This window comes from Centrocercus urophasianus, unplaced genomic scaffold (genome assembly GCF_019232065.1).
Source record: "Centrocercus urophasianus isolate 14NV4802_14NV808 unplaced genomic scaffold, USGS_Curo_1.0 seq_18, whole genome shotgun sequence".
In the NCBI taxonomy this organism is placed as follows: domain Eukaryota; kingdom Metazoa; phylum Chordata; class Aves; order Galliformes; family Phasianidae; genus Centrocercus; species Centrocercus urophasianus.
The window spans coordinates 4012140-4147295 of NW_024884733.1; the positions used below are offsets into that span (position 1 = coordinate 4012140).

The 135156-nt window shown below is 39.4% G+C and overlaps 2 protein-coding genes across 9 annotated transcripts; one reads left to right on the forward strand and one right to left on the reverse strand.

Moving 5' to 3' along the window:
- The first annotated feature begins 6937 nt into the window (after positions 1–6937).
- Positions 6938–116418, forward strand: RALGPS2 (Ral GEF with PH domain and SH3 binding motif 2). Of its 8 annotated transcripts, none has more exons than XM_042819241.1 (21): positions 6938–7017; positions 10238–10373; positions 29996–30127; positions 33455–33583; positions 42436–42486; positions 47928–48011; positions 55613–55702; positions 58589–58681; positions 61772–61898; positions 84946–85083; positions 86017–86107; positions 88462–88529; positions 88868–89003; positions 89885–90036; positions 98362–98416; positions 102049–102126; positions 103674–103779; positions 104298–104390; positions 111242–111347; positions 112468–112559; positions 114764–116418. In XM_042819241.1, exons 3-21 carry the CDS (start codon positions 30071–30073, stop codon positions 114791–114793), a joined length of 1776 nt encoding a protein of 591 aa, XP_042675175.1. In that variant the 5' UTR covers positions 6938–7017; positions 10238–10373; positions 29996–30070; the 3' UTR covers positions 114794–116418. The 8 variants fall into 8 exon arrangements, with proteins under 8 accessions (XP_042675175.1, XP_042675181.1, XP_042675182.1 ...); XM_042819247.1 differs by having other exon boundaries at positions 33476–33583; XM_042819242.1 differs by lacking the exon at positions 6938–7017 and adding an exon at positions 7256–7276.
- Positions 65037–82348, reverse strand: ANGPTL1 (angiopoietin like 1). The gene is made up of 5 exons (XM_042819250.1): positions 82007–82348; positions 75504–76356; positions 70854–71047; positions 68838–69108; positions 65037–67920 (listed from the first exon to the last, which is right to left on the reverse strand). Exons 2-5 carry the CDS (start codon positions 76324–76326, stop codon positions 67733–67735), a joined length of 1476 nt encoding a protein of 491 aa, XP_042675184.1. The 5' UTR covers positions 76327–76356; positions 82007–82348; the 3' UTR covers positions 65037–67732.
- Positions 116419–135156: the final 18738 nt, after the last annotated feature.

Here is a 135156-nt window from a genome sequence, read left to right on the forward strand (position 1 = left end):
GTATTTATACTGGTATGAAAATTGTTTCATGGTTTAACAGAGAATTCAGACCTACAATTGAGGTTTCTCAGACAGCTCTAGTAAAGAACATTGAAACCTTCAGGTCTTTTACTAAATGTTGATTCATCTTTTTCTTTTACTGCAAATGATCTCGAATGGTGTTTACTAAGTCCCAACCTTCAGCATTGCCTGCATGCCCTGCCTCTGTAACTAAACCCGTTCATACTGATAATGCCTGAAGCACAGCAAAAAATGGGAGAACCTGGAAAACAAGGGAGTGTCTGAGACATTACCTCTTTTTTTTCACCTGCAAATGAGAATCTAAAACTGTATTACAACCCAGCTTTCTAATTTTCATATAAGAGAGTATCATCAGTGTCCTGTACAACACCAAACTTCAGCTCCTGACAAGCCACTTTATGTGCAATAACCTTCTCAAAGAAATATTACAGCATTATCAAATGTTGTTAAGGGGATTACCAGCATATAAGACCTACCAGCACAAGACTACAAAACATGATGTCTTGCCCTTTTGCTCATCCCAAAAGCATTCCCTGGAATGTTTATATAAGTAATTCTGAAAATACTGCCTATAAAACAATCTATTCTACTCGCTCAAACTAACTGGAGCAGTGGTACTTATGAAATATAAAGCTGAACGGGTGAGCCATCCACAGCCCCACGGAGCTGCTCTTTCCTAACAAATGACTAGGCCTTCAGTGGATCTTCAGCTACTTAGGCTACTAGACGTAATGCCCTTTTCAGACAAGGATTATTAGATTTGGATTAAAAAGGGGACATTTTAGATTTTGCTTTTTATTATTTCTGAAAAGACATTTGCATTGTTTCACAGTGCAAAAAAAAAAAAAAACCAACAAAACCAAACTTACTTATTTCCCCATGTTTGTAAGCAGTAACAATTAGAACAGCAGAGGTTATCAGAAGAACAGCAAACCAGCCAAGAGAGCAAAGGCTAAGAAACATAAATATGGAGTCTGGTTACCTTCTGTGAAGCTCAAGGGAATAAGGAGGTGAAATCCATGATTTCTTGTATACAGGAAGAAGAAGCAATCTAAAAAAAAATTTTTTTTAAATGAGGAACTTACAGTAAAAGGACAAGTTCAATTTTTTAGTGCATTTATGGCAGTACTATCGCTGCCCTGCACTGTTATCTTAACAAGTAACAAAATGCTTGACAGATCTCTAGTAGTTTACACAGATTTCGTGGCATCTAATGAGCAATAAAAAATGGATCATGACTGATCCTTGTGTGACTGCAGTGAATGATGGATGTAAAATAAAGAGCTTCCCTAATTTACATGACCCACGTGAGGACCTTGCGGGCTGTGGTTCTGCCCACAAGGCAAGATAGAATCTAACCAACTGCACTTCTTGTTTCTTCTCATGCAGGAAAGAGAGAGCTACATCTCTCTCCTCTACCCTCGACAATCCGGCACATGGAGAGATAAGCATGCAGGAGCACAGCTTGCTACTTTCTACTGTAAAAGTAAAGAACTCTAGGAAGTTTCATACCTTTTAAAGAGGGGCACTTCTTCATTTGCCCATGTTAAGTTACCTCTTAATCATATTTTGGTTTATTAGCTAAATGGCATTAACTTAATCCGCTGCTAATTTATTACTCTCTATAATGAAACTACATAGAATCTGTGGGTGTGATGTCTCCTATTGTATGGTCAGATGTAAACATTACATTAAACTTTGAGTATCTGTCTAATAACACTTCATGTAACAGAATCAGTGGAGATCCAAGAGGGATATGGCTTTATGTTGTGGTTGTTTTTGTTGTTGTTTTTGTTTTTTGTTTTTGTTTTTTTTAACTTCTTTTTAGTTATTCAACATTTGGGTAAAAAAAAAAAAAAATACTTATTTCTTCTCCAAATAGCTGTTTAATCACTGCTTGAGGTTGAAAAAAGCATCTTGGAGCAGATGGCAAGAACATAGGATTTAAGAAAGGGACAGATGTATCCATATTAGGGAGCCTGGAAGATAAATCTCTTGAAGGCTTGTAGCAGACGTGATCATTACTTTGTTTACACAGATGAAATATGACTAGTTTCAATTAACAGTTGCTGTTGTCCATATTTGGGATCTTTTCCCATCAGATGTTCTTTGAAACCTGTTGTAAATCATCATGTGTGTGTTACTTACATTCCGTGTATAAACCATATAGGTATTCCAGCATCTCCACTCTTTATGGAAAATGTTTAGATAGATATTATACAGCATAAAAAAAAAATGTGGAGGGCTTTGCTTTCCATTAAGCAGTTTGCAAGCACTGTCTCTAATGACATACAGTCTGCAGTGATGTACAGGGATGCTAGGAAAGCACAAAAAGAAGGATGTTGTTATTCAGCCTCTGTGCTGCCAATCCGTTCTTTGCCTCAGCTCCCTCCCTGATGCTGCCAGCATTATTCCCATCACAAACAACTCCTCTTAGGACTCTAACACGCACCAAGAGCCTGACTTCTGTACATCTGGGGAACAGGAAGGGCAACACAGGAAAAACTATACTGTCTTCCTGTGGAAACATCTATAAGTTGCATATAGAGAAGTTAGGAAATAACATGTTATCTGTGTGCAGCCTCCTCACTGCTGAGGAGTGGAAGAACTTTTGCTGACCTTGGGAAAACAATGCTTTGCAGATGTGAAGAGGAAGGCCTCTTAAAGCATGTGTATGTGCTTGGGTGTGGGTGTGTGTATGTATATATATATATATATGTATATATAAATGCACATGTGTGCTTGGGTGAATTCAGAAGCTGCTGCTTTGATATACTCTTTAAAAAGTGGTGATCTTAAAAATGTGAAGAACAACCAGTACAAGGTGCTGTGGTTGTGACTCCAGCTCATCTTTTCATTACTGCTTGAACTCAGAAACAAGTAGACATGAATTCCTAAGGAGGTGTTCTAACATTAATCACGGTACTTTTAAGGGCAGATATTAGTGCATCTGTTGAAGTACTGAATTAGAGCAGCCACGAAGCATACATACACTCTCCAGTAAAACATTCTTTTAGCATTTCCTTTCTCCAACTGAAAACTCTAAACGCCGGGTCTCTTAGTTGGGTCTATTAGAATCAGATTCCTCCAGGATTGATGTTTTTATCCATTAGAATAATACTTCTGATTATTTTCACGTTTAACTGAAGCAACTGAAACTTGCATTTTCTTGTGATTGAAGCAGGAATGTCATTTACTTATTAAAAGCTAGGAAAAAAAGATGAGTACATAACTTTTTAAGGGAATAGGAAAACAATGATAGTTGCAGTGATGTTACATTGATCCAGTTCTGGCTCTTACTTTATGTAGAACAAAAGCAAGGACACCAGAAAGTGACGGATCAAGAGTAGGAATATACATGAGAGGGGTTTGAAGACTGTGTGTCGTACTAGAACTCCGAAATTAACTTGTACAATGTAAAGCACTGCATTTATAAAGCCAGGTTTGTATACTAAAGCACTGCCACATCAGGGAGCAACAAAATTAAGGAGGCGGGTAGCACAGCTGCACAGTGATGCAGCCTTGGGAAATGATTGTACACTTCCAAAGGAAAACAAACCAAACCAATTTAATTATCATAAAATTTGAAGTAAATTTAGAGGCATTTTCATTTCTTTTGCATCTCTAACCCTGCAGTAGTGTGAATTAAATGCAAATCTACCCATGAAACTACTTTCTCAAAGAATGAAAAAAAAAAGAAAAAAAAGAATTACAAGTATGTAAATATTGTCTACTATATTGGAATGTTTAGAAATATTACAATATATTCTACTATATTATTAATTCCTGAAGGGAATAATATGCTTTAGTGATTATCTTTTGGGATATCTCCTATCAAACTATTTTTAACTAACAACTTTATATGTTAATGGTTGGTTTCAGATTCACAGCTCGTTAGAAGAACTTTATCTAGTACCATGTAATTAGTAATTAATGAGGTGCTAACTAAGTGCCAGCATGTAAGCTGTGCTCTTTCCAATCCTTAGTTACCAAAACTAAGATTAAGGAGTATCTCTTCTGTAGTACTCAGGAATCTTGTCTTAAAGGTGACTAAATTCATTTGATTTTATAGTAATGGATAACTATAATCCCAGAGCTTTGTCTGCATCATGAAGTGACCAGTTAGAAACAAATGCTGTTTCTCTTCTCCCTTATGATTTTTAGAATAGTTTGTATTGCAACCTATACAAGCAAAACTAATTGTATTAAAGGAACTGACATTATGAACTTTTATTATAAGATGCTTATGCTGTTTTCTGTTAATGAACATCCAGTAACCAGTGACTTTAATCCACCGACATTTTTATAGACTTAAGTTTTGCTATAGAAAGTGCTCTGGCTTGCAGTCTCAATGCTTTATTACAGCTGTTTCTGCAAACATATTAAATTTTATGTATAGAAGCACAGGCATTTTATATTGCCTAATGGAAAAGTGGTTTTCATCTGAGAAGTTAGAAATATACTGATAAATTTCCAGCATGTCAGTGTTGTATCACGACAAATAATGTTAAAGATGTAAGCTGCTCCTTCAGAAAGGAGATGTTTATATCCTACATGGCTTGAGGGGTTTCCAGTTACAGCGAAGTTTGTTACACTCATGCAGAGAAGTACAACTCTCTTTTAGGCGGTAGATGATATGATCATTACTAATAAAATCCGGGATAAAAGCATCTTAAAAGCAACTTCTAAGATCTATACTAAATAACGATTCAAGAGAGTATGTAAATGCAGGAAGGATGGACGGGCAACCATCGTTTCTAACTCTGTTCTCTCACACGAAAGCAGCAGTGACACATGTGATGTCCTGCGGGCTGTAAAATTTTCAGCCACGTTCATTTGGAATGAAAGAAGCTTGTTCAGGACTGAACATCTGCACACATTCAACTTTGGCAGAATTGGCCATTTGGGTGCTACAGACAAATGTATCTTCAATTAGAACCCACGTTTTCCTCCCACCGCTTCTCCTTACCACTCATTCTTTAAAAATCTTTTAGACACGAAATGATGACATGACATCCAACATTTGGTGTTTCTTATCATTCTATATCTTGGCATGTTGTTTGTATGACTGCATACATATACTGAGGAAAAATCTCTACTTAATTTCTGTTTAAGATGCCTTCATTTCTCAACCTATTCCCTTTGATTTAGATGTATAATCAGATTTATTTCTCTCAGTATTTATTCTGTTATACTGATGATTATTTATCACTAGTGAATTTCTTACTGTATTGCCTACCTGCACAGTTGGCTCACCCTGAATATCTTCTGCATCTGCCCCGTGCTCTCGTATCCTCTCTCTCAAGTGTTTTTTTCTTTTGTACAGCCCTTTGCAAGCGTGTTTACAACACATGTTCACAAAATCTTACATACGCTCCACTGCTTTGGCTTTTCACTCTCATTTTAAATGACCGTTTGTTCTCCTGTTACATCTCTTTTAGCTTTCGGTCCATGCTTTGTTGTTTTTCTTTCCTCACAGCCCAGTATGAAGCTTTTTTGAAAGATTTGATGAAAGATCTGAACAGTGTCTTTCAAAATTTGTGTTGCCAGTCCTCTGTATCCACCACTTAGGTACTGAGAAGCTTATTCTATCAGACATTAGTCTACCTCCTGCTTTGAAGAAGGAGAATTGGTTACCAGAAATTTACCTTTGCTTCCCCTTTCTGAAGTGTCTGTACTTTCCTTTTTTACAAATACATTCTTATCTTTCTCGAATCTTCCTTTATTTCCGTGTTCAACATAGTTGAGGTTCCAAATCTGGCAATTCCAAAGCTGATGAAGCATACTTTCCATTCGCATTCTTTCCATTCACCGGTAGACTGAACTGTAGAATGATGGTGTTTGGCACTTTGTTTTCCTTTCATTTATCCTGGTTCAAGACAAGTACACAGGAGGAGACTATGTTCTCCTTGTAGGCAGTCTTCATTTCATCCGGACTGCTCAGATATGCTCAGGACCCCGGTCCGTGTGCACTCTGTCAGGTGCTATCTGCAACTCCGGATTGCCCACTGTGCCAGCAGGGATGTGGAGGAAGCAGTAACGGTTTCGATTCCACGACAGGATGACAACACGGTCTTTCAGGATTTACTGAGGTTAGGTGTTGTTGTTGTACAGCGTTCTGACTACGTGTGAGTGCTGGCTATTAATTACTGCAATAACTGGCTGGGGCTGGAGCCTTCCTGGCAGGGGTGTAAGTGGGAAAGCGGGTGATGCCAGGCCCGGTCTCCATGGCAGCTGTGCTTGCACTTCACAGCAGTTCTTGCAAAACATGGTGGTTTTCTGAAGGCGATTTCTTAGGTGATGCAAAGAGAGCCAAGGCCACATTTTTCCTCTCAACGCTCATCATTTCTTAACGGCGATGGGTGCAGCAAAAGATTATAGGGAGGCCGTGTGTTGCATTGCTTTTAAGCGTGTAACTTCTGTGTTAAAACCAGTGGTTGTTTTTTCTTTTCTTTCTCTTTGCGAGTCCACCTCTAACCGGGAGAGCAGCCTCCACAAGAAGCGCTTCAGCACCTCCAGCTCCTTCCCTCGTGGGGATTTGCGAGGAGCGCGGGACAGCGGTTAGCACCGGAACGGACGAAGCCGCCGGGGCTGCCCAGAGCCCCCGCGAAGGGGCTGAGGCTGAGGGCGGACTGCGCCGCCCTCAGCGGGACACCGCGCTCCCCCCCCGCCCCGGTGAGCGGCGGTGAGTGAGGAGGGGGCACGCGCCCCGCCGTTGGACTGGCGCGTGCGCACGGGAGGCGGCCGGGAGCGCTCATCGCGCATGCGCGAAAGGCGCCGGCGGGGCTCCCCCCGCCCCCGCACGCGTGTGTGTGTGTGTGAGAGTGTGTGTGTGGGTGAGTGGGGGGGGGGGGGGGGGAGCGTGCGCGTGCGGAGGGGCCGCTGGCCGCCCCTCAGCGAGCGGGGGGTGAGCGGCGCCGAGGACGGCGAGCGCAGCCCGGCAGCCGGAGCGCCTTTCCCGCCCACCCCCGCTCCTCGCTCGTCGCCGTCTCGCAGGTGAGGCGGGCGCTGCGCTGCGTGTTTATTGTCCGGAGGAGGAGAAAAAGGAGGCTTCGGCCGGCCGGCACGCCGGGCCCCGCAGCACTGCCGGCCGGGGATTGGAGCGCCGGGTCCCCTCCCAGATCCGGGGAGGGTCTCGGCCCCGCGGCGGGCCGGCTCCGTGCGGGCCGGCACCTGCGGTCGCCTCCCCTCCGCGGCAGCGGGCGCCATCCGCGGCGCTGGGCCGGGCCCGGCAGCGCCTGTCAGCACGCCCGGGGTGGGTGCGGGGGCGCGCGTGGTGCGGCGGGGCCGCAAGATGGAGGGATGCGGGGCTGAGCGCCGGGCTGGAGCGTCTCCTCTCTCTCTCTCTCTCTCTCTCTTTCTCTCTCTCTCTCTCTCTTTTTTTTTTTTTTTTAAACCTTATTTTCCTGCATCCAGGGCCCGAGCGGCAGGTCGTGGCCTGCCTCTATGTGGGGAGCGGGCGGTCGGGGCTTATCGCCGCGAGGCGTGCGGTGGTGTGCAGGGATGCCGGTATCGGGGACAGCCGAGTGAGCGTGACGTGCGGTGTGTGGGCGCTGTGCGGGGTGCCGGGCCACACGCACGATGGTTTTCCAGCAGGCAGGGGAAGTTAGGAGAGCCGGGAGTGCCTTGAGGCAGATAGGCAGCTGCTTCGGGGAGCGGGCAGATAGGTGCTGCTTGTTTGACAGCTGAAATGTTTGGCGTGTTGTGTTTCTGGCAGCTGGTGCTGGAAGATCAGTGACATACGTGTAGCAAAGTGAGATGAGTGATGGCGATAGGTGATGGTTTGACTGCTACCTGTGTGCGTAACGGTGGCTCCTGCCTGGCAAAATGGGGTGGATGTGTTTCTTTATCAGATCCCCATGCTGACAAAAGGTGCCTTTATGCAGACCTTTGTGTTTATTTTCCACCACCACTTCTATTCCTACGCTAGACTAAGGGACTACATGTTTTTCACTCAGTGGATGGTGACACACTGGAACAGGTTGCCCAAGGAGGTTGTGGATGCTCCTGCAGGCATTCAAGGCCAGGCGGGATGTGGTTCTGGGCAGCCTGGTCTGCTGGTTGGCAACCCTGCACATGGCAGGGGTTGGAACTGGATGATCATTGTGGTCCTTTTCAACCCAGGCCATTCTGTGATAAAGAAGACAAAGACTTCTCCAAGTGGATTAGGTGCATAAGCAGGCAGAGCATGTTTTGTAGGCCTATGGTTTTTGGTCATTTTTCAAGGCTGTCAATTGCCATGGGTTGCACCACCATGTTTTTCTTAATCATTGTCTGCCTTTGAATCTGGTTTGGTTTTAGTGATTTGTGGTGGTGTTTCATTTCTAAACAAAATGAATGCCACTTTTAACATCAGAAGTGGTTTGCAACCCTTGTTGGCTCATAGACCTATTGTATTTTCCTGAGGTTGTGTACATTTCTTAACGAATTGCAACTCAACAGGTTGGTTTCTTAAATCTTTTTTACATCTCAGGAGGCCCTTAGAGATAATACACGGACCTTACTACTGATTTTGCTGACACCTTTCTGTTGTCTTCTTGCAAATGGTCTAATTCTTGGCTCTTAAAGCAGCATCAAATACAGAAGAGCGAACAGTAAAGAACTACATTGTTCCCCAAAGCTTTCTCTTGATGATGTATATATGTTTGTGTTTTTTTCATGTGTTATTGTAAGGTTCAGAAGCTGTGATAGGATACTCTTAGGACATCCGTAGGCATCTCTGCATAATCTCCTCTGGCTTGGGTCCTGCTTCTGTAAACTGACACGTTCCACACAGGTGCCAAAGCTGTTTGAATGAATTGATACCAGCTGGTGTTCGGGGGTTGCTAATGGCTTGTAATCCTAGCATTCTGGCTACTCTGAAACGCTTTCTTTCTGGGATAAATGTGTACGTTTCATCTGTATTTGGTTTTGCTTCTGCAAAGAGATTTCCCCCCAAAAAAAAACCGGTTACTTTCTCTGCACATCCCTGCATGTGGGTTGTCTGTAGTCGCGCTCAGAAGTTTGCTAAGCTAGGTCATTTGAATTGAAAGAGTGCCCTCTGGTGACATCTGCGTTTAGAGCGTGGGTTAAAAAAAAATGCTCCTGCTGATCCGAGCTCTAATACTCCTCCAACCGGAGCTGGAGCTTTATTCTGCACAGAAACGCTCAGGTGCATGTCTGAGTGGGGAAGGCAGTCGCTTGTAAATACACGGGGAAGATAAAATGTACAGCGGTCACTTGGAATCTCTTGCCCATCTTGTGAAATACTGTAACTGGTATTTTGCCTGCATTTTGAGGAGCCGTGTTGGATTCCTCAGTTTGTGGGGTGAGGGGCTCTCGATGAGCTCATTGTGTTTACTGTCAGTGGTGTTATTTTCCTGCTGATAGTCCTGCTTTTGTGCAAAAGTTTTGGAGAGATCTTTTGCTTTTCTACACTTATCTTGCTGGTGAGTGTAGAGTTCAGAATCCCTCAATGTGGATATGTTACTGATCATGGTACTGCTCAGCACGAGTAAACAAGCATGAAGATGTACAGCTAACTCCCTAGCTTCAGCTACATGTGTCAACTTAGGTGTTAAACAATTACTAAAGAAAGATAGACAACTCTGAGGCTCCAGAAAGCTTCTGATCTTGATGTGCTAATGCTCTGGTTCACATAAATTTGAATATTAAAAGGATTGATAAGGACACACCTCTGTCTTATTTTCTTCCTTATTTTCTCTTCATTGAAATTGGAGATTTCTTTTCCTTTTTGTTTCCCTGGAGCTGAGTCATTTGGGCTCCTCCTTTCATTCAATAAATAAAGCTGAGTTGAAAACCTGCTTTAAGGGTGGGGAGCGCAGTTGTGTTTTGCCTAACTGTAAGACTTCAAAGGCATAGTATATTCCTGCTTTGGATATTGTTTTACAGCCCTTGGGAGGAGTAATGTTAGAAGAGATACTTACAAATGCATTTTAAAACCAACAAGAAAACACTTGTGTTAATACCTTTACATTTAGGTACTTGGAGCTGCTGCAGTAGAAGTAATTTCTTAATATGCATTCATGGCTAGTATTTATTGCAGAAATAGAGCTCTGCGGGATTCACGTTTGTCTCTTTGTGAACCAATCACCTTAGAAGACTGCTGAAACAAGAGAATCGTAGTGTTACAGTTGGGTGTTTTAAATAGATGCTCTGCATACTTAGTTAGCTGCTGCATGCAGATGTGTGACTGCTATTTTTTTCTCTTGCAAAGATCCTTAAAGGCCGTGTAGGACTCCAAGGGAACTGGCGTTAGAACCGTGCCTGTGGTCAAGCTGGTATCATCCTGTATTCTGCCAAGCAGAAGGAGGACATCTGCAACCAGAAATGGAGCGAGACAGCAGCCAGAGGTACTGCAGCTCTTGCTGCTCCAGTGGTGGCCCAGGCACTGCAAGCTGATGGCAGCAGCTTTGTGCAGCCAGAGGAGCTGTGGAAAGCAGAGAAGTTGGGGGGGAAGATGTGAAAGTGGCCAAAATTCCAGAAGGGGGGGATGTGTTCGTTAGCATGGTGTGTTAGAACATCAGAGCTTCTTGCTGCGGCTCTTTCAAGTTAGTGTAGTCTAAATGGCAGTCACTGATCATGCTTGCTGGCTGAGCACTGGTGTTTCTGTTTATATGACAGTTTGATTAGAAAAACCAATCCATGCATTGAACCTTACAGTATAACAAAATGAAATACTGGAAATCCACTGGGCTGGTGTGCTAAATACTTTGAAATTCAATTTTCCTGAAGTACAGTCAGGTTTGTCATGCTCTAATACAGTCGTAGCTGGTCTTGTTTAACTTTCTTAAAGGCTTTGAGATGGATTGTAAGCTGTTCTGTGGCACAGATGGTATCTTCCTTCAACTCGCGGAGTTGTCTTGAGAATGCCGTCAGAATTCTTGCTGTCCTGTATTTATTATCAGCACATCTTTTTCCACAGATGTAACCTCAGCACGAAGAGCTGATGGATGCTTACTGTATCCCTTTCTGTAAGGGCAGGATTTCCCCTTGCTTCTCCATTCATGTTGTCTTATGTTCCAACTACAAGAACGGCTGTGTAGATAGAACTGCAGGGCAGTAGTGCTGGGATAAAGAAGCAGTGTATCTTGCAGATCCCAGAAGTTTTGCCCTTAGTTCTGTAGGGCTGCACTTATCAGGCTGTGTTCTGGCTATTTGTGCTCTATCAGGTACACCCACAAGTTGAAGTTTCCCATTAGCATGCATCTGTTGCTGCTCAATGGTTAAATTGAAAGCCCCCTCTTTTTTTTCTTCCTTTGAAGGCAGATAGTGCTTGGGGTACCCTACAGCAGGGTTCATCTTGGTGTAGACTCTTAAGAGTACTAGTTTATTTTGTGTATTTGAGGTGTGGGTCTTTTTAAATCTATTCTCCATGCTTATTTCAGATTTTTTTAATATGCCTACATGCAAATACATTTAATAGGCATTTTAAGCTTTGGATTGCAGGTGACCTGGGAGAGGCATGTGCCTGCTCTGTTTTCTCTGCTCTGAGGAGTCTCATAGTCTTCCCCACATATTGTAAGTGTGACCCACAGCAATTAACGTAGCTCGGTGCCTCATCAGCATGTAGTTGAGATTTGAACGTGGATTAAAACAAGCTGGCTGAAGTTCAATCCAGATAAAATATACATGATGATGTAGATGTAATTATCAACCTTCCTAATTGAAGAGTGCATTTGTCGTTAGATAAGTGTTAGTGCCCTCTGGTGACTTCAGTTGTTGCTAGCACTCATTGAAGCAGTAAAATCAGTTTTTTAAACCTTTGACTAAAAGATTGAGACCCCCTAATCTAACTTGAATTTGGCTAGAAGTTGTAACCCTTGCCACTGCTTTTTTAGATTGTTACAGCAGTTCTTAGGGCAAATAATGAAGTGTAACTTTGAGACAAAGCATGGGTCAGTTAAGGAAGAAATGACAGCATACCAGGAGATAAACAGAAATAGCACGGAGAAAGAGTGATGGTTAAGCTTGCTGTGGGATCCTCTCCTGAGAGGGTACCAGCCTGATTACCTTATTTCAGGGAGCTCTTCAATCTCTTTGCTTACACTGTATCGTGTGTCATAGGCTGTCTGAAGCCAAAGTGCTCAGTGGGAGGCAAGAGGTGCACAGTGAGTGTTGCAGAGAAGTTTGAGATGCTGGCCTTCGTGTTGAATTCCTGTTTTAAAGCAATTTAGATGTTTGCTTCATCTAGTGCAGAACATCTTGCTTGGGAGCCATCTCAGCAGGAGTTGGGAGCGCGGCTGCTTTGGGATATATATGTGTTACTTCTTTTTCTCCTAATGGAGCTGTGGGATTGTCTGCAATCAATTAAGTCTGAAGCGATCTAGGACTGGCTACTTAAGAATCAGGACTCTGACCGTTGTTGCAGAAGTATGGCATTAAAAGCTGTTTGATTTGAGCCTCCCTCATTATTCATTAAGGAACAGCTTTCAGAGCATGGAGTTTGCTATCCTCATTGAGGCTGACTCAGATTGATCATACTGGGGGAAAAGTGTATTGATCTTGTTTTAAAAGTTGGAGGTGTATTTCTTAGATAATAGTGGCTAGATGAAACTGGCAGAGATCCTGAGAAAGTGATCTTAATGCAATTTGTAAATTAGTTTGCTTTTATCACATTATTAAGGTGCCCAGGGCTTGGGATAATTGCCTAAACTATAGTATCATATTTTCATTTAAGTCCAGAGTAAGCAGTGTAACGTTACTGAATTACTGGAGCTGGACCAAGAAGTGAATAAGCAGGTCTAGTGCAGGGCACAGTTTCTGCTGTGATAGAAACTTTTCATATTTAACATACAGGCAGACTGAAACCTGCAATGAAAAGCTAAAAGCCTGCATTTTCAAAGCTTTTCTTGCTAAGCTGATGTCTGAATTTGTTCCAAGTGAAGAGACATAACCACAGGTGGACTTCTGGCTTGTCAGCTGTACATAAATGTATAAATTTTTTTAAAAAAACTTGTTTTGAGTTCATTTCATTGACAGGTTGCTGGTTTGATCTTACAGTTGCTGCTGAGCTCTGTCACTTGCTTGACAAAGCTGGAGTTCTCCACGCTTGTAACCAGCTGAGGTTGGTTTGTAATTGACATCAGGTTTTGACCTTATGCATTTTTCAGTGGCAGCTTTTTTCTTGCCATTCACCTATCACACTATTTTAACAGAAATGCTGGTAAGGTGAACTGCACCAGGAGACTTACCCAACTAAGAAATTAAGCTTTTTTTTCTTCTTTTTTTTCCCCCTTGCTTTTTTTCAGTTTGGTAGTTTCTTCCAAACTGTTTCTTCTGCAGATCTACAAAGTCTTGTGCTGAAGTCATGGCAGAGAAAGGAATGGAAAACAGTGATCAGTGGCAGAGACAGCTGGCAATGCCGGATCAGAGTTCCCACAAACCAGCTGAAATCAAAGTGGGTCATCTGTCCCACTGGTTATAGCATGTGGAGCATTCATCTCTGATGTTAGAGCACAAGCTGTGCTCTATCCTGGATCCCTAGCAGGGTTTGCAAGTCTAGGAACTTGGGTAAAAACGTATTAGTCCTTTGTGAAGTTAGTATTTATTGCATTTCATCCAGAAACGTTTGAGGCATTACAGGATCTCTGCGTTGCTTTTGAAAATTGCTCCAAATTGAAGCTCAGTTTTGTAGTTATCCCTCTTTTTCAGTAGGCTGGAGTGGAAATGAGGATGTTACTGGAAACTTGGTAGTAGAGACACCTATCTGATCATACAAAACCCGATCCACAAGGCTTCAGAGTGTTTGTCTGCCTTCCAAAAGCATCTGCAGTCAGCTCGTATGTTAAGTTTTAGGTGGACATCTTGGATTTCAAAATATGTATTAATAGTTTGACAGGCTAAATCAATAAAAGATAACACAATGATTTGGGCTGCTTCTTGGTTGCTTTTTTTTTTTTTTTTTCCCTATTAATACATCGCAGTTTTGTGCTGTTAGTAGTTAATAACTCTAATATAATCAGGTGTGCTGGTAAAGCATATAGTTAAGTAGGTGAGTCAGTCTTTGTATTTCCTGTCCTACTCTGTCATGCAATTAGCTTTCTCTGCGTGGTTACAGGGCACCAGAAATGTGCTACTGTCCTAGCAAGTCTGGGCCAATCTGCTGACAGCCTTGCCTTCGGTTAGCAGCTGGTTTTTCCCTAGCTTTATTGCTAAGCAAACCTGAGTAGTGGTGGCTTCCCCCTGTGTAAGCTGTCTCATTTATTTTTAGGATATTTAGGTTAATGCTCACATTTCTGTACAGTGGCACGTTTGTTTTGGCATCTGGTGTCAGGCTTGTCTTACAGGTAGCTTTGAGTAATGGTGGAATGCTTACTGATGAAAGTTTTATGGAAATATCTGCGATTCCTTTCCAAACTGCCTGTTGGTTTAGGAGCAGTAGAGTCCATTGGGTTCAGTTATCCCATGTGGTTGAAGTGACCTCCACGTACATCCTAGGGATCGGAGAGCAGAGTTCCTGAAGGCGTAGTAAGATTTCTGCTGAGCTGTCCACTCTGATCCTGTATTTGAGAACCATAAAGGTGGTAGGTAGTGAGCAGCCAGATACTCAAGCTGGTTGCTGGGCAGGTCAAAACCCAGGCCTTGCAGGTCTGCCTCATGGTAGGAGGAGGATAAAGATATCCTGGGTATAAAGCTTTATTATTATTGCTTTCTAATACACCATGCATTGCTTGTTAGGCGTGCATTTTCTAGAATGAAACTGCATTCTGTTTGTATTATACAGTAGTAGCCAATGTCCCTCTACAACATTTTTTTCTCCTCTTTCCTGTTTGAAAAGTGCTTGGCTAACAACTTCCCTGGTTGTTTACCCTATTAATGCTGCATAATTCCTTCTAATCAAGTACTCCCCACCCCCAAGCCTAGGCTTGGTTTGGATTGATTTTGAGTAAAGTGTGCCAGATACATTTTCATGATAAATGTTGATGCTCCTGGTGAAATGCTGTGCTAGAAGTGCTTTTCTCATCCCTTGAGCACAGTAACTTTGTTTCTGAGGCAATCTAGTATAGAGCTTTCCTAGTCATGCTAATAGCAGAGTTTTTAAGGCTGCTTGTATTGTGTTGGGTTAGACAAGGTCTTCATTACAGAAGATTTAATCACAGTATGAAATTGTGATTATTTGGTTATTTTTTATGCTGTGTAATGCCATTGTGTAGGTCTTGCTGTGCTGGCAGAAAGTTTATTTGTGGAAATTGTGTGAATACAGTGGAGATGTGTATTCAGGAGCTCAAAGTGTCTACCCAGGATGCATCTAAATGACTGGGGAGGAAAATGATCTTAACCAAACTGCAGTCAGGAGATCAAACAAAAAAACTAGTCAATATTGCTTTCTCTTGAAGTGGATGCCAGCTCTGTGATGTTTTATAAAGTTGAAGGTATATTAAAGTGATACTAAAGAAGTAGAAAAACTGCTTTTGAGGTACAACTTATCTTTGCCTTTGAAGAATGGCATCATAAGCAGGTAGTATGCTTTAGGACCCACTTGCAGATAGCGTTTCCTCAGTGCCTACGTGTAATGGCTTGCCTGGCACTTAATTAGCCGGCTGACTTCTTAGTGCTGATAGGGTCTGCGGAATGACTGAACTCAGACTGCATTTCATGCTGCAACTTGTGTTTAATGCCTCTGAAAAGCCAGTCTTGACTCTTTTGCTGTCTTAGCGATGGAGAGGTTTCTTCATTAGGACTTAGTTCATGCTTCAGGGAAGGCAATCCAACTTCTACTGAAAGAAGTATTCAATTAAATCTGTTTGAGCCGGTGTTCAGGGACTTCACCTGTGCTGCTCCACAATACTTTTCAGGCATCTTTTTAACGCTCTGCACTGCTTTAATTTCTTCTCTTTTTGTGAACAAATGCAGTGTGACTGGAAGAGGAAGAAGGGGACTACTTGTGTGTTTGTTACTGTATGTTCCCAAATGATTTATTGTATGTACAATTCAAAGTTGTAAGGTATTTAAGAAGGCATTACGCCATGACACACAGAGAAACCCCAGACAAGCTGGGCTGCGTGCTGTGAAATGGTGCTCCTTTCTGTGCAGTTTGATGAACTCATGGGAGAAAACTGAAATGCCTGTGGGTGTGAAAGCAGAGCTGCATGCTTATGGCATGTGCTCGTTAAAAGCCCAAAGCCTGGGTGTGCAGATTGGAAATTGAGTTAAGGTTTGCAGTAGCAGAGATGAGAACCTTCATGAGTCGAGGATGACAGTTTTGATGAGGAGTAATCATTGATCTCAATTCTGTAGCTTAGTTGTTAGACAGTAAGGATGTGGTCTGGACGTGTTACTGAGGCTAAAAAGCTCATTTAAAGGGTAGTTTAGGAAAACGGGAAATCTGTTGTGATGGAAATGTCATTCCATACAGATTTTATATAACAGCAATGTAATAAGTGAGATGTAGTTATGTTAAATTAGATGAACGTAAAATCTACTTAGCCAGTTTTAAATGATGCTGCTAAAAAGGGAAGCTTGTTTGATAAACAATTGAGGTGACTAACATGGAAAATGTCTCGCTATCCTATTGCACTGTTATTTAACTTCTGTTAAATCCCTCATTTATAAACAAAAGTATTCCGTAGGAAAGCTGAAGGCTTTAAGTATTTTGGCTGTACTATTTGAGAGTGGAAAAAAAGCTAGCTCTTATTTTTCATGACCTAAAAAAAACCCAATGGCTGCATGTATTCTCTGCATGAAGTGGTAATCTGAAGTGCAAACACAGAACCAGGCAGTAGTGGAGTTGGACTACATAAGTGAGATCTCTTTGGGGAGCAGGAAAAAAGCCTTCTCTTGCTGTCTTGGGGCACTGTGGAGTCTGTGTGGCTTCTGGGTGTCAGCTTTCTGTGCTGGCACCGAGTGTCACAGGTGTTGTTCTGGTAGGAGCGAGAGAGGGAAGATGAGCAGAAGCAAAGGGCTTCAGCACCTGAAGTTTTTGTTGCTGGTTTTGCACTTTCTCTGGTGTCTCCTTTCCCTCTTGCGTTCCACATCGTTAATGGAATCGGATATCTTATTTCCCTGGGGCACTGGGCTGTGTTGCTGTGATCTTATCACTAGAATAGCAGATGAGTATTTCTTTGTGGCTTTCTCTGTATTTATGACTCTACTAATATTGATTGAAGCTCTTTGCTTACTGGAACAAAATGGTAATGTTTGGGAATTCATGGTTGGTATCTTCTCTAATCCATAGAAAGCCAACACTTTCTAATAATGATTCCCAAATAGTAAATACATAATGGTGAAGGAGTCCTTCCTCAGTTGGAGAAGCAGATTCTGCTCGTCGTTTCAGAGTGGGGCTGGGTTGAGCATGCAGCTGGGTCCCAAGAGTGAACAGATGCTGAGGTTGCATTGTTCCTCAGTGATGAGGAAGCAATCTGATGTGCCAGTCTGTGTGGTGAAACAGCTCTACTGGCTGCTGCCTGCCAGCTCTGTCAGATGTAGTGGTCATTAGCGATGCTGTGCACTGCTCTGCTGCAAAACCCTGTTCTGCTATTGGTGAAAAAAATAGATCACAAAGCTGTCTTGCAAATAAACTACTGTGTGAATACTGTGTTCAAGGTGGTGGCTGGTTTGTGCTCTTTGTGCTGAGGTGGTTTTCCCTCCGTGGTCTCAGAGGCAATGGAAGATAAGTTAGTGTGACTTATTACAGTCTCATAGCTTCTAAGTGGTGAAGCTGTGTCCAAAATGTAGGACCTGCCAAAACCACTCAGGCCTTACTGTGGGCAGCTGCCTTCGAGCTGGTGTTCCATGAGATATTAATATTCCTTTTGAGGTGGTTGGCTCTCATTTATGTTTTGATAGTATGATGAGAATGAACCTTCTCAGCCTGGCAAGTTGAATCTGAAGTTCAGAAATGGAGTGTGCTCATACTGCTACCAAGGTACTGGCTTTTTTAGCCATCAGGTGAAAGGCAACTTGCTTATAGCACCAAATGGAAGAACAAATTGCTAGCTTGTATAAAGAGCAGCAAGTTGTTAAGTCACTGTGACAGGAAAGTGCTCAGGGACATGATTTAGCAGAGGGTTGTTAGAGTTAGGGTAGTATGGTCAGGTCGTGGTGGGACTTGATGATCTTTAAGGTCCTTTCCAACCTGAGTGATTCTATGAAAGGCTGCCGGTAGGGAAAGAGTCCCTAAAACAGATCATCTTGGCTTTAGACAGAACTGAAACACCTTAATTTAAAGAAGGGTTTTTGGAACTGTGGAAAAAAAAAAACAAAAACGCATCTATCTTTATTTCTTCTTTTTTTTTTTTTTTTTTCCTCAGTGAACTATTTGCAGTTCCTGTCTTTCCAAAATCTGTGCAGCATTAGCTGAATCTTTCATAGAACTGATATGAAGTGTTATAGTGTTAAAACTCTATGAAGGTGGTCAATTTTCCTTACTGCTCTTTCTGTTCCAGGTGAATCTTATGATAGAAAAAATGCTTGTCTTGACCAAGCTGTGCATTTCTTTGGGTGGTTAAATTCTTGTTCATTTTTAAAATTTATTTATGTTTTTTAAAACTCTCAAGTGTGTAATACAGTCTATGACTGGATCTCAAGAAATGTATTTCCACTTAGATGAAGTCAAGAATTAGCTTTCATTGCTTTTCCAGAGTGTCTAATTTCCATTGCTTGTGAGTAAAACAAGTGCTGTTAATTAGTTTGGGCCCCTCAGTGAAGGCAAGGAAGAATTGTTGTGTGAAATGTTTTTGGAAAGAGCTCTTGCGAGCTTTCTTGCTACAAACTGCCAGAGAATAGAAGAGCTTACATGGTAAATGTTTTAGGATCTGATGATGTATGCTTTCGTCTAATTATGATGTCCCCAAAATCTGAACTATTCCTTTATTTTAGCTCTGTGCAGGTTTGAAGATCCTGGAAAGAAAAGAAAAGCATTTACTAATTAGTGTGCTAAGATCTGCAGTTTTTAATAGGAACTGAAGTAATGACTCCTAGTAGGTTCCTTTCTTGTGTGTGTGGGTTTGTTGTTATTTTTTCGTTGTGGAGGATGTCAGACTGGGCTTTGTGAAGATGCAATTAACGTGACAGAATGCTCCTATAAGAATGCTGTTTCAATTTGTAATTGTGATAGCCTGCCGTCTCATGGAGTGAATCCACGTGTTGTAGCAATGCCAAGATTTACCTTTTATGAGCTAGAAAGTCTAACACAGAGATGAATGTAAGCTTGTTTTTAGTTAAACAGCATGTTTAACTTTATTTGCTGTGAAACAGGATATTGCCATTCAAAATGCCATTCTGCTCCAAACCTTTACCAAAATTGTATTGTCTACAGTCTGCCTTGTCATTCCTTCTGGATCCAGGTTTCCAGCTTGCACATCTCTGTAACTGAATCAGTTCTTAACACGTGCACTGATTTGGCAGAAATGGGCACAGCTGCCTATCTTAAGCTGAAGCATATGTCTGAGTGGTAATTATCCAGTCATCCCCTTGACTATTCCGGACTTCCAAGTAGCACTTGGAAAAATGTCACTTGTGAGCTTACTGTACTGAGCTTACGGTGCAGGAATAATCCTAAAAATCCTTCATGATACACTCTACTGAAAGCATGCTGGAACAATCTTTGTGTGTGGGATAAATAACTGGGGTTGACTCCTAGGTGCTGAAAAGACCAACAAATGCTGTTCTGTCATTGCTTGCCATGCACTTAGAGGCATATTTAAACTGTAGGAATCTTCTTGCCTGCTTCAGGTGCCAACAAACCACACAGGCCAGTCAACCTCGTATATATGTGTGCACGTATTTGCATTTATTTCTCTAATGCTGGTAGACTCAGTCCAGACTTGTGTTCTGTTTTCCTGCTACCCTGATCGTATTGTCATGCAATCCCATGAAGAGCAAAAGGATGTGTGCACCTTTAGCACCTAATGATTTCTGCATTCCTTTCAAGCATGGCTCATAAAATAACACGCTTCTACCTCTATAGGAAGTGCTTAAGGATATTACTTGATTTCCATGGTCCTTACTTAATTTAAAGTTGTCTCACATGCTGTAAATAACTATTATTTATCTTTCTGCTGCAGTATTTTTCCCTCTGTTTTGCAGCCAGGACTTTGAGGTTTGCCTTCGTTACTGTTAGAGGTGTGCAGGTATTTCTGCTTAGTTACTTCCTGCACTTTGCCAGCTTTGCTTTTCAAATGTTTTATATCTCAATGCCTTTTTGATGCTTTCTGGAAAACATTGCTTTCTACATCAATTATACAAGTTCTACAAACTATGTAGGTATTTATGATGTCATTTCTTCTTTAGAGCAAATCCTTTCATCAATAATGTAGATAGATGGCTCAGAAATAGCTCCAGCAGGGCTCTCATTTGTACTTTCCATTTACCTTAAGTTGCTTTTAGGTTTTTTTTGTTTTGTTTTGTTTTTTCTGGTGCTTCAGCTGTTGTTAGTGCACAAGAAATGAGGTGGTTATACCAGAACTTCGTGTTTCCAAAGAAATTCCTATCTGCCTTGAGTATCTAAAGAGATGAGGTTTTCCTTCTGTCTAGTATAAATTTGTTTTGATGACCAGATCTGATAATGTACAATAATATGTTGTCCTTCATGAAAGTGTTTACTCTAAATCACAAGAGTAGAAATGAACACGTGCTTGGTTTCCAGTATCAGTCAGTAGCATCTGTTTGATTTATTGAAGTCCTACATATGTGCGTGCATTAACTTGGATTTGCTCAGTTTCTGTATCATGTTTTACTTTTCTCAGGCAGATGCTTTGGTACTCAGTAGTTACTGGCTGCTCTGAGGTGAGGAAAAGCATTCAATATTAGTGGTTGGTGTTTGAGGTTTTTATATGCTTGCTTATCAGTTGCTTGGCTTACTGAGGTTCTTCCAAGGGGAGTGATGAGTGCAGAAGAGATTTCTGCTTGGATGGGTAAGCGACTATCTGTGTATTGTTGGCTTATAGAAGTTGGAAAAAGCTGACAAACTTTCATAAACAAATACATTCTGACACAGGCAGAGCTCACTGGCACAGAAAATTCAACTCCCTTCCCCAAATGTCTGTTTTATTTCCACATAATGTTCATCATACCAATGGGGCAATTGAGAAGCTGTCGGATTGTTTCCTGTTAGCACCTGTTCTATAGCAGCTGTACAAATTTCCACATAGGTGCGTGATGTTAAAAGGGAGTTATAGAGAAAACTGTTGAAACGTCATCCCAAGTGTTGCTGGTAAGATGAACTTCGCTCATCTCTCTGAAAACTGAATTCTGAAGCAGGCTGTGATGCTGGATTTCCTGTCGAAGTATGATCCTCTTTGTCTGTTAACAGCTTGACATAAATTACTGTGAAATATTCCCTCAGCAGTATTTTCTTCCTCATCAGTTATAGTGTAAGATAGTCAGAGTAGTTTTGTCTTCTTTCCTATAAATGTGAAGCCTCTCTTTTTGTCCCATCGTACAAATAATGTGTCGATGAGGCAGATGTGTATCCCAGGACTTGAATTTTGCAGGCTTGTAAACTTGTATTCAACAGCAGTTGAGTGCTTTGTTGTCTCCACCTTGCTAAAAGCCTGGCCCTGGGATGGTTGGGTTGTGTTTGTGTGGCTGTTGCCAGTTTTGCCTGCAGCACACACTGTTTTAGAGAAGCTTATTCAAAGAGCTGCATGGAAAAGCGAGTTTTTGTGGCATGCCCATGTGATATGTAGTTTTATATAATACTCCATGCCTAGCTCCTTAGTCTCAGCTTTCATCACTTCATGTGCTTTTGGTGCGTGAGTTGTAGTGATGCTGCTGACAGTACCTGAAATGCATGCTAAGGGCATTCAGTGCACTGTTGGTACAAGTTTTTTAGTGTGATGTTTCTGTTCAGAGTGCGTTGTCTATGGATGTATCCTTCTGTTGCTGGTTGCACTAATATATGACTGCATATCTAATGCATAACAAAAATATTTTGCAAACTGAACACCAGTTAATGAGCACATCGTCAGTCTTTTACTGTTCTGCTTGTTTGCAAACAGAACAGGTTGTTATAAGGCCCTGTGGTGGGAGGCCTGGAAAAGCAGATTGTGGAAAGGTTTTCTTGTAGTCTTGCAGAACTGTGTAATTCATGAGAGTATCTGACTCTAGTTGAAATTGTTCCCGTTTCTTTTCTCTGTACCTTTTATTCAGGCAAAGAAATGCCAATAGCTCCTATCTTTCAAAAAATGTCTTCAGGATACGATTTCTCCTGTTTTGTTTGTTTGGGGATTGTCCTCCTGTTCCTGAATGAGCGAGCCTGAATCTCTTCTTCAGATGTTGAAGAAGTGTTTCTGAAACAGGCTATCAATAGGCTTGCATTCTGGAGGGGGAGGTGGAAGAAGGTGAAACCTTAATGTATTTGTTGTGCTTTCTGTGCTTATGTTTGTTGGTTCCCTAATTCTTTCCCTCTTGGAGTACGTGAGGAAAACAAACTGCCTTGTAACTTTAGATGTTAGGCTGTTCTGACAGCAGCTATAAAATAACAGCCAAGTCCAAAGGAATAAAACACTCCTTTATGCAGTGTCCTTGCTGAAGACCTACAGAATGGAATAGAGGTCTCTGAAAAAACAGAGTTGAGGAACCTGATAATTTTGGAGCATAAACTTCTTAAGTTCTTGCGCAGTGAACTTGTTTTGCCTTAAAATTCTGTATCTCTACATTTTTGTTGAAAGAAAGCAAATCTCTTACAACTTCAGGCTGAGCTTAAATAGCACATGAAACACACGGTCAGGATTTTGGCCTACTTGTCACTTGTGATGATTCTTTCCTTCTGCTCAGTTTACTCCTGCATTGTGGGAGCACCAGGATCTGCTGCTGCTGGCAGCTGTGCCAATGCTAGTGCAAGAACGCGTTGCCTTTTGCTCTGGTATCTTCCATGTGCTGGAAGCCCTAAGCTGTAGCTTCATGGTTCTGAGTCAGTTCATCTCTGCTGGGTGTGGGCAGATTTGAATGACAGAGGTTAGAACAGTAAGAATCTCCTATTTGTGTATGAAAGAGAAGAGCATTGACTACTGGAGCACCATGAAGGAGTAATCTTGGTAGTTGTAAATTGAGTAAGATATGAGACGGCACTTTGATGTGAATTGCCTTAATTTTACTTCTACCTTTTTTTTTCTAGATCTAAGTGATGATTGTGTTGTCCAGAATGTGAATGCATGCATGGTGTACTCTGTAGATAGTGTTTGCTTAAAAAAGGAGAAATTCACTTGTTTGTTTGTCCAAAGGGTTTTACTTTGTAGGGAGAGAGAGGGGGGGATCTAAGTTAAGGACCATATTTGAATAAAGCATTGTTTTATACTTTAAAGACTTAATTCTAAATGTAAAACCTAATAAAAAAATGTTTTTTTTTTTTCCTATTCGTTCTTTATTTTGTCTCTGGAGCTTGAACAGCTGATACTGACTGTTGTGCAACAGCTGCTTAGGGAAAGAGTGCATGTGTGACATACTGTGCAGCAGCTGAGTTATTTGAGGAGGGCAGGGGTGCTTTGAGAGTGCAGTAGGCCCAGCTGAGCCACTGAAGAAAGGAGTCTGTTACTGGTTTAGCTGTACTGCTCTTGCAGTTGCTGTATTGCATGCTTTCTTTCACGAAAGAGTCTGGTATCAACTGAAACAGCTATGGGTTTTTTTTTTCCTCTTCTGATACTGTTCTCCAAACACTTTTCAAGAACTTGTTTTATTCTGACTTTAAGCATAAATTTACGTTTTATTCATGCTCTTCTGCTTTATCCTCCTGCAATTTACACGTAGCAAGTGTATCCTCTCGCTGGGCTCAGTTTTGTTAGCATAAGCAAGCTGAGGCTTCCGTTTCCTCCTCTCTGATGGAATCTTCCATCAACGTGGAACCCCTTCCCTGCATCACACGTTTGGGTTCAAATCTTTTAGAAGGTGAGTGACCAGAGCTACACAGAGTACAGCAGTCAGTCTCATGAAATATAGTGGCAGTAGTGTTTGACTAAACTAATGCAGGCATTAGTCATTTCCAAATGATATGTTGAGACTCTGAGCAAAAATTTTACAGGGATTATCCTGTAATGATTGAATTTTATTTTTCATTTTCTTGTCCACCAGATGGCTTTATTCCTGCTTATGTTACTCTGCTTTCCTCTATTTCCCAATGTTGTATTGTTCTACTGATGCTTGTACTGGTGTTGGGTATTTAATAACTGTTAGTAATCTCTTCCTAGTCTAATATTATCTTCAGAATTATGCTCTGTCTCTCAGATTTTGTCATGCTGTTATCCACTTGCCTGTCTTCTACTGGGGTCTCTTATCTTAGTCCTTGCCAGCTGTGTCAGCTTATCAAACGCTTTGCCAAGATTCATGTCTGACTGGAGACTTTTTAGTATGTGAAGTTTTAGGTCTGGGATTTGAGCATTTCAGTGCAAGTTTCTTGCAGGAGTGTGGGTTTATACTAAGTTGCTTGAGCTTTTATTTCACCTCCACTGTGAATGTTTCTACTTACCAGCTTTCATGCGTTTTACTACCTCTTATTAGTATCATGCTTGCTGTAAACAGAGTTAAAACGTGTTTAAGGGACTTTCAGTCTAGGCCAGTCTGTGATTCTGTGACTCGTTATCACAGTGCAGTGTTTTTGCTGCTTCCAGACTCTTTCCTGTTACAAGGCAGACAACATACAGCCTAGCAAATAAGGGATATTTCTTTGCTGTTAGATAAAGTGTTCCTTCACTACCTGTGATCCTTACATACGCAGGTCTTCTAGGCGTGCTGAGGAGCGCGTGCACCAAATTGAAAGGAAAAGCAGTGTGATCAGCCTTCACCCTGCTGGCAGCTGGTGCCAGTTCAGGTATCCTGTGGTGACCGTCACGCCTGCGTGCCAGTGTACTTTGTACTTCCTTGGCTCCTGCGTGCCCCCAGGCTGATTTGAACCACTTGCAGGCAGAGTGAAGTTGGCTGTGCAGCAGCTTGCAGGCAGCACTGCCGTGTAGCAGGATATCCAGAACCTCCACCTGCCACCTTGGTGCGGGTAGCAGGAGGTGCCCCAGCATTCGTACTGAGTTGGGTTGAGTCAGCAGGATTCTTTGTGCTGCTTTCTGTTCAAGATGCAGCTCGTTACCTGGGTGAGTCACAACATCTCTGTGGTGATCTTATGGGAACTGTAGCCCATGTTTGTCCTAATAAGACTGAAAGGTATTTCATAAATGTGTAATGTTATAAAGATCAAGGGAAAAGTATCTGGAGAGTGGATTAAAAAAGCAGTAATTTAATTCTTCCGTGTTTTTAGTGTTGTTGGATTTACATAGGTCGTACTGTTTGTGACCTTTTAGCAGACAGATTTTAGTTTTGAATTGCTTAATGGGAATTGGAGAACAAACAGGAACCTGACACCCAAAAAAACGAGCACTTTTAGGTGTTCTTCATGTAAAGTAGAAATTGGTGTGCAGAGTGGTTGCGATAGATGCTCTTGTAGCTATGCATGGTGAGAAGGAAGTCGAGATTGACTTGTTTTGTGTTTACACATTCAAGAGAAGAGGGCAGTGAAACATCCTAAATGCAGAAGCAGTTCCACAGAGTACTTCTAGGCAGAAAGATCTGACTTTGCACGTAGGAGGTGGGTGTGAAAGAAGAACTTGAGGAACTGGGGTTTGTTTCATTGAAGCGTGTTTTGTGTTCACTGGTAAAAATGAATGTTACTTTAAGAAGTGTCAAGTGATACTGGAAAAAACACAATTATAACTAAGAATCTAAGGGCTCAGATCCAGAGTGGCCACAAGATTTCATCAAAGCATGTTGAGGGCATGGTGTGGAATAGCTAAGCCTAGCTGGGCTGTACTGTGCACATAGGGAAGTGAAGACAGCGAAGCCCAATATTTTTCTGTTCCTTGTTTAGGAAGAACTAGCTTTTTTCTGTACAGTATGAAAAATACCACTGAGAGTTTCCATGCAATCAACTTAAGCTCCTGATCTCATGTTAAACAGGTCATTGGGTTCTACAGTGCTTTGGTCCTCAAGTCCTTGGTGGTGGCTCCACATTCGTAGTTGATCATAAGCCATGCAGGGCATTTCTTTTTTCCTTCATGGGAATCTGTGAACAAAACATTGACATTTTGTACCTCTATTATGAATAATATGGTCAAAAATGTTGGTCATCCTGACTCTTGAGTTATTCATTAAATTGCTATGTGGATGTGCTTCCTCAAAGCTGTTTGTACCATTCCGGATGCTTAGCAGACAATTTTTTAATGTAACGTTAGATTTTGCTTTTAAAGTGTTGCTTGGACAGTATGTTTTACAGCTAATATTTTACCAAAGCTTTGACAAAAGTATCTCTGGATTCTACACTGGAAGGGACTTGAGATTAGGCATCTTGTTAGGCACCTTCCTGTGATGGAGTGATCCTCAAATGCTGCCTTGAGTGAGTCTACAGAATAACTGTGGCTCGCTGAAGGTGGCATCCCTGCTTAGTGAAGACATTTCCCTTCTTTGGATATGACAAATCTTCAGTATTTTTGGGTTCCTTTTTAAAATATGGTATGCATGGCATGAATAGGTGGGAAGATACCGTGTGGGGTACCTAATAGCCCAGGCTTTAGACTGGCTTAAAAGCATCTCTGAGTATTTCATACTGCATATAAATCTTTCAGTTCCATTCTTAGTACATTTCTGAGGACAGAGGCATTTATTAAACTGAAAAGAACAAATGCTGAAAGTTCAAATTACTCAGTGTAATTCATTTCTTTGTAACTGGATATACTGAGTACACACTGAAAACTGATGTGTGATTCACTGCTGCAGTGTGGTATGTCGTTTCACACTGTGAATCACTTTGTGATATTGCTGTTCACTGCTTACTGCAGTGTTAAGCAGAAGGGTAGGATAGCAAGCAAAATGCTTAATTACTTCAAGTTTGGGATTTCTTTTTGTTTGCCTTGAATGAGACACCAGCCAAAATTGTTGCCATGAGCTGTTATTGTTATGGGAGGAGTATGATTTCGTATTAAATTTGTCTTTCATAGGCACAGTTTTAATGTTGTGAGTTCTGGAACTTTGAAGTCAATAAATGCTAGTCAGTAGCAGTTCAGTGCTATTTCTGCCCTTTTGCTGTTTATTAATGAAGTGGGAAGAAGTATGTGTAAATATATTCAAAGATAATATCAGAATGTGGCAATGGGTATGAAATTAAGATCGCATGGACAGTGTTGTTACATACAGTGCAGCCTAGTTGCCAAATGTTTTATTTTGCTAGCTCAGTTTCTTTTTAATGCAGACTTTTTCTAAGTGATTTTCACGTAAAATCTACTGATATATATATATTTCTTTTAAATGAGGGACTATCTTTAAGTTCTCATTGCACAATTTACAAGAGCTGTTGTTTTAGTGGCAGAAGCCAAGATAAAGCACTGAATCCAGCACTGGCTGTAACTCGGTGAGGCTGCTGTGATTTAAGACAGCAGGTGGGCAGCTGGCTTCTGCAGCTCTGCGCTCAGTCTGTGCACAAGGTATGCTTTAGTTCCTGCCTCCTCTTCTGGTTGCGGGACAGATTGTAGCCCATGCTGTCTGACCTGGGATAGCTGGGCAACTGAAAAAGGAAAAGAGAAAGACATTTACTTTTCTGGAGCATATATGGTTGCTCTCTGCCTTCCTGTCTGGTGCCACTTCTTACTTTAGCAGCGGATTTCAGTCATTCTCGATCAGCACAGTTCCTACAAGTTCCAACACACTGGCTGTTACAAAAGATCTCAGGTCAATGTGCACCATCTCTATGCTCTAGCTGTACAGTGGAAAGTCCCTCACCTAGTTTCCATGTTTACCTATTCTGTTTATCCTGCTGGTAAGTGAATGAGCTTGTGCTGTGTTCCTTCAGCACGGCAGTGAGTGCTTTTCCATCTGGCTCTTGGAATGGGAGGGTGCAAACAAATCTGGTAATAAGTTGGGATGCAGGTAGGAAGCTGGAGGTGTTGTGATAAGGAAGCAAGGATAAGGCTTGAGATACTGCACTAGGAAACGTGGAGCTGGTGGAGGCAAGGCTGCGAGAGCTTATCTTAGTGTGTATGGGTTGTGTGGCATTAATCATCAAACTGGGCTTCAACCTTATTACTGATAGTGGGATTGGATTAGATTAGGTTGTACTGCCAACTCCATGGGCTTCTCTAATGAGTGTAATTTCTTTGGAAGTACCAATTATGCTGTGCCATAACGAAAACAAACAGCACCCTCCAATTCCCTCCATGGAGCAAATAAACAAAACTTTGCTTTCACTTTGCTTACCAAAGCTCTTCTCTTCCCCTAATTCATTTTTACTCCTTACCCTCACTGAAGAAAAAGAAGTGAGTATCTATGAGATAGCAGTTGAACGTGTGGTCCTTAGTTGAAAATGGGCTTTATGTGATCCTTGGTAAACTTTGTAGTATGTTGAAATGGTGCGGTTTTAATTTTCCTCATAATTAGTCATTACAAATGTGTGTTCTTAAGGGCTGGTTTTTGAGCAGAGAATAAAATGAAGTTGGGACAACAGCATGTGAAGAGTATGTAGGAAAGAAGAGGTCGGGAGCTGAGTGGTTGGAAATATGAGGCAGTGTGAGAGACAGTTGGGACGGGAGGATGACAGTGACAAAACCAGTTACAAGCCAAACAGGAGGTGGTTTTTTCCCTTTTGCATGGACTGTTAGTATAATACATTTAGCTGCTATTTTTAGTGGAGGAAACATAATCTTAAATACAGTCTATGGGCTGGGAATGTAATGTTAAAGCAGAGGGAGGTGTTTTCTGTGTTGTGAAAGATAATCCCATCCATGTTTCTTAAACAAAACCTCAAAACCTCAGCTTGTGAATGGCTGTTCTGAAGCACAGCACGCTGCAGGTCAGCTGAGGGCTGTTACTGCCCAGAAATACCTGGCGGCTGTAGTGTTTGGCTGCAATTCACCCTGTGGTTCTCCGTTTCAATTGACCTCCTTTGTGTATTGCAGTCCTACAATGACATTTTAAAGTTTTTGCTTTTTTGAGGCTATTTTATTATTTAAATACTGCAGTTTCTTGCCTTCCAGCCTTGTCAGCACAGCATACCTGTTTAGCGTACTTGGAGACTGAGCTTTTCAGATTATTTTCTTTGTTCCATTGCTGTAAAGGTCTTAAATATTTGATGCAGTGATTTTGTCATTCGATATTATTCACCTGCCTGTCGTCGCCTTTTGTTTGCAACCTGCCTAACAGTTCTGAGTCAAACTACAAACCTCAACTGGATTCCATAAATAATGCATAAAAATTCGGGTACAGTTGTGTTTGTTATGAACACACACCTATGAAAACCGATTTATAAGTCTTTTTCACACTAGGGGGCACTAGCATCTCATGAAATATAGGCCCAAGCCAGTTTTTACTGTTTCACATATTGGGTAGTCTTACTCAAGTCTTGCTCTTTCTGTAGCTTCCTTTTCTCTGTAGGAATGAAAGCTAAACACAAATGCAGCCTTGCAGGAATACATCAAAAATCAGTGTGTGGAATTTTCTTTTCTGTCTTTTGGAGGTTGGTTTGTTTGTTTGTTTTTTCCAAATGATAATATGAGTCACATGTGGTGAAGTAGGCAAATTCCACTCGTACTCTGAAATTGCTTCTGATGGCATAATTTTCAATTGGTGGCGGTGAATAGGTATATAAGAAATTATCCATTAATTTCCTAGTAAATTGTATAGTGAACATCTTTTCTATAAGATATAGTAATAGATATACAGTATAGATTAAGTGTACTTTACTTTGGTAGTCAAAGGAAAAGAACAGCCTGCAACATAGGTCATGTACTGAGCTTTGTTAGGGTAAATTTACATAATGATACCTGCTGTGCATCGCACGGAAAGTCTGTGCTGGCAGTGAGTAACTGATTGCAATGGAACCTTCAGCTGTTTGCCTTAGACGTTGAGTGGATCATCTTAGAATATGTGTTTGAGTCTGAGGTTTGGACCTCCATGTGCTGTAGCCGTTTTGGAACTTCTTGTTTTGCGATGGATTTTTTTTCAATGCTGAGTCTTGTTTAACATGCTTGAGCAAAGTAGTTTCTAACTGACTTTTTGCTCTTTGTAGGAATGATCATTCAGTTGCCTTGGAGATGATCCTTCTGCTGTAAATGTAGGGCTGGAGATTAATGTTGTGGGCAGTATGGACCTAATGAACGGACAGTCAAGCAGTGTTAATATTGCAGCTACTGCTTCAGAGGTAAGGATTATAAAACTGTGGATAATTAATATCACAAATGCTAATTTTGTTTTTATATTTGCCGAAAAGTAATTTTTTATTTCAACAGGTCCGGCATGGGAAGTTTTTGATGTGTTGGTTTTATATACCCCAGTTTAGATGTGAGTAATTAAACCCCTGACTTCTGTTTGCCAACAGAAAGCATCAGCTAGCATTGACAGCCTTGCCATAGCCACTGACTGCCTTTTCTGTGCTCTCTTCCGTCACGTCAGGCTTTTCTTTGAGAATTTTAACAATAATAGATACTCTTAATGCATGACGCTAGGTTGGCAAGGCCTGTGGGAAATGTTCTTGCCTTTGATAGGTAGCTGTGTGTGTAGGGGCAGTCTGACATTTATTTCTCCCGCTTTGAAGTCACTGTAGCTTTCCATTTACCATCCACTCATTGAGACTGGAAAATGAAGTCAGCACCAGAACTTGGAGGATTTTTTGCCAGAACTGCTGAGAGTTGTGACTGCTTCATAAATTCTTGGTGCTGATGGAGGGCTTGCAAGACCTGTTTTCTTACAGATTGCTCCTTCTGAAAGCTTTTTTTTTTTTTTTTCCTTAAGTGCCTTGGGCTGAAAGGATATTAAGATCTGCCCTCAGTCTATTTGAGTGATCTTTCCAGAAGTGCTGTTTCTATCTCGAGTGACTGAATACATACATGGGCACGTACAGATGTACAGTAAGAACCTGAACTTTCTGCTTAGAGAGGACAGTTGCTTTATTGCCAATGCATATTTTATTATATTGTTGCTTCTGTCAAATTACAAAACCCATTTTTACAACAGTAGATTTCATTTTTTTTCACTTTATTTAGGAGAGACAGTGCTGAAGAACACTGAGCTCACTAGTGATAAGAGCTGCTAAGTCCTGACAACAGTTGCTTCCTTGAATAAATGTCTGAACCTTAAAACATTTTTATTTTATACATATACATATAAAACATGTTTATTTTATAGATATATTTACTCATCCATTTTAATAGCAGGGCCACAGGTGTTCCATGTTCTTTGTACACACATATGTACCACAAACAAGGTGAAAGGACAAGTGTTGTGTGATGAAAAAGAATCAAATCACATCTGGAAACTTCACAAGCACTGTGATGCTGTTATGTATTGTTTGACCATTTCTTGATACGTAACTGATAGCCTTTCTTAGAGGAGAGCTCTTATGTTACCCAGTATGTTTACGTTATGTCTGATGAAATTGAGTACAATTGATTTGTGCTTAAGAAGGTAATAATTACCAGTGTCACATAAATTTGCCTTAAACCAGTTGTTTGTTGGGTTTTTGTGGTTGGTTTTTCTTTTCTTGAACCAAGTGGAGGAAGAAGATGTTGGAAGTGACATGCTACTGAAAGTGCAGTACTTTTGTTACTGAAAATGCACGTCTGAGTTTTTGGTGTTTCCTAAGTCAGGTTTTTTCAGAGAGATGGCACTGTCAGAAGAAGCTAAGCAGAATGTTAAATTTACGTGTGTATTCATTATTTATCTTTGCAACAGAAGTGCTAAAAGGGGGGGAAGAATTAATTTCAGTTTGCTGAGTTGTGAAAGAGTTCACATGTTCTTTGTTGGGAGTGAGAAGCTGAAGTCAAAATGTGTAGCACAGCCCTAAAGACCTGCTTTATTAGGTTCTGAGGAAAAGAGATGGGAGCAGCATAACTGTTTACCTGCGTCAGTGATGCTGTGCTATCTCCCCTCCTGCCCTAACATCAGTATACATGGCACAGGTTGTTACTGAAAGTGCGGTGAAGCTTGGCTTCCACAACAGGCAAAAACGCTCATTGATATTTGTTGTGTATATGGCCAATATCCATGATCCGAAATATACAACATTAGTAAAATTCCAAGGTCTGTTAGAAAGTGCCTTCAATACGTGGGTCAGTGTCTTGTCAACCTCCCAGGAGTAGTTAAGAGAGCTCAAGAGCTCAAGTTAAAACTAGGTGGGTTTTGGTTTGTGTTCAGTGTGCTTTGCCACTGCAGAGTTGGAAGTTCCAGCAAGACTGTGAGTGCTCCTTGTGTCAGCGCTAGGTTTCTCTCTCTTAGAAGCCTCCAATGCATGAACAAAACTGACATGGGAGCTCTGATGGCACTTAGTTTGAGGCTCTGCTGTTCTTGAAACTTACAGATACAGAATCACTTAGGTTGGAAAAGACCTTAAAGATCATTGAGTCCAACCATGACCTATCCATGCTACCCTAACTCCAACAACCCTCTGCTAAACCCCATCCAGAGATTTTTAAACACATCGGGGGATGGTGACTCAACACCCTCCCTGGGGAGCCTATTGCAGTGCTTAACAACCCTTTGTGTAAAGAAGTGTTTCCTGATATCCAACCTAAACTTACCCTGGAGCAACTGGAGGCCATTTCCCTTCATCCTGTCTTCTGTCACCGGTGTGAAGAGACCAACCCCGCTCTTGCTGTAAGCACCTTTCAGATTTGGAAAAGAGCAATCAGGTCTCCCATCAGCCTCCTTTTCCCCAGACTGAACAGCCCCATATTACAGTGTGCTTACAGCAAGCATTGCTGAAGAAGCATTGTGGTAACTGTGCTCCCTCATGATGTTTTTGTCCATGCCACATCTCATTTCTTGCTTTTTTAATCAAGAGTTTGCTTTACACCAGCTTTCTGAAAGTGAGAAGAAACAAAGGAAAAAGCATGTTTAGCTCTTCAGGTCTTCACAGGAAAGTATGGGGCAGTAAAGTGATGACTTGCTGTGTGTGTACGTTTCTGAAATAAATGTCCAAGAAGTGTACATCTGGATGTGGCATCTGATCCTCTGTGGGGACAAAAGTGTGATGATTGAACAGAATCCAGATTTGCATCTATATCTCTATGTCTTTCAAATTTTAATTGTTAAAAAAATGCATAATTGCTTATAATAAGCATCTTAAGTGCAGACATGTAGGTCACAGTGCAATTTTTGTAAATTTTAAAGCTTGTAAGAGACTGATAGTGTTCTTTGTTAACTATTCTTTTGGGGCTAACTGTCTTTTTTCCTCCTGCAGTGATTTGTTGTTTGCTTGAAATTCAGATTTTGATTCTTATTAACTATTCTCCCAGTGAAACACTGGAATTCTAAACCTTGAAATAGAAGGTTTGTGTGTTGAGGACCACCTTTGAAGTCCACAGGAGCCAATTTGAGAGTCTCTGACTGTAGTGATTTATGTCAGGAGGAAGCAAGTTCTGTGGCTTTTTTAATTGTTAATTTGCCCAACAGGAAAAAAGTGCAACAGCGGTGTTTGAAAAGAAATTTTGCTCATGGCAATGTAGAAAGAAGGAAACCAAAATATCATCAGTGTTTTTGTTTGTTCCTGCAGAAGAGCAGCAGTTCTGAATCTCTGAGTGACAAAGGTTCAGCTGAACTGAAGAAGAGCTTTGATGCAGTGGTATTTGATGTTCTGAAGGTTACACCAGAAGAATATGCAGTAAGCAACTTAATTTTTGTTCGTTTGTGGGGTGGTGTTTGTTTTTTATATATATATATATATATATATATATATATATATATTTTTTTTTGGTAGCTTTCCCTTCCCTATAGGAGATCCTGTACATTTCGTGAGTAGTTTCTTTCATCCTTTGCTTTCATAGGTAGACAATGAAGAGCAGTACAGGATCCAGATTCTGGTTAATGCTGTGTAGTCCTTTTGGGGCTGTGCTCTCCAGGCATTTTTTCACACTGTTGTATGCAGTGTGGAACAGAGACTTTTAATTCTGTATGATGTAGCTTGATTCTGACACATATTTTTGTTGCTAGGATATACTTGATCTGAACTTGTTTTGGTTTTTTTTCTGGAGGCATTTTATTTAAACCTTTTGATGGTTTGTTAATATATGCTGATAGGGTAATGAAGTTACAGATTCCTAGTTTTATTGCTCAGGCAGTTGCAGATGCTGGCAAATGGTGCACACACATCCTAACTGAAGTTCCTAACAGCTTGTGATGATGTTTAACAAGACTAGAAATTTTCACTCGTTGTTACAGAACAGTCCTACATTAAAATAAGAAATGATATAGTCAAAACTGCTAATAATCTTTGCCCACCTTTGAAGGAATTGTAGTGATTTTTTACACTTCCCAAGAAAAACACTGATGACTGACTTGCATGTGAGCTGCCTAGATGGTAGTTATATTACAGAAAGCTTGTGTGATGTGCAGTCAAGTTTGTTGCATTTCATCTCTTCTCCAACAAGATAGCTTTTGAGGTAGCCCTGCTGGACACCTGGTGGCTATGATTCAGGATTATAGGCTCTCTGGATTAAAGGATCAGCAGCATAGAAATTTTTAAGCTCAGTAATAAGTAAGTAAAGCAGAGAGTGTTTGTTATTTGTAGGTATTCTTACTGGGGGTAAACACAGAACTTCATAGGTTCCACTTAGTGCCTTCTTGTAGCATTTATGTTGCAAGAACTTTTTATTACAGATAACACATGAATATCACCTCTCTTCCAGTGCTTCTCAGACTTGGGTCTGTAATGCACTTATTATGTAGTCAATGATGGGTAATTGGATTTTACCTTCTATATACAAAGAAGGACTATTCTGTACTCCTTGAACTTTGCTAATTCTTGCATCCATAGTGCCTTTTTCTTTTGAGTGCAGTGGTACAGAAATATCAGTTGGATATCCTGCAGAGCCTGAGCCATTGAGTTCTTTAATTTAAGTGAGTGATGTATGCTGCTTCAAACTGGGTAGGGTCCCACTTGCAGGTATGATTGTTTTTTTTTGTTTAAAGGTGTTGCATTGTGAACATGCAGCTGCAGTTTTTGTTTATAGAATGTGATATTTTGGTCTTTTCTCAGGTCTGCTGGTGCAGGTTTTGATGTGCATGGCATGCGGGCTCCTGATCATCACTGTTGGAGATGCATAGCTAATAGAGGAGACTGCACTGAAAAACATTGTTTTGTAGCTGATAATTTGCTCTATCTAATAGTGCTGTTGTGCTCTATTGTAGTTTTCATATATAAATAACTAGGAGGCGTTAATTTCAGAGCAACCTACATAGCACATTCCAGGTTTTGTTTGTTGTAAATGGATCTGAGGTGTCTCAAAGCATTTTTAACAGTTGAGTAAAATTTCTAGTGGTCAGTGTACGATCCTTTAGGTTGTAATTAATTTCATCCCTTTTTCATTAATATTTCTGTATGCAGGTGTGCTTCCTAGCTGATATTTGGTTCTTTGGGCAAGTTCATCTGGTCTTGAACTATTGCTTGTTTCAATGCTGATCAATCTTGATAAAGGTTGTGGAAATAGGTTGGCTTGCCAAAAACTTACGTTTCTTGGCAGAAGAGTACCTTTGACTCCTTAAACTTGTCTCTATTTTAGTGGCTGTTTCCTTATTCTTACTGTTTCCAATCTTACCTTAAAGGAAAAGTGTAAAATCTTCATTGGGTTTTCCACGTTGAGGATGCCATTATCAATGATAGTGTAAAACTCTGCTAGTGAGGCTTCCATCATAATAATGGGTATGTACCCTTCAGACTGGACACAGATATGTTACTCATGGGTTTTGGAAGGTATGAGAAAGCTTCTAGTTTGTACCTCTTGTAAAACAGATAGTACAGATAAAAACAGTAAAACAGTAGTGCAGACTACTGACATCTGTGATTTAGGGAAGGCTGCATACAGTAAACAGCTGTAGAAAGAATACTGTTTTAAAATAATATTTTCTCAAGTGGTGAACTGAGGAAATCATTTGTGAAGTAAGTATTTCATGCACAGGGAAAAGGTAATGTGCTAAAAGCAGTAAAACAGCAATAAAAGCAAGTTGTTGCAGAAGAGCTAGTTGGATAGCTAATTGTCAGGGAGTCTTGACTCTTAAGAAGTAGAATTGCCATGAAGATGAGAGTTAAGTGATAATGTCAGCATTGGAAAGTCCCATCCTGTATCTTTGATGTTGGGTTGTGTTTTGATGAAAGCAGGTAGCTGTGTGCAATGGGGGTAGAGCAAAAGTCGGAATGACGTGAAGTTCAGGAACAGTGGAAATCATTTGTGCTTGTAGTTTCAATACCAGTACAAGACACAAGATGTCTTCTCAGGTCCCACTGCGTTAGGACATCACTGGTATTTTAAAGCTTGATTAATTTGGTTAGTGGGTGAATAAGGGACAAGGTAGAGGAGAAGATGGGTTGATCCTAATCCTGTATTTTCAGAAAGTTGTTCACCAAGTTGAAGATGTTTCTGGTGATTTTATTTTCACATTCTTCCCTTTGGCAATCCCCAAATTGATGTTACACTTCAGTACAGTTGGTGTGCAAGTTTATTTGATGGCCTTCTGTTTGGTCCTTAGTAACTTTCTAACAAAAGCACCACATCCCTTCAAGGGTTCTAGTTTGAACAGTAGCATTATTGTAACAAAGGTGTAATATTACAGTTACACAGCTGGCAACAGCCAGATGTTCCAGGCTAAAGTAAGGTTAAAGGCCATTTTGGAGAGGGCCATGCTGCAGCTGGAATGGGTGAGATCTCAAGGTCTGGCTGCTGCTGTTGGAAATGTGGAGCTTGCTGTATGAATACCTTAAAAGCAGAGCTTCTGGGAAGATGTGTTCAATGACTGCATGTTTCTTAAGCCTGGAGAAAAAGAATGCCATTCAGTGGGTATGAAGCAGGACATGTTTGTCCTCTGCTAAAGATCCTACAGACTGCCTGCTGGTGTAACTGATGGAAGTCTGTCCCTGTTCAAATACCTACGTTTAGGCTGATCACTGCTCACTTCTTCCTTAAACAGCTGAAAGCCACAAGGCAAGTTGGTGCCAGCATTACCCACTGGTGCCTGGCCCTGTAGTTGCAGCTATTCAATGTGTTTACAGGGTAGACATGGCTACAGTGAATGCTGTCCATTTTTTAAAGGAGAACTGTGGTTTCAAGTGTACAGGCACAATTTGGGGGATGGGGATGGTGGGACTAAAGGAAAAAAGAAAAATGCTTTGGGAGCTCGAGCTCCAAATTAAGATGCTGGCAAACCTCAGGTTGAAGAAATATTTATTTTTTTGCTTTACGGTAAATTTTGATTCCTTAGGCAGCTACTGTTTAATTATTTGACTGTTTTTAACTTTTTGACTTGCTTTTCCATTTTATTCATCAACTTTGCCACCGTGGTGTAAATATTTGAGGTAGAATTAAGGGAAGCGCAGCTGTATAAATCCGTTGCTTCTTTTCCTACCCAGTTATCTGAGAAGGATTCTTTATTCCATGACATAGTCTCTGCTACAAAGTAGGTTTGGATTAACACGTATGTGCATTTCTCATTTTGATTTGCATTGTGCTTTGTCAAATAAATGCTGGAAGCAATACTACTTTGAAAATAAGTTACCAATAAGCTCATTTTAAACCATGTTGTGAAAGAGATCTCGGATCTGTTGAATCCCCACGTTTAGAACAGAGCAGAAGTAACTTGGGCTGGCCCCAAGTTCCCTGTAGGCCATCTTTTCTCTGTTGTGCAGGGCTCCACCACGTTCACCATCTACTGCACTGGGTGTCAGTGCCTCAGGGAGCCTGAGGCAAAGTGTCTGCATCTGAGAGCAGGCTGAATAAAGTAGAGTGCAGGGCCCTGAGAGCATTTGATTTCAAAAAAAAAGCCAAACAAAAGCATTTCTGCTTGCATGTGTTCCTGTTAGCCTCACTTTAGAGGAGAATATTAAACAAGTACGTTTGCAGTGAGGGCAAGAAGAAGAAATTTTGGTGTGTAGAAGAATTATTACTGATAAAAGTTTTGGAGTGGACTTTGTAAGAACACAAGTAGAGTTTCAGCACGGGAACTTTAATTCCCCTGTGTTCGTTTTGGGCAGCAGAATTATTTTACTACTGATGCAGTGTTTAACAGAAGCTTAGCTATTTTTTTCAGAGAGGAAAAGTGTTCTGGCAGCCCACAGAGGCAGTGCTAAGCCAAGTTGGAAGGCTTAGATATATTTCCTTCTAAAAATTCAGATTAAGAAACAATTTATGAAGTGCTGCTTGAACCAACATGGCTTCAAGGAAAATCAGATTATCGCAGTGTCCTTCAATAACCAGAATGCAGGCTATTTTTTTTTCATTTCAGACAGAAACTTGTTTTTTCTTTTTCACAATGAGGGGTTGTGTCCAGGAGCTCTGGGATGTGCAGTGTCCTTGCAGGACTAGGTACACGACTGGAGAGCCTGCAGGAAGCAAGCAGCCTGGCAGGAGGAGCTGATGCTTGCAAAAGGCTGGAAAAAGGGAAATTGTAGTCTGCATCATCAAATGTGAATTGCCGTGTAGGGCACAGAGAGGAGCTTGATGCAGTGGTGTTAACTACAGCTAGACGTTCTTAAGTTGCAGGTGTTCTGGCAGGAGGGCAGTCCTGAGCTCACAGAAGAGAGAGAAGGAATTAGGGAGCATTATAACATTTCATTTCATTGACCTGCGTGTGCAAAGGAGCAGCACTATGAGGTGTGACTTATTCACCTGGATGAAAAACGTACGGCGTGACAGCCTTGCCTGAAAGAGGGGTAAATACCTTCAGTGAAGTGCTGTGGTTGTCGTTTTACTATTTTGAAGTCCTTAGTTCTTCACAGTTCCAGCATCTCGACACCCAGGAGAGCTAAATATTTTTAAACTCTGTTGCTGAGGAGCATCCCCGGATGGTCTCTTTCCACTACATACAAAAACTCTCACAGCTTTTGCAGCAGAGGGCTACTTTCCAGCTAATGTTCCTGTGTCCTACCTGCAGGGTGACAACTTGCTGTTTTGTGAAGGTGGTTTTCCCTTGTAGGATTCCTCAAGAGGTTCAGGGGCTGGAAGTACATTAACTGTATGTTAAAATAGTATCTCTTCTAGTAATCTAGAACTTTTAACTTAAATCTAGTGACAATATTAATGAAGAACAACATATAGATGAAGTTACTTCCTGTCACTTCTGGAATGATAGAAAATAGGAAGTTTCTCAGTCTTAGTCTAGTCAAAGAGCTTAGGTAAAGATAGCTAAGAGTAAACTCAGGGTTTTCTATTGCATGTGTAATTTTATAGTACACACAGCTGAGAACGCAATCAGAGGTTATTACTGGCTTGCCTCATGTAACAAACTGGTGTGCACAACTGAAGTTTTCTCACAATTGCTTTTTGTGCACTGTTTATATTGTATTGTGATGTTATTAGGAGTCACGTAGTGGTTATTTCAGGTGTTTTTAGTAATGAAAGTTAATGCTGAGTTGTGGTGGGTGCAGCTTTCTTCAATGCAAATACACCATCCCCTATTTAAAATGTGTGCATTTTTTCTGAAAGTAATCATTTGTTTAGGCATCAGAACTGAAAGGAACAATGCTCCAAGCTAGATGAATCGGTTCAATTCAATCAAGATCAGAAATCTGGGAGCCCTAGGGAGCAAAACATTTGCATGCTCTTTTCTGTTTTTGTACAAACAACAAGTTGGTTTTTTGGTTCATTTCTATTGTAATTTTGCATACTTGTTTTTGTGAGGAGGATTTGCACTTGAAGGTTAGGGTTTTTTTTTGTTGTGTTTCTTTTGTGAGGATGTTTTTATATCATTAATATATATTTATAACAAGTTTTATTTCAACTTTACTTAGAACAAAACAAATACAAAAAAAAAAAACAAACCATCTGAAAATATCCCAAATTTGATGAACAAATTTTTTCTGAAAGTTTTCCCAGCAGCATCCCTCTGCTGCTTTTAACCTTAAGTGCCCATCCTTTTGATTTCACCTCTTCCCTCCATTCTCACATTCATTTCTTATATTGAGGAGCACTGTGACATACGCTGACACATATTTACCTCAAAAAATGTGTTTCCTGAAAGGCTTCCATGGTTTAGAAGTTGTGCCGTAAAGATGGAGTTCTGCAAACTGATGTTACAGGACTGGAGTGTTCTGTATTTGCCTGTTTTATATTACGTATCTGTTTAGCCAGAGTCTAAACTTGGACCTCTAAACGTGAAGGTTTCCCTTCCTTCTGAAAACTCGCTTACTTAATGTTGGATCTTTCAACTTTCTTAGAATAAGTTTGTTTTGAACATGTCTTTCTTGTTAGTTTTAACTCTTATTAACTGTAGAAGTCTGTTCACAAGATTTTTCCCATTCCTTTTTTAAAGTCATACTTCTGGAGAAGTGTATTTGTTCTGCCTGTCAGACATCTTTCCCAGCCCAAGGCATGCCTTGCCCATTTGTTTGCTCTGAAGAGCTTTGAATGTAGATTTCCTCACTAAGAAGGCATGCTGTTAAACTGACACGCTAACGCTGTATTTGTTGAGCCAGCTACAGTATAACATAACCCAGAATGTGCTCTATTACATGTTTAGAAGTTTCTGATACTTGGTAGATTGCAAAGCTCCTGCCATACCCTCCACCTATGGCAGCAAGTCATAAAGCTTGCTGTGGCTCTTGGCAGAGTGGTGCTTCAGTCATTATCCAAGGGTTCTCATCCTTTGCCTATTCAACTTGAGCTTAATCTGCTCCAGTTAGGAGACAGTGGAAAATGCCATGAAAACTGAACAGTATTTCCTGTGCCTGCATTTTGAATTCTTCAAAAGCAAAGCTTTATTAACCACATTTGGAAGAGTTTGTGTTGTCTCGGCTCGCTTTCACAGATTTGCCCACTTACCTTGCCAGAAATGACTTAGGGCTGTCAGTACTTTTTGTGGTAAGCTACAATTCCATGTCTGGGAAACAGGCTTCATGTTGGCATTTTGCATTAGTGAGCCCGACGACCTCAAAAACAAAACAGTGCTGAAACTTAACGCTGAATCAGTCTCCAGCTTCAGTGCAAAAAGTCACTGTTTGTTTCCTTCAAGAATAAGTCACTTTTTCAGCTCACAATAAAAAAGCAGCTTGATTTAGATTGCCTCACATTCAAAAGGCATTCTTTGGTTTTGGCAGAAATTTGTTTATTTCTACTGTGCTTGCTCTGAGTGCAAGGGAATAGAGAATTAATTTTGAAGGCAAAGAATATTTTGGACTACTATAGTCCTGAATTTCTGCTCTTGCTAATCACTGCCACTGAAACAAACTTGCAGGGGGAGGTACCTGTGTCTGATATGCTCATCTTCAGTGAAACTTCCAAGGCATGATAGAATTCCTGCTGTTGAGACTGGTACTGCGGCTGATCAATCGAATGCCAAACCATATTTTAAGATGGTAGTTTGGGGACTCATTTTTAAACTGTTTTTTTTTTAAAAGTTAGTGTATTAACAAATGGGAGATATATGTAATGCTTCATACCAGATGTGAGTATGTTTGTGTTACGGGACCAAGAATGTCTTGTGTATGTAGAAGCTCATAGAGTGTTCACTTTTACAAAGGTATTCAGACATGTTTGAGAGAGCATATTGTTTATAGTATGGACTCAGTTAAATTGATAATTTTTTATGGTTATGTTTGGTTGTCTGAGTGTAGATCTAAAAAGAGAAGGAGATCTGCAATCTGTGAATGTGATTGTTTCAGGAGAAAGCGTTCTCATTTTGTTAGAGCAGGTGCATCTCTTTGCACCTGCTCTCTTTCAACCAGATCACACTAGTTAAATTCTTCTGCAAGGACAACTGAACAAAGCCTCTGGATTCATTGTAAAAGGGGTATTTGCAATTGACTTGGATGGCAGTGGAATTTCTGTGCTGTCTGGATGCCAGGGAAGAGGTGATCTGTTCCTTTGAATTTGAAAGCAGGCAACAGTCCTGAAGTGAAAGCTTCACATGAAGCTCTGTATACATTTGAGAAAGCCAAATGTGGTCTTTGGCTATTTTTGCTAGTCCTAATTTTCCCCTTTCAAAGCGAAACAGAAATCTCACAATAAAAATGTGCTTAGTGATTTTGACACAGGGAAGGTGAGATAGCTGTGTTTAATTGTAACTGTTGCTTTGTAACTGAACAATTGCTTAGCTTGGTTATTCACGTGGTTCAGATATGGTCCAAATATCAACTGCAGGCTTTATGTGTTTTTTTAATAGAACTGTGTAAATTATAGTTTGAAGAGAAATTGTGCTTGAGTAACTGAAGTGAGACCCTTGTATTCTTGGGTAAATCCTTATAGAAAACTTCTTAAATTCAAGCTCTGACTTGAATATATAACTGTAGGATTATGCTCCTGAGAATAATTTGTCATGATTTGTTTATCTTATTAAAGGTAAAGTTCAGAGTGCTTTAGTTTTGCAGGATGGCTGTGTGGTGAGAGCCAAAACCTCTGAGGCTTGCTACTAGATGAAAATGTAATCACAAAAGGAAAGGGAACAGAACAACTGTACTTGTCTTCCTGCAGTATAGCAATTCAATTAGTTGCTAAGTTAATTTTGAAATTAACTTGTAATTTCTTATTTCAGGGTCAGATAACACTAATGGATGTCCCCGTATTTAAAGCAATTCAGCCAGAGGTGAGTTGTTCATTGGTTTGCTTTTCAATTTTAAGTGAGAAGGGTTATGCCCATGCATACGTTCGGGAATTGCAAAGCATAAGTGTGCTCAGTAAATGTCAGCTTTTTACAGTTTGTATAGATCTGAAGCAGATGTTATTTAACACAGATATCTGGAACTAATTGTTTGAGGAGTGGAAATTTAAACGTGCTCAACCAGTGCTGGAAGTGAAGCTGGTTTTCGGTGTCTGTTTGATAAACATCTTAATTTGGCTATTCTGATCAGAACATTCTAGGTTCCAACTACTAATAGATCCAAATGAAAAGCGAAGTTAATAGGATGGATTGCAGATGATATGTTCAAAAAAGTGGTTTGATAGTTGACATTTTTTGTGATTTTTTTTTTTTTTTTCAAAGTATTTAATAACTAAGCTTGCCTTGTTGCCTTAAAATCGGTTGTGTATCTCAGTATATATTAAAGATATGATAGGAAGAATCATAAAGTCACCCAGATAGGAAAAGTTGTCCAAAATTGTCCAGTCCAACCCTCTACCTCTCACCAATATTTCCCACTAAGCCACGTCCCTCAGTATAACATCTAAACAGTTCTTGAACACCTGCAGGGGCAGTGACTTCACCACTCCCCTGGGCAGCCTGTTCCAATGCTTGACCACTCTCTCAGAGAAGTATTTCCTAATGCCAACCTCAGTCTCCCCTGGCAAACTTGAGGCCATTCCCTTTTGGCCTATCACTAGTTACATGGGAGCAGAGGCTGACACACCTCACCACAACCTCCCTTCAGGCAGTTGTAGACAGTGATGAGGTCTCCCCTGAGCTCCTTTTCTCCACGCTGAACAATCCCTGCTCCCTCAGCTAATCCTCATAAGACCTGTGCTCCAGACCCCTCACCAGCCCCATTGCCCTTCTCTGGATGCACTCCAGTGCCTCAGTGTCTGTTGAATCAAAGCCAAAACCAAACAGCAACCCCTAAGCTTGAATACCACAATTTGTCCATTATATTATTTTAACGAATATGGCAGCTTTTCTGTGCTTTTGCTCTTTATGCTTCCCAGAGCACATGCACACGTGGCCCAGTTATACAATAACAAGATTCAGGAATGCTGTCTCAACCTCACAGAACAGTGAGTGCATCTGGAGTTGATCAGCTTTGTTCAGTATTTTATGTAACATTTTTAGCATCTTTGTACAGTGTGTATCAGGGCTAGGGATGCTTTTACATGTAACATTTGCTTCACTTATGCTTTCAGTCCTAAGTGTAGTTTAATTTAGCTGGTAATTAGGCAGCTTTTTTTGTTTGCATGTCTAAAAATTATGGAGTTGAAGTGAAATGTGTCTTTTGTCTCAGGAAAAAGTCAAACATCAGACTGACTGTCAGCAGTTCTCTTAGCCTCACCAAGTGGCCAGCAGTAGAGACTGAGAGACAGTATGAGAAATAGTGTATTTAAACATGGAAAAATCCTTCATAAACTGGAAACTTGGAGCTGCAAGTTGAACCCATGTACTGTGCTTAACAGCCCACAGTGGGCATTTCTTCTTGACTGGTGGCTAATCAAACTCTTTGAACTCAATCATATGTAGATCTTCATATTTTACTGTTATTTCCGGTATGTAATATGAAAATACTGCCTTTATTTGTGCTGCTCATGTCACTCTGTATGTAACTTGTGCTCTCCTGTTCCATAGTAGATGTTCTATTTGCTTTTTCTGTCCCATGCACCTTTTCATTGCCTTTTTGTTGTATCTTTTCTGACCTCATTTGAAAAAGCAGCTCTATTTGTTTCTTTCTTACATAGGAGAGGAAATGAATTCAGACTGTATCCCATTGTGTCCTGTGTTTCTCTGACTGATTCATATCTTTTCTGTAACAAGAAAAATGAGAGTAACCACATCTTGTATTCAAGATGCAAGATCTGTGGATGTATTGGGATAATATATGGATGATTTGTTCTCTGTTTTGTTTTTAAATGACTCCATATTCCTTTCTGACTGCAGCCTGGCTTGATCTGATGTTTTCAGAATTTTTGTAGCAACTGTGAATTTTAAATTTGTTCATCCTTTTTTTTTTTTTTTTTTTTTTTGTACAATTAGCATTTTCCTATGGGCATTGCTTCACACTTTTCAGGCTTAATTTTTTTTTCTCATTTTATTATCCATGTTGTCAGTAGTGTGGAAGTCTTCCAGCTCATCAGTCACCTTTAGAGCGCCACAGTCTATTTTACTGGCTGTGTATGGGTCAGTGAAGAATGTTTGGCTTCCACTAAATGCTTTGCTGAAAATATCTTAGCTGTGGTTGCTGATTTCATCATTTATCTACTCTCAGATTTTTTCAAAGGCTTCTTTTTGATCTGTACTTGAAAATGTTTTAATGATTTCGCTTTCATGATTTCAGCAAGCTTTCCCCCTCTTTTTTTTTTTTCTCTTTTCTCCTAAATCCTTCAAAGAGCATCCCATTTGATCTCTTTTTGGGACATCCTTAGTCTTCTTGATTGACAGGGTATGTTTACCCTGATCCTTCTAGTGGGATATCTTTTTTTTCAGCTCTTTTTTGAAATCTTTAAAGTCCATTACCTTTTTATCAGATTATTTGAAGTACTTCCTGTATGCATGTACTTCTAAAGCTAAGCATTAGTGCTGTATATAGGTCGTGTCATGTCTGCTAATGTAGAAATTCCACTGCTTGAGCTTGACAGTAGTTTGCCCTTCTCAATCTGCTTGCAGCACTGTACAGAATGAGCAGTCAGCTGCATAACGAGTACAAGGAATTGAATGATTTGGATATAGTGGCATCAAGCCAGCACTCCATACCTTGTAACTTGCTGCTCTTTTAACATTGCCTCTCCAGTATCATAGTTTCTGTTGTATGAGCAAACTTACTGAAAATCACTGGGAGATGAGAAGAAATGTGAAGAAAACACATCTAATTTTGTTGGCTGTTCTTCCTCATTAGTGTATACCACAAAAGGGAGAAGCATAAGAAAATAAACTAACTTCTTAAAAGAAAATGTTGTGAGACTAGATGAATATATCTAGAAATAAATTCATTTTAAGAAATCTATGCTACACAAGAAAAAGCCACATGATGCCTTCAGTGAAAAATATCTGTAGCTAGTTTAGTACTTCTCACATTTGCACAAAAGAAGCTGAAGGCACTGACAGCATGTCAATAATATGTGTCCATCAGTGTTCCTTCACAGGTAGAAGGAGGCCAGTTGCCTTGTGTCTCACATGCTGCTAAGTTGTGTTAGTTCTCAATGGAAAAGGAAGGAGCGTGAAGGTTAGCTCTCAGGTCAGAAGAAGCTGTATGCAATTAAAATTGAAAATACAGGGAGACCTCTTTTTTTCAAATAATTCTGTGTACATTTCAGTTTGAGATGTTGCACCTGTGCTCATCAGATATTAGTATATAAGTATAAATTGGGCCCTAATCTTTATACTTCTACATACTGTCTAAAGATCCTTGGTAATGGATTTGGCTTAAAAAATACCACTACTATTGTTAATCACATCAATGTCATTAAAACCCCCAAAGCCAGCTAAACCAGGTCTGCTTCTGAGGCAAAACTCTTGCATGCAACCCTTACACGTACAGTACCAGAGCAATGGGTCACTTATATCTTTAACCATCACAGCTTTTCTGTTTGGTAACAAGGAATTGAAATCATAGAAAGGTGTGCCCTGAATTATTAACAAATTGCCATGCTTTGTCTAAACCTGAGAAAGCAACTAGATTTCTTTTGCTGCTATTAAGGAAGTGTAATCATCAGGTGCCAGTGAGGATGAATCAACCTGTATTCTCCCCATGTGCAAAGCTGTGATGTTGTTGTTGTTATAATGGAAACTGCATCACTGGGAGTGCTGAGGGACAGAGAATGCAAGCCAAGATCTCTTGGATGGTTCCTCACCTCTTAGCCTGTTCTTTGCAATAGGAGCAGCTCACAGTTGCGTGGTTGTCTTTTGCATAGTCACTGATGAGCTGGTGTGAGGAGATGGGCACACATGTTTTTATGTTGAACAGGATAGCATTTTCTTGGGTAGGTGCTGATACTGGCACTTCATAGTGACATTTGAAGGAATGGCTCTAGAATGCTGAGTTGGAGAATGCATTCTTCTTAGTGCCTGTGGGTAGGAGGGATTATCAGCCTTCTCTAGCAAGTGCAGACCAGTGTGCCAGACTTAAATGAGTGGAAGAACTGAAGATCTCTCTTAACTGGCATGAGACCCTTCAGTATCCCTTTGGGATGTTGGCTGAAAAGACATTAAGAAGTTTTAATTAAAAACAAAATTCAGAACTCTGTGGGATAACATGCTGTTCTGAGGTTAGAGCTTAGAATATTCAGATGCTAGATTATTTTAATGCTCATTAAACAGCACAATTATTAATTATATGTTGAATTTTTTTTATCTTTACTGATATAATTGATATGTATGGTGTAACACTGGTTTCAGTAAGGGGTTATCAATACAGTAATAAAACTGAGAGTACTTCGGAGTGAAAGATGTGAAGAGAAAGCATAAATAAATGAAAACTAAAGGCTGTGCTTTGCTATTATGCTCCTTTGGTAATTCAGCTGTCTCTGTACTGCATGGTGTTCCTGATGGTTTCAACTGGCACTGCTGAGTAGGTTGTATGCTGAATGTATTTGGGTCTGTTCTGTGTGCTACTGTGTACGAATAGAAGAGCTCAATAGTAAATTTAGATTTTTAGGCTCCCAGATAAAAATGCTGTATTGAAATTAAAAGGTAGTAAATAACAGTGAATATGGTGTCATTGCCCAACTGCTGTGTAAGTTGCACAGACAGGAAGCGTTGCAGCTCAAGTACAGCAATGAAGTAGCTTTAATTTTTTTTTCTTTTTAAGCAAACACTCTTGCACCATTTTATTCCATAAATCTTTCTTACATGCTGACTGTTCAGCTTCACGTCACATTGGCTCATTTGGAATGGAAAACTGGAAGTAGAGCTTCTTTTATTGTTGCTGCAGAAGATGACCATTTTGGTATTTCTGTAATGCAGCATGCCAAGTGAAAATAACAGGACGTGTCTTGGTTGATGTAACGAGTTTTATAATCTAAATTTAAATATCTTCAGAAAGTAATTGAAGACAAAAGACACACTCCTCCCCCTAGTTCAGATTCGTGCTTACAGCAGTATTTTTGTGTGCTAGCTAAATGGATCTTGAATTATTTCCTTGGCTTTTAATAATAGCTGAATTTAAAAAAGAAAAGTCTAATTCAACAGAAGATGAAATCTAATAATTCAAAACCATTTGGAAGCAATGCTTACAGAATTTCAGTTTGCAGAAGAAAAGTACCACTCTTGTATTTATTATCTCAACTTGTTATCGCTCTGTTATTTTGAAACTTTTGCGATGCTTCCCTCTCTGGTTATGGCTCTGAACACTCACAGATGCAAAAAGTGAATTCTCATCTTTGTTCTTGCAGGAGCTGGCAAGCTGTGGTTGGAATAAAAAAGAGAAGTATAGTTCTGCTCCAAACGCAGTTGCTTTCACCAGAAGATTCAATCATGTGAGTTGCTATTTTTTTTTTTTTAAATTCATTGTAATTACATGTATATGTTTAAAACATCTGGTGAATTAAGTGTTCTGGCACATCACTTGCTGTTGATCACAGCTGGTTATTTGAAAATTGCAAATAATTGCTGAAGAGAGTTCATTATCTTCAGCTAGTACAGAAAGACTACGGCTCACGTGCTGAACAAATAGCTGTGTTGGGTTTGGATTTTTTTTTTAATAGCAGCTACTAATGAATAAAATGAGGAAAATATTAAGCATTTTTCCCAGACATACTGGTTGCCCTTTTCATAAAGATGGGAGTAATCATTTCACATCAAAAGCTTACTATGTAGGATTTCTGGAGTCGTAATTAGGTATTTCCTTCTGTTAATTATATGTCTTTTGCTTCATTAGATGTTTGTCCCTAGAAATAAGAGCTTTTTGTCAGTATGATTATCTTTTTAAGGTGATTCTGAGCAAATTTAAGAAAACATCAATTGTCTAACTCTCATTTTTTAATTCTCTATTTTGCATAATTTTTCAGTTATGCATTTGAGACTTGTGGCTTTCTTAAAAATTTATTTGTATAAAACAAGATTTCAGTTTTAGCCTTCTCCTCTGTTAAAGCTGCAGAACTGCAGCTATGTAGTTAGCCAACCTCATCTCAAAACTGTAATGCCTTTTTATTTAATACTTTATTTTTTTTTCTCTCAGATGAAGTAATTCTCTTACCCTCTTCTCTCCTCTTGTAAATGTTTAATAATGTCTCCAATATAAAAGCTCTTTTCCAGACCTATTTATTTTCTGTACCCAGAATCTTGGACATCTTTGTTAATCATCTCAAACTCAGACTGAGCCTCTGACTTTTTCAATCTTCTGTTGTATGCTTTCACACTTTCCATTATTGCTCACATTCAGGATTTGACCAAGCTTTATCACATATCTACACTTAGAATATTACTTAGCCATCTAATGATTAAAGTACGTGATTGGGAGTGGGCTTGGAGAAGTTGCCTGATTCACCTCTTGACTGAAGAAATGATGTTATGACTTGAAATTCTTGTGACTGTAACATCATCTTCTCAAATCTGTTCCCTCCCCACCCAGTATTTGGGTGAAATTTTCCTGGTCTAGCCTTAGAAGTTACTATATATCCAGTGTGAGACTAGTTCTGCACTGATAAACCAGATTCCAACATTGTGCTCTCAATTCATATTAGTTGTCTCTTTGAAGAAGCATACTGTTTTGCTCAATATTCCAAAATGCTTTTGTAGTAAGGGCCACATTAGTGTTCTTCAACTACCTTACTTGCAATTTTTATGTCTTGGTATAACATAACAAGGAACTGCAGAAATTAGCTAAACAGTCAACTTTACAGAATTGCAAGGGTTGAAAGGAACCTCAGCAGATTGAGTTCAACCTCCCTGCTGAAGCAGGTATGCTGCAACAGGTCCCACAGGTCAGTGTCCAGCTGGGTCCTGAATATCCCCGTGGAAGGAGACTCTACAACCTCTCTGGGCATTCTGTCCCAGTGGTCCATCACCCTTATCATAAAGAATTCCTTTGCCATATCAGTATGGAACTTCCTGTGTTGAACTTTTAGGCTACTGTTCCTTGTTCTCTCACTACACACTACTGAAAAGAGTCTGACCTCATCCATTTGCTCCCGTGTTCTTAGGTGTACCTTAATCACATCCCCTCTCAATCAGGCTGAGCAGAGCCAGGTTCCTCAGGCTTTACTTGAAACATATTAAAGAATTGGTAGAATATACTTCTTAGAAAGAAGTGAGGAGGGTAAGCCAGGTCATGAGAATAAGCAATTAACTGTCTGCAAACTCTCTGTCATTACAGAGCCACAGTTTAAAAGTGTCTAACCAGTCAAAGATGTTAAGGACAAAGGGAGGGGAGGTGTGCCTTGTAGAGTTGTCCAGAGCCAGCGGAAGATACCTGTGACTTAGAAGTAGTTGTTAAAGATCTTAACAATGGAATTAACATCTTAGTAGCATCTAAATAATGTTTAGAAAACGTCTAAATGCAGTATTCTTAGAATAACACACAGAAATTTCATCTAGCAAAATTCCATTCATTTATTGCTGTAATGTTATCTGGTCTCCCATTCATTCTTACGCTTTTGGTTTTGTTATCAATTTAGATTTTTAGCTGTTTTTTTTTTTTTTCAAAGGTTATTGCAATGTTTTTTTCTTCTGCAGAGTGCTTACCAAATTTTTTTGCTCGGTTTATCGACTTTTGATGTGCAGTACTTTGTTCTATCTGAATTTTTATAAAGATTCATATAGAAATGTCAATGTGCATGCAATACAGAGAGTACAATACCAGAATTAATTGCCTTTTTCTGCAATACCTTTCTTCATAACAGTTCACAGTCCCATTTCTCTAGAAAGCCTTGCTAACTGCTGAAGGGAACTTTGTATTTTCATTATCCCATGGTGCCTGTTAGATAATTGTTGATTGTGACTGGCACTTTCATCTGTTGTCTTTTTCGACTGCACGTCATTTGTTTCAGGGAACTTCTGACTGAAAGACAGATCAAGAAGAAATATTAAAACTAGGTGACTCTCAAAGTTCTGTAGTGTCTGCGTTTGTTTGGTGCTTCAGTAGATTGAAAAGTCTGTCCCTGTTCTTCAAATTTTTTCCACATGGTGAAGGAGAACCTTGAATAAAATGCAGCAGTCTGACGAGCTTTGAGCTGCTATTTGCAGAGTCTGTTGTGCTGTTTCTCTGCCTTCCCTTTTTGTGCCTTTGCCTTGGCATCTGACGGCCTCATCAGTAATGATGCAGTCAGTAAGGGGCTGAGATTTGCTTATGAACTCTGTCTCGTGGAAGGGAGCAGTCGTCAGAAAAGCAATAAGCATGCAGACAGGCTGATGCAAGGAGAGGCTGCCTGTGGGTTTCTTCAGATATCCTTCGTGTAGATATTTTTTATGCTGCATGCAAATAGAGCTGCAAATTTTCTAATCAGAAGCTTTAGGTTTATAGGTAAGCTTGAGCCTATGTAAGTGCTTTCTGTACAGTCATAGAAGTCAGATGTGCAATTCTGTCAGGTGAAGACGTCTTCACTAACAATTTTTGAGAGCCTTCTTAGTGTTTGAAGGTTTTCTTTTCTGTGGCCTCCTGCAGAGTTAACCATCTGAAAGTTTTTGTTATAATCACAGAGGGTGGTGAGGCACTGGAACAGGTTGCCCGAGGAGGTTGTGGATGCCCCGTCTCTGCAGGCATTCAAGGCCAGGCTGGATGTGGCTCTGGGCAGCCTGGTCTGCTGGTTGGTGACCCTGCACATGGCAGGGGGTTGGAACCAGATGATTGTTGTGATCCTTTTTAATCCAGGCCATTCTATGATTCTGTCCCTAACTTTCACTTCCCTTTTGGGTTTTGGCTGCATCGACTGCTTCCAAAGATTCTATCAGTCAGATGTCTGTTATTGATGTTCTTAACATCCAAAAGAAATACATTGTCAGTAATCTGAAATTGTCTTTGGGGGATCCCTAAAATAAGAGTGCTGTATATATATATATAAAAGAGAATCTTTGGCATGTCTTTGAGTTTTGTGGATAATAGTAGATTTGGGACAGGCCAGTCTGGGGCTCTGCTGCTGAGCTAATCTTCCAGGGTCCCTCTTTAATCAGGTAGGTGGTAAGTACTTGAAGCCCTTGCCATTCACCAGTAAATCAGCTGGATCAAGGAAAGTAGCTTTTCTGTCTGTTTTTCACATTGTCAGCACTGTTGCATTCAAATGTTCCAGTTCTTGGTCTGTCTCTTTGACTACATTTGAAGCCAGAAGATTTGGGGACATTTCTAGGCCTTCTTTCTCGTTTCTTTTTTTTTCTTGTTTCTCTTCAACATGTCATTTGAAAAATTATTGATAGGTGACTCTTATCAGCCAGTTGGAGAAGGTACTTTGAAGGGTCAGAGAGTTGATAATAGAAGAATCAAGTCCAAGTACTTAGCAACTGCTTGTGAGGTGGATTAGTTTTCCTCCAGCCAATGTTTTGAGAAAGTGCAGCATGCAGCTTTGGTGGCCAAGGGACATGCTATGTGCAGGAAGTTTACATCAGTCTTTATTCAGGCACCAAGGAAAAGTCATCAGTCTTACCTTCACGTGCTGGGACTGGAGAGGAGATCAAAAGGCTGCAAGTGTTGTTTCAGTTGCAGATTGGAATTCTTCATGTTAGTACCTCAGTTTTTGGCTTACTGAGACAGTACTTGGGATAACTTTTGATGTGGTGTGGTTCAGAATGTGTCATTGTGAAGGAGTCATTCATTTCAATAGTACTGTTTGTATTTAGATTTGCCATCTTTTGGAGAGCAGTGGAAAGCCAAGAATTCAAACAGCATAGGCAGTAGCAGCTGGAATAAGAAGACACAATGGAGCAAGTTTTTGTCTTCTTTGCCTGGTCTACCTTCTCCGTTCTTGTTCAGCTGAAAGCAGTTCCTGTTGGGCACCTGCCCTACTTGTGGGGTACAAATGTTTACAGCTAAAATACATTAAGTAAAATCATCCTAACTCTTGGCTTTACTGACCACAAATCCATTTCATCAAATTTTTGCTCACCTTTAAATTTCACTGAGCTTAAATATGCATCGTGCATCTGTCTTTTCTTTTTCCCCCAACTTGCCAAAAGAGAGCCTTGAACAGCTCTCACATTGTGAGTAAAAAGAACATTAAATCAGTAACAGCTGCTTCACAGCAAATTGATCTGCTGATAGCATTTTGGAAACAGTAACAATTATGTGCAGTTGATTGCAGTCTACTGAGAATGAAGTAGTGTATTTCCAGCATTAGTTATGTGATAATTATATGTGATGCCTGTAAAAACAGTTTGAGTTCACGAAAGAGAAGTCAGTGAATCATTCCATGCCAGGATCCTTTTATTCTTAAAGCATGTGTTGTGATGCAGTACTGCATACATCTGCACTTCTGCTATTAAGTTCCTTTTAAAAAAAAAAAAAAAGAATGCAACTTCTCTACGTAATTCTTTTAAAGCTGTGATCCCTGCCTATTGAAGCTTTCTTTCTGAAAGTTATTGTATCAAAATATACAACTGTTGTAATTGGTAAAAATGTGTCTGTGTACAAAATTGTCAAGTTTACCTACTTACTGAACCTTTGTTCTCTACTGAGCTTAAAAGAGCCAGTGTAGGTAGGCTGGAATTCCAGATATGGCAAGCAAAGGATGGTTTAAAATGCTTGAGCTGTTGTGATTTGAGGAAAAATGCATTCAGAAGTTGATTCTGTTTTTACATGATGGTGGTAACAGGGAAGAATGTTAATACACAAATATAAGTAAGGGTTTAAATGCTGTCTTGAGCTGATATCAAAGAGATGGATACCCAAAAGCTGCAAGGAAATCTAACTGTCGGGTGGGTGGACAGTGTGGGGGAAATAAGATGTGAATACAGTGAGAGGATTTTACAGCAAATAACCACAGTATTTATGGAACTGTCCTTTGCTAATGTGAAGAAAGAACCTGAATAAAATATCAATGTGATTCTGTGCGGCTGATTTGAAACAAAAGGTTTTGTTTAAATTGTTTATTTTTCAATATTTGGAAAAATGAGGTGCCTTTATAAAGGCGCTATAGAATAGACCAGACAGAACCAATAGCAGTACCAATGAAAGTGCATGAAGGAGGAAAGGAGGTGGTTGGAGTGGAAGTGGTCAGGAGTTTAGTTCTTCCCGCTGCTGACTCTCACTGAAGGCATTGGGCAGCCCAAAGCTGAGGAGGAGGTTTGGAGTTGGTTTTGTTTGCTTTCTTTGCAAGTTCTTGGAAGCATTGAGACCCCAGTCTGGCTGGGACTGGGACAGAAACCAGATTTCATTGAATAAACAGGAGTACTTGTGTGGTACGGGGTCTGTGTCACTGTGAGACTGATGAACTTCCATAGACGTTTGGGCCAACGTGCCAAATGCTTTGTTTTTCTATTCTCATGAACATACTGAAGCATTGTTCCATGCTTTGAGCATGAGTTTCTTAATCTGGCCTACTGCAAACGATCTCTTATTTCATCCAAACTCTGTTTTTCTGACCAAAGGCTCATAAGTTAGAGTGCGTTGTCTCTATGGGATTCTTTGCGATGCAAAAACCAATGTTGAAACTTGAGATTTCTTTGTTCTTCAAAGGGAAAGCATCTCTGAAGAAACTTCTTGATCATTCAAGGGTGTAGTTTTACTCAAGTGTGTAACTACAGCAGCGCATCAAAGTATTGTCAAAATAATTTAGACCTCAATGTGAAGTACTGTTGAATACTTCAGGAGAACTTAGATATTTTGTAGTAATGCTGTTTGCACAGAACCACATTTTACTTTCATCAGGGTAACAATCTCTCAGGAGACACTTCGGTGCGTTTTTTTTTTTTATTGCTGTTGTTATTTTCTTTTTTTAAGGCAAAGAAGAAAACTTGAAATCTACCACTTCTTCCTTTCCTGGCTGATATGACCCTGAATAAACAGACCAAAGGGAAGCAATGATTTAGGATGCTTGTAGGGTTTTAGATTTTTTTTTGGTAGTTCTTCTGTTTCTTGTTCCAGACCTCGTGTTTGGACACCTCAGTTCTCATCAGATCAGACAAATTCAACTGGAAAAGTAGCTTTATTTTTTTTATTTTTTGTGCTATTATTTTCATTTTTCAGTCCTTTTATGTATAAAGATTTGGCATACTGTGCAGAGTTAAACAGGATAGATAGGATTTTTATTGTTATTCTTTTAAATTGAAATTTTGGCAGGAACTTGGGCATGAACACAATGTTAGTTTACAAGTAGTGGTTTAATATTAATTTTAAAAATCAGCAGCATGACAGATTGGCAGCTCCTTGCATAAGAGAGCATACATTTCTTTTGTAGTTTTGTAAATAGCAGTTATGCTGTATCTTGCTAATTTGTGAATTTTCTCCTAACCCGTATTGGGTGCCTGAATAAAAGCTGTGGTGTTTACTACCTTTTGCTAATTCTTTCCAACTGTTTTACTGCATATCTGAAGAAATGTATTTTCTATCATTCCACTTTGTGCTGAAGCATAAGAGGGTGGAGGATGTGGGGAGAGAAAAAGTTGGAAATGTTATCAAAACGTTTTCAAATTGTAGCTTTTGTGAGGCAGGTTAGGGTTTGTGAATAAAAGCAGCTAGCATCCTTTGTGCTATACTGAACATAATGACAATTTTTGTAAGCCAACACTGTAGAACTTAACAAAGGAAACTAATAATATGCTTTGTATTAGCTGGGAATTGACTTAGCCATCAGTAAGATTAGGAATAATAAACTCCAGGTTGCAGCATAGGATTCTTCCTGTAAGTTCTAGTGTGCAGAGTCTCCAGTCTATTTCTTCAGTAGTGTTGAGAATTAGCCATTGTCAGTGAACTGTAAGATATCTGTGAGTTGAGTAGTGCAGTTTTGTAGTTGTGGGAAAAAAAAAAAATCAGGTCTTTTATTAAAGTCTGTGTTATTGGTAGGCATAGGGTAGTGTAACTTTTTGAATTCTCTAAGTTTATTCATATGTTGTAGAAGGAACTTGAACACTGTGAGATGTATTGCTAGTGAAATGACAGAACTAAACGTGTAACATTGATGCTCTGTTTCAAAAGGCCCGTTTTCTTTTCCAGGTAAGCTTCTGGGTAGTCAGAGAGATTCTTCATGCACAAACCTTAAAAATAAGAGCTGAGGTTTTGAGCCACTATATTAAAACTGCAAAGGTAAGAAATTGAGGGGTGATGGTGGGGACTGTGGGATTCACCATAGTGAAGGATCTTGTAATTAGGTTGGTCAGTTCAGAAATACACATAGGTAAATATTTATCTGATACCCAGTTTAGCTGTGGTTTTATCTCCTGCCATGATTAGATGTTTGGCTTGTGTGTGTAACAAAGTTGTCAGAAATATCACAGACCAAAGTCCTGAAATAGAAGCCTTTGTCTGCCAAAAAAGAAAAAAAAGAAAAAAGCCATCAAAAAAGGCTAAACTGAGGAAGCACAATGGTAACTTAATTGAAATATTGTTACTTAAATAATTTACCAAATGTTTTCTAATGTTGAATAAACCCAAACATTATGTGTAGAGATGGGAACTTTCCAGTAGTGAACATAGTGCAGAACTCTTCTTGGAAACAAAGCGGGACCAGGCCTGATAGGCTCTGCTTTGGCCACAGCACACTGGATGTGTCTGATGGCATCTACAGGAAGCAGTGTTTGCAGAAATGCTGCTGTTTCTGAGACAGAATTCTGTGCTTGAATATCTGAAGTCAGTTGAGCAACTTAGCTGTGAGTTGTAAAATTAGAATCTAAAAAAAGACAGTAAATATTTGGGGGTGCTTTTATGTCTGTTAATTTACTTACTGTTTTGTCTTGACTGCTTACATATGGCTTCTAATATAAAGTTGCTGCAATTATTGCCATTTTCTGTTTACACCAACTTTATCAAAGCAGCGTGGTGCCAGAGATCCCATGAATTAACTTTTCAGAGAAGCTATAAATCCACTAGGCAGAACTTTTTTGTGCTGACTACTGTCTGTCTGTTGTATAGCTGCCTGTCCTTTAAGGGTATCTCATTCTATAGATGCGCAAACTAATTGGACTTAATAATTGCATTCTCCTGAAGTTCCCAGGCTATCCTGATTGGTTATGACATCTGTTTCAATGCTGGCAGCAGCTAGAAGACTCTTGTTTCATTTTAATCAGCCATGTTGTTGTTCTGCATCCTTCTTCAGGACAGCAGATTACCTTATTTGGGAGCCAGTGGGGGGAAAAAAAAGTGACCGCATGAGTGGTTGGACAAAGACAAGTAACGCTATTTAGTAGGAGTTAGGTATATGGAATCATCTGGGTTGGAGAAGAGCTTCAAAATCACAGAGTGCAACCATCTGCCTGATCCACCAAATCCCACCACTGACCTGTGTCCTTTATTGCCGTGTCCACGCATCTGTCCTGGGGATCCTGTTCCAGTGCTTGGCCACCCTCTCCTAATGTCCAGCTAAATCTCCTTGGCACAGCATCAGGCCATTTCTTCATGCTCTATTGCTTGCAACCCTTCTTCATTGCAGCCTCCTGTCAGGTAGTTGTAGAGAAAGAGATCTCCTCTCAGCCTCCTCTTCTCCAGACTAAGTAGCCCCAATTTGCTTAGCTGTTCCTGATGTGTTGTCTTTTCCAGTCCCTTCACCAACCTTATTGTTCTTGTCTACACGTGCTCAAGGAACTCACTGTCTGAACACAGTGTTTGAGGTACAGTCTCATCAAAACTTGAGATTCTGGACCTACTGGACTGCTTCTTCTGATACAAACCAGGATGCAGCTGACCTGCTTGGCTACCTGGGCACGCTGCTGGCTCATGTTTAGCTGGCTGTTGACCAGCACCCCCAGAACTTTTCCTACCAGGAAACTTTACTGCCATTCCTCCCCAAGCCTGTCAAGTCTATACTACTGTAAGCTTAACTGAAACTGCATGTGATTCCCTGATCTAGATCACTGATAAACAAAGCAAGGCCCCAGATTCAAGCCCTGAGGAATGGCGTTGGTAACCAGCTGCTGTTTCCCCACCTCACCCAACAAAACACTGATTGCCCTTTATACAAAATGCTGAAGAATCCATCAAAGAATGGATTAGGTGAGATAATTGGTTTTTCAGTAGGTGTGGAAAGTCCCTGCTAGTCAATAGACTTGCTAGAACCATGGAGTTCTGGACATCCAGACTCAAACTGCTACTAGAGTGACCTGATAATATGTATTAAATGTGGGATTCCTGAGTAATACCTATGAGGACTTGGCTGTCTGTTCTCTGGCCCAGTGTTAAGCAGAGAGAGAATCATTTCCTGCGTTTCAAAGCCACAAGCTGGAAAACCACCCCATAGGATCACTTTCAGCCTCCCTAAAAAATGTGGTCTCTCATACTCAGAATCTGGTTAAGCCAGTCTTTTCTAACAAAGCCTCATCTCACAAGTGACCTCCCACTCAAGAAAAATTAGGTAAGCTGAGTTTGAAGGAGGAAAAAGACTTAGTTCACCACGTTTATAAAGGTTGCTCGTATTCTTGAATTATGAATCAGTTTCAGTTTTCGTACTCCCCAAACTGCCTTTCAGTCAGAGAAGTACTCCAGGTACGTTTACCCTGCTTGACTTCATCCTGCTTCAAATTCTGTAGGTGTTCTGTTGCAGCCTCACTGGCTCCATAAATCTGTGGTGAAAAACGCACTTACGGCATTGAATGCTGCCATGATTACATCATTCACGTGGGCTGTTCTTTTTGGCATCTTCAGTTTGAAAATTCTCTCAAATGCTATGAATAGGAATGTGTTGGGTTTGAAAATTTCTGGCATTTCTGATGTACAGTATACATTTTGGAACATATATTTTTGGCAGGGCTATATCTGGGCTATGCAACGGCCAGTATCTTCTAATCCAAGACTGTATAGAAGCAGTACTGGAAAATTAGAAAGTGCTGTGGAAGTTATTTGAGTGGTCAGCAATTTGCTATAATGAAATGTTCATTTTAAAACATGTGAGGTATCTTCAGTTTAGATTGCAGCTTATTCTGTATTAGCTGTGGACAGTAATTGGAATGTTGGTCATTTATTGTATATTTTTGTTCTCAGAAACTGTATGAGCTGAACAATCTGCACGCTCTTATGGCAGTTGTGTCAGGCCTACAGAGTGCTCCTATCTTCAGACTGACTAAAACATGGGCGGTAAGTGAGCAGTGGGACATGGGAGGGACTTTAATGCATTCTGAGAAAAATACAGCATTCTCTAGCTTATTTTCAAGCTTGCAATAATTATTACAGATACTTCTAATCTTCTTGTACTACATACTCAATATTTCTACTGCATCTGAAGTCTATGGTTTCCTGTTGGATTTTTTTTTTTTTTTTCCTTTCTAGGCCTATGCCTGGAAAGGCATAGAAATTCCTTTGAAAAATAGTTCCCTGCAGATTCTGCTAAATGCAGAGGCTTTTAATTTGGCTCGAAGCTATTTTGTATTTAGTTGCTGGAAAATTAAGAATGCCAAAGTGGGCCATATTTTAATCATTTAGGGGTTTATACTGATGGAATTTTTTTGCTATGGAGAACAGACGTCCAGAAATTAATGATGCAGTTTCCATAAAAAGATTTGTAGTTTCTCTTACTGATAGCTGAATCCAGCAATCTTCATCAGTTTTCCGGATGGTTTTCATAGTTACTGCAGCTGCTGTAGCCATTGTATTTCTTAGGTGGTCTTCTGTACAGTTATGTAAGAGGCATTCTTTGGAAATGTTTTTTTGGCATGTTTTCTAACTGGAATTAATAGTATTTTCATGTGGTTGCATCTTCATCAGTTAGACATTTGTAGCAACTTCTGCTCATTGATACCTCTGAGTTGAGTAAACCTTGTTTGATCCAGCTATCTATTGGGTAGTTACCCAGTTGTACAAACAGATGCATTTTCAAGTGCAGTGAAAGTGATCAGATGGCTGAAATGCTTCTCTGCAGGGGATCTGTACAGATAAACCACTAAAACAGGGAAACAAACTAAACTTACTCTGTAGACATACCTTACATATTGTGTATTACAAAATGTGTTTCTGTCATTCTGCCTCCTTCTTCACCTAAGGTAGGAAAATCTCAATTATAGTGTTGCTCAGCTGATGATTACCAAAAATTAATTTAAAGCACTCCTGCTAAAATACTCATCTACAGTTCAGTGCACGTTTTGCAAACGCGCAGTTCAGTAAGATGAATTTCTTCAAATCTCTCCAGGAAAACCTTAATGAAGCTAAGACTTCAGAATGTTCTTGAGGCAAACTCCTGCTTTTCTGGTTTTGTCATTGTGGTGCTTCACCCGCTTTACTTAGCAGTGATGAGAAATGGATTTGTGTGCATGATTCAAAATTAATACATACTGTTTCTGTATTAGTATAAATTTGTTAGCTGCTACCATAATTAAACCATTTGGATTCCTGATTTCTTTCCTACTTCATCCTTTACGCTTTTTGTGTTGTTGGGTTCTCTGCACTTGGGTAATGCACGAACTGGAGACCTGATGTGTATTGCACCATAAGCACAAGGGAATCTCTTATGGGCTTTACTTATTGTTAGAGATTGTTCAAAGAGCCTGAAATGATATATCAGACTTTGAGACTGTGCAGCTCTGTGTGTTTGTTTTCAGGAAGGTGCAGTAATTTAATTCAAGCTTGAATATCCACTTGCTATACCTTCCAGTCCACAAAAGCCAGAAAGACTTCCAAGCATGATATGCAGACAAAATGCATATTTTTTTATTATTATTGAAAGCAAGCACATCTAGGCTGATAAAAACAAAGCCATCTTTGAGGAGATAAAGTTAAAAAGATAAATGTAATGTCCCAGTGGCTGGGAGGAAGTCGTGACTTCTTACTGTTGCTTTTGCTGTTGTTTTTTCTTTTTGTCCTGCAATTGGCACGTCCTCATTGAAACAGCAGACATGAGTTACTGCTCATTAGAATATTGGAAGCAAAGCTAACAATGTAAGTTAATTGCTGGAATGTAAAAGACCAACATGTCTTGGAAAACAAATTCCTCTTTAAAAGTGATTTTATTCTGAAAGACGCTGTTAATCTCACTAATGAAGATTAAGATGTAGGCAACGTAGGTAGAAAAAGCAGTTATTTCAGTAGAGAAATTAGAACTTGAAGGTTTATTTCAATTCCATTGTGTCACATGAGTTGACCTTCATTTGAAAAAGAAAAGGGGATGAAAGAATTAAGTGTTCTGCACCTTGTAATTCTTGTGCTATTAAGGATCTTGTGAGGGGGAAAAAGTGATTGGGAGGCTGGGAAACCAAGCCTTCTGCCAAATGTAAACATCTTGCACCTTCCTTTAAATTTTGGCTCCAAGCTGAAATGAAGCCTTTAATGTGGCTTTGCAACAGTAGTGCAGTTAGATGTTTCAAAAAGACATTGTTTATTCCTCAGTTTTGCAAAGAGAGCTCATTGTTCAGTTAATACTGTCAAAGGAAGGTGTTGGGATGGGGGAGAGCATTGGAGGAGACTCAATGACTTTGTCTGGTATTTTGAGTGGAGGTCACTGTAGTACTGATAAGATCCAGTAAAGTTGCTAGCTAGTGGAACAATAAATACAGCCTGTACTCAAGTCTTCTGTTTGCTTTCTATAGAGAAAAATGGATCAAATCTTTACACTCTTCCAGCGCATCAAGTATGTGGATGCCTATAGCTGCATTCATTTTATTATTTGTAGTTTGGTTAAGGATATTTATCAGGTTTTAATGATATGATTTTGCTCTTCAAAAGTCTAATTTGTTAAAACAGTTTTCAATTCAAGAATAAAAACATTTTGGAATTTGGGTTTTTCTGAAACTGGATTAATATGAAACTTGGTACTTCTGACAAGCAAACCTTAACTTTAAAGATCAATACAGTGAATAAACTGTGACTTTGAAATACTGCAAAAGTGGACAAGCGTGTGGAATGTTGTATTTTAGCTAGATTAGTCATTGGGAAACTTGTATTATTTCAGAAGGATCACCAGCACACCAAGGTTTACGTTTGATTATTTCTTTAGAAGGCTTATTTAAATTTGACCACTGAAATAGCACTTTTCTGTATTTGTCCGTAAAGTATTTATCCATAAGGAGTAAATGCTGTAATTTTAAGCAATCATACTTCAAAACGAGTAACCAAAAAAGGGGGAGAGAGTGAAACAGAAGAATTAAAATAAAAAGCATGCATTTAAGGGTAAAAGTTCGAGCAGTCATAACAATCCAACTTCATCTCAACTGATTCTGCCTTTTTTTTTCTTTGTAGTTACTGAGTCGGAAGGACAAAGCCACTTTTGAAAAGCTGGAGTATGTTATGAGTAAAGAAGATAATTACAAAAGGCTTAGGGATTACATCAGCAGCTTGAAGATGACTCCATGTATTCCCTATTTAGGTAAGCTGAAGTGTTTCAAATGGGAAACGCTAATGAAAAGCCTTTCTGCAGTGATTACACAAACTGAACAGTGTCGTTTAAACGTACGTGAAGCTACTTCAGTACTTCAGTAAAGAGTATAGAACCACCAGTTGGTTTTGTGTATTCTGTATTTGGCAAGAAAAAGCTTCACCAGCTTCAGGAAGAAAGTTGCTATTAAACCTCACAAACACTTCAAGTTCTACATACAGGCTCAGTTTTCTAGTAAATGATTTTCCCATATGTTGTATAGGTACGCTGACTTCTGGAGAAGTGCTTAAACTGTTATGCTTGCTAGCACTCTTGAAGAGCTAAATATTTGAATGTTACAGTAATGCTGGGCTTTAATTTATGAGAAGCTTTAAATCAGCAGCCTCTGATAAATAAATGCAGGTTCTAAGGTTTGGAACATGCTAAAATCTGCAGCTTTTGTTGCATTCAGTTATATTAAGATGACAAGTGTAACTGGATATTTACTACTGACTTACTTATGGGATAATTCAGTAACTGATATTCCTTTGTACCTGTGAAAGCTACATAAATGCTTAGTATTTGTTTTGGCTTCCAAGCTGATGTAGTGTCACTCAGTGTCTCAGCGTTTTGTGTTGTCCATGGTGATTGTGTTCTTATAATGTAGCTTTTCTTTGGTACCGTAAGGTGTCAGTGGTTATACAAAGTTCAGGAAATGTTTACTCATTTTTTTCCTTCTCCAGAAAAAAAAAATTATACCCCTGTGGGTTTCAGGTGCTCTCGCACCTAAATTTAAGCTGATAGCTGTGTTTCACTAAAATGTAATCTCTTTGATTGATGCTACTTTTTAATATCATCTTTTACAAAACAACATTCTTTATGCTGTGATCAGTATATTCATCACGATATTGCATCATCTGCTTCATTGCTTGATGTGAGCCATGTTGCCATCAATTTTGTTTGTATCTAGAATACTTCTGAAGTGCATCATAGTTGCATTAAATTCATGCTCTGGACTCGAATAGGAAGAAACACTTTACTCTGCAGAAGTAGTAGTAATTACAAAAAGCAGTCCTATAGAATTTGTCATTCTGTCCTCATTTTTCATTTCCATTTTACATCTCTCCCAGAATATTGGTAATGGTTCATGTCTATAACGGAACCTTGAAATACTCAGCATAAGCTTGTTTTGTCTGTAGTGTGTGTGAGAATTGACAGCATGGTGCATGTCACACACTTATCCAGTTTGTTAACAGAGCAATTAAAAGGGCCCACAAACGCCAAACAGAATGTAATGTAATTAAAAATAGCATTTTGTACTTTGCCCATTCATCTGTATGCTTATATATGATCTGCATATTGTTCTGAAATGGAATTTCTAGCTTTCTAGAAGCTTTTTACCTTATATGCTATGATTTATTAGATATGAAGCCAGGCTCAAATTGTTTCCTTGCCAATTACAGAGTCTCAAGCCAGCCTGCTTTTAGATTTTTTCCAAATCTCGTGATTCTCTGTCCTGTGCCATTATGGTTTTCTAAAACCTACTTCTATGCAGAGAGTTGTTTACACTCTGGTCTCTTTGTCAGGCATTTTTAACATACTGTCTTACTACCTGCCAGTCTATATTTAGAACATTGTTCTCCACATTTTTAGGGGATTTTTTAGGTTTTCTTCTGTTACAGATGGTTTCCTCTTCATACATGAGAAACTCTGTGTAACTTTTTGGTTCAGAGTAAGTTTTTGGCTTGACTAAATAATTTATCAAAGTAAATATTTTTTAGGAAGAAGGGGAGCTTAGTGCTTTGCTGTGACCAGCTGTAGTTGGGGGGTTTTGTGACCTGCTTTCCTGTGGTAGGAATTCTCAGTAATGACACAGTGTCCCCTGAGCCTGTACTTCTCATAAGAAAAAGCAAATGCCCACCGATGCGCTGCTCTGAAATTAATGTGGAAAGATTTATGCGTGTGGCCAAACAAATAAACAAATTGCTTTGCAGCTACAGTTGTGGTGAATCTGCATCCATCTTGCAAGGTTGACTGTGGAGTCCTAGTTTTCTCATTTGATCAGTTTTTCATCTCCAGAAACACTGGAGTAGATTTGCAGAGTATTATTTCTGATGTTTCTTTCCCAAGGAATTTATACTGACCCGAGCCTGATATGGGACAGAAGAACCGAACTTGCTTTCTGTTTCAAGCTTCCCAGCTGCAAATTACAATTCCTGGAAGGATGGTTTTCTGCTGTTACTTCAGAATCAGATGCAGGTGTATTGCTGCTCCTTGTTCAAAATGTGTGCAGAAGTCTACCTAAATTGCAGTTCTGAAGATGGTATGTGCTGCAGAGGGGAGGAATCATAAGGTCCCTTCCTTCTGCAGAAAAGAAGGGGCTCCCTTCAGTGTTCACACAGATGCTGAAGTTTCTGTTATCCTCTAAACTGCTCTTCAGAATAGTGCAGAGAATCAAATCTTCTATAGTAACTTTTGGAAATCCCTTCCAGAGCAGTGCTTGCCTTGGTGGTGAAGGGCACTGCTTGGAAGGCCGTAGTGTAGTGAGCACATACAAGTATCTCAGCTGCGATTTCCAGGGCTTATGTTTTACCCTGGAGAGTTCTAGGTTTGTCCATTCAACCAAATGTGGACGTTGGATATCTTTCAGGTTTTTTTTTTTTACTGTCTTTGTGTTATGGTTTAAAGCTTAACTGCTTTATTGTGTTGCCTTTGCAATGGAGGTGGTTTCTGAGCCACAGAAGTACAGATTGTTTTCTTACAGCTTACCACAGCTCACTGTGGACAAGACAAAAACATTCTTCCATACTTACCAAGAAAGCTTTTCAGTTCCTTGCAACAACAAGAAATGTCTTGACTGCAGAGATCTCGAATGGCAAGTAAAAGCAGCACGTGGTCTGTGGGCTCCTAATCTGAATGTGAGAGTTAGAAGCTGTTCAAGGGCAATAAATGAGTGCAGTATGAAGTCCTCATTGTCTGGTCTGGGATGTGTTATCGCTGCTGAATCACCTGACCCATTAGAGTAGTCAAAACAAATGGCAGCTGTGTCTATGATGTTATATTTTGCCTTGGAACAAATGCACTTTCTCAGGAGTCTTACAGAATTCTGACAGATCTGAGGTTGTGCAATGAAACAAGTGAGCCACGTCATGAGAAGTGAGGTTTTTATTTAACTAAGCAGTTCTACTGTGTGAAATACTTCCTTATAGCTGTCTTTTAGGATCTATATCCAGAAATGGGAAGACAGATTGTTGAAGTGTTCATCTGCTGACCATTCAGCTACTTCAGTGGTGTTGCTTGCAAAGACACTTTGGAAACATTTTTGCAAACTGTTTCAGCCTTTAACAGTTTTAACATTTTCAAGGTCTGTTTGGTTATATTTGAAGTGGCCCTACAGGAATGCTGAAAGCTCTGTCCATCTGGGACAGTGCTTCTCAATGTCTAGTGCAATAAGCTTGAGGGATGCTGCTACAACCTCTTTGGGAAACTGCTGCAGAAAAGTGAGAGACAGCACAAAAACATAATCATTTACACTGCTTAGAACATTCAGCCCCAGAATTACTGATAGTATTGTAAGCATTTGTAAGTAGAAGTTTGTTGTGAGATGTAAACCAACTTGATAAAGAGGTGTTACATTCTCCCTCCTTGTAATCATAACCTGGCAACGTAAGAGGAGTTCTTTCCTCTTATGGCATTTGTGCAGTCAGAAGCTTTGAGGTAAATTTGTAGTAATGTTTAGTTGACTTCATTCTGTAGTTTTAAATTAAGGGAGGCTGTCTTAGGTGTCTAATAAGATTTAATTTAAAGGCTGACTGCAAACTGATTTCACCAAGGGATTTCTGCAGAACACACCTTTCACTGACTGTGCTGAATAAACACATGCTGTTTTTGTAGCGGGCAGTAGATTCTTGTGGTAAAACAAGATCTCTTCCAAGCAGATGAAATCTGTACGGTGAAGTAACTAAAGCTGACAGAAGTGTTCATTAAAGACCATTTCCCAGGTCATTTTCAGTTTTGAGACTTAACTGAACTGCTTTTCTAACTAGCTACCACAGAAAAAAGAGTAGACTATAGGTGGCTTGAATTTTAAGCATCTGCAATTGAAAAAGCATTTTGTAGAACACTCAATCAATGAGGTCTGTACAACGTCTGTAACAAACAAATACTCCTTACATGAAGTCCAATTTCAGAACTGCAATCTTAAATAACATCTGTTAATATTCTTGCAAGTCAGGAATGAAATATGCTGGAACTGATTCGTTTTTTTCCTCTTTCTCCCACCCTCCGCTAAATATTGTTGAAACTCACTGACTTCGATCCCTGTCCAAAAAGATGAACTACAACCCTTGAAGCCATATATGACCTATTAAAATATAGAGGGAATGTGCTTTGAAACCAAAATGCTCTTTTCTCTCCTCTAAATTACAAACGATGTTTTGTAGAGCTGTTGGTGTTGATTAATTTGGGTACAACAGTAATGTTAAATTCTTGTTTTAGCTGTTACTGTTTCTTAGGCTAAGTGGGGCAAAGTTCTTTTAAAACATATGAAGTGCCAAAGAAATGTTTTGGTTGCATTTCAGACTCTGATAGCTTAAATGAGCATTTGGTTATGTCATACTTGGGAAGTATGTTGTTTTGGTGCATTATCTTGTATCGCATTTGTTGAAGGTTGGGGAAGTATTTTCTAATGAACTTCTTGAATTACATATTAATCCCAGTGGAAGTCAGATATCCAGAAGGCAAAAACATTTAATATAGATAGAATTAGAGTAGTATACACATAGGGGAGGGGAAATATTTGTGTCATAAGAGCAATCCACTAGTTTTGGGTTCTCAGAGCTGATTCCTGATCTATGTCAGCAGGAAGCTATGTTGGTATGATAGAGGCTGACAGGTAGCAAACTTGTGTTACTCTTGTGAGACTTGGTTCTTCTCTAAACTAACACTTGTGAGTATCTGTTCAGACCTCATCACTTCTAATGGAAGCAGGGGAGAATCTCCACATGTAAAGTCCTGATTTTATTATCGGGACTTTTCCATTTTGCCATCTAAGTTCGAAGTATCAAAAGATGGTTTTAAGTAGGGTGAATGATTTGGTTTGTCTTGAGTTTTTATCATCCACTTCATAAAACTGTTCTTTTTCTCTCTTTGTGTACGTGTTGAGCAGAAGTTAGGACCTGCAGATCTTAGGGAATTCCTACACCATTAAGAAATGTATGTTTAATTCACCACTTCATTTTGAAATAATTATTTGTAGCAAAATCTCCCGCTGTTGGAAAGCTAGCATGTCTTCAGTTTTTTAGGTAGCTTCTGGGCGTAAGTCTTAAACAGGAATGTGAAGTCAGATTTTCATTGCGAGTTATACCAACATTTTTAAATAAATTGTTAAATAACTGGTTAATTTTCACATTAAAGCAAGACAATGTCATTTCACATATTTACATTTAAGGGTTGAACTGGTCTGAAGAAGCATAAGCATTTTAAGTGATAAGCTTGTATCTTTTCATTTATCTGAATGTCTTTCTTACCAACCTTAAAGGTTGTTTACATGAAGCATGTTGGGCTTGAACATAGATAAATACGCATCACAAATGTGAACATCTGTTTGTGTTGAATACATGTTTGAAAAACACTGTCTATTACAGTAGAAAAGGTTTCTTTAATTAAAAAAAAAAAAAAAAAAAAAGAAGGCAAGGGGCAACTGGGGAGAAAGGAAAATAGTAGGCCTGCATTCTGCAGGGACAGATTGTGCAAAATAATGATTTGGAAGTAATATTTTATTTTTCTGTAACCCAAGCACCGATAAGTTTATACTTGATGGCTTGAGCACTGTGGGATTTTCCTCCTCAGTCTATAGGTCTGATCATCATTTGAACTGCTTTCAAGGAGTAGGAACCTCCCCGGTACTCAGCCCAAAATATTCCATCCTGGTATTTGCTCCTGTAGTGGCCTCCTCTGTACCACACCCCGTTGAGATTGGAGTGTGCACACGCGTTGTACCACCAGCCTCCCTTGTGGAAATGAGCACAGTTTCCTGTGGAACAGAAAGAAGTAGGTAAAGTCACTGTTAGTAGAGAAGAAATGCAGGAGATCAGTAAAACACTTATACATTCTGGCTGTTTCTCAGAGAGGACTTTTAGTGTCTTGTTGCAGTCATATCAGTTGCTGCTTCTACCTAAATTCTGCATTCTGTCTGGAGGGAGATAATTAACACGGTACTTAATGTGACTGCTGAAAACTAAGGAGATCAACTGTTCTCAGAATACTAGCAGTGCTTTTCAGTGAGCTAACGTTCAAAGAACTTGGGTTATGTGCTGTTTAGAAATACTTCTGTGGAAGTGATGTGAATTGATGCAGTCCCAAGCAGCACTCGGGTCCACGTTCCACAGATCGCTGCTTGCTAATTGTGCATTTACTCTGTGAGGCTTCTATGAGTTTGCAGAGTTTGTGTAGCTTTTTGGTTATTGACAGCTGAGGAAAAAATAGAGACTAATTCTTAAGTGCAGTTCTATTATTACACTTCTCTGCTTCTTCTCTTAGCCCTAAGGTTTTAGAGAAAAAAGAAACAACAAAGCCTTCTTTAAGGAGAATTAAATGAAGTGATCTGCCCGTTTCTCAAGTATAGTCATGTAACTAAGAGCCTGTTCACAGCTGCAGTTCCTTTGGTGCTATTCAGAACCTTCTGTTCATGGAGGTTGTATTTATGTGGCCTTGCTGTTCTGGGAGCTCACCTGGGAAGGTGTCCTGACTGCAAAGAATCACATGCGTGAGGTGAGGTTGTCGTTGAGCTAAGTTACGAAATCAGTGCAATTTTTCTTGATCTATTTTAAATATCTTTTAGTTGAGTTATTCTATCAGAACTTGCATCGTTTTTCTTGTATTTTTTTCTTTAAGGATATCACTGCTGGAATCTACTGTGTTTGCTTTTCAAGTAGGTGGTAGTTGCCTTACCTGAATACATATCTCTGTCTCTGTCCAGTGTTGTGAATTGCTTTCCGTTGTGCCATATCATGGAATCGCCTGCGTTTCCTTGGTATGTTCCTAAGCGTAGCCTGTAGAATTCATTTTCGGGCTCCAGACGGAAGCTGCTGTATTCTGCATAGACCTTCTTGTTGCTCCAGTCCTCTAATTCAATCAGTAGTCTGTAATTATCCTGATTGGTAAGCATGTAAATATTTTCTAGTCCCAGCCAGTACTCTCCATCAATGTTTCCAAATCCTTTCTGTACAAAAGATAAGAAGGAGATGTTCACTCCAGTTTTTCTTGTTTGTCAGGCTTTTATCAGCAGGAGTTTTATAAACCAATGGAACTGGGGTACTGAACACCTTTCAAATTTCAGGATGGCTACTCAACACATGCATTTAAATGCTTTGTTTGCTGCCCTTGGCCATTTATTTACTGCTAGCTATTTATGAACTGCTAGCAGAATGACATAGTAGAGATTGATTAAAGATGGCAGAGTTGTCAGTTGCACTAATGGAGCTGTGCAGGCACACAAAAATAGAATGGGGGGCATCCGTGCTGTCGGCAGTGCAGCCTGCAGTTTATTTAAGTCAGCTGCATGCAGTAGTGTGCCTTTAAGTACTCGAGGTTTGGTAATAAGGATACTAAGAATACAATCTTCAGCCATTACAACTAAACATCTATTTAATTTGAATGGTGTATTGCTTGATTTCAGCTTCTCTCTTAACACATTGAAGCCTACTAAAATGAAAAATCACTTGGGAGCAAGCTTGATCAAGATTGGCCTTCTGTCAAATGCCAGTTATAGATTCGTAATACACTTAATACACTCTTGTACACACATTACACTCTCTTAATACACACTTCTAATGTGTTATGTTAAAAATGCTTATGGCGACTTTGTAAGATGATATAACTAACTGCCTTATGATATTTCGAGGTGTGTGGAAAAGCCCACCCACCATTCTCAGAAATAAAGACTGAACAACTGTTAAAGAGTAATGATTAAATTCTACAAGTGTAGTGAGGAAAGAAAAAAAAAAAAAAAGGTGAAAATCCTCCTAGTAATCTTGTCATTTCTTTTCATAGGTGATGCTTTTGGTCCAATTGAGTTAAATGTCTGTTTTCTCTTAAATATAATGAAAGCCACAACTGAAGGTCTGTTTGAAGTAAGCATACAGGAAAGAGCTGCCCTGCATCTATGAAGTTAGAGCATGATTGCTTAAAAACAAAAACAAACAAACAAAAAAAAACAAACAGATTTTCACATTTTCTGCTGAGGATATAATTATTTCAAAGCAGTATGGTTTTTTTTTGGCCCAGGTGTATTGCCTGATACCATAATATAGCATAATATATCATAATATGCATGGTATCACAGTAAGAACGTTTCCCTTCACAAGCCCTGCATCTTGCAGAGATTTCTAATATAGTTCTAAAGGTGTGAGAATGATTTCTTTTAATTTATCACTAAGAACATTTTAAAGTTGAGGCCCTGATTCTACAACTCTTTTGGTATGCATAAATGAATAATTTCACTGCCCGGAATTACTTATTCATAGAGGAGACAATTAAACTTTCTGCGTACTTACTGTAGTTTGTGTGTTAATGGAAAGCATGTGTTCAGTTAGGTCCTTGTAATTAATGACTTCCCAGTCACTGTCTAGAGTAACATCTCTTCACAAATGTTGTGTTGTGCATTACAAACAGACAGTTTCAAACTATGAGTCAATACAAAGTTAAGCAATGCATTCAATGAAATAAGACGTTCCTACTGAAATGCATCCATCTCTGAGGAGAGCCCCTCCTGCTTCTATGCAGTTAATTTCCTTTCTAGCTTAAGTGACCCTCTATTTTCATCTCTTCAGTATTTACCACTCACGGGGAACATTTAGGATGAAGAATTGCATTGGGGATGTTAACACCTGGACTGCAGTAGATAACATAGATAACTCAGTGTCACACCAAAATGAAGGTGCTGATTTTCAGCATTCCGGAAGTTACCTTGTAACTGTCCCAGTTCCTGAAAAAGTTGACAGATCCATCTGTTCTCTTCTGAATAACTGCCCATCCTCCGGGATCTAAGCTGTTCTCACACCATAACTGCATTGGTTCGTTGCTGTTTTCGGGTTTGATCATATAAATGCCACTGTTGGAATACCCAGCATCTTTGGCATGTTGGCAGTCTTTGAACGGACCTTTATGGAGAGAAATTCTGTAAGAGTTCAAGGTTGGCTGTGCAGTGCACACAGTTCCAAAATGTTTGGTTTTGCAGTGAAAGACTTGGAGATAATGGAAAGTCAGAAATTCAGTCAAGGTAAAATTGCTATGAAAAGCAGCATAAAAAGTTGCTTTGTATGTATGCATATAAAGTATAAAAATAAATGCATCACATTCTATTTTGAATAAAATAATAAATTTGCTGAACAGATAACACACTTCATTTAGCAGCATGTGATTTTTAACTGTCCTGGCAAGGGTTTATTCCCTGGCTCGTGGTGCTGAAGAAGTATGTTATAATTTGCATCAACTGTTTCCTCCTTTACCACTTATACCAAACTTAAATGGCAACTTATTTTGTAGCGTGCTCAATTGAAACTGGTCAGTTGAAAACAAAAGTGAAGAAAGCCAGACACGAAACACTCAAACCAAAACAAAGCCTCCCACACTTGAACGCGCAGTGTTAGAGAGCTACTTAGTGCCAGAACGTACAGATGTGGAATTTAGGGAAACGGAGTATCTTTGCAGTGCATCACTTGTGTTTTTGTGTTCTTACCCCATCCAAGGAGCAGCCGGCTAAATAAATGTGAGTGGGAGTCTGTGTGAGTTTCATGTGCTGCCCATTTGTGCTACACGTGGAAGTGCTGCTCCAAGGGAGGAAATAGGCAAGTGGTGGCAGATGGCCTTTGAGCAGCTAATAGGGCACATGTGTGTTTTCAGGTTCGTGATTCTAAAAAGTGCTATTGACAGGGCTGCTTGGAAGCTCTACTTTGGGGCATAGGAATATAGACTTTACAAACACTACTTACAGAAGTGCATACAGTAATAAGCATGGACCTTACATAACTCTAATCTTTGCTTTGTTTGCCTTTCATTTTTGGTAATATTTTAATTATGTCTGTTCATGTATCGTTACTTCAGTCAACTTGATTAGAGACCAGCTATTTAGTAAAGCAAAGCAGGCTGTGCTCTGATGGCTAGTAAATGGAGGATGCTTTAAAGGCATTTAAAAGCTCAAACTCAGTAAATCTGGAAATAAATGACCTACTTTTTTTTTTTTTTTTTTTTTTTTTCTCAAATCTGGAAGATCAGAAAAAATTCTCATCAGTCACAGAAGAGGCTAATGTGAAAAGAGGCATGAAAGATTGCTGTTGAGGTTCCTTAATTAAAAGCAGAGGTTGAGTGAAAGTGACCTTCATTGCAGACGAAGTTTCCAAGGCAAAAGCAAATTGAATTTTTTTTTTTTTTTAAATATATTCTTTAGGTATTACTTGCCTGTTACCTAAGTCTATAATTAGCAAGAAATCTGTAGAACATTTCATATTAATAAGCACGCAGAAAGTTTGTGTATCTGCAGAAGGTGACTTGCAGCTTCTGGTTGCAGCAGTGGCTGCCCACACTGAGCTGTACTGCTGTGCATACTGTGTGGTCAATATCTGATGTTTTGTCATTCTTTTAGTGCTTATTATTATGTTACAAGTATTATTATGTCATTACACATATTATGTTTAGGAAAGAAACACAGTAGCTTTGCTATGAGTGTTTTTTCCCTTGTTCACAGTTAAAATTTCCATGTAGATAATGTACATTGCAACTTCTTTATGCATCTCCTAGGCTAGGTTTGATGTCGTTTCCTTTCTTTGAACTGCCTGGAGTAAAATTGGGCTCTGTATAACTGAACACAGAGGTCACTCTACAAGTATTCTTGTGAAGCAGTTACTGCATTAGAAGAAGTGTAAACAGAAGTAGGTTTTTAATAATATTAAACATTGAAAATAGCTCAATTAGACCTGCCATGTATTATTTCCTTTAATTTCCTCTTGAGGAGATATGAGGGGTCCATTTTTGCATGAGCAAACTGTGCAGATGTTTGGAGTGATTTTAAGGGATTTAGCTTTCATGGCAGACAAATTGTACTAGCCAAAGCCATTGAACTTCAAATGGCATTAAGACCATAGGATGTAGTTTATCTGCTTTTTGATGCTCAGATTTGTCTGTGTCCATACTGTGAATTAGTCTTGTAGTAGAGTTGACAAACTGCTGCTTTTAGCATTAGGAAAAGTATCAAATCCCATGACTTCAGGTGCATAGTCTCAATTTTTTTTTTTTTTTTTTTTTTTTGAGGAGTAAAACTTGTTACATCCAATTTGATTTTAAATTCCTGGTCTAAGAAGAGATCCATTCCTTGTTCAGTGCAAATGCTGAGATTCTGAAATAGTGAAAGATTCTCCACAGTGTCTACCATAGTGTTGGTATGGGTGCAGGGTTTCTTAATCAAAAAAAGCTGTACCTTTGAAATCCTGTTGCTTTTAAGTTTAGTTAAAAATGTATTACCTGTGTAAGGAATAGAAATCTATGATTATGTGATACGTATGGGCAGGAAAGGACCTCTGGAGATCATCTAATCCAACTCCTCTGTGTAACAGTCTCTTTTTACTAAGCTGTTGGGGCAAACTGACACAACTTTTTAGTGGTTTTAAGTAGTTTTAAGTTAGAACGTGATGGATCTGTTAGTATTTTACTTCTGAAATGTTTTAGACACGTGATTTAGTACATTCCATATTCTGTTGTCTTCTCTTGGACTGATGACATAGAAATAATGCTTATTTAAGCTTCACACAGAGGACTATGATCAGTACTAAAGGAAAATCCCAAAATAAAGCAGGGTATATACTTAAGTTACATTATTAACTGGGATGTATTAGCAGTAAAGTGGGTTGTGCATGTGGAATTTTCAAGTACCTGTTCAATTTGTAGCTGCTTTTGTGCTTTAACACAAATGCAGGACGATTTGGGGATGTTGGCTGTTATCACAAGCACTGAGATAACTGTGACAACTGAAATTCGTGGAAAACTCTTCCTCAATTTCTAGAGCAATGTTAATGCAAATTGAAGAACTGTTCTGAAAGTAAGCTGGGCCTGCTGTTCCCCCAGAGTTTCTGAGTTTTACTCCCCGCTAGCAATTGAAAATGCACATTTGACATTTTCATAACTTGTTGCGTGCAGCTGTTTCTTTGAATAAGTTAATCTTCCTAAGGTTTTGTGCTTTGTGCTCCTTTGTAAAAATGGATTTAAATTGTGGACTTCTAGGAATTAATGGGTCAGTGAAAACTAGTAGATAATTTAATTTGCCTCATTTCCCATGTACAGCAGGTATGTAATGAGAGAAAATGATACATCTAAAAAACATGCAACCTTGAAGCATAGGTTTTCTGGGAAACAGGAAATGGCTGTTTTTTGGAATTATACTTCTGCTGTGTGACTGGATGTTAATGCTTTTATATTAGCTGTTCCCTTTGTGTCATGATGTGTGACTTAAATTCTCATGGCATCTGGCATTTGAGTTGGGCTCATGCCTGAATGTTCTACAGATCTGAATAGAAGTAGTCATTCTTTACATCAGCAGCTAGTTGTTTGTGTTGCTGTGAGATAATCACAAATAAATGCCTTCAACTTAAGAACCAAGCTGAGTTTCCAACTGTAACTAAAGGCAACTTAGGGGTGAATAGAAGGCTAACTATTCCTGCTGTGCAAGCTAAAGAAGCCGAAAGCAAGAGTTGTCTATGAAAAACATGAGTTGTGTTTTCTGAATCCTTAATTTTTTTTTACTGTAATTCTGAAAAAGATTTAATAGAGTTTTAATTGAATTCAGGGCATCTCAGTAGTAGTTAATTTTCTTGTCAGTAGTTCTGTTTGTAGTGAAAAGTGTATTTATGTAATAGTCTAAGGAATGCAACATGAAGATGTGATAAATTCCCCTGCATGTGTTTTCATAATATTTGTGATTTTACTTGACATCCTACTAACATCAGATTGTTGTGAACCTAGTTACTCACTTAAAATTTTCGAAGTTGAGTGCATCTGATTAGACCCAGCCTTCCTTTATTTGCCCTCTCAAACTTGTTTCACGCTCAAGTATTTCATCCACACCTTTGGTCGTTGTCTGTTGTGCGGTGCTCATCTTACAGCAGATCAGAACTTAAGGGCTAAAATTCTTCCAACAGGAATAACTTCTGGCAAGTTCTGTACGTATAGCTCTACAAGACATCTACTTAAAATTATTTTCTTTACTTAGGGTGAATTAGCTTGTCTCGTGTTCCCTGTTACTAGTTAGTGTAACATGTAGTCATTGAGAATCTTCAGAGAAACAGCAATAGATACTAGAAAGCATATGCTGAAAATGAATTTTCACTCCCATAAGTAAAACCCAGCTGGAGGTGCCAGCCCCTGCACTTTGTGACTCAAAGGTGTTATTTCACAGATTGCAATTTTAAGCCATAGTTGCAGAAGATGCGTTTTTTGAAACAGCCAATGTTCAGAAATTCAATCTGGAAGAAGGGTTAGTATAGAAGGTACCTCTAATTCTTCATTTTAGTCTTATAATCAGGACAGTTTCCTTCTGAGGAATTAGACAAATAGCAATAGTTCACTCACCTTCGTTAATTAAAGCCAGCGGCGGTACTCTGAAGGGACTCTTAGTAGGAGAAGTAGCCGGATCAGGTGGTGGCCTTACATCCCTGTCTCTGGGGTACCCTGGGTCTCTCTGTATCTCATTGCCTCCCAGGAGAACGGGAGTGTATGACTGACTGTTGGGAATGTGCTGCGGCACTACTTGGACGAGCGGTGGGGACCCATGGGTGTCCTGTCGTGAGAAGATTCTCAAGCACTGCTCTTCCAACAGGGAGATGATCACAGACTGGTTATTTACAAGGTCAGTCAGTGCTGCATATTTTACTTCAAGCTCCTTGTATTTTGTTGCCATCTTCAACATTTCTGTTGTTACGTTGAGGACTTTATTTTCCAATTGGGAAAGTTCAAGTGAGTTATCGCGCTTTCGGATTATCTCATGCAAGAGTTGCATGTAGAGTTGAGTGACCCGAGAGTTCATGTTGCGGCTTTCTTTCCTCAGCAACTTTACTTCGTTCACAATGTTTCCATCCACGTCTACCACCAACTGCAAGATGTCAATCTCGCGTTTTTGCTTGGACAGCACATCCTTCAAGTTCTCTATGTCCATTCTTGTGACTTCATCTTTTCTGTTACCAGTACCTGGTTCGTTATTCACACAGATTGGCCCTGTGATTTTTTGTTCTGGGACCAAGAAGGTGTAACCACATTTCTTCCCTTCTTCTCCACCATCTGTGGAACGAGGATGCCTCCGTTGGGATGTTTTATTGAGGGTTGATGGTTCTGTACAGCGCCCGATAGACAACAGTAGGAACAACAGCATACCCAAAGTCCATTTCAGTATCTTCATTTTGGAGGAAGTGTGATGACTTAGAAGAGACTGTTGAACAGATAGAACATAATTAATTAGAGCCATAACTAAGGCTCTAATGCTTAAACTAACTAAACTGATGGGTTTTGTTGTGCCCGTGTGCCTGTAGGCAAGCGTTTGGAGTCTTTTGGTTGCAGTTAGATTCTGTTAGGTTAGTTTCAAAGCATAGAGTCGCCTACTCACTATAAGTGAAGCACAGATTTATCGATCGTACCAAGTTACCTGCGGTATATTTGCATGGAAGGGAAGCTGGGAGGCAGTGGTTTTAATTTTTCCAAAACTAGTTGAAAAGATTTGAATTTGGATCACACAAACCTTTCTGCCACTTTCTTGGGTTTATATTAGTATCTGTTAGTATCTACAGATACCTCCTGTTAAATAGTATATGCATACGTATCCATTCATACGCCCATGCGTTTTTCAAGTTTGTGGACACACAGACATGGTAGACTTGAAAAATACATTTATGCATCCACTTTGGGCAACGGTGTTAGGTAGGAAATGAGTCAAACAATTGTCTTAATGTTGATGAGAATTACATATTTAATTAATTTCAAATCTGTGAAGAAAGCCTATCATGTGATGTGATCTGAACTTGTATATCTCTGCTTTGCTGGCTTTACTGTTAACTCACTACTGTCACATATATCTTTGGGGATGTATTTATCCCAGTAACATTAAAGTGTCAGGTAGTTTGCCAATTTAAATACCATACTGAACTGTGTCATTCATATATTAAGAAAATAATCTGTTCTTTTTAATTCTGTGTAAATAACTACAGTGCTGTGATGAAAATACAAGAATACTTGTAGAAATACATATTTTGTTTACTTTGTTTTTAATTATTTGAGATAATTAACAAAGGTAGCACAAAAGTCAGGAGAAAACCTCATTTCTCATGTTTAATTTGACTTGTCAAGCAGATTGCTATTCTCTCTCATCTCAGCTGCTGACCTGGCTTTCGTTTGCAGTCTACTGTGAGCAGCTGTACAAGGCCTTGTGCAGTGGCCTTTGCATGGTTACAGGCTGGAGTCAAGTAAACCCAGAGAAAGTTAGTAATTTTCATGCGGTTCCTGCCAAACTCAGATGTAAGTGCATTTGGCAATCCTGCAGCAGTTTCCCTGAAGGCAAAGCAGGCTAATACTGCTTCCTTTACCTTCAGCTTTACAAGTGATGACTTTTATACCAGGTCACTTCTCCCTCTTCTCTTACTGACTTTAATATTATTGCTGCACACTCCATCTTTGCAGCTTCAGAGTAAGTGCATCAAGTTTTTATTTTTTGATTTAACTGTGAGCAGTGAATGCAAACTTCAGAACATGCTCTGTGCAATCGGGAATTACATCTAGGATCTTCAATCAAATGGTCCACAGTTGCATTACAAGTTCTGCTCTGAGGGGGAAGAAAGCATTTGCCTTTAACACACTGTGGAGTAAGAAATGAGAGAACACTTAAAATCTTGAGAATTTTGTAATTAGAGAGTTTATAATTAGATCTGTTCTATATATTTCACTCTTATTTTGATTATGAACTACTGGTAAATATGTATATATATTTCAAAAACAGAACTCAGTTTATAGTTTTAGTGTGTCTGTGCTGAAGGAATACGTTCTGTTAAAAATATATAGGGGAAAGTATAGTTTTTCTCTGGGACTAATTGTGTATTTTCCTTTGTCAAATTCAGGCTTCAGTAATGACTCAAGTGGTGCTCGGAGTTTGAAGTTCATTAGTTTAAATTTTCACATGAATCGTGGTGATGACGTGGGAAACACAACTGTGTGTGGTGTTGAACTGGAGAAGGATGAGCTAAATTAATAGACTGAAGTTGGAAACCTCTGTTGTGTCCCTTAAATTGTTTTTCAGTTGTTCTTCAGTATTTTCAGTTGAAGGAAAAGAGACTTTATGGTGTACTGTATGTAACTGTAATTAAATTTCAGTATATTACTTTTTTTTTTTAATAGCAGCTACTTCATAGCCCAACAAGGTGAAGAACATCTTAGTCCCTGGCAGTTATTTTAAGACCTGTACAGTTACTTAAGTAATCAGTGGCTGGGAGAGGAAAAGCAATACATTTTTTTCCCCTGAAGCACATAAAATGAATATTTGAAAAAAATAAAACATTTTGCTGTGCAAACCCCTATTTGACCAAGTAGTCTGTAGCAGCTTGCTTTCCACTATCTTTTAATCATTATGTTCATTTTGAACATTTATGCTTGTGTGTTTTAATAAAGTTTGAAGTTCTTTGTCAACATGTGTGCTGTTGGACTATAAAATGAATGAAATGGTCTATGTAGCATAACCAAATGAAACAGCTGCACAACATTATGCCCTAGAACTTTTAAGTGATTGAAACATCTTGTATTAAACTCACTCATTCTCATACGCAAAGGTGAGTTTCTTCTGAGAATCTACCTGGTAGGTGATGTGTACTTCCACAGAAAACTTGATGGTGGAAAAAATTAAACATTTTGAGATGTTGTTTGGGGTGCTAAAGCAACTTAATGCTGAGCTTGTCATGCAAGAGCTGGTTCTGCATAATATATTTACCTGGAGCTTTTATCATCTTAGAAGGAAATGAAAGCACTGTTTCAAAAATTTCCTGATGGTCTGGGCAAGCAGCTTAAAAAAAATAATAATAAAATAAAATAAAAATACAAGCTGCTTATCCAAAATATCCCAGAGCGATAGCCTAATATGTAAGACTTTAAAATGACTAATACTGGAGGTGGGAAATGGTTTAGGAGTACTTTGTTTTAACTATCTGCGCTGCAAACCTTGTTCTTTATCGAGCTGCTACGAGTGTAATGTTCAGCAGGATGTAGAATTTGGAGACCCACAGCAGAAATTAGGAAATCTGTTCTTTCAGAGCTGATGAAAATCACCTCTCCCTGGGCTGTGTAGGTTGTGATGACTGACTGTAATGGAAATGCTGCAGGTAAACGTGAATGTAGGCTTCCCTTTGTATGGAAAGCACGGTGTCAGCATCTATCTTTACCCAGAATATTTATCAAAAGGATTTGGTCAGATGATAAATATTAACCAGGGCCTTTTATATAAGCCTCCATTTATAAACACGTACAACAGGAAGTTGTACGTGTTTATAAAAAACAGCTGAGTTTTTTGTTTGCTTTTGAGCAAGTAAATGATATGGTGAGAGTAATGTTCCTATGAGAATGATTAAATCTGAAAGCTTTATTGCTGATATTTCTCATAGACGTACATTTTCTCTTTAACATCCTCTAAGCAGTTAAAATTATTAAAGCCATCTATATTCCCCTACCCCCACACAGATAAGCACAGTGTTTTTAGCTCAGGTCTGTGTCCATAGCATTAGAAGTCATACTGCTATGGGAAAAACACTGCGGGGGAAAAAAAGTTCACATGGATTCCTGATGCATCTGTGTACATCTGTAAATTACTTTCCCCTGTATAAACAAGTGCTTTTCCAGTAAGTGTTCGGTGGAATAACAGGATTGCTTTCAATTGTTTTGACTGGAGTCCAGAAATAATAAGTTCTTGGGTTTTGTTTGTCGGATAGATGATGAACTGACTGGCAGAATTCTACTTCTGAGCTTAACAGGAGTCTGATTCCTTTTAGAAAAGGCAATAAAAATATTCAGGTATTTTTTTGAAGTACTCACTATAAATCTATCACTTCAAGAAATGATAGGTTCTTAGAAATTCTCTGCAGGAGAGATTTGTAGACCATGTCATACTACATATTCTGAAAGCCAGCAACAAGTGTGTGTTTTACTGCAACTTAATGAGGATTCGTTTACATTTGTTTGCACCCGTGGTGTTTTGATGGAGCATCTTAACAAGCAGCCCCAGTGGACTGGTGCGTTCTGTTGTGTTAGTTGGGGGCCTCCAGGAGTCTAAAGCTGTCAGGCATCTAGCAATTGTTTGCTCTGGGAAGTTCTGCTTCATTCATCGCTGTGTAAATTTCAAGGACCAGACTAATAGGACATGTTATGAGCAGCCAATTAAGCCCAGTAAAACAATAATTAAAACCTGATAATAGCCTGCAGTTATTGGCAGAAGTTTACATGGCATGTTTTTCCATCACATTTCAAATCATTCTTGTGGCAACACCGTAATATTAATAGCCCATTATTTGTTTAAAATAAGCTTTCCAAAACTTGAACTCCAAAGCTGGAAGACAGCAAAGGAGCAGGAGTTAAAACCTCGCATGTAACCATTTTACTGCTGTAAAATTATTGACTCAGCTGTTTTCATTTGGGAAAGGTTTAGGAATTGTTCTAAGCAGTGTAAATCAAAAGCTTGGGGAGTAATGAATGGATGTCCAAAGCATGTAATGTAGGCTTCAGATGGGTTTTTGTTGTTGCTGTTGTGACTTAAGTTGTTCCTGTTAGCATGTAGGAAGCACAAAAGGATAGTTCAAAAAAAAAAAAAAGAAAAAAGAAAAAAAAAAGGCTCAAGAGCTTGGAAAGGCTCCATCTTTCTGTTTGTCAAGGTTGCCTCAGACTTCTTCATTCCATAGCTACTAAATTTTCATTAAGTTTGCTGCTGTAACTCTTCTTTCAGAGTTCACCCTTCGCCCTCTTGCTGTGCCGGACATTTCTGAGGGCTCGTTAATGCAAATGTGAAACTTAAATTCTTTTCTATTGTTCTGGATTGTTTGCCATATTCTCATTTCAAGGTCAGCATAAAGGAAGGCAAAAGTAGCAACTTGTTTTAACAACTTCTTTGTTTATTTCTCCCTGTACTTTTGTTTTCTGTTTGTAAAGCAGCGTTCTTGTTTTAATCGCTGCTTTGTAACTTCATCTTTTCCCCCTCCCACCCCCTCAAGAACTGTAACAAACCCCTCTGTTTTCCAAGGCAAACTGTTGCCTTGTCAGTTGCGTTTCATTTTTATGAAACTGTTTGAAAACAAGCTGCTGCTACATTCCGATACGATTAATTTTCTTTTCCCTCTTTACACACTCTGTAGAAGGAAGAGCCTAGTGCCCATTACAGCAATTCCTTTGGATTTTCGGCTCCACGACTGCAGTGCTGCAAACTTAATTTTGTTCAGAACCAGTGAATGACTCTGGTTTCTTGACCGGTCGTACAAATCATGCTGCTTCCACTACTCAGAAGCAGCGTAAATAAAGCTGTAGTTGGAAAGGCACACAATGATTGTACTTAGAGATGTGCATTGGTTTACTTAGGATTTCTTACAGTAGTTTTATTGAGGTATCCATTTTCTAGTAATGCTAGGTCTGAGCTGTAACACTGGGCGAAATCCAGCTCCCTGAGGTCGATGGCAATTTTGGCTTTTGCTTTCTGGTGGGATCTGATTTTCACATGAATCCTTTCACAATATCCAATTGTATGCGTAACAAAGAATCTGGTAGTACTGATTTCTCAGTAACTTTCAGTAACATAAAACTTACAGGAGATTTACAGCAGAGCAACTGAAACTTGCTCATCCTTGCAACTGGAATGAGTTAGTCCCTGCTCTTAGGCAGAGTGCTTTTTAATTCCTTCCAAGTTTCTACCAAACGCCACGAAAATGAGGTCTGTATTTTACTTGTCAAACTGCTCTCAGGCTGAGAGAGGTTCGTTTGTTCATAATTGCCTGTAGATGATGGATGCATGCAGAATTTGCATATAGCTCAAAATTAGACTTGCAAGAAAGAATAATGTGAAAACTTACCAAGAGAAAAGAATGTTGCAGCTGGTTTGCTTCTGTCGTAGGTGGATGATCCGGAGGCCAAGTTGCCTTTTCTTTCTGTGTTTTCTAATGTTGCAGATTGTTAAGCTGCAGTTGTCGTTGAAAACTGCTTTTGTCTTTCTCTGTTAGCTCCAGGCTGCGCTGGGGAGTTGGGTTTCTCCATGCGATAAGCAAACTACTTAAATCATTTAAATATAATTGAAGAAAAAGTTCCAGTATGTTTTATTCCGGAGGGAGGGAAAAAAAGCAATGTGGTTTTTTTTTTGTTTTTTTTTTTTTTTTTTGAAGCTGCGGTGTTGCACTCTCCCATGCAGAAGTGCACTAACCAGCTACAGCTGACCCAGATTCCATATACATCACATTTGGACAGTTTTTTTTAAACAAACACACCAGCCTCAGCCGTTCAGCCCACCTATGATGTCACCGCCAACACGAAGGGCAGCAGAAACTCCTCCTTCGGATTTCCTATCCATACCCTCCAGAAAAGCGGGGGCAGGGAGGCCGAGGAGTCAGGAACAAGGAAAGATTGTTTGCCAGCTGAGGGGAGGGTACCATATGGCAACAGACTGTGCAAGAGTTCAGCAGGCAATTACAAATCAAACATTTTTACTACGCTGCCTAAAGATGCCTTTCAAGTTGTTACAGTGCTGGGCTTCATTTAGAAGAAAGATTCTTTCAGGCTGATAAAACTCCATTTGTGTTGCTGGGAATAAAAGGGGCAGCCTGGCTGGATACAACAGGGAAAAATGAACCATTTATAGTCGAGAAGAATGTTAATAGAATGTCACATTCAATTCCTGACGTTCCCTTAATAAGAAACAGTTGCAGTTGGTAAATGCGTGAAGGCTCTGATGCATGTGGGAGATGTTAGAGCTGGCTGTGATAGTTTGGAGTCGATATCAGAGTGTTTGATAACATCTGATTAGGGTTAGAAGTAGAAAAAAAGAACACAGCCAGTGAGGAATGCAGGATGCAGCTCTGTGGAGTAAGGCAGCAGTTCAGTGCATTGGTTTTACTGTCATCGATTTCTTCACAGAAGACAAACCAGTTACACTGGAAAGAATGACCTTCAAACAATTTCAGGACTGTTTTAGACTTTGTAAAAACGCGCCAAATAATTTTAGAGAGCAGCTCTCTAAATGAAAGCTCTTGATGGAGATAAGAGAAAAATCCATGCTGAATTGCTTAAGTCATTCAGAAAGAGAATTGTGCAACTAGCTTCTAAGCTCATGCGTGATACTGCAGGTGCTTCTTCACAGGGGATTTCTTTAATTATAATTAGTAGGCATGATTGATTTTTATTTTTTCTACAAAAGATTGAGTAGGTTTGGGCTTTTTAAGGCCTGCTTGGACATTGCTTAACAAAGCTGAGCTCAGGGGTAGGTTCATGCAGTCAGGATAACATCGCAATGTAAATGTGAATATCTGATCTTTCAGATTTTTTTTTTTTTTTAATAAGCTGATTTTAGCAGAATGGAAAACAGAGAATTTTAGTATTAGATCAGGTCATGTGTAATACCTTTTAATTCACTTTTTTATATGTCACCTTTCAACCACAGGTATTTTAATTTGTTTCTGTGTGTGTGCGCACACGCGCATGTATGTGTTGATTTTGGAGTGATGCCCAGAGTTTCCCAGCTCGCATCTGAGGGCTGTACTGGTTGGGTGCTATACAAACACGACTGCTGTTCTAGTGAGATTGTATTAACAGCCTTCCACCTGTAAAGCCAAGCTTTTTGTTATGATTCTGGTTATACAGGTCTGAGCATGAAGCAAAATATACTTTTAAAAATTCCCTATGACTGAAACAAGTTTCTCCAATAATGTTTTCAAGTTTAGATATTTTTATAGTCATGTAGGATCTCTATATTGTGAAAGATGTAGAAGCGCAGTTGCTTTTTAATGGCAGGATTAGTTGGTCAGGGTGTTTCATTTAATTGGGCTAAGAAAGGTTAGGCTTTAGGTGAAATTCTAGAGATGGAGAATGAAAATAAGCAAAATGAGCAGTGTATCACTAACAGGAACTCACACAGAGGAGGACTCACCCCTTGTGCATAATCAAAGGATGAAAGAATGGTGAAATTACGATGCTGGTGAGGAAGAAAAAAGACATAAGACTTGAAGACCTAAGAATAAGGTTGGGTCTTAGCAGTTATGGTGAATATAAACTGCACAATTCATACTGTGTTTTAATGCATGCACTTCTTACCTAGTTAACTTTTCCAGTATTACAAGTTGAGTGTGAGTTTTCATTCCGGTTGAGGAGTTGTAGATGAGATGTTTTTTTCTTCTGTTGCTTTTTTTGTGGAGGAATTTTGGAGGAATTAAGTAGTAGACTCTCTAAAAACCTTAGTCAACTTAATCAGGTATTTTAGCATTATGTGATTACTTCATAATTGTCAAGGGGAGTTTCTTGCTGGTAGTGTGGCAGAAGAATAGGTTCCTGAGTAGCTGTGTGTAATCTCAGATAGCTCTTGTAATTACTTCAAAATTTAGAAGGATGCTGTCAGTGTTCAAGGCAGCTAGTGCATGCCTGGCACAGTGCAGGAGGAAAAAAAGGATCCTTTCTGTCCTGCTGAGACTTTCTGTGCCAGAAAACCATGTGTCTGTACGCACAGCATCTACAAATACAGCTGAGCTAGGGGTACCAAAACTAAGGACTAAGTCATGGAGCGGAACTTAGACTCAATCCCAGGCAGAGGAGGTATGGTGATGTGTCTTCTTGGAAGTCCAGGCATTCTTACTGTTTTACTTTGAGGTCTGAAGGCTCTTGTAGATCTTGCCAAAGGTCTCAGGCATATCCAAAATAACCTACTGAGGTAATTTGTCGATGAAAGCAAGAAATTCTATGAAGTATTCTTTGCAATTTTTTCTGGTAAATGTGAGACACTAAGGAAATCTTCCATTCTAATCTTGCTCAGGTATTTATCTGTCAGACTTGACGTACATTGATTCTGCATACCCATCGACGGGGAGCATTCTGGAAAGTGAACAAAGAACAAACTTAATGAACAACATCCTACGAATTATCTCAGACTTACAACAGTCCTGTGAATATGGTAAGCTAGTGTGTGAATACTGTGGTGTTAAAGAGCAACCTCAACAGCTTTGATATTTCTCTTCTGTAATACTATGCAAGCAAGGCGTAACCCTTTCGTATGCCATCATCTTTCTGCCTTGCCCTCTCAGTTCAAAAGTGTAAAAGTTTATTTTGATGTTGTTAGTTATGATAGAGCATCAGCATGGGATAAAAGAGTAAAGTTCCCTTTTCCTTAAGTCGCACACACTTTTGCAGTACGTACATTCTAGAGAAAAATGTGGAATACATTGCATTTAATAGTAGTTTTGCTGGTACATGCAGTATAACTTAACATCTCTGTGTTCCATAACTTTATGATGATTTCTAAAAATATTAAGATTGCTTTTGGAGTATTTTGGAGTATCTCTTTTACTGGAGATAATAAAAATGTGTACAGCTTGCCTTTTGGACATTTACAGTGCTGTTCGTGCATCAGATGAAGTATTGTTTCTTCAAAGGTGGTCTCCCTCACAGTCCCTCTCTTCAATTTCTAGTGAAGTTGTAAAGCTGCATTTGGGATGGTGGAATGTGATATTAGCAGAGGATTGTGGCTCCACTGAAAGCTCAATATAATGAGAAAGTGGTCTGTGAAGGAGCCCTCAGATAGAGTCCTACAGGTTTGAAACTTCAGTTTGGCCAGGGGTTCTCTCCCACATCTCACTTCCACATAATCTGATAAGCAGAGCAGCTCAAAGTGCTCTACAGGGAAACATGCTTGGTTTATGTAAGTGGAGAATGTAAACTCAGTGCATGAGAATTTGGAGGACTACAAAATTCAGCAGCAATAGAAACTGTAGTTTGTACCTCTGTCTCACATTAAAAGGTAAGTGATCTGATTCTGTTTAAATACTTTCTGGAAAAGAACTTTGCTTACTGAACGGTGCGGTGATAATGAATGTCATCTGTTCTCCAGATATTCCTCTGTTGCCTCACGTCCAGAAATATCTAAACTCGGTTCAGTACATAGAAGAACTACAAAAGTTTGTAGAAGATGACAATTATAAGTAAGTATGAAATGCTGTAACTGACTGTAATTCATGACAAAAGAACTTCAGAACATAAAGCCTGTCACTTCTAAAATTCTGCTTACAGCAGGCAATTGCTTCCAGAGCATCTGTTGCAAGTTGTGAGGTTACAGCAAGGTCCTCTGGTAAGATAGGATAACAGCATGGTGGATGGCATGGTTTCTTCCTTTTCTGTCTGACTGTAATTAATCTACAGTCGTCTAAGTGTTTGCTAATGAAGAGCCCGTCCCAGTGGCTCACACCTCATGCTCTGTCGTGGGGTTCATCTAACTGGCTGAGCAGAATGCAGATATACTTTGTTCTGATGAAAAATGACGCACTAATCTATGCATCCCGGCCCCAAGTTCTTACTGAAGGCTTTCATTTTTATAAATCCCCATTTTTTATTTTTATCCTTGGGTTAGGTTACACAGTGCGAAATGTAAACACTTGATTTTTGAGAATCGAGACATTGTGCATCTGACTGCCCCTCCCAAAAAGTGTGCCACCTTAGACAGAGGCGTCCAATTTCTTAATGAAAAGATTATTACTGTATTAAGTGATTTGGCATCTAGCAAAAATTAGGGGTTGGAAATCTCTGGCAAGAAACAGGAACAAGCCCCGAGGATAGGAAGCGACCTGCAGCAGATCTGTTACATATGAAGAAGGTTTCTGTTTGCTACTGGCTGATCTGCTTGAGGAGGTTCCCCACCCATTCCCATCCTGCCTGCCCAGGAAGTTTGTCACCTTAGTTGTGCTGAATCAGTTGCTTGTGTAGCTGCATTCTAATGGTGGGAGTGGGCATGCTTGCTAAAGGGACAGATTATCTTTTCTAAAATAACAATTTGTTAAATGGTAAACTGTTTATAGGTCTAATGTGGATTTATTGAAAGGCAGTAAGTAGGGACCCTTACGTTTATGTCAAAGGATGGTTGGCAGGAGTTTAACCACCTAACTTCCTTTCATGTGTATAATCCTTTAAGATTTGTGAGTTGTTCTTTGGAGCACGCTATGTGCATTTTTGTGCAAGTATCCAGCCTTATTATTTTTCACCAAAATGTTCTATAGCCTGATTTAGAAAGTGTTTCTTACTTATCACTGAATAAAGCTTTGTGGTCAAGCACTGCAATTTAAAACAAACCCTCAAGTTGAACTGCAGTGTCTGGTTCTTACTGGCAGATTCTTTTCATGAATTCAGATTCTACCTTCCTTCTTTAGGCAGGAATATGTACTGAAGGGAATTTTATTGCTGAAGGAGCTACAGCCTTTTCACCCTGTACAACCCAAATTTTGATAGCAGGGAGACTGAGACAATTGAAAGTAGTACAGAAACATGACTTTAGACCTTAGACCTTGAAGGTCTGAGTAAACATTTTACACCTGTGGGCCATGTATGTCTCCTGTCTAAATGTTTTCTGTATGAGAGGAGTGTATTTTGAAGAGCCATTGTTACTCTAAGTAACTGTTTTACTTCTTATCTCCTAAAGTGTCTGCAAAGAGGCTGAAACCGAAGAACAGTCATTGTGACTCAAGTCCATGTTTTTTCTTACTGAAGGATTTTATTTAAGAAAGTTGAACTTGTAATCAATCGTTGCTGAGCAGTCTGGTGATGGGAGGGAAAGGAACTGTCAAACTTCAAACATAACTCTCCCTAAAAATAAATAGATGCTTTTCCATGCTTACTAATTTCAAAGATTATAGTTCTGCAAATTGTGCAAACGAGATGTTAGATATTTATAGAGTCTGCCTCCTTTACAGTGCTATTGAAAATAGCATTTAAAAATGCCTGCTGTAGAAAAAGCTTGAATTATCGATGCAAGCAAGTTGATAATATATTTTATGAAAAGCCAGAGAAGGATTTTGGCCTCTGTAGCAGTAAAGACAAGTTGGCCCACTTCGTAGCAAAAACAAAATCTTGAGGGTACAGTGAATATAAATATTTGTTCCCAGGCAAGGAGAATTACTCAGGTTGGAAAAGACCTTAAAGATCATCAGTAAAAGTTGCAGCGCTTTGCTGTAGTGTAAGTTTTGCTATTGGTTTAAATCCTCCTTCAACATGGTACTGCTTGTTCTGGTCTGTATGAGTCAAAGCGATGGGTTCCTTTACTATATTATGCCTTGACATGTTGTGTTCTAAGCCTAGAGCCCTGCTGCAGTCATTTTTCCACATGAAAGAAAAAAAATGTTTGGATATAACGTATGCTAAACACAGCTGCGAGATGTATGCTGACATCATATTGTTTCTTGCAATGACAAAACCAAGAAACAATCAATTGTAAACTTACATATGTATCAAAACTCTTCCTTTTGCACACCTCTATTTCCTGCTAATTTTTAGTTCTCCTTTGGTGCAGACTTTCATTAAAGATAGAACCAGGTACCAGCACCCCCCACTCTGCTGCTTCCAGAGAAGATTTAGTAGGTAAGTGCTCAGTACCTGTGAAAAGACTTTGTGCTGCCAAATTCATTATTTTTGAGTTGTGATTGTGTAGCCAATTTACTTTAGGCTAATAAAGAAGCATGGTGTCTAAACACTGTACATTGGTAATGAAAATTCTGAATTGATCTGTAAAGAGAGAGGTTTTTTTAAGAAGCTGTGTCAGTTAAATATCAGTAGGAGTACGTCATTAAATTTTGTTACGGGGCACCTCTTGCTAGTTGAGTTTAGAAAGGTCTTTGCAGCTTGTCCACAGTTTTCTTAGAAGTATCCCTGATAATAATTCTAATATTACTTGGAAGTAATGTTGTCTTTGTTCCCAGCTTCTGAAGTTGGAGCATCGCCACAAAGTGGACGGAAAAATGTTGCAGCTGAAGGAGCCTTGCTGCCGCCAACACCCCCTTCACCTCGGAACTTGATTCCGCATGGGCATAGGAAGTGTCACAGCCTGGGATACAAGTCAGCATTTTATTTAACCTGAAAATCCTAAGCCTTCTGATGTATTATCTTTCAATATAAAGGCTTTGTTTTAAAATGCTGTGGTTTGGACGCAGTATTTCACTTGCAGATCAGTTCGTGCCTAGAGCTCAAATTCAAAACGGTAGTGCTAGTGTCACAGCCGATAATTAGTTAAACTAGGAAGCCTGTGTGTCTGCTAGAATAATAGCTAGTGAATTAGTAAAAACAGTTTTTTCTAACTGACAGAACTGCCGTTTAATGAAATGCCATTGAGTTGATCTTATTTCAGTTCTAATTTTAAAAAGTAATTCTCATTTCTATTCTTGTAGTGAGAGAGCTCCTTTGTAGGTTTTTATGACTTTGCATATTGGTGGTATGAGTTTCTTGTATCTATCTAGTTGTGCATCTGATATTTTGATAATTACCTCATTGCTTCCCTTCTCATTTTTTCAAAATGCAAGAAGGTAACTTTTCTATAAATCATCTTTAACCTTCTTATTCTATAAGTTTAGTTGCTAGATGCTCATATGAGGCTAGAATGAAATTCTAAAGTTTAATCATGTTAGTGTTACATAATATCATAAGGCATTATTGTCTTAAAAATAATTCAAGGCCTTCTAATTTTCTCTTGGCTCAAAGAGCACTGTGTAGTTTTGACACTGGCAGTTCCTTCAGGTAATAGTGTTTGTGCCCTGTCACTTATGTAGTGGAGCAGCTCACTATGCCACCCGTCTAAATGCCTGTTTGCAACAATTTATCACTTGCACCATGTTTTTTGTTAGGCTTTTGGAGCACGTTGCGTGTTATCCTTCAGCATGTTAAAGCAGCGTCTTTTGAAATATATCAGAGATGATATAAGTTTTCTTGTTATTTTTTCCTAGTTTCATACACAAGATGAATACAGCTGAATTCAAAAGCGCAACATTCCCTAACGCAGGACCAAGGCACCTGCTGGACGACAGCGTCATGGAGCCTCACGTCCCATCGAGAGGGCAGGCAGAAAGCTCCACCCTTTCTAGTGGAATTTCAATAGGTGGGAACTGTAAGCATACTTGTGCAGTAAATGGTCTTCCAGTAAGGATTTTAGCATGGACATTATGTGCAGTGGTTCTATTCTAAAATACCAATTCTACTTTAGAGCAGACTTGAGAAATGTAGGTGTGGAAAGGTAGTATAAATTGTATGGTATAAACCACAGGGTAACAAATTATTAAAAAGTGGGCCATTATTTTTATAGCCTCTTAAATGATACTCCCCTCATTACCTCTCTCCTACCTCGTGGAGTGGAGAGAAGTACAGAACACCTTTTCATAGTTTTTTCTCTCTTCCAGCTTCCCCCCCCCAAGTTGCTCTAAATTAAAATGGTCTCAGGGTATGTATTTGAAATGCCTTATAAAACTGACAGTGAGAACTGTAAGTTGCTGACAGTCTTTAGAAGCATAATTGATAACTGCCTTTAGATCTTGGCAGGAGCAGATAGCAGTTTAACCTTCAGATACTTCAAAATGTCAGAATAGACTTCATTTTGATAAATTATTTATCTTCAGATATTTAAGGTATCCTTTTTGCTTCCTGAGTTTCTGGTGGGCCATAAGTTGCTCTTTTTTCCTGTTGCCCTCAGGAACGTAAAAGGATGGGAGAAGAAGGCAAGTGCTTCTCAGATCTACCTGACTGCAGCCAGAGTTGAGAAATTAAACTTCTGCCACAGTACCTTTTCTTGAAATAATTTATTTGGTAGGGTGTTTCAGTTTTTTTACACGGTTATGGAAACATAGGATTTTTGTAGTGATATATCTTTACTTGGATGATGTAACTGTAGAAAGCACCTCTGCTTTTTCTCCCCCAGCAAGAGAAACAAGGTCATCTATTTTCAAATTATAGTTTTCAGGAATTGCTCTTGTGTTTTTCTGAGAAGAAAGCCATAATTTGAGCAAACACCAGATTTTTCTTGTGAAAAATCAAATACCTGGGGGCAGTGATTTTTAAAATTATGTTAATAAGAGAATCCATGGGACTAGCTTAAATCAGAGTAGATGGCTTCCACTATTAAATGTGTACTGTTTGACAGTTGTCTGTAGATTGCCTGCTCTGGCAAAAGTTGCCATAATCATCCAGCAGGAACAGTGGTGCTTTTAAGCAGCACACAGCTCACATTTCTCTGGATTTGCACCATACAGGAGATCAGAGCTCCTCATGCAGTTTACTGTCATCCTAGAAACTTCTCAGCATTATGCAGGGTTTAGGGAGGAAATACAACTTTGAGATGTAGCATTGTCATTTTCTTAGTGTAGTTGATTTGAATCCTTCATGTGGTGCTTTAGCTGTTTACTTTTGATGTTTTCAGTCTAAATAATACAATAAACTTCTACAGATGATCCTTTTCTCAGGCTCAATTATTCTTTTGCTTTCATTAGAGTTGAGCAGGAAAGGTTTGCCAGAGTTGACAGGCAGTTTTTCAAATGGCATAATTTGGAACCTGTCACCATCTAGATGTTTTGGGGAACAGGATTTCCTATTTGGTCTAATCTGTGGATCTTACAACTTTTTGTATTGCTTAGATCAACCGTCAACTGTCAACTTGGTAAGTCACTTACAAGCTGGAATAAATTGCCCCCTTTAGAAGACTTTTAAAATCTCTTGTAAAACATCAGCCTTAAGTGTTCTGCAGAAGATCACCATTTGTGGTTAGAGCTTCACCTCTTCCATTCTCTTCCACCTCCAATCTCCCTTTGTTCAGATACTTCAGGTTTTTATCAGTCTTTGACAGAGTCCAGCATCATCAGTGCTTTTGCTACCTCTTGATTATAAAAATTTCTATGATGCAAAAGACAGATAGATAAATACATAAAAGAAAACAGAAATGCGTATGTAGAGTAAATTATATAGAGGCTTGCAGTATTTATTAATGGAGAATTCTTGGAACTCTTAGTTGTCTGGCATTCTGTACTGCTGCCTCAACAGTATTTAAAAAAGTCGATTGAAGCTGCTTAAGTTCCTCCATCAGGTTTGAAGTGTTCTGTTTACTCAGTACTTGGAAGTTGTACAGTCACTGCAGCAGAGGTGGTTTAACAGGTTCTACACAACTTCAAAAGATGGACAAGAAAACTTCTGAAGGTATGCACTGAAAAGAGTGTTATTCTTCTCTCTGCACATAAATGTGGATTTAAGCCTGTTGCTCTGGGAACAGGACTGCCTTTTCTTAGATAAAAGCCCATACAGGACTGAAGTTTTTGAACAAATGATTCCTCTTCAAAATGTGGCTGTTGTTTCTGATACGCCAGCAGCTTGAATGTGGCCTTAGTGATGACTGCCACTTCACTATACATTAAATCACTCTTTTGTTTTGAGGCTCAGAGCTGTTTGAACTTTTCATTTTGCAAATCATAAAATCTTATTAGCATTTTGTCCTGATAATTTAAAAAATCATCCACGTCCACTTAATAACAAAAAAAACACACGTCTTCACAGGCAAGCACACGTGTGTGTAGGTTGAAATGTTATCAGCAATCTCTCCATTTTACTTGCCAAGTGGCACAGTAATGTAGTATGTAATGCAGTATGTGTGGGTTTTGTTTTGACTGAGTGGCAGACACGGGGAAGAGCTGGCACTGCCCTGTGCCCTCCCCTGCACAGTGTTCCTATGCGGTCTGTGCTACACACAATCATCTCATGAAAAATATCACTAAAAATCACATAACAATGTTTAAGTTCGTGATCATGTGGGGCCACGTGTGGCCTGCAGGTTGAACATGCCTGATGGAAATCATTGGAGCACGCAAATTTCTTTTTTGTGAAACCTTGTGCTGGTTGCCTTTTCTGCTGATTAACAACTGTCATCCTTTCGCAGTTCAGAAAAGCAATTTTTAAACAAAGATTCTCCAGTGTACGGCTTCTTCATATAGTTAAGGACTCTTCCATTTGTATGTGGCCAGTTATCTATGATGGAAGCTTTCACTCAGTAATCAGGAGATCAGCAGCAGTATCGTCATTGTAGAGTAACATAGCCAGATGTGCAGCTGGTTCTGTTGCGATTTTATCTGAACAAGAACAGCAGTGCTGCAGATATTCTAAGCAGAAGAAACACTAGAGCAGGCATACCCAATATGAAGTTGGAAATGTTTACATGAATTCAGAAATGTTAACAACAGAGATTTGTCTCATCTGAGGTTTAGACATTCATGTTTTCAACAGCTGCATTTTAGCTAGTCATCTGGAGCTTTTTATAATCACGTGGAGAGATGGTATCTTCAAGGGTGTGATTCATCTCATTCTCAAGGGGGCAGCTAAAAAAAGCTTGTATGAGTCTTGTCCTTAAAATACTTCAGTTCTTTGGATTTCTTTGGATCACAGAATCACAGAATTGTAGGGGTTGGAAGGGACCTTCAGAGCTCATCGAGTCCAACCCCCCTGCCAAAGCAGGTTCCCCACACCAGGTCGCACAGGTAGGCATCCAGGCAGGTCTTGAACATCTCCAGAGAAGGAGACTCCACCACCTCCCTGGGCAGCCAGATCATGGTTGCATTCATAGATAGCGTAAATCTTTATTTTATTCATAAGGTTATTGGATTTTTTTTTTTAAGAATACAGTTTTCTAGCACTACCTGATTTACTTATACTTTTTTTTTTTTTTTTCAATTCTTCTCATACTCAAGGGTCTTCAAGTATCTCTGCAGCATTGTTTACCTTCATTCATGTTTATAGAAGTTTGGGATTTCCAGCACAGTTCAGCCAAGCTATATTCTGCATCTGTTTGATTGTTCAAATAATTCTGCAGATGTGAATGGAGTGTGTAAAATCACCTCTTCATATATTGCTTCTGTGTGGTTTTTCTCCTTTTACACCAGCCAGCATACCAGATGCAGGGTAAATTTGCCTGAGAGGTTTCTGAACATGCATTCTCATGGGTACACTAATTAAGTGTTGTTATAAAAGTAAGACCACAGAAAGAAACAGCTGAAATTGAGAGTTAAATTTTAGAAGCTTAAAAACTCAACACACATTTCTAGATCATATTTGTAAGAGTTTCAAATGCAAATTAAGTTTTAACTTTGGTCTTTTCTTCCTAGACCTTTTTTTTTTCTTACTTTTCCTAGTCTGCAGTGCTATGGGTGAAGGTCTGAAAAACTAAAGCTATGAAGCATTTGTATTTTGTTGTGTGTTCCAGTTGGTCAAGGATAACTTGAGCCTTTATGTTAATGCAATCAGTTAAATTAATGCCATAGTCTAAGAAAGGTGTTTGAAATCAATGCAAATTAATGTAAGAAAATGGCTTTGTGGGAACAGTACATTTGGCAAATCTGAACTGGCATAAAATGCTTACAAGGCTATCAATGTTTTAATGAATTCGTCTATTAATTCTCCATCATGAAGCAATTGAATCCTACAAGAGATTATATTTCTCTTTGAATAAATGAAGTATAGGTGTAGGTATACAGCATGCATATTTTCAGTTTTTTTGGCAGCCTTTACAGTAGGGAAGAACTCTACACAGCCAGTGTGTGTTTGAGTCTTACCCCATCGTGTACTGTTCAGGTGTTTAGGACTCCTGAGTCGTCAGCAGTCAGATGAAGAAGGTCGAAGTTGGGTAGGATTACAGGCAGAAGTAGTATTTTCTTTATTTTTTATGATATTCTTTTTACACAAGAACGTAGGTGCCAATCTCTTGCTGTAATTCTGGCTCCCCCTTCTCTGCTGTTGTGAACTACTATTTTCTTAGGGATAAGGTTTAAATAATAAAAAAAAAAAAAAAGCAGAGTTGTGAAGTTCTTCAAATTAAAAATGTGCATCTGGATACGTGGATTTGAGTAGAGAAAAGGGACATTCAGCACCTGGCCTTCCCCAATCCTTAATAGTGTTTGGTAGAGGGCATTCACTTTTTGTGTTTTGTGATCACTGCAGCTGTGCACAACCTGTTTTTGCCCCATCTGTATCCTATGGCTTCTGTTCTTTTTGTTAGCTGGATGAAAGTAGTTACTAGTTATATTTTATGTCTGTGTGTTGATTTTCTGGCAGTATATTGAGTTATCAGTCTTAACACCATTAGTGTTGAGCTCCTTAAATTTTGTCATACAGTACATGATACTGAACAAGTTAAAATATTTGAGAAATTTTGTTATAGTAATAGACTGAACAAGGCAGAAAGTTTTAGGACACAATGTCCATCTCCATGGCATTTGCTAGACTGTACCATGCTGCAACAATTGAGGATCAGGCCTACTGGCCATTATTTTATGTTTTTGCATTAGCATTTCAAGCTCTGTCAGGTCAGTCACTGGCTATAGTGACTAGAGCTCTGGAAACACTGTGTAACTGGAGCCAAAAGAGTGTCAGTTGCAGATTTGAGAAGGGGAAAGAATTTTTAGTCTGAATACTTTTTAAGCTCTTTGGGGTTGGTTTGTTTATATTAACACCTGTTTAACTTTGGGGACTAACTTATGGATAAAGGAAGCCTGTGTTAAATGTTCCATATCCTCAGACTTTCAGCAACGAATGGATGCTGTGATTGGTGGGAGGGAATGGGTATGCCATGGTCTAGGCATTCCCTATCACGGGAGTAGAAGCCTAGCCTCGCTTTCTGGGTGGCTGTAGCAGAGGCATGTGTATGTGTATCTAGAAGTGCAACCAGCAAATTCACTTCTGTATTCAGCTGCAGTTCTGGAGCTCTGGGTAAGCAATCCTGAAAGTTCTCCACTGATTGTCAGCACAGTGAGCGAAAGCCCATTTTAGCAATTGCTGCTGTTCCTGGGGAAGGAAAAGGCCTTTCTGCTCTGTAGTATTTGTGTTATTAGTAATAAAGCAAACTAGAAAGATAACAGTATGTGTCAGGTGGTTTCTTAAATCAAACCAGAACTCGTGCAGATTACTTAATAGAAATGATTTGAACTGCCTAGAATTTCTTGTTAAGTTTAACCTGAAGACCTGCTTGAGGTTGTTGGAAAAAAAAACAAATATTGAGTACATACTTGAGAAAAATTTAAGAAGGTGATATATTTTTAAAGTAGTGAATGAATGAAATATTTCCAGTTGAGGTGGTGGTTAAATAGTGCACTTTAATGTTTAAACAGAATTTGGCTAGGCATCTAATTTTTAGTATGTTAAACAGTTCCTTTCACTCTGTTTTGTTTTGAATTGAGGGATATAATACATCTTTTTCTTTTGAGGAAAGTTTTCTTTTTTTTAATGTATTTTGTTATGCAGAAAATGTTGAGTTCCTTAGAATCTGAAAGAAGTCCCATTAGATACGTTCTGTGTAACTGTTAAAGAGAGTGAGTTGAGAGCTAAAATTCAGCTGTTTCCAGGTTTCTATTACAGTTCCTTTGAGAACAACACAGGCATCTACATAGCTGGGATGGTTACTCTGCTTTCTTGTAAATTAACATTGCTTTAAGAAGTGTCATTGCTTTATCAACAAAGCCTTTTGATTGAGCCCCCAGAATACATGCAAGTTTTCTCACTGTTCTGAATGTGTCACAGGGATTATCACTTTCTGAAAGATGACGTTCCAGCTCTTCAGCAGTAGTTTGTTTTGCATTTCTAAAAGCAGCACTTGCTTTTAAATGTTTTTGTTAGAATACTTAGCATAGTGTTTGATATATAACTCTCTTAGCAAAGCCAATGTAGTTAGCTTCAAAATGTCATTTCGGATAAAGTTTTAACATCTCATCCTGTTCAAATATTTATTAAAAAACCAAACCTTTGTAATACAGAATTTGTTGTGCAGTTACTTGAAGTAAGAACTCTTACTCCACTGTAATAACAGTGGCTCCTAGATGTGCTGTCCTCACAGCTGCTGGTTGATGCCATCTACGGTGACTATTTTTCCTGGAGTTTTGTTTAAGCTGTTTCTGTTCCATCAGTCCCTTTACAACCCAGCTATTGTAAAACAAGAGACAGTGCAGAATGCATGTACAAATCTAAAGGATTTGTACCAATCTGCTATTCCATATAGAGGGTAAATAATCAAGAAGCATGAAATCTTCATAAATATGGCAAAGAAACAATCACAGACATCAACTGTACAGCAGCTGCCTGCTGCTGTAACTTTTAAGTAGTTAAATGCTGAAGCATGTAAGTGCTTAAATATTAAAGACACTCCTAGATAATGTTTAGTCACCCCTTGAGTCTTATACTCCTCTTTCTTACAGCAGTCTGTGCCTGGCATAGGAGCCAGTATTTCCACCATCACTTCGTTGTCTCTTAGCTGCTTCTACCATATAAGTTACCTTTAATGTTAGTGTGAAGCAGGCTAGGATGTTCCTTTCAGGGCAAAATCAAGGAGAGACAAATAATCTAGTATTCCGTGGAGAACTGTGCTAGATCATGTTAGTAAGATGTTGAGCTAATGTTTGGCAAGCAGGCTAAGTTGAATTGGTTGGCAGGTAAAAGCATGTAGTTTCTCTTAAATTTTGCATGGAGAGAGGTACAGCCAGTGCTGAGACTTTCATTGCTCAGACTGCATTGCTCCTGCTGTGTGAGAATTGCTTCCATCTTTACTCTGCATTTACTCAAGAAATATACAGACTGCTTAACTCTTCAGGGCACAACTGCCCTCCTGATTTTTCTGCATGAAATCACAGGGAACTTGTTGTTTTTTTCAGCCTTTCTTCTACTGTGGGAAGCCATAAGAAAGGCGTGTTGATTCAGATTGGTTTGTGTTCTTGTTTGTTTTTGGGTTTTTTGTTGTTTTTTTTTTAAGTTTGTCTGAAAGTAATTCTAAATAACTTTTTTAATCTATTCAAGTAGGAAAGCCAGCAAATTTTCAAGTCAAAGTGTCAAAACAACAGATCCTTTAGCAATAAATCCTCAAAAGTGCCTGAAAAAATGACAGAAATTACTTGAACAGCGTAAGTAGAAGTAGTTACAAGTACTGTAACAACTAAAATTGTACCTGTTAAAGCCATGAAAGAAAACAGGTATTTGTCAGATACTTCCTTCAGGTTGTTGGAAAGCAAATAACAGATTTGTTTGCGTATTGATTAATTTATTTGTTTTCACTTTTAGGAACACTAGATGTGACACTATCTTGTCAGTTTTTAAATACTTTTTAAAGTGCATATGCTGTTAATCAGACAAATCAGCATTTACGATCATCCTTAAATTTTCAAAATGTCCTTTCTCTTATTAGATAGGATTCCTTATGTTTATCTTCTTCACGTGCACCTAGGTGCAGTCCATTTTAATCTCTATTTCAATTTCATGTGAGGTTCCTGAAGCAAACCCTTAATCATTTTCGCTGTAGTGTTTTGGTGAAGTACGTTATGCATTTAATCGTAAATATTCTGAGGAGAAACAGCCAGATCAGGAGTAGTTGAGTTGTAGATGATGAAATGAAGTTATCTTTCGTTCTTATTTTTTCAAGGTAGCAGTGATGGTTCTGAACTCAGTGAAGAGACTTCTTGGCCAGCATTTGAAAGGTAAGAAAAACTTTCTCAAACTGCATTTCTTTATTGAAATATTACTGCTTACAATCTCTCAGTCCTGAAAATGATGTTTTATTTTAGTGATCTGTAGATCACTTGTGAGAATTTGAGAGCCAAGGTTAATAAAACTCTAAAGAGGAGTGCTGAATCTGGTAAGGCAGCAGAGAAGTACCTTCTGCTCACTAGTAGTTAAAACAGAGTTTTGTCTAATTGAATGCCTACTCATTGCGCAGATTCTTCTACACAGATCAGCCTAAAAAGATCTTCTAAAAAGATACTTCTAAAAAGTATCATTAAACCCCAGATGATCTTTCTTCTTTTATGTATTTGCATGTCTTGTGTATGGTATTCATGTAACCTGTTGATTTTCACTTTCTTTGAGATACTTCATCCAGTTTTGTTCCATTTGTTCTTGTCATTGACATCTTCACTTGTTTTTTCTCCCATGTCCTCTTGAACCCATTGTTACTTGCCTCCGTTACATAGGAAAGCACAGTAACAAACCTTACTTAGGTCTTTTGTGGTTCAGAATTAGTATCTTGCCCCTTATCCTAATACCTGCAAATACTCGGCTATATTGCCCAATTTAGTCCTTTCTCATGGCTTTTGAGAATGTGGAAGAAGACTAACAGCTGCACCTTATAGAAAAAGTTGGAAGTTTCGTCTTCCCACAGCTTGATAAGATGTGCATAAAGTGCTCAGTTTGCTTCAGTAACTTGATTTCAGGTTATCCATCAGCTTCAGAACTGCCTTGGATGACTTCTACCATGCTATGAAGACATGCTTGTTACAAGTTTTTTAGTTGAAGAGACTTGTAGTCAGGGACTGTATCACAGACTTTGTTCTATTTGAATTTAAGCAATTCAAGTTGTGTTACTTTAGGGCTGAAAATTTTGAAGATCACTCTCACTGCCAAAGGTGAACATTAATGTGCTATGAATATGATTATATGCACAAGGAAACACCATCAAGGTTTCTTTAGGTAAGAAATAAGAACATTCCATATAAGCACAGAAAGAATGTTGGGTCAGAAAAGAGATGTGTAACTTTTATGTGCTCTCTTATGCAACGTGAAATTTTCAGAGATTCTCATCTTACTTGAACTTCAAGTTCAAGTTATTATTCAAATCAAAACTTTTATGGGAAAGCTTGAGACAGAAGTGATGAATTCAGCTGTGTGCTCCTCAAGTAACAACAAAAGAAAAAACCTGAAGTTTTAGTAAGTCTCAATGTGTATCTCATGATTCTAGAGAACAGCAGCACTCTCCAGGATTGTTTGTGTGGACCTTTGAGATAAAGCAGGGTTTTTTTCATCCATGTTGTGAGGAGAACTGACTGGTCCTGACTTCTGCTAGTTAAAAATATTGTATTGTGTCCAACATGAGTATGTCGGAAGATTTTTTTTTCCTCTAAATTCCCAATTCCTTCAGTATTTTCCTTCCTCCTGAGAAGGGCACCTTGGTAACTGCACTTGAAGTTCCATGTTTTTGATGACAAGTTCTCTCCTTCTCTTCCAACAAGGATTGATTTCCTAACAGACATTCAGAAAATGTGAAATTCCTGGCTATGCAACAGCCTTGCATCTGTTCTTTGATTTATAAGATGCTGAAGTATGTTGTGAATTTGAATAATAAACTGAAATGCAAATATTAAGATGGTACAATCACTAGAAAGAACATCTTTGCAATTTTTATCAGTCTGGCTACCACTCTTAAAAGAATTATTCATCAAGGCATAAACATTAGTTGTCTGGAATTGACAGATACTGGCAAACAGGGGTGCAGTCAGTGTTCCTAATGACTGTGCCTATGTCATGCAAGTGGGAATTCAATATTCCCCATTTAGAAATAGGATCTTTGGATACCAGAGCTCAAATCAGCATAACAGTAGAAATAAAGTAGGAATAATGTGCCCAAAGGGAAGAAATGAGATGCATGTTTCCCTGGGGACAGAAGGAAGTGTATGGAATACCAAATACTCTTGTCTTTTTTTTCTGGCCCTCCAGATATTTTTAACTGGAAGATGCAGAAGGGAGGAGAACTGGAGTCTCTGTGGTGGTTTTTTGTATTTTTAAGAGTAAACTTATTTTGAAACTTGAGAGAGCTTTCAGCATTGGAGCGTCCCTTTAAAGTTAATCAAAATTACTCCAAAGAACTTAATTTCCAGTTTTGGCAATGTATCATTTAAGGATAGTATGTGAAATGCCACTTCATTCTTATTAGTTGTCAACCTGAGTGTTTCTGAGTAGGTTTCCCTTATATAGTTCAAATCCAGGAGAGATGCCCTCCTTGTTATGCAAAAAAGAATTGTAAGGTTAAGAAGAAAACTTACTTCATTTGCATGTGAAATAGCTGTATGCATATATATGCAACTCAATTAGTTGAAGTAGAAAGGTTTTCTTTCATCTTAGTTACTGCTTAATTTGTCCAAATCTTGAATGCTCTTTAAAAACAAAAAATATTTCATACATTCTAAGACATCTTTTATCTGCAGCTGGTGATTCATTAGTACCATGTTGGTGATTCCTTTTGTAACAGAAGAAATGTTTCATGTGGTTTCAAAAGAAAGCCACAACAACAATGAAATGATTATTTTTCTCATTTAATACTTTGTACCTTTACTGCATCTCTTTTGTAAGACTTTTACTTTTGGGGGCTTTTTTGCCTGCTATTCTGAATCTGGATTGGAACACAACAGTGTTACTTCTTTAGACTTCCCATTCCCATACCACCCTGCCCATATAAATGCACCTTTGCAGTTAATGCAAGGCGTTTCTGACAAGTGATAGGTTATTTGTTAGGTTTATACTATCTAGGAGATATTGCCTGTAAGCTTCTCACTCGTGTTCTTAATCACCTGCTTTCTGCAGAATTGGATTTCAGCATAATATGTTCAATTTGAAAAAAATGGATGAAAATAGGAGGTGGGAGAAAAGTGGACGTGTTTCTGTTGATTTAAATGGAATTCAGTAAATTCTCAGTTCAGAAAATCAACTTTTAGTAGAGCAAAGCAGTATTCAAAACAGAGGCCTAGAACACAAATCCTAGATAACAGGATAGATCAGATTACAGGTGCTAAAATGTGAAGCCTGTGCATAAAGCTGAATGTTGACATGAATTGGAGAATTGAGATGTTGCTTGGATTCCTTCAGTGTATTGTAAGAACAGTGCTTGTCAGTCAATCCCAAGATATTTTGGTAGAGCTTTTGATTCCCTTCAACCCAACAGCCTGTGTGTGTGTGTCTACTCATAGAATTAGAAATGTGTTCTTTTTTGTAGTAACATCTTAGTCAAAATTTTAAGACATCAATGTTTTATTAATATGCCTTCTTTATAGAGATTTAGTTTCTAAGCTGTAAACACAGGCTTTTCTCTCAACGGTCACCTTCAGTGCTGATCAAACATCTCAGCATCATAGTTTTGACAAAGTGAACACCAATTCAAATAAAAGGCATGGTATCTACCTCTGCATGTGTTTTTGTAAATAAAATTATCCTGGTTTTTATGTGGAAGAATTGGCTTTGTGATACGGACACAAAAGAAAATTACTAAGCTGTTTTAGCAGTCGTGCTGTTTGTGTGAATAAAAGTATATGTAATACATACAATTTATAATGGAATCCAACAGGAACAGGTTGTACCATTCTCTCGGTCCGGGGACAAGAGTGTCACGAAATGGCTATCGAGGCCACATGAAGGCCAGCAGGTACAATTCCCACTGCACACAGAGGTGTCAAACTTTCCCTCTGGTGTTGGTGATTTGGTTTGGTTTAATAATTAAGTGGTGTTTTCTGATGTTCTCTTTTTAACTTACATGTCCAAATAAATAAAGGTAAAGACCTTTTTTCTTCAAACTTAAAACTTTTTCCTTCTGTGACTTAATCTTATAAGGGCTTTTGTTCATTCTGGTCTGCAAATCCCAATTCTGAACCACTGGGTCTCTGTATCCATGCTTAAAGGTATTTTACCATTGGTAGCTTTTTAACTGCGTGCCACTGTGTAGTAGTGTTGGTAGTTCTGCAGACAGCAAAGTTCCTTCTTGTGCTAATGGCTATAGCACACAGAATGTTTTCTTGATTAGTGGTTATGTATTGAATTCCCTTTCCCCAAGACAAGTGAGATGGTTAAACAGAGTAACACATGAAATTTGGTCCCAATTCTATATAATACAGTGTTCTTTGAAAGCTGATACAGTGATATGACTGATTCTTCTGAGTAATTAAGCATTGTCTGCAGCTGTGTGGCACTGTAATTGGGAAATAACTGACTGATAACTATGCATTTTTTTCATGTTAAGAAGCAAGCATTGTCTCACTGAGTTGAACTCATGTTCCCATCAATGTCCAAAATTGTCTCCACATCCTCATCCTCAGTAGGTGCTGCAATGAAAAGGCTTGCTGGATTTCCAGTTCACTTTGAATAAGTGCAAGTGCAAGACGGATAAAGCAGCAAATGCTGTCTTACTTCAAAACAAGTTTCAGATGCTGCATGACTTCTTGGCTTTTCCAGAAAGCTGCTGGTTTCAGCATTGAGTTGTTTGCTCTGATTGACACTTACTGAAATGATTCCTGTTGTGAATTTTTCTGATAGAAAATGTTTTATGCTCCAGTCAGCTTCATAACTGTAATAAAGCTAAGTTTTATTTTTCAGTGCTGTAGCTGGCATTTGTTTTTTGCCATTTGCTCCTGTATCCCATGTGAGTTAGATCAGGATGAGGAGCACACCAGATGCATTAAAACACCTTAAAGCTGTGGTTTGGGTTTCTGCTCTTTGTTACTGCTCCTGCTCACTGTTCTTGCTCTTGGATATTTTTAAAATTGTGCATGTTTGAGCTTTTGCTTTGTTTTCTGATGTGCTAATGATTCCAGTGTTTCTAACAACAACAGAAAACTGTCAATCTTTCTTGCAAGGTCTGAAGGAGATGTTCTAACACAGAGAGCAACAGTACTCCAAACATTGGCCAGTTAAATCAATTGCTCTTGAATTTGAGTTGTTCTAGGCTTTAATTCTTTTTTTAATTAAAGACTACCTGCTTGGCTAATTTTTCAGATCACTTTTGCTTGTGAGTGTAAATTCCATTGCAGCAATTCCACGTAACAGCCAAAGTCTTTTTCCACAATGAAGTCTAATAAATAAGAAGCTGGCAATTATAAATTAAAATGCAGATGTTTGCAGTAGTTTGAGGTAATGACTGGGGAACTTCACTAGGAAAAATATATTCTTTTCACACACTTTTTCACATGCTCCTTTCAGCTCTCTAGAATCTGAAGATTTGGCTGTTCATTTGTATCCAGGAGCAGTTACTATTCAAGGCGTTCTCAGGAGGAAGACTTTGTTGAAAGAAGGCAAAAAACCCACAGTAAGATTTATTTATTTATTTGTTTGTTCATTTACTTATAAGAGAAAGAAAACCCGCACTTTCTCAGTTTCTTCCTTTGCTCAATTGTAAGTAAAATAAATGGCAAGCAGGCAATTGATGTAAGTGTCTGAGTTCTCCTTTGCCTTGCCGATAAATGTTAGGGTCAACTGCTAGATTTTGCATTCTTCTGTTTGGTGGATATTCAGTTTATGAGGATACGGCCATTATGTAGGAAGTGGAAGAGAAGTGTAATGCAGCTTAAAATTTTATACAAATACTGATAACTTTAAAGGTGATGAACATGTTTCATCTTCCTGAACAGCTTATCGGTAGGTAATAACTCTCTTAAGTGATTGCACTGCAATTGTCTGATTAATTACAAACCAAAATAGGTATTCATGTCAAAGGAGTATGCTTTCTGGCTATGCATAAAATGAAAAAGGAAAGGGGCAAGCATACTTAAGCATACTTTAACATTTCTTTTGTATATTATGCTTGTTTTTTCCCATTCTCCCTAGGTAGCATCTTGGACAAAGTACTGGGTAGCGTTGTGTGGAACCCAACTCTTTTACTATGCTGCAAAATCTCTGAAGGCCACAGAGAGAAAACATGTATGTAAAACAGGCATATTTCAGTATCATTTAACGACATTAGAATATGATTTCCTGATGTAAACCTAGAGATAAGTTTTTAATATGATTTCTAGTGACTACTATCCTGTGTTCCAGTCAATCGGTTCACCTCGTACAGGTATGCCCTACTAAAGGTATCATACATGCTCATGTGCTACAACAGGAACATCTGCTTTGCATATGCCATGAATTTGTACATCTGTAAAGATGGAAAAGTATGTCATGGGGTCTGCCTGCCTTTTTAAGGTAGAAGTCATATCTCCTGACGATTTCTGAATCTTGTGAGAGTTTGCTACTTGAAAACCAAAAAGTCACTGAGAAATCTTTAGATACGGCATTAAACACACATCAATTTCTACTGATTTCACTCGTGGTAAAATGAGACTACTTTCTTTTTCCATCTCATCTCATGAACTGCAAGTGACTACAGAACACTTCATACATTGCACAAAGAGCTAGCACATCACATGATGCTGGCTTTCCTCTCGTCTGCTGCAGCTTCATTTGAAAGAATCTAGAAATACTTTGCTTAAATGGGAAAGTAATAAAATGAATTTTCTGTTGCTGTTCCAGGGATGTCATGATGTGCATAGTTCACTTCTGTTTTCATTGGTTAATTATAATGGAAGAGGATGAGCCAGAGATTCTGCTAGGAAACTGAATAAAATTTGAGATACTTGAGTCTTTTTCCAAGTTCGTTCGCTGCTTGGAACCATTACTTATAGTTGCCTTGGCCAGTGTTTCAGTTTAATTTATGACAACTGTCACTGAAGAACATTTGCTTTGCATAAAGTTTATGTAATTTTAGAAACTGAGATGTGCTGCAGGATCCTAGAAGGGGGACTGTCTTTTTTCTTTTTGGTACAAAATACAGGGATTTAATCCTAACGTGTTTATGCTCAAAGGGCAAAGATTTGAAGCTTAACGTTTCTGACTTGGAGGCTCCTGAATATTTGAGTTTTCTGTTCCATTTGGAAAGTTTGTATCATGTATTGTCTTAATCTACAAAGCAGTTGAGTGTTTTCCACTTCTACTGGAAGCAAATAATTAAGAAGCAGTCTTCTGATATTCAAAGTAATTTAATATTAGCTAATTATTGGTGGAAAGGTTTCTTTGCCATATCAACTGCCTCACCTGTACTAGTTTTGATTGCTTAGTTGAAAGCTAAACATATCCTCCCTAGTTTGTTAGTTAAGTATGGCAGTGCTGGTATGACCAAAGTCCTGTGAGCCAAGCATTTTGTCTCCAGAGCATCTTCAGAAAAGTGCATCTGTGTGAATGCGTTTACCTCTGCTATCAGTGAAAAACATATGGAAAGACTGTCTCATTAAAAAGTAAAGTAGTTGCAAAGTGCAGAGTTGTAAACTATTGTGAGCAGAAATGTGAATTACTAAAGCAAATGCAAAAGCAAGAACTGAGAGAAAACTTATGCCGGCATAATGTCACTAACAATTGCTAGTCGTTCTGAAAACACAAAGAAATGGAAATCTTTGTCATGTCAGACTTTGCGCTCTTGTTAATGATGTGATGCCTTTAGGCCCTATGCCAGAATTACATTTTGTTTTCTTTCAAGAACAGAGCATGCATCTTGTAAGTCTCTCCTGTCCACTGTCTGTTAAAATACCGAATGATGGAAGAGTTGTACCGTACTCGTACCTATTCAATCAGAAGTTATTTTGAGATTGTGTATAAATATTTTAAAACAATCTAAATGGCAAGTAGGTTTAGAGAGCTTGGAAGAATTGTTTAGCTGGTAGTGGTGGTGTTGGGAAAGTCAAGGTGTTGAATGTTTATGTAGTCCATCTGTTTATCCACTTTTTCAGAGTAACAATTTTAATAACGTCAATCACTTTGCCCTTTCTTTAGGAAGAGTAAATGAAGTAAAAAGATAGCAAACGTGGAAAAAAAGATATATATTTTTTTTTTAATTCAAGGTCAATATCTAATCTGTTACTGCAGGAATCTTTTGTCTTGGAGTGTGGTCGTATCCATTTAATGCCCATTTAGAGTGCTCTTTCAAAAATTATTTTCTGAACCTGTTGAGCTGACTGCTATCTCCCCAAGCACTGATTTGTTGCAATACTTACAACAACTAAGCTGCTACAAACCGAGTGTAGTGTCTAAGAATTAAACATCTCACATTCTTTTCTTCCCCTATTTATTTGCCAGAGGATGAGCTAGCAGACCAAACTTACAGACTGAGGCTAGGACATACACAAAATGATAATGCTGGCATGCTTCTGACTGCTGTGAGCACTGAGCTGAGTTTGAGCAGTATCGGGTCCTTAGGATGGATTGTATGGATGTAGTGGTAGCAGAGAGAAATGGCTGCTAGAGCATGTTGGCTTGGTCTTAATTATATGTTTAATTATGTATTTATTTCACTGGTTGTTTCTGTGGAATTGGACTGAATTGTCCAGTACTGCCTTGAGTTTGTGCACAACTGATGTCTTGCTTTTAGCTGTTGAGGGCAGCGAACACAACTTGTTCTGTTCACAGATGCAAAGCATGTTGGGAAGTCTAGGTCAGGATTTGCTTGCTCAGGTGCAGGGATGATTAAAATAATGTAATACCTATCAGCTACAGTTTGGGCTGTCATTTATTTTAAACAAATCATTCACAGTAGGTGCACATGTACTCAAGAGCTTATTTATAGCTCTTTATGGTGAAATGAAGGTGAAAGCTTACCTAATAACTCCTGTAGGAGGTTGGCAAAGGAGGGGGAGAGGCTCCAGTTTATTAAACAGCCTGATCATATTTGGTCAGAACTTTGTTCAGCTGATTTACTCGTGTTGCAGTTCTGCAGTTCAGCTTTTGGTGGCTGGAATATCAGTTTCACTTGAGGGTAATTGTACAGAGGCTCAGCTTTTGTTCTGAAGTCTGTGAAGAGGATTTCTCAAGTGTCGCGCCCCTGTTCTCATTTGTCTACAATTTCAGAAAGCAGATTTAATTGAAGTAGAATAAATTGTAGATGGTCCACTAGCTGTGTAGATAGTTGGTGTATCATTACGTGCTCACTATGCAATTTCTGTCCGCTTATATTCCCCAGAGATCCATTCTGCAAAATAGAGCTTGGAGGCTAGATCGGGTAGAGTTTTCTAGCTGTCCATATTAAATGGACTAAAGGAATGATGCTGTCTACTTGGAAGCAGGTTTCTTTTTCTAAGATTGATACACTGAGATTTACCTAGCTAAAATATTCTAGATATTTACCATTGTCATGTAAACATCTGTCCTTGCAACTTCCTCACCCAAGGTTTGGTGATGTGGAAGGGAATGCTGGAAACAAACAATAGTTAGTCTGCTATATGAAAGCTCCTGGCTGGAGCTCTCGTGGCACATATGTCTTGATTACAGGCATGCTTTTGACTATCCTGCTGCTATTGCCTTAGGCAACTGAGACTGAGGACTTGGAATGCACTGACAGTGAAAGCAGTTCCAAGCTTAAAGTAGCCAACCTCTTTGGAAAATTACCTCATAAAAATGGCATGTGATCTTGCAAAATGGGCAAGAAATCACCTTCCTTTTAAACACAGGCAAGGCCGTTGTTCTCACTGCTGTGGTCAAAGGCAAAATAGTATTCCAGCATGCTGTAGATATGCATCTACTCTAAAGGATACTGTAGATATCTGGATGAGACAAATTTTCTTGTGTTGCATCTTCTAAGACAGACTAATAAATATAATGACCTTTGTATTTTAAAGAAGGAGGAGGTTTCAGTTGTTACTACAGTATTGGAAAACTGTCCATACTGAACATTTGGGCTTCAGAGCCCAGAAGATGAGGTACAGGAGAAGCTCAGAGGAATATTTGTAAGAAGCTGAAAGCTTAATGGTAGCAACAAAGACACATCTGTGATCAAACCAGTAGTTGCACAGCTTTAGAAGAGGACAACCGTAAAAATAGACAACTTAAAATTAGTATTAAAGAAAGTATTCTCCTGGAGAAATGTGAGTACATCCATCAAAAGCTGTTAATAATGATTGAGATGGAAAAAGCTTGCCAGTTTCTGTGACAACATAGCATGCATGAGAGATTTTTCCATGTTTGTAGGTGTTTGGAAAAGCAACAGAGACTTTCTGAGCCTTCACTCAAGAATGAACTGCTGTTCATTCCAAGCCTTCCCCTGCATTTTGTATTCAGGATTATTCCTGTTTATTGGCACTTTGGAAAAACTGTTATTTGCTGCTTAGAGGCCAAGGGTGTGATTTGAATATCAGCTCAACAGGAGATTGAATTTTTTATTTGAAGATTTAAGTCAAAATACTTCTGGGCAGAACTGCAGCAGCACATCTAGTTCTGTGAAGCCTTACACTAGAGCTGTGGTTTTCTGTGCTTATCATAAGAGTTTCGTTCCAGTGGCGTGTATTAAAAAAAAAACTGAAGGGCCATGAACATTAAATCACAATGAAGCTTTCATTCCCTTCACATTAACAAAGCAAACTTGCTGTTAGCGTGGCTCCATGCATCAGTGGAGAATGAACTGCCTTGGGGGAGCTATGTAAACATGCAATACAAAGCCAGCAGTGCGAAGGAATGGGAAACTGACGTGTGCTTCACGTGATGATGGATTGATGCTAGCAGGAAATGCTTTCCTTGTGTGGAGCTTTTTACTTTCCAGAGAGGCATTGTGATTAACTTACTGTTTTGAAAGTGCTGAGCACTCTTGAGATGGCAGTGAGAATGAAAGAAGCAAGCACTGCAGTTTCAGGCATGTGATCTTTTTGCATATTGCAGGCCTATTATTGAAACATACGACTGAGAAAGGAAGGAGCAAATGTGTCATTTCACATGGCCCTCTAGAAATGGATGCAGTTAGTTCTTAGTGGCACAGGTTTCCACTTAGGTGAAACTAACCTGCTAATGCTTTGTAAGACTACTTGAAGTTTGCTTTTGCAAATCCCTTTTTAGTGTAAGTTGTCCTCTTATTTTTCAGGGCAGTGTCTTGAGTCCATAAGTTCTGAATGTATATGGAAAGAAATTGCTATCCAGCTGCACGTATAATGATACAGCTTTGTAATTTACTTCTTAATCTCAGGAGCTGTTACCAAACACATCTATCTCCCAGAAGCAGTAGAATGACTTAGAACTTTAGTATATGTGGTTCTACAGATTTTCTAAGGAATGGTCTGTTCCCACAGTTTTAGGTACCACAGTGGTATCAAAAGAAGCCATCCATGTGAAGTGTAGCAGGCAAGTCTCTTGGAAGAACAGCCTTTACCCCTTTTACACTTAAGCTATCTGTTCAAGCATCCGTTCAAAGTTTCCAAGTGTTGTTTCCACTGATGTTTAAATAGTTGAGCTGAACATGACTGATAGGAGCTTGTTGTGGAATGGTTCCTGCAAGTGTCACTATGGCAACATAATGATGAGAGTACATAAATGCTGTGTTTGGAAGATAGAGGGCAGACTCTTAAATTATTTTGTACTTTTTTGAAATACTTTTCATGTTTCAAGTATTGACCTAACATTTGTTCATTTGAAGTTCTAATGTTTTTTAAACTGTGGTTTTACATTGAGGTTTAAAATGTAGGGTGTTGGACAAGTCCCAGGTAGGTGAGCATAACTAGACATTATAGTGAGTGTGATACTCTCAAACTAATCAGCAGAAATGATTACCTTTGCTAATGTTCCTTTTTTACTGGATTTGTAATAGTTAAACAGTATTATTTCTAAAATGATACAAAAGAGATTTGATGCTTAATGCTGTAAGTCTGCTATGAGACATTAATATGAAAAGTATTCCAGAATTATAAATTCATTTTAGTAACTAAAAATATCCTTGAAATAATTTTAGCTGTATGGCTTCTGAAAATACCTGTAATTAAAGAGATGACCAAATTACTTTGCTAATAAAGAGGTTAGAACAGGGATTTCACAAGGCCAGAACAAGGATGCATCTGGTAGCAAACTGCATAGAGTAGAGTTGGACCTTATGGGCACAGTGGAGAGATTAAGTATTGCAGAGGGGAGAAGTGCAAGGACTTATTGCAACATCTGTGGTGGGCACATGAATGTAGGAGGAGGAAATCTGTCAACTGAAGACTTGAGGGAAACTGAATGAATTATAGATATTGAAGAGAGAAGGAGCATCTGAGCAAGCCATGGGAAGTGAATTGTGAGGGTCTACTAATAACAAGAAGACCAGGAAGAAAGAAGCTGAAAATGGCCAAGGTGGGATTTAATGGGCAGGTTGCCTGGAACTGAGAAGTAGAAAATAATATTGCCCAGTTGGGTGAAAAGGAGAGCAGAATAAAGAAGTTGTAAAGAAAGGGAGTAGCGTAGGAGAGACAGTTGTCGTGCTTAAATAGGGAGGTACAAACTATGTCAATGTTTGGGTGATAACTTAGGCAAGAAAACCCCATCATTCTGGATATCTTGTCTATAAAAATGACTTATTTACTGGAATATACGTGCTCACTTTGAGTAGTTGTGGCACTGAGTAGTTACATTTTTCTTTATTAACAGTGGAGGGGATTAACTTTGCATTTTTAGTGCATTTTTTAATGATGGTATATTCACACACAAGCAGAAAGACGGTGAGGAATGCTGTGGTATTCATACAGTGTGGTTTAGATATTGGGTGCCTGGTTTGATGGATTGTGATGTTCCTTAAAATATCCTTTGAATTTAGTTTGCTGTGGTAAGTTCTGTTTTCATGAATTCCATGTAAAATTAAATTTATTTAAAGTGCTGGGCTTCCTCTAATGATAGTCTTTTGTCTTCAACAGTGACACTGAGAGGAAGTGTTCTTCTGAATGCTTGTTCTACGCAGTTGGTCAGTCTGGCTAAGGCTTTATGCTACTTTACATCTCTGCTTGTATTTTCAGTTCAAATCCACCCCGAGCAAGAATGTGTCAGTCGTGGGCTGGATGGTGATGATGGCAGACGACCCTGAACATCCAGATCTCTTCTTATTGACAGATTCTGAGAAAGGTAGGCAGCACTCACACCACGAGCACAGTGGTTCCAAGAACAAACGCCAATTTTGCTGAGGTTCACCTGTGTACCTTAGTCTTCATTGTGTTCTAAGTAGTGTCCAAAGTAACAACTTGTGTTTTTAAGTATTCATCTTCATTCTTTCAAACTGCATTTAGTTTAGTTTTTCAGAGACATTTTCACATCCATGAAAATGTAAGTAGCTATGAAAAGAGTTTGCTATTCCACTAACACCAGATGCTTGACCAGGCCCCTCTCCCCTCCAAATGAAAAACAAACCACAAAACAAAACAGCTATTCAAATGCAGTGCCATTGCCAGGAAAAACAGTAAAATTCACTATTTTGCACTGAGAAGCCAGAGGGGGGGGAAAAAAAGGGAAAAAAAAAATCCTTTATTCCATCGTAGTGTGAGTGCCCTGGTTTCAGTTTAAACTGAATAAAATGTTATTTTTCTATAACTGTGCTCAAAGGAGCATTATTACAAGCAGTTGTGATAAAGGAGTTTGACATTCCTCATTTTATTTACCTTCAGTCTGAGTACATTTTATTTCTGAGTGTCCGTTCTAGTTTAAGGTTATCAGCTTAAACTCAGCAACAGCAATGTGAAAAGCTTTTGTAATATTTGGCCTTTCTGAATTCAGGTAAGCACTGTCTGACATGAGATACTGAAAATAATAGTCTATCATCTCAATGTATTTGGGAGTAATTTTCAAAGATTATTAAATGAAGCTTTCTGGAGCGCATTTCTGCGCTGTCCTGCGCTTAATGAAAATAATGTGATGATATACCAAGTTGAAATAATGGCACTGAACAAAAATGTGTCTTTGTTACATAATTCTGAGAAACGTTTTGTTGTTTTTCTGGCTGACACTGGTGTTAGTTGAAATGTACAGTGTGCACAAGGAAGACAGACAAGCTATGACTTCTTGCACTACATCAAACAATTGTTTAAGCTGCTCCATGTATGGCAGTCAAGGTGTAAAGTTGCAAGAACCTTTTGCTATTACATGTTTTCATAGCATTCAAATTTAGTTCTTTGACTGTAAACGAGATTCAAATGCAGTATTTGTTGTGTTTCCTAAGTTTTTTTTTTTTCCCCTTATCTTTCTCTCTTAGGAAATTCATACAAATTTCAAGCTGGAAATAGAATGAATGCGATGCTCTGGTTTAAACACCTGAGTGCTGCCTGCCAAAGCAACAGACAACAGGTGAGAACAAGATGCTGACAAAGAAATAACAGCTGTTAAAAGCTCAGATCTGACTGAGCTTCCAAAGGGCCAAGCTGTAATTGATTGCTTCACATGAACAGCAATCTTCTCGGACCGGTCTGGACATTGATTTCACCTGCTTATTGACTTGGCTTAGCTTTTGTGTTTGTCTCCTTGAAAATGAATCCTCAGAGCTTCTGTTGTGATGAAGAAAAGTCTTGAGGCTACCATAGAGCAATTTGGAAAGTTGGGAAATGGAAGAAATACTGACAAATCTCAGTCTCCGACACAGTATGTTTGTCACTGCCCGTTTACAGATGGCAGTCCCATAGTTATGCTGTGTGTATTACTAAAACATAAAAATTATTTATGTTCTGAGTATATTTAAAAGACTTTGGAAACAAAAATTGAATTCTCTTTGAATCAAAAAAGAAGAAAGGACTACTCTTCAAGCCCTGTTAAATTCTGTTCACATATATATTGATAGTGACTTTTTCATCAGCATAAGTACATCTTTAAGTTAACGCTCTTTTCTTCAAATTCCTTTCTTTCTGTTGGGTTCCTGAAGCACTGCTGAACTTTTCTGCTTCTACATGGCTACGCTTAAGAATAAGGGGGAGCTAAAGACCTTTCCAAATCCTTCTGTGTATTCTTGTTCGGCTCTGACACAAGTCTAAGGAATAAGGAGGGCTGCAGAAATGTCTGAGACAGTGCAAAGGAGTGAAAATTGTGTTCCTGGCTGGAGAAGGTGGAAATAGTAGCCAGTAGTGGCAAGCAGTTTGCAAGAGTGTGGTGACTGCCAGACAGGCTCCAAAACTGCCTGCTGGTGACAACTTTTATTCAGTAAGGCTTAACAATTCTATTCAATGCAAACTCGTCTAAAGCATTCTGCTCATGGCTTATACAAAAGTGGCAAGACTTGGGGCCTTTGGGGCCTGGGGAGAACATGATGGAGGTTTTAAAAGGGGGGCGAAAAAAGACAAGAGTCATGGGGAAAAAAAAAAAAAAAAAAAAAACAAAAGTAGCTCTAAAAGACCAACAGCCTCAGTTACTGTTATATGTTGCATACTTTGTTTTCTGGTATGTCTGTATGCGGTTGTACAGCAAGCATTCTTGCAGCATTAGCTACTCGTAATGAGTCTCCCACAGAAGAAGCTGATCTTCCTGCAAGCACTAGGCAATAAAGATTGGTTAATAAGCAAAAACTTAGTGTTCAAAAAACCTTTTGGAAAAAAAAAAAATCCTTTAAATTATTTCTCTTGATCTTGATTTTACCCCTGAGCTGTGCTTTTCCTAGAGAGGAGCCTTACAGATCTATTTAAAACAGATCTTTTCTTATTGAGGGTATGGCTGTGTAAGACAAGAGCGTGGACATCTACCAAATTGAAGAATATTGGGAACTATTTTATTGTATATGATTTTTAATTGTATGTAATAATTTTTAATGGTGTAGTTTTAACTCAGTTATCATTCCTGCTTCTGCAGGTAAATGCAATGCAAGAAATAATCTGCTTCAAACCTGACCAGACTGTGCATTTATTGACAGTCATCGGGAATGCAGTGGCTCTTTAGTGCCCTGAGTAAACAGCATTTATTGCTTTCAGGCAAATTCCCGATCAGGAGAAATTGGGGGCTTAAGCTGTGTAATGCAGGCTACCTTTAATATTCCTGAAAGGGAGTGATGGCTGCATCACACGTTCAGGCTTCCTGTGGGAAAAGACCAGCCAAGTGTTTATGCCTTGTGTTTGTAAATTAGCCCTAAAAATGCTGGAGGGCCTACATCAGTCACTGACCTGTGCCAAGTATTTCCTAGCTCGTGGGACTCAAGTGAGAAGGTTCTGCTTGTGTAGCTCAGTCCTGAGATTTATCATGTTAAAGTTGTTTTGTCAACAACTCAAAATCTTAAATTTCATCAGTGTTAATAAGATCTAAGGCCATGTGAGAAAGTTATAAACAGTTCAGTGGTTTAGTATTTTTGTGATTCCTGCATTTTCTACAGCTGTAAGTATGCTTCTAGTGTTTTGTACTGACTGTATTAATGATGGTTGCATTCCCAGCTTTCTCCTCCCCACCCCCCCTTTTTTTTTTTTTTTGAGAGAATGAGCATTGGGATGTGTATTTGAACAGGTTGAAGGTTTGTGAAACATTAGGATGTAAGCAGCTGCTACCTAAGTAACATCGGCTATTTGTATTTTTGTTTTCAGGTTCCTGCCAACTTGATGACCTTTGAATAGCAGGCTAATTCAAAACACAACAGGAAAAAAAAAAGAACAATTTGAACCATCTCATAAATGAGAATGAGGTCCTGACAGAAAATGTGCCAGCTGCATTCTGTGCCAGAAGGGAGCCTGTCAGGCCGATCTCCTGAACTCTGGAGCCCTGAACAAAACAAGTAATGGCTGGGGATTAGGGTCCCCCGAATGAAAAATGGAATTGCAACATGAATTGCCATGGACCATGCTTTGTTATATCCTCTGAACTGACCTGTGGAAACCACTGCCTTAAAGAGTGAAAGGAAAAACAACAATGAAACACCAAATAGTGTGTGTGAAACTTCTGGCGGTGCTGTGCTTGAGTTAAATAGATTGTAGCTTGTTTGAGTTTCTTTTAACTTTGTACTAATTTTGAAAATAACTCACCTTTTTAGGTATTCTTAAGAAAGCAAGTAAACTGGTATTTAAGAGTTGTATCAAAAACTATGTATGAACTGGGTAAAAGAGGTGCTGCACACTCTAGAGATGATGTTGTTTGGACTGTACCAGGAGTTCTCAATGGAAGTTTGTCCCAGGCACACTGAGCCTGGAGCAATGTTAATTCTCTCAGACCTGCAAGTATATGAAACATAACAAATGCAAGTTTGAAGTAGCATTAAGCTTGCAAACTGTAGTACTGTATGGGAGCCACATTCCCTGTGAGCGGGCACTGACACACTAAGAATGCTTTTGGTGCGCTGTTACCTAATTCCTGGTTAGAGCATAGTTCACATGTTCCGGGTGCTTGGGGTGCGTGTGAAAGACAAAACTGAAAGCCCTCTTGGCTCAGAACTGAGTGTTTTCTTCCCATTTGTTCCTACACCTCTGTCTCCTGCAGATGAAGGTTGAATGACAAAAAAAAAAACCAACAACCCAACATCTTGGTACAGTTCTTGGAGACGTTTTACTTCTCCGGGTGTCTGTTAATCAGCTAGGGACCACTGTCAGTGTATGGTGTTTCATAATATCACTTACAGTCTATATTTTAAAATGATAGAGGCACAATCTCAAGCTTTCATGATCTCATTTGGCAATAATTGATTTTACTATCTGTCTTGGTCAAAATATGACATTGTGTGGTATTGACAATGTAGCCTAAAGTAGACCTTACGTACAGAAGCTCTTTTGATGGTTGGACAAGTAATTTATTAGGTGGGATAATACAAAGAGAAAAAAGGTATGGGACTGTCAAACTTATATCCTTGACAGGAATAATTCTTGGTCACTGAAATTACTTCGAAAAATAATGTGATTGTAAAAAGGGAAACATGCTTTATACATGTGTTTTATGCATAAAAACTTTGATTCTTGCGTTGTTTGGGTTTCCTTGACATCACCTAGATAACATTTCCTGGATGATTAGTCTTCATTTAACCTTCCAAAACATGGTCTTTGTAAAGCAAGTAAACATTATCCAAAATATGACTCTAAGATATCAGAACTTTGAAGTCTGTGGAAAAATAGTAAATGTTTCATTGACGTTGTGGTTTAGTGGCCATAAATAAGCTTGCAGATTCCACCGTGAATACTCCTTTTTAAAGAGAAACAAACTACCTACCAGTTTGTGGCAGAGTTCTCTGACTGTGTAATAAAGTTTTCTACTAGTAGTGATTATTTTGAAAATGTACAGTTTGTTTCTTGCATCAGAGTAGAAGCCTATGAAGTCACATTTCATTCTCCCCAGAGTTAAATTAATCTCTTAACGGAAATGATTAATTGCTGAATGCTAGGAGGGAAAAAAATAGAGAAGGAGAATCCAGTCTCACAGTTAAAAACAAACGAAAAACCCGCACACTTGGTAATGTGGAGTTAAATGGCAATAGGCTGGATTGTGTTTCCAAAAATTGTTCTTGTGAATTGGCACTTGGTAGAAAGAAAACAGTGGAAGGATATTTCTGTCAGAGTTGCGCCGCAAGCAGTGTGGGAATTTGTGTCCCTCTGCAATTTTTTTTTTCTGCTTTGGGGAATGAACAGTCTGTTCTGATCCTGAAGTCATGTATTGTGAAAAGGGGTTGCTTGTGCTGAATCCCTTTTCAATTCACACATCAGCCAAGTTAACCCATGTTGGGTGTATAGTGAAGACGGCATCTTTGTAGCCAGCAGTGTTACTGTAGTAGACTTTGCACAACATCAGTTTTGCTTTTTCATTTTAAAAATTATTTAATGTGTGTTTTCTTCTCAGCAGCTAGATGGTTTTGGTTTTTTTTTTTAGCAGTGTGTGTCCTTTTTTAAACACTGTGGATAACAGCCCGTGGATTTTGAATTTTTAAATAAGCTCTTATAGAGTCATTGCAGCATAACTGTGTCTGCTCTTCTGTCAGCAAAAGGAAACATGCATCTGGGAGCCACAGCCTGACATCACACAGCTTTACTGAAGACAGAGCCAGGTCTGAAGGTGTCATTTATTATTGTTTTTCTTGTTTGTTCCAGCTGTTTTGAATTAGGCTTTTGTGGTAGGAGGATAGTGGGGAAAAAAGTGCACAAATCATCGTTTAATGAGTTGTTGTTACCAGTTGTAATTGTCCTTACGCCTCCTGCTGTCTTTGGTTTCCTTCCCTCAGATAATGCTATTTTCTGTGGGAGAGACGAAATATTGTGGGAGTAGTTTCTTAAAATGTGTAGCTGGGATAATTGGAGTGATTAATGACAACACAGACAGCATTATTGGCACTTGTTGCAGTGAGTAGTTCAGTACTTTCCTATGGTTGATCTCATGTTTGTTCAAGTAGTCTTACAGGGCAACACAGCTACTGAAATGTTATAGACTTTGACATACGTGGTGCTCAGGAAGAGGTGGTGGTTTGGTTCCCTGAGGGAAAATCTTCAGCTAAGCGTTGGAAAGATTTGGACGAGTCAAATACACTGTAAAGAACACAGTAATGTTTTTTGGTTTTGCTTTTTTTCTTCATGCTTTAAAAAAAGGTTAAAAACGTGCATTTAAATCAGTGCTTAGAAAGAAGGAGCAGCAGTGAGGTCCTGTTATTCAGGTAAGACTGTTATCCAGACTATTTCAGTTAGTTTACAGTTTGTGTGTTTCCTAATGCTCTCTATATTTTGTTAATGACTGATGGAGCTCTTCAGCTAATATTTGTCACTTTAATTTCACAGTATTTTGATTTGGAAACTAAAGGCATCCCTTACAGTTCCTTGATTGCAAGCATATGAATGAGAAGCACTCAGTGTAGATCCCTGTGGCCAGGCTTCCCGTGTACCTGTGAGTCACCTGCTGAGCACTCACTGCTTTGTTAGCTACACTGACAGTCTTGGGGGACATTGAACAATGGGGAACGTCGGGTTTGTGAAACTGGTGCAGTGCTGTAGAAACCTACAATGCCCTTGGTACTGATTTTTTTTATTACTTACTGCTGACTTTTCCCTTCCTAACTTCCTTTGCTAATTCTTACAAGTTTTTTCAAACCTGACTTCTGTTTCAGTATTCTTTGACAGCAAGTAAGGAGATTCAGTTTTGAAAAACATTGATGATTTGAGTAAATAGAGCTCTTCCCAGACATGCATTTCATTTTGCAGGCATTTTGTGGCACAGGCATATTGCTCAAGCTGCTAAGATTCATGGAGTACTTAGGTACAAGTTGTGAATGTTAAAACTACAAACACTAAATGAATGCATGTAAATACTTAATGAGCTTTAGCACTCAGCTTTGAAATTATCTTATTGTTAGCTTTTTTAAATTACCTTTAAAATCATATTCTTTGTGAGAAAGATCTGATAAGGAAGCTAACAGCAGACATTTTGCATCTCAGCAGCTTGCACACTGAGCAGCCCTCAGTTATGCCATTACAGCCTGTTGTTCCAGCCTGTTGCTTGAGAGATCAGGGTCTCTTTTGGGAAATCAGCTGATTGACTTTCCTCCTCTGAACTCGAACTGCAAAGCGCTTGCACTGTTACTCAGAAAAGCATTAATAGAAATATCCTTATTGGTGGTAAGAAAATAAACAGCATAAAAGAACGCAGCGGGATTTTATTAGCCAGCTTTTCCTCACTAGAATTCAGTATCTCATCTCTTTTGTTTTGTTTTGGTTTTTGTGCAGCCTCAGCCTCTTCTAGTTGCGTTTCTACCTTTTCAACAGTACAGTCCTCTTCTGTGAGATGTAACAGATGTTAAAAGGAAATGCTTTCTGTTCCAGCAGAAGAGATTGCAGCCTTTTGTGCTGCTGAGGCACTCTATGAGGTTAGGTCCCTTTGGATAGACAGCAAATCCATCTTGTGGTTTTGGATTAACTTAGGCAAATCTTATCCAAATCAAGGTAAATCATGGGATGTCATTTCTTACGGCTCTGTCAGTGGCATTTTTCTTTGTTTTCTACTTTTGATTTTTTTATGCTAAGTCATTAGACTTTTCCATGGCTGGCAGTAGTGTGCTGCATGTTAAAACATCAAGACACCACTGCTGGTACTAAATCACATCAGCTAATTGCCTGTTCTGCCTACAACATCACGTTGTAAAAGTGTTGTTATTATTTACCTATTGGCCTTTTTCTTTCATTTTTCTTCCAAAAATGGCTTGTGGAGAAACTGATGGGGTTGGGAAAGTTCTAATTGAAGAAGCTGTATCAATGGACCTAAAACTTGTTTGTAGGGATCATTCTCTTTTTAAAATGCTTGTGCTAATCTGTTATGTATGAAAAGGAGGTGAGTGTTTGTGTTAAAGGAGGACTTTTGTCAGTGCCTTACAATTAACTTGGATACTGATCCTGTTCCTTCAGTGCTGAGAGTGCCACAGACTCGTGAGCTGTGCCCTTAGTGTCACGGAGGGGACGTTCCCTACTGTCACTGTTTCTGCAGAAGAATTTAGCTGCTTTGGTGCAGTTTAGCTTGCTTTCAGTGTAAAATAGCTGTAGCTTGAGTTGCTGTAGTATTTCTTCTGCCATTGAATGGTCTCTCTTTAGGAGAAATGCATCAGTATTTGGTAGCTTGGGCTCGTGTGGCTTTTACCAGACGTAGCTCAGACTTCCTTAGAATTAATTTATTTTTATTTGGTATGTGTCTGAATGGATGTAGCAGTGGAGAAGGAAACCTGAAGAGGATTGTCTGAGTCATGGCCTGGAACATACGAGCTTAAGAGCTCACGTGTTTAGAAATGAGCATGCTTCTCTGTCCCATTTCTTTCGATTTCAACACTGAAGGGTGTAGTTATGAGAGGATTTATTTTTTAACAGGCTTTTTGTCAACATAAAAACTACGGAGAAAAATGTTTGTGGGAAGAGAAGGCTGAATAAATCCATCTGATTCTTTCATAATAGTCCGTAGGCTCAGTTATGTGTATTATGCTTCTAGTGCCAACATGAGGTAGAACTATTACTGAAACAACTGCTGCAGATTGTGTTAGTAGCAAGGCTTTATAGGCATCAGAAGGGGAAATGAAAGAATATTTTCTTCTTAGGAAATTGAATGTTACTTTTTTGTCTTCCTGCATCTTTGATTAAAAACAATGGCAGTTTTACTGTGGTGTTAATGGATGTTGGAAAAGAAAGGATAGAATGAAGCTTTATCTTAGGCTTTCTAAACATCTTTGGAGATGGCAGAATGGTTGAGAAAAGACAAATCATTTAGGTTAGCTACTCATATTGAAGAAAAGAGCTGACAAGTTGTCTTGAGGTTACGTTATTAAGAAAAAAGTAATTAACTGAAATTCCTGATGATGCTGGTCATGTGGTTTTGGTTGTTAGCCTGATCATCCTCTTGAATTGCTTAAAGCATCGTGAATATTCCATTTCCCTTTTGTGTTTGCTTAGCATGTTATTTTTCTGTCTTTGGGTAAGTTCTGACCTTGAAATGTGTTTCTTGAACACCTCTCATCATTCCAAAGCCATTGGCAGGTAAAACAGAAAAGCAGTATAAATTGATGAAATAAAACATTGAAAGAAAGGGTTCTAGGTTGCCTTGCTTGCAGGCACCTCTAGCTCTGTGTGTACAGGAATGTATGCATTTAAGCACTGCTGTACTCAAGTGTAAAAAGCACCAGGAATCACATTGATGTTTTATAATAAACCTCTAAGGACCAACCGTCACTGGAAAGAGGGGATCAAGGTTGTCATGCAGTAAACACAGCCGTTTGTAATATTGCCTGCTGGCGTGAGGCGCTGCAATGGTGGAGCGATTGCACTATGATCTCATGGAGTGATGTGCAGTTTGGCTGCCCTCTAGCCTGTTTTTCTTCAACATTTTTAATACTTTGTGTGTGTGTGTGTGTGTGAGTGAAAACTGTGTGTTTGCATAAGCTAGTTTAAATGAATTGAAGTACAGGTTTCAAAAAGCTTTCCTACTGAAATAAAAGATTTAAAAGACAGCCTGTGTCTGAAGTTTTGATTTCTCTTGCAAAGAACTGCGTGGATGCGACCACCATTTTTTGCTGTGTGGAATTTGACTGTCTTTTGGAATGGTGCTGAGATAAGCTGGAGTTTGTGGAACTCTTCTTGGTGAACCTCTGGAATATGGCAAGTAAACATTCCACTGTCAGCTGGTACAAAAGAGCCCAGGTGCTAGCAGGAAAATGCAGGTCATTCAAGAGATTTGTGCTGCTTTTGTTTTAGGGATTATTCAGTTAAATTGTGTGGTTTTGTTTCCATTGCAGTTTATCAGTTTTTTCCCATTTATAGGTAGGATAAATTAAGCTCGCTGAACACAGATCTCAGGCAGATTGGTTTTAACTTAAGGATATGGAAGATGAATAAAAGTGAAGAACAAATGAACAGCAGAAAGGAATTGTACTTCATTAGCTTTTTGGTTGGTGTTTTCTCTACTTGCTCTGCCTTTTTATTCCCCCTAAGCCGTACTAGGGGATCTTGCAGCCCTCAGTGTGGTCGCTGCTTGTCAGATTGTGAGCCTTGGGCTCCTCTCCTCTTTCTCCTTAATGGAACAATTTATTTCAAATGTGCATACAAAGGGAGCAGGGCTAAAGTAGACTTCTTTCTTCCCTTTTGTTACTTCCAAATTATTTTTTTCCTTTTTGCATGTGAAGGAACCCAGGTGGAAGGAGGGAGAGGGCTTTGAGTCTGAGAGAAGCGGAGGAACCAAACCACAGCAAGGTGCTGCCAGAGGCATGGAATAACTGAGCTGAAAGTAGATCATCTTTATGTATTAATCTCAGATTTTGTGAGTGAGAATGTTAGGTACCAGATGATATCCAGATGTAAGCAGATGATATTGTTCTGGCATGAACTGTGTGCCTTGATTGAACAGTGGAAAGACCTGTTTTTGTAACAGCAAATAAATTGCATACAGCAGACTGAGTCCATGCTTTTACCTTGTTGTAATGTTATTTTCACTTAAATTGAGCATTATTACCAAAACGTGCATGCTTATGAACATAATGCTTATCTTTGTCCTGGTATTTGCCTCTCAGTTCCCAAATTTTTGTTTGATTGGAACAAATTGAAGATCCAAAGTCATCTTGTTTCCCTGACCTGGTACAAGAGGCTGTTAGCTGCTGCTGTGCAAAGCTCGCCTTTACTGAAGGTCTTTATTTGGTATGTGTAACATGATAGAGTATCTTAGGAACCAGATAACATGTTCCAGAATATAAGAGTGAAGCTTTTGTTTTGAAAGGTTCAAAAGGGCTTTGCATAAAAGTGATCTGTAAAGGGAAAAATGAAAGTATTTTTGCAAATTTTATTTCTTGTACAGCAAAACACAAAGGGAGCCCAAGCTTTTTTAATGCTGAAGAGAGATCTCATGCAAGAGTACAGCCAGCATCAAACTGCTAATATCTTCCATTTTCTTTTAAGGCAGGAAAATATCTTACTACTTTTACAGAGGAAGGATAAGTTGAGCTGTTGTAAGGTCAAATAACATAGCTAAGCATTTAGATAGATGTATAAAGAAATAGTATAAGATACTGTAAGAGCATTTTGCAACCAAGGGCAACCTCTAGCTTATGCAGCTCGTGCCATGACCATGCAGAACTTGTTTAATGGTTTAGAATACAAGAGAAGAGCTCTGTGGAAATGTTCTAAGCAAATGTGGGGAGAGGGAGCTATTGCCTTGCACAGGAGCACACTCAAAGCAGTGGCTTAGAGTGAAATTTACTGTACCGTGAACAGCTCAGTAGCAATCATGCAATAGTACTGGGAAAAGCAGAAGCAAATCCTGAGTTTCCCAGAGCTGAAGTAGCAGCATGCACTTCGCTGGGCATAAACATGGAAGGAGGGTTAATTCAAGACGAGATTGTCTAAGCGGTGCTTATAACTGTGATCTGTTGCATTGCTAGATTGTGGTTATTTGGTGTTGACAAGCGTTTAGGAACCTTTGGCTTGTGCTGTATATCCAAAATACTGTTATAGGAAGTCACCAAACTGAAGTCAGTCTCCCCTTAGCAATCAGTGCCCCACTGGACTGAAATCTATCATCAGTAATCGTATCAGTGCTGCTGTTCCTCTCATGCCTTATCGTTGATACCTGTGCTGCTGTGGAGTAAATTTTGGGCAATTTAAGTGGCTTCTGCCAGTTAATGATTGGCTTGTGCTCTGAAAGCAATATAGCTTGATTGTTTACATCTCATACAACATAATAAGGGCTGTCATAAATCTTCCTGCTAGGCTCTTAATTTTCTTGATGTAATCCATTCAAGCTCTAGCCATGCTCATTTATGAGGATCCATCACGCAGAAGTCTGTCTATGGGAACTCAGTGTTCCTATAAAGCCTGTGACATTTCAGTTTGACTGTGGAAGCAAATTTTCTTTTACAGAAATTGGTATTGGTGTGGTGAAAGAGGACAGGTAGCTCTAGAGATGTCAGAGGTTGCAGAATACAGCAGCTTTTCCCAGAAGGGTATCAGGTACTTGGAGAGACCACGCTCAGCAGTACGTGCGGCATTGTTTGTATTTAATGTCTTTGATGTCAGAAAATAAGAGCTTGTTCTATTTTCATTCAATCTAGAGTCTTGCTTCCAGTAATGTCTGAACGCTACAGTTACAGAGAAAGGATGATCTGCTCCTGGGGCCTCTTGCCTGCAGTGCTGTGTGCCACCAAAGCAGTAGATGAACTCTCACTGTCGACTGGAGGCAAGGTTGTACGTGAAGATCACTGTGTGATGCTTATCTTGTTACAAATCCCAAAGTTGGGAAGTGAGGGAAGTGGAAAGAAAGAGGGGGGGGAGATGCGGTGCTTTCTGTTCAGAAAGAATGGTTTTCATAAAGGGTTTGAAGCTGCACATGTAAGATGATAAAGAGCAGAACCAACATGGCATGAACACACAAGCTTAGAGCCAATGTGAAATTTGCCCCAGGCTTGGTCTTAAATCATAGTTTACGTCTTGTCACAGACATCTGTATATTATTATTTTCAAGAAGAAAATTTTCTTTTTAGAAGTCAAAGTAATGCCTAAACAAAAGGTTATTGCAACCAGCTTTGTGTTTAATTTGTGAGGTGCTGCAATAAGGAAACTATTTGAGGATAAAGGTATTAGCTATTTGGTTATTTGAGAATAACTGCTAGCCATTACACAGAGACATATCATGCTCGCTACTATGGTATCTTACAAATATTTACTAACAACATCCTGCTTAAATCCTATTCCTTGTTATTCTTCCAGTTCCATCCGGCTGTATGAGAACTGCCAAACAAAGTGACCTGATGATGGCTGTAAGGTGGGGAAGCTGTTCCTCAGGAGTGGTGGTGCCTTATTGCCCCGTTCTTAGTCTCAGCAAGGAGTTAGGTATCTCTCCTTACCGGGCTGTTCATCAGCAGGTCTGAGTGCCTTACAGAAGGAATTGGTATCACACTGTCATTTTGCTACAGAGGGAGAAACTGAGGCATAATGGAGAAGAAAAAAGCATTGTGGTTGGTGTGTAACAGTGATAGTAGTGCCAGGCTGGAGATTAAGCTAGCTCTGCTGAGATTTTATCCAGTACTTTCCAGTGGGTCATAAATGCATAAAGTAATCAGGCGAGGACTTTGTCAGAGCACATCTGCTCCAGTGTTTCTGGTAAAAGTACATCCGTTATCCCAATTAAATCATGTGGTCCAGCACTGATGATGTGTGAAGGTAAAGCCATCAGGGCCTGGCTGTGTCTTTCAGACAGACCAAGAAGAATGTTGGGCAAGCTAAATCCATTTAATTTCTGGTGCTGCCAATGCTGGGTGTACGTGGAAGTGGAGCCCCAGGGATTTCAGTGGGGGCTCCATGTGGACAAAATGATCTCTTTCGCTCAAGGAAGCTTATAATATTACAACCACTGTAAGAAAATGGTCTTTGTACAAAGCAAGATGAAGGTTTTCTAATAGCATGTCAGTTAACGTTCCCAAGAAGCGGTTTACCTAAGATTAATAATGCATTTGGAGGAGGTCTGTGAGATAGCCTGCTGCTCCTGTCAAGTCTCCTGCCAGTCTCAGAAGGGAGGGGGTAAGTTGTATTTTCCTCCTGCTGTTCTGCTTGCGTAAAAGTGAGCTGGAAAAATAAGAGTAAAATAATTCCTTCAAGTAGACGAGGTAAGGAGAAAGTGGTTGACTAGGTCTAACTGCAAAAGAGAAACACAAACCTCTTAATTCACCCTCATGCTAGGGCGTTGTGTTAGGTTTTTTAAGAGTAAAAGGAGGTAACAGAAGTCGTGCAAGGCTTTATACATTTGTTTTCTACAACAGTGCTTTGTTTCCTTTTGGTCCTTGAAGTCCTTTTCCAGTACTGGAAATAAGCAACCACATAGAGTCGTGTTTTTCCCTGCTGCTGTGCGTGCATATGAACGGCTTCCAAAGGAGGCTTTTGTGGGGTATCAGATTGGTTTACCTTGGGCTCAAAGAGTCCTTCAGTTAGGCTTTAATATATTATTCTCCCTGTCATTTCTACTTAGATAGTGACATCGAATTCTCTGATGATATCAACCAATTATTTGTTCCTTCGCTGACAAGTATTTGGGATGGAAATGGAGCAGGCAGTTAGATTAAAATAAAAATATCCTGCTGGCACGGCAATAAATTGAATTAAGTCAGTGCTGCTCTGAATGTTGGTAACTGTGGATGAGTTTTCGTGGTTCATTCTGAAGAGCTACTGAGGCACCCAGTGCTTCATGTATTAAGGCTAAGTTACTGTTGTTACGTTTATTTCCCAATTCTCTTTAGTATTTAAAAAATGTATTATCCCCACATTGCAAAGCTTGAAGAAGCTCTTTATCCGTATCCCAGAACACAAGAAATGGAAAAGCAGCATCCAAAGTAAGAGAAGATTGTCACATGAACTGTGACAGCGCATAAACTGGCTGTGAATAAAAGATGTTCCATGTCAGCAGGGAGAGAGGAATCTCCTCTCAGAGCTTCTCAAGGCAAGTGTGGGGACCAAGGCCCTCGGGCTTTCTGTGGGGCTGAATCAGGTCATGAAAGAAGCTATGGATAGGTGAGCAGTCCCAAGAGATGACACTTAGCCACGTAGGAAGTCTCTTTCGTGCGGTGGTCTTTTAGGAACAGTCTCAGAGATTGTTAAATATTGAAGGAAATGTGAATTTCAAGAAGTTTTTTTTTTTAAATTTAAATATCATAATAGTTCTAGTGTGTAAGAAGTAGAAAGCATTGAGTTCAATTGCACTGAAGGGAAAGCATTGCCTGGTTAGAACTCTTACTGAGCCCTGCCCCTTTCTGGGAGCTCATGGAGTAGCCCACATCTTTCTTATGTTATGCCTTCTATAGCAGTACGAGTTCTTAGGATGTGAATTTTCAAGCTGAGATGTCTGCACATTAAATAATTTGAGCTTTCAAAGAACTCTGAGCCTTTGCTTACCTCATCTTACACTGTAGGGGTCTGAACTACTCAGAAAACACAAATTTACGCCACCTTTCCAAAGGTGGAATCTGGTTCCTTTGTTTGTACTGGAAGGTGGATCAGAGCTGGTAAACAGACATTTGGTACATAGCTGTTTATGAGCTATGGAAAAATATTTTTTTTTTTTACTTTTTCCTAAAAGATCAGGCTTAGGATTTGAAGTCATAACACATTTATTGTGGTAATGCAGACTGAAGTCATGTGAATCGAGAACCGTAAGGGTTCCATTAGCACACATGGAAAGCAGGGTCGGATCTGTAATAGCACTGACAGTGCGTCCCATTCAGGAGCATCACTTTTTAAAAATTAGGCAAACCTCTCAAGTGGCTTAACACTGAGCTGACAGTGCCAGCACGCTTTAATTTCCATTAAACCTGAAGTTGCCACACTCTCCATTTGAAATGGAAATAGTGTTCTGCTGATGTCACCAGTAAGCTTTCTTTTCTCCCAGTAAAAATGTTTGTGTTACAGTGACTTCTTGACAGGAAATCCCTGAGAATGCATTTGTCTTGGTGATCTGCTTCAGATGAAAATTGCTATACCAGTCAGCTTGTGGGAAGATAAAACCTTTCATTTTCAGTTTTTTTTTAATTCTGTCCATTTAAACCCAACACACAGCACTGTTGGAATCAATGTGGATTCTTTCTGCTTGAAAGCCTCTGGGAAGAGATGTCTCAGCCCAGTGCTCAGAGGCTGCTTCTAATTTTGTTGATTTTTTTTTTATGTAATTTTTTAAAGTGATATCCATGGAACGTGTTAGCCACAAATTTGGGAAATCTCCCTTGTATCTCAGTCTTCTGTTTCTCTTCTTGCCTCCCCTGGCCTCAAAGCAGCAGCACAGCTGTGCCAGGATACCCAGGTCTGCTTTTCTGCACTTCATCCTTTCAGCTCTGTTGGATGCTCAGTAGGGGCTGCTCAGTTCATGCACGCCGTGTGCTCTATCTTTAGAGAGCTTTCCATCAGGTGAGAGGCACTCTTCTTTTTGCCTGTTTCAAATGTACCCTTCCACATGTCCTAGAAGAAGTCCTCACACACCTCTCCAGGTATTCAGGGAGAGGAAGCCCATATTTCTGTTGCCAGTGGACTCAATGCTTTGTGCATGTGCATGTGGTCCATGGTGAGACCATGCGGGAAAATACTTCTAGCTGTGGTTTCCAGCACAAGAAATGTTGTTAATCTGAGCTTAAAACATCAAGTTTGGCTGCTGCACAGCACTTTCTCAGTTGATTCCTTATTATTTAACACTTCTCCAATGTTCAAATCTTTTTTTTTTTTTTTTTTTTTTTCTCCTCTCCCCCCTTCAATGCAGCCTTCATCCAAAACACACTGCCAAACACTTTACAAGTAGTACAGAGGAAGAGAAATTGTTTCTGGCACTTATTGCAGTCGTCAGCACTGAGCATCCAGCTTACCCAGCTCACAAAGTACAGAACCTTATTTTGTTAGGATGTACAAATACTTCTGCTATCAAACAGACAGAGACAGCCCACTTAATCTGATACCAGTTAACTACCAAGGTGAGCTTACTGAATTTATCTCTGTTTTTTGCAAAAAAAAAAATGGCCACTGAGCTTTTAGTTGTATCAATGGACACTGTTTGGTCATTTATATTTCTTGTGAAAGATGGGGGTCCCATGGTGTGCGCTTTGATAGCATGGTACCAAAATGCTTTCCCAGTTATGCCTTTCACTCAATAATTCAGAAGGCACTGCTCTGGAGAAGTGCTGGGAGGAGAGGTGCATTCTGCTTTCTGCTCCATACTTCCACTTCTTCCTTCTTTTTTTTTTGTCCAAGGCTGGCTTGGTATTATGTCATTTCAGATGGACAAGATTAAGTGAAATCCTGCTTTGGATTTCTGATGTTCTCCCCTCTGTTTTGTATTAACACTGAGAATTTGTTTCTGTGTTGTTTGTGGCTGAGGCTTTTTTCCCCACCCCCTGCCTGAGATGGCTCAAGAAATGCTGAACAGAGTGCTTAATGATTTCCAGTGTTTTCTCTTGACATTTTAGTTTAGGAGAATGAGCAATGCCTCCGCTGGGGACTTCCCTGGCAGATCCGCGTCTGAACAGCCAGGGCTGGCTTCCAAGAACATTAAATTCCAGCTGCTTTTCCATCCAAGGCAAGGTTAGTTTAGTATCCCCCTTCCTCCCTGTGTCTTTACAGCAGGAGATATTCTAGCCAACGTATTCGTCATGTTTCTGAGTCTCCCTGCTGCTTGATTTATGCAGAGAGGACCAGGGAGAGAGATTCCAGTGTGAACTACCTGCAGGTGTGCAGCAGGGTGCTGCAGTCCATGCGGACCCAGCTATGCTGGCTAATCCCCACACGTGGCACCAAGACTGTTTCTTTCCCATTGGTGCATGCTGAGAGATGCCCTTGTTGCCCGGGAGCACCACGGAGAAAAGCAGGAGGGCGAGGGATGCTGAGATGGAGTTTCCAAACTTTCAGCTGGTGTTACTCTCCTCATTACTCCTTGTATTTCACTGTGCTGTTAAACTGTAGATAACTGTTTGTAAGGCTTTCAAAAAAATAGAAGTTATCTTAACGTTCCCTGTGTTGTGCAGTTTGTGCACTCGTTCTGAGGTGAAGCAAGTGACTTATGCCTGTTTTTTTTTAAGATAGGTTATGCATATTTGGTGCCTGGCTTAACGCTGCAAGGGACATAATTTCCAGTGGTATAATGGACCGCTTGAGTCTCTCTTGTCAACTGGGAGTTTGAGTATGCAGCGCATTTGGAAATGCAGCCCATCCTAACCCAGCAACTGGCAAGGGAGAAATCCAAATCTATCAGTCGCTATTTCAGCCTGCGACTTCTGCTCGCCTTTGTCCCATCCGAGCGTGGTAAGACACAGCTTGTGTGCTCTTCTGGAGTTGGCCTCGTGTGTGCAGCTGCATGTTGAAAGGCACCGCAGTGTTTTCAGAAACCCGAAAGGTAGCCAGTCTCCAGCTGGTAAAATTGTCGTCGTTCATAGACTGATTGAACGGCAGGAATTCACTCAAGTAGAGGATCAGGTCCAGTGTACACAGCTGGGCACCAAGCTGAGCTCAGTAACTATCTGTGCTCAGTGCTAAGCACCGGCCAACTGGGCTGCACACGATTTTCTGCTAGGTAGCAGTGTGTCCATCAATGTCCTCTTGTTCGCCTGGATCCACGTTGTCTCCCATTGCTCTGTCCCTTCTCCTCTGTTCTGCTTTCCCTTCTATCTGAGCAACGTCTTACAGACAGCAAGAAAGCAAGTCACAACAGATGAAAACTGATCCATTTTTGTGATGTTTCAGGGGAAAATGTTACTGCCCTTGCACTTGAACTTCTCTAAGAGAGGTCGTATTTCATTACACGTCCTATCCTTGTTTGTGAAACGAGTATGAGCTGTGCTTGGTATGAGTTCAGTAGAGAAAAGAAATGGATATTTAGGGAAGATTGTTCCTCATTGACAGCATTACTGTAAGCAAGGAAATGTAGAGGAGGTTTTGCTTAGATCCCCTATTTTTCTCCAACTTTGCTTTCATATTTTTTTCCTGAAGTTAGTCTGAAGATCTGCATGAAGTCCCAAACCTCTAAAATGCTTTAATGTCGATCTTTCTTTGCCCCTGTCTATTCAGCTAGCGTGGTAAAATGTTTTGTTTCTTTTTTTTTTTTTTTTTTTTCCAGAGTCTATGAGATCATTCAAGTATGGAGACTTGGCAGCCTCCATGTGCGTACAAAGACGGCTGTTTGAATTTCAGACTAAGTGTCGTTCTGGCTAAGGATAAATTATTTGGTGTGTTACATGAGGATTTGCTGCTTTATCTGGCCTGAATAAGGTTGGTTTATTATCAGTGCCATGCAGTCGTGATTTACACTGGACTCCAGTTTTCTGTTCTTTAGAGTTTTCAGTGTTTTACTGCCTAAAAGTACAGGCATTTCTTTTAAGCAATTTGGTAATAGAAAGGATCGTAGTAACTGGTTAATATGATTGCAAGGCCTAGAGAAGGCAGTGCAAAACAAAATAGGAGAAAATACAGAAGTAATGGTGGGACCAGACAAACAAGGCGAATGCTTCCTTGGGCTTAATTGGTCACTTACAGCTCATGTACGGAGTTGGACAGTCCCTCTAAGTAGTGTAATCTCCAGAAAAGCTGAATAAGAGTTTTCATATATAAGATATTCTTGCTGGAGATGGGATTTACAACTTTTATTTTTAAATTTAAAAGCAGGAGCAATGGTTGTGGTCATCGTCAGTTCAGAAGGTGGGTTCATTTCATAGACATGAGCCTCGAAGTCTGTTACAAAGAAATCCACTGCCTGAACTGTGCTGAGTTACCAGGGTCATATGTGCCATCTGCACCATCTGTGCAAAGGGTGAGTGCTCTGCTGCTCTGCCCCTGTGCACTGCGTGGAATGCTGACGGAGACCATTAAATGAGCATTACAGAGTGATTTACAACACCTGGGTCCCACTTAAAATAGTGTTGCAGAAAGTATCACATCTGCGTACCCGAGCTTGAGAAGACTGATAGAATTTTATTTGCTTCTGAATTCTGCAGCATAGGTTGAAGAGCACACACCATCTCTCTTCAGTTTTCTTTAAGTTACTTGTCAGCAAAGGATGGACTAGCAGCACATTAGTGGCACTATACAATACAACTGCCCTGGTTTTGGTTCCTTTATTCACACACACTGTAGATGAATGTCAGAAGGTATTTGCTTGTATTTCTTACACTGGCAAATTGCTTTGTCTTTCAAAGAGTACGTGTGCCTGTGCTTTCTTTGTGGACAGCACTTGAGAAATGCTGAAAGCATAAGTGTACAGTGTATGTGTATACCCTCCACGTGGTGTTGATCATCTTTCACATCAGAAGAATCAAGAAACCAAGACGTTACTTTGTGTTAATCACATATTGGAATGTATTGTTAAAGCCTGGTGCTTACAAAAGAAAAAGCTGTTCATCCTTTGGCCTCGCTTCAAACAAGGATGTCAAAGTCTGTGTGAAAGAGCCATCAGAGCCTTCTGCTGCTGTTACTGGTAGGTAGAGAGGGCTGTGGAGACAAAGGCAGTAAACCCTTCTTGAAACACAATTGTAGAATCACATCAGTGGTTTGGGTTGGAAGGACCTTAAAGCACGCCCAGTTCCAGTCCCCCCACCATCAGTAGGTTTGCCCAGATCAGACTGCCCAAAGCTCCGTCCAGCCTGGCCTCAAGCACCTCCTGTGATGGGGCACCCATGGTTTCTCTGGGCAATGCCAGGGCCTCACCGCCCCTATAGTAAAGAGTTTATCCCTTATATCTAATCTAAATCTACCATCTTAAGGCCATTAACCTTTGTCTTATCCATACCTGCCCCTGTAAAAAGTCCCTCCTCAGCTTTCCTGTGAGCCCCTTTAGGTACTGCAAGGCTGCAGTGAGGTCTCCCCAGAGCCAAACTTGAACAAGCTCAACTCCCTCAACCTTTCTCCATAGGAGAGGTGCTCCAGCCCTCTGAGCATCTTCGTGGCCCTTCTCTGGACCCAGTCCAACAGGTCCATACCCTTCTTACACTGGATGCCCTAGGACCGAACACAATATTCCAGATAAGACCTCAAAAGAACAGAAATAGAATTCAGTAGAAATATGAATATCTGAACAGGAAAACTTCTAGCTTATGTTAAAAAAAAAAAAAAAAAAGTAACATTGACTTAAAATGTTATGATCTTCCTCATCTTACAGAAGGGTGGGGTTGCCAGTTGTGTGTTGGTCAACCGAAGGGCTCCGTCTTTGGTTCCTGTTTAGTCTATATGCAGGCCTTGTGCTGGCATGGCAGGACCAAAACGAGGTGCTACTGAGCTGAGAGCTCTTGGTTCTGGGTTGCTGGGAGCCCTGAAGTTTGGGACTAGGATTATGTTTTGTTTGCACGCTTGGGATAAAGTGCTAGGATAGTATCAGGAGTTTTAGCTGCTGCCTTGCTTAGCGTTTGTGAGGGTAGCTTTCCAACATTCAGTGCGTCGCAATTAAGTCAGCATCAGAAGCTGTGAGATGAAAGATGAGTGGGAGGGGAAAGAAAAATAGAGCAATAACCAAAGACTGCTGCCAAGAACTAAAGAAACACCACCAAATGAAAAAGTACCCTGTGGCTTCTTTCGTACAGTCCCTCATCACAAGCAATAAAGCACCTCTTGAGTTGTTCTTCGCCTACTGGTTGTAAATCTTAATGCCTGTGTTCCCAGAGCCCTGGGGACCTCACAATAGCCTCTGCTGTGCTGGAGTCCAGCAGCTGGGCACATGAAGCAGACAGAGGAGTCAAAATGATGATGGGAAGAATGGCAATCACTGAATTTCTCCCTCTCCACCAGGGAAGTGACTGTGAGTTCTGGGAGACGGAGAGAAGGCAGCTCCTCTGGAAACATTGTTGGCTTTTAATATTCTTTGTTTTTCACAGCCAAAGAAGGGGCAGCAGCCACCTTGCTCCTGGACAGAGCACGTGGAAGTGATGTCTTCATTTCTCTTCTGCCTCACCAGGTGAACCCTGAGGCTGTGAGGGCAAGGGAGGAGAGCAGAGAGCCCGGGAGAATGGGTGAAGCTGGCAAAGGCTGGACTGAAAATGTCTGCAAAGTTAGCAGAGGACTTGGCCTGCAAAGGGAGACCTCGGTGACGTGGAGGGCCCTTGCCTGAATGTGAAGCCTATAGCCATATTTTAAAACAAAACACTAACACATTCAGCGTGCCTTACTTTTGCTCCAAATCACTGCAGCTGTGGTATGTATGAAGCTGTTAACTGTTGTGTCTTTTTTAATGTGCTTTAAAATGTGCCTGGAGGTTTGGGGAATTTCTTATTTCTTTTTTTTTTTTTTTTTCACTTGTATTTTTTTAATTTCTGCTGAAATGCTGCGCTGTTTATATTTAAGCAAAACCTCCAGCAGGAATGAATAAAATCAAAGAGCATCACGATCTTGCAAGGCAGATTGGCGGCTGACAGATATGTCTGGCTGAAGGAGCCTTTTCACAAGGACAGGGGTAGGCAGAGCCTGGGGAACAGAGCAGCCCCTTTCCCTATCTCTGCTCACTCCCTTTCCCATGTCATCTCTCCTGCCCCAGATCTCTCTCCTCTGCTTGAAGTGCGTATCAAATGCAGGGTGACAGCAGCAGTGGCAGTTTCAGCAGCACCAGAAGTCGTACTTGTTTGGCAGGGAAGCCTGGCCGGCCCCTTGGCTGCTCACTCCCCTTTGCTCTCCAAGAGCAGCAGTGCCGTCTTGCACTTTGGAGAAGATTCTCCTTCTGTTTTCCAGTGGAATATCTGATGCTATTTGAGTTTCCACACTATAATGCTCTTGAATTCGAGTGCAGTTTTTAGCAGCCTGTTTTCACTCAGGAATGTGGATAAGTTCTGAGGGCTTTTTCCTTTGTTAACACCCTGGGTCAAGTGACCTGTGTTGCTTCGTTGGCCAGAGAAATGACTTTGGCATGGGGTTTGGTAGGACTTCCTACCTTCGTACAGGAAGGAATCCAACAAAATAAGGCTCATTCCTCTCTATGCCTCTGTATGCCCTTCTGTTCCAAAGCTAAAAAAAAAGCACAAGGCAGGCTCCATGGCACTGCTGCTGCAGGGACGTCATTCTGCTTTTGTGAGGGAAACGCTGGGGGGAAAGAGGCTTCATCAGAAGGCAAAGCATCTGGCAAAGCTGGAATGAGAAGTGTTTTGTGTTCTATTTTGCATCCTTGAATTGTACAGTGAAGACACATAAATTCTGGCAATGCTGAAATGATGGAGCTTTTTGGCTTTTTTATGTTAGGATCTTACACTCCCACACAGCTTTAAGTTTTCCTGCCTCTTCCACCCTGGAAATCCAGGCTATCTGAGGGAGCTCTGTACAGTGCTCCTGCTGACATTACCTCCAGGTCAGGCTATTAGCATGAGCAGCAGCAGGGAGTCTGTGCTTGGATGGGGCCCTTGGTTTCAGGCTCATGTTTATCATCTTGTCAGCTGCTTCTAACTGACTGTAGGAAAAACACTGGAAGCTGCGAGGGCCTTTTTATTAAGCTCATCTTCTGGTGTTGGTGGGCCAAGTGTTTTTTGCAACAGAGGAGGAGTTTTGTGCTCCTCCAATTCACTGTGTTTTAAATGAGATAAATGCATGATTTATTAATTCAGGAATTGGAAAGCTGACCCTTTGGTTTGCTAAGCAAAAAAATAATAATTAAAAAAACCAAGTTCCTTGCCCAAGGAGGCTGTGGATGCCCCATCCCTGCAGGCTTTCAGGGCCAGGCTGGATGTGGCTCTGAGCAGCCTGGTCTGGTGGTTGGTAACCCTGCACATGACAGGGGGTTTGGAACTAGATGATCATTGTGGTCCTTTTCAACTCAGGCCATTCTGTGATTCGTACAGTACAGTGGAGGGAAGAAGTCTCTATCAATAGTTCTGCTGGAAGGAGTTCAGGTAGGAAGGAAAGAAGCTGTCTGGATGTCCTGTGGGGAAGTCAGTGGATGCGCACGTCTCCTTACCCTTTCGGCTTTCTGTGCCAGCTAGTCTTTCCATAGTATTATTGCTATAACAAATCCAGCCCTCACTTTTAAAGTGGGAAACAAAGAACACCAGCAGTGCCCTTCAAAAAATGTGCATGTA

Excerpts from the sequence above, each read along its gene's own strand:
- ANGPTL1 (XM_042819250.1), bottom strand. The coding sequence starts at position 76,326 with ATGAAGATACTGAAATGGACTTTGGGTATGCTGTTGTTCCTACTGTTG. Across the intron at positions 71,048-75,503 it reads GCTGGCTTTAATTAACGAAG|GTCCGTTCAAAGACTGCCAA; the intron begins GTGAGTGAACTA and ends CTCTCCATAAAG. Across the intron at positions 69,109-70,853 it reads GGAACTGGGACAGTTACAAG|AAAGGATTTGGAAACATTGA; the intron begins GTAACTTCCGGA and ends TCTTTTGTACAG.
- RALGPS2 (XM_042819241.1), top strand. The coding sequence starts at position 30,071 with ATGGACCTAATGAACGGACAGTCAAGCAGTGTTAATATTGCAGCTACT. Across the intron at positions 86,108-88,461 it reads GTAGAAGATGACAATTATAA|ACTTTCATTAAAGATAGAAC; the intron begins GTAAGTATGAAA and ends CCTTTGGTGCAG. Across the intron at positions 98,417-102,048 it reads TCTTGGCCAGCATTTGAAAG|GAACAGGTTGTACCATTCTC; the intron begins GTAAGAAAAACT and ends GGAATCCAACAG.